At 41.0% G+C, this 144,179-nt stretch overlaps 1 protein-coding gene across 1 annotated transcript; it reads right to left on the minus strand.

Annotated features, from left to right (window-relative positions):
* Positions 1–11,010: 11,010 nt before the first annotated feature.
* NECTIN3 (nectin cell adhesion molecule 3) lies at positions 11,011–106,077 on the minus strand. The gene is made up of 10 exons (XM_030548564.1): positions 106,050–106,077; positions 104,904–105,242; positions 92,832–93,128; positions 88,784–88,901; positions 78,875–79,026; positions 60,166–60,304; positions 54,694–54,778; positions 19,370–19,432; positions 18,629–18,799; positions 11,011–11,595 (listed from the first exon to the last, which is right to left on the minus strand). The coding sequence occupies exons 1-10, from the start codon at positions 106,075–106,077 to the stop codon at positions 11,482–11,484; spliced, it is 1,506 nt and encodes a 501-aa protein (XP_030404424.1). The 3' UTR covers positions 11,011–11,481.
* Positions 106,078–144,179: the final 38,102 nt, after the last annotated feature.

Consider the following 144,179-nt stretch of genomic DNA (forward strand, 5'->3'; position numbering starts at 1 on the left):
CAATATATTGATATACACTAAGTGTGTACATATTTGGAAATCAATAATCCCCACTACCCTCCCAGGACACCCCTCAGGCACATCCCATAGTCTGCCACAAATCACAGGGAAAAATTAGCCTCCAGTGTAAAATATATCCAAGTGAAGCCAGCCTAAGGCATGTAAACTGCAGACACTGCTTTCAGAGACCTCTTCATACTATAAATTCACTATATGGACAGAATTTGGGTGAAACTCCTAATCAGTCTTCCATTTTCTCAGCACAACAGAATCATCTTAGTTCTTCACATATGCACCAGCAGCAACACCCTCATTCCTTCTCTGGAAGTCTGTTAGCATTGAGGATATCCAGAGTCGTTCAACGTCACAGGCAACTGCAAAGGAGCAAGACAGTATGGCACACCACCCTAGGTCCAGATCCCCTATTGTAAGACATCCAGAGAGCCTAGTGGAAACTGGGTACAGGGCTCTGATTGTTGTTCCTACTGCCTTGTGATCCACAGTTGCAAGCAATGCCCATTGGGACTGGTATACACTTGAACTATGCTCCAAATTCAACACATTGGATATCTGACGTCATGCAAGACATGTGAGGGTGTGGCAGGTACAAGTCTGCCTGATCATAGATTGATCTATGTAGTCAGACACTTCATTGCAGTAGTAGTAGTGGTTTGATTATATCCAGCTGTTAATGACGCCACTTTGGACTGCAGCAGGCTAACAACATGTTCAATTTTATTATTTCTCTCCATGCTCACCCACACCTTAAACAGAGGCACACAAATAGGATAGCATCAACAGCATTACCAACGATGGCAGGAACATCACACTACTCCACCACAGGAGGAAAAAGGGAGATTTGTTGGCTGAGGGCAAAGTTCAAATGAAAAACTAGACTTCCTTGTTAACCAAGCTACATGCTGATCTTGCTCTGCTTTTGAGGGGGGGAAAAGCGAAAGTAATGTCAACCCAATAGCAGCAATAACGTGAATTGGGGAAGGATGTTTCTCATGGAGGAGATATAGAAAAGTTTTCATTCCATCACTGGATCTCCCAGCAGAACACAGTATTTTACCATCTTCTGTTCTCTTTAGATTTTCACCTACATTGCCCTTGCACTATGGTCTTTGCACTTCCCTACACTGTTTTGAAATACAGCTCACTTCTACCCACAGCACCTACAGCATCTCCCTCACTTCTCTCTTTTGCAAATGTAATGGGGCAGAGGTGTGTGTCTAAGTTCGGTGCTCTGTATATTATATACAGTAATCCCCTCAGAAATTGCACTCCAGTCTTCTAGTTTCTTTCTGGCACATTGGTTTCCTGGGACTAATCTGAGGAACTAGAGGAATAGCCTCATGATCAGAGACAAGCATGTCCTGCTGTTCTTGAAGCTGCAGCCTCTGCTGAGTGGCACTATTATGCAGGATGAACTGAACTAGAACAACTACATGACACTTTTCTAATTGTCATGGTAATACACCTCCCAACATGTCCAGAAGGCTGCATTTCTCACTCAGCACTTCTTGTAAAAGAAGATCTGGAGGCCATGGGGTGGCAGAACTTGATTTACCTCTTGGTGATCTGAGGTACTCACCACAGGGGTCATGGACTTGATTTTAAAGCCAGAAGATTGTAGGTATTAGTCCTGACTAGGACATAACTCTCCACCTGGTTAAACCATTAACAGTTGCAAGGTGTAGAATGGGTGGTTTACTGTACTCTGAGAATCCCAACTTTCAGCTTCCATTAATTCCCCATTCTTTAAGCTGCATCCTGTCCAGAATTCTTAGTCAAGAAAGGCTCCTGGGTACCAGGCAACATCTGTCATGTTAGCACAAGCTATCTGCACGGAGAAGAAGCCCTTTCTAATGACCAGATAAGTGGTGGCACCCATGTCTTCAAACTTGAGCATGATTGTTGGATGACTTTCCCCAGGAATCTGACATCTAAAAGGTGGCAGGGGAAAAACATAATATGATACACTGGCTCATTTCTATGCTAGCCTCCTTTGCCCTTTGAAAAGATCCCATTACTAGGACACCCCACCCCAGTGATGACTTTGGTGAATACAAGTAGCACAAGATTTCTGTGTTAGACTCTCCAAATACTCTTAATGCTTCAGCAGACAGGACCTCTATCTGCACCACTGGACTGCCTCTCAGGTAACACCAGGAAACCCACCCATGGCTAGACCCTTGGCTATGGAGGAAAAGGAGACAGATAATGCCATCTTCCCTCTCCCCAGTGTCTCATAAAATAAGGAAAAATGATATGGGAATAAGAATCTCTCTCCTCCACTCAGTGCGGACACACAGCTACTCCAGGAGCTGGCTGTTGGCACATGAGTGCTTCACACTAAATGGGGTGATAGGGCAATGCTGTGCAGTGACAACTAGTGAGCTCCTCCACCAGAGTCTGCAACTGGCCACTGACTTCTACCCTAGTCAATGGCAGTGCAACCACTGAAGGGCATAATCCCCACTGCACAGCTCCCAGCCAGGGGCAGAACTGTGGACTAGCAGAGCAGACTTGCTCAGTGTTATGTTCTACTTGGAAAAGCTAATGAGACATGATTTTAATTTGTGCTCACTAGGATAGGTGCCAAAGCCCCCTCTGGAGGTAGAGTAGAGCTTAATATAAGTTTTGAGAACAGAATTATGAATTGAAGAGAACAGTGGTGAAACTGTAGAAAGCAAGAAGAAATGGTTCGTTTCATCAGTTTATCAGAATAGCTGGATGTGCATCTACGTTATAGAAACAAACAATCTCTTTTTCAAGCGTAGTTTGTATTTTTTAGCATACTACTGGAAACTCACCCTGAAACAAAAAAGAGAAATATAGCTCAACAGAACACACAAATTCCACAGTCAGGCTGTTACCTTAAGTAAATCATGCAGTCAGAGTATATGGCAACCTTTTGAGAAAAAACAAAGAAGCTGTGACCTATCGAAAAAATCTGTTGTCAGGGCTAAACACAAGTCATAGATACAGATATTACAGAGAAATATGATTAAGCTAGAACACAGAGAGCATACCAGTACCTGAGACAGTACAGAAATACAACAGTCAAACTCACTTATTCCCTTCTTGCACATAGCTGTTGTTCAGTTACAACAGGCAGGGAGTTGGGAAAAGCCAACATCCTGAAATGCAGCTGTATTTCACTTGGTGCAATATTGAAACTATACCTTCCCATTTTGATGCAAGAGCATAAGTGAGCCCAGGCTCACCCAAACATTTGTGAACTTTAGCCACAGATCAGAGGCTCCAAAGGGTCACTCGAGTTTCTAACTGAACACCACACCTGGTGAATTCTGAATAGGTTTGGGTTTTTTCTCTCAGCAATCATTTCACATTGTTTTGTAACTCAGACTGCAGCAGCACAATAATTCTCTTAAAAAGACAACATTCGCTGAGCGTGACAGGGGGGTCTGCTTCTCCCCAGTAATATTCCTAACATTAGCATTCATCTTCTTTTCCATCCTAGAAATAGATAAAAGTCTTCACCAGCACCAGATCTCAAAAGCTTCAATTTTCTTGTCGTCAGTAGCAATTTCCCACAATTCACATCCATAAGTCACTTTGGAGAAATAAAGCTTTTCACCAAACCTTTGTACATTTCCAAACTATTTTAAAAAGGCGGCCATGGTGGAACAAGTCATTCCCAGGCTTCTTCCTATTTCTTTGGAAAAGCCTCCTTGGTTGGATATGTATACTTAAGGATAACTGAATTCATTTATTACCTCTACAACTTGGCCACTAATCAATGTGCACAGGCACCAAATTATGGACTTTGATCACCTCAGACACAGAGATGAAAGTAACACTGAGAAAGTTATCATGGAAGCCATGATAATGGGACATTGTAGCAGGGCAGGACCTGTGAGGAGATGGATAGCTGGGGTGCAGCAGGTCAATAGGAAGTCAGCTACTGAGTGCTCAAAGTGAGGGATGGATTGAGAAGGCTGTTGAAAATTCTGCTATGATGCCACCAATATTCAGACATGAGTATCCAGATTTTTTTTACTTATTGCATAAGTCAACTATTATGTGAAAAAGCAGGCAAAAGCCATTGTCAAATCTGAGACTGTAAACATGCGTGTATACATGCATGATGGTGAAACAAAACTCAGCTGCCAAAACACCATAACAATTTTCCATTCATCTGTTCACAAGGACTACATATCCTTTTGTCAAATGGTCAATAGATAGGCCAGATAACTACTGGCTGAATGAGGACCCTTTAAATATTGACATTATGGCCTAGCTGACCATTCACCTTGAGCTAACTGTCCCCATTGCTTTGTACATTATCAGTGAGAAATACTTTTAGTAATTTTGTCCAGGTAATTTTTTATTTTGATTGTATTGCTCTGAAGTTACACCTTTTTCATGGCTGTTATTTATCAAATTTGGCCCCTTAATACGTATTTTGTAGGCAAAATCTCTTCCATTAACAGCAGTCAAGTTATGAAGCTTGTACAATGTATGCACTTGATATATTTTGTTTAAATGCCTCATTTTAAATAGCCACAAGGCAGAATTCTTTGTAGGAAACATCCAAACTATACTTAAAGATTAAGACTTTGAGTTTTGGACAACCTAACATCTACAGTCCATTATGGCTAATATTAGCAAGGAAAAAACAAACCAGTACCATTGTCTAGAGTTCAAATCAGTGATAGAGTTAGGGATAGAATTAATTTAGTGCACTGGCAATTTTGAGAAATTCTTTGATAAACTGTTCGCTAGAGGAGGAGTGGCATCTTGTACAAGACTACTGGTGAAAAGATTTTTCCTCGATGTATAGTGAAGAGCTAGCCCAGTTGTGAAACTTTGGGCAAATCACAGTTTCTCTGAGCCTCTCCCTATCTGTGAATTGGAAAAAAAATGACTTCTAACCTATCTTTATAGATTTCTTTGATACATACAAATAGAGAAATGTGCATAGTAATAATAAAATGAGATGTAGCCTACATCTACTTAAACATCTCTTATTTACTATACAAACAGCGTAATCATTTGCCAATAGGCAGAAAAGGTCATTCATAATATGATCCTTAATCTAAGAGCTGCTCAAACAATTTTACAGTAGTTTGTTCATTGAGGGAAATATGTATCACTTATTAATAGTCACCAACTCTGATATTTTCCTGCTGGAGACTGACACAATCCTCCCTACTGTGTTCTTTCAATTTCTTTTCATTATAAAAAAAGTTAGAGTAATTTACTCACATTGATAATCTCACAAATTAACTGTAATGTTATCGGCTGAACACTCCAATCAAGTCAGAGGACATTTCAGCAACCTTATCTTTAAACTGAGCTTTGCATCTTGTGTAGGTCTATGAATCAGCTTCTCACCTGAAGGAATTTTCTCCTTTGACCAACAACTATCTGGGTTAAACCAGACAATCGCTACGCTCTTGAATGAGCTCACCCAGAAAAATGATAAGACAAAATGCTATATCACCCCTGAGGGCAAAAATTTTTCACAAAATGATCACTCCATATATCTGACCTCTCAGCCCTAATCCTCAAAGGAAACCTACACGATGCCTTCAAAAGATGAGCCTACAAGCATAAATTTATAACTTTACTAGATACTTTAAAAAAAACAACAAAAAAACCATATGGTCTTGATAAAGACATTAGATTTTTGGCTTATTACAACCCCACTCCATTCCTTTTTTTGTCCTATTACTGCAAGGTTATTAACAAGACAGTTCACATTTAATAGGTCCTTAGAATATGTGCTAATTACTTATGCTAAAACTATCACTTCTACCTTGTATTTAGCTGTGACCCCCTCTCTTTTCCAGACCCAAAGAAAAAAGCTCTGCGTAGTTTGAAAGCTGGTCTCTTTCACCATCAGAATTTAGTCCAGTAAAATATATTACCTCACCCACCTTTCCCTCTCTAATATCCTGGGACCAACATGGCTACAACACTTGAAACTTGTAACAGTTGATGTCAATGACAAGAACATTTACATTTTGAAAGAAAACTTTTGGAGTAGAGAAAAAAATAGTTCCTCTTTCACTTACCTGCGAAAACCAGAGTTTGATTCTGTTTCAGCTACAAACACTTGATCTCACAAAAACCTTAAGGTCTGCATAAATAGTCTTGGTTTGTACAGCAAGCAACTCTATTGTAAGAACAGGAGAATATCCTGCCAGCAAAGGGCTAAAACCCAAAGTTTGGGAAGCCCTGAGCAACTACAGTATTTATTGACTACTATCAACACTGCTCCATACTTGCATCTCTCAGAATCTGGTATTCAGCTTCTGAGACCTTTCGACTTTCTTTGCAGTCATTATCAAGCATCTTCATAGGGTTTTCAGAATTTCTCCGACCATGATTCTGAGGTCATCTACTTTTGTGCGAAAATAATTTTTTTATCTTGAATATTCACATCAGATAAAAGTGGAGGAAGAACTCATTTTAAAAGCTAAGCCTTTGTATTGTTTACTCAATTTTGTTTTAAAAACCAAGCAATCTTTTTGTAATCTTAATCTGCTATTGTTTCCACTCTGGGTTCTTGCGACTATTTTATTCTTTTCTTTAACAAATTTAGTCAGTTGGCTTTATAAAGGAAATCTCATTAAATAATTTGAGACCCTCCCAATAAAGTATAGTTAGCTATCCTAGTGTATGAAGTGTAAAAAATATCAAATAAGCCTCTGACCTATGCTTGAATGGCCTTCCAGCAAGCCATTTTTTTGTTGTGCCAAAACTTTATTTTCATCTCATTGTGATTAGAGCTCCTTGACCAATGACACCAGAAACTGAATTAGTGTCTTTGGCTTTCCACATAAACCTCCCAGTATGCCAGAATGTAGCTAATTTATCTATTGGATTGGAGTACAGAAATCATCTTTCCAAACAAACAGATGGTCAAGCTTAGGTGCTATTTCATAGCAATATGTTTGTTTCAACAAACAAACAAACATCCTAAACATTTCCCATTTGGTCTCAAAATTGAGGCTTTTGAACTCTCTCTGCAATGGTAAATTGTGCAGGGTAACACTTAAAATGTGACATTTCTGAATTTATTTGGGTGTCTCAGTAACTATACAGTTTTTTTACATGGCATTGTGAAGCCAGGCTTCACACACATGAAGGCTGCGATGTTTTTTAAAAAAAGGTAATTACTTAGTTTTGCAACACAACCAACTAATTAATGAAAAGTTCAGTTGACTGGTTGAAAATTTTGTTATACCGAGTGGCTGTGACTTAACTTGACAATCATCCAAATAGGACAATTGCTGGAGAGAGCCAGAATTCCAAGATTCTTACTCAGAGGAGGCAAATAAACATTTGGTAAGCAATACTGCAGAGTGACGGTGGACAATAGGCCATACTACTTTTACATAAAGGCAGCTCAAAGGGCTGTCATGATAGTACTACCTATGATAATTGTAGCTGTGACGGTTAAGAAAATATTAAGTCTTATTTAGATTACACCCACATTTGTTTCCCCACTATCAAATGCTATAGAGGCACTAAGAGCAACTTTGTATAAAACGGAGTTCCATTTTGCATTTCAAGCAAGAATTTAATCTCTTAGGTAAGAAAAACAGTGTATCCTCATTACGCTTACCGAACTTAGAGTATAGAATAAGTTCTCTGGGAACTAGCCAATAAATACAAATAGTTAATGAGTTTAAGTTAGGAAATACTGGTGACAGAGCAGAGGTACTAACAACCTAAACTAGTAAGGCACAGCCAACACTGATGTGTTTAAGATACCCACCTTTTTTGCACCAGCCCAAGAGATACATTTAGATAGTTCAATTGACTACCGCAGGTACCAGAGTAATTTGGATGTAAAGTTCTGTACAGTATCCGTGCTTGTGGATCAACTGAATGTTTAAAGTGATATATTTGCTGTTATTAAAATAAAGATTCTGAATTTTCAATTGAGCAACAGCAAATTCTAATACAGCAAACTCTATATACATTTTCCTCTTGCAGACCAGGATCACAAGAAGCTTTGATTCTCTTTTCTGTATGGTAGACTGTAGTTCTTAAGTCATGCTGGTGGCACAGTTTTTCCAAGTAGTCAAGTTGAAGCTATATTCAAGCAAGTTAAGTTAAAGTTTTTATGTACTTATCACTCTTCAGCTGTTCCCCCCGTGTATCCCTGCACAGTCAATTCATCCAAGGATGAGGAGTTGGAGTCTGTTCTGCCCCAAAATCAGAACAGTGAACCGAGTTCCAATTGCACATTCTTTATTACCAGTTATACATTGGTGGCAGAAGAAAACAGTTTGTTTTCTAGGCTCCTAAGTGGAATTTGTTGGGCTGGCAATTAAAATGTCTTTTGACTTGGATACAGCACAAAAGTCATCTGGCATGAACAAGAGTAAAGATGAAACAGTAATTTGTGTTTTTCAGAGTATAACTATCAAATCACCATTTTAGAAGGCTCTCCGAATTCCTGACTCCACTGGGACAACGTCAGACATTACTCAGAGAAACTGTCCACTATGTGAAACTCATGGCTATAGGGTATGCCTACAAGAGCAGGAAACTGGACAGTGGCATTGTCATGTTAAGTAGATCTTAATATTTAAGACTGGCTGCTTGTTGTGGCAAGAGCAGAGGAACTCGCACCTTGGCTTTGCTAAGATTGACAGTTGTAATTTTCATTAAAGGTAAGCATTACAATGCAGGCTTTGTCCATACTGTATCTTGTAACCTGGCTTAACCCTGTATGATAAACAGCTTAGCTCTGTCCCCTAGCGGTATAGCCTATGTCCATTAAATACTTTGCCTTCCGCTAACCAGGGTATGTATTATGTAATCAAAATCACTCTTTTCTGTAAACCAAGATCAGAAGCTAAGAGTCTTAAGATCAACATATAGGCATCATACTGTCATGTCAATTTCGGTCACTGCTCAGTATTATTAATTGAGCCACTAACTAAAAATCCTTTTGGTAATTTGAACGAGTTTGCTTCAAAATTCAAATTTTAACAACGAACCAGGTTGTGCATTTTTAATTTCAAAATGGGGCTAGAAATTACCTGAAATTAAAATTACTGAAGGGTTCATATAAAATTTATGGGAAAGGATTCTCTACAACTGAGAGGATGCAATAAATCAAATCGCCAAGTATTTGTTCAATATTTACAACCATTTCCCTTTCATTGTACTGCATTTTGTTTACTTTTTAGAAATATTCTAACGTATGAAAAGCCAATGTTTATGTGCATAATCAAGCAACTTTAATTAAACTGCCAAGTTTACACTTGAGAATGCAATTTAAATCATTGGGCTACATAAGCCATTCAGAGAACACAAGACTCAATTATGCAATTGTGTGCTGTGACCCAGCCACCTTTCAATTTATGTCTCTTCACCGATCTTGTCACCATCTCCCTTAGCATATTACTTACATTAGTATTGGGGATAAAATGCTCCATTGAGTTGAGTGCAATTTTTCTTAATCTAAAACTTGTATCCCTAATGCCCATTGGTTATGAAGTACTAATTCATTGACAGTCTGTGGTCTGTGCAAAGTTCATTTTAAATGTTTGCAGTGAATAGATTTTTCACAATCTACAGCCCAAGAATTATTGCTGAAGCAAGTCAAATACTTAAGAAGCAGTACATTTAATACTTTGGCCATTCACCGCATAAGAAGCAGCATTCAAATGATAAATTACTTGAATTTCACACATTGGTAAACTGTCAGATGATCTTGGTTTTGTTCTGAGCTCTGCCACTGACCTGACCTTTTTTTGACCTTTACCGAATCACTTACGTCTGTCTTTCTCCATCTGTAAAATATGGATAATCACTAGCTACCTATTTCAAAGTGATGTAATGAAGTTCAGTTCATTGATGTCTGCTACATATTTAGTGTTCTTCAGCTAGAAGGCACTATCCAGGTTATACAATTTCAGTCATGCCATGCCATTACTGCATTTGTCTGACCTAATGATGATGCTGTGGTCCATTACAAGTCCAGGCAGTTTGCATCAAAAATGAATTCAAACGTATTGTATCCACTTAACATCATAGCTGAGCACAACTAAATGTGGTCAACTATCCCACCATCTCAAAATGAAAAAAAGAAAGAATCTGTTACCTATGAAAACAGGGTGTTTTAAAACCAAACCCATGGTGCTCAGAGAGCTGAATATCATTTTTCTTACATTAAGAGTGACAAGGCTGTCAGGCAGCTGTGTTGCTTCAGTTCCCCAGAGGTGAAAATGTGGCCCAACTGTCGCCTAGCAAAACTCTCCTGGATTCAGTGGGGCCCAGATTTTACCTAACATCAGATTCATTTTTATAGGCACCTTTCCTAGCATGCTTTCCTCAGGTAGCCAACCTGCTAAATATGGTTAATGCAGCCAGTTGCACTCCTTATATGACCATGTGTGACTGACTCCTGGAGGATGTTTCTCCCTTTACTTGAGCTCCTAATCCTCTCTCTCTGGCTTTCCTATTCACTATATCTAAAAGAGGTGGATCACTTTCATTTACTAAGCCTGGTTAGTCAGCTGTAGATGTTAAACTAAGGAATTTGTCATGAAGATGTTTGATTTAATTATATGAAAGTTAAACACATTTCTGCAAAATGTGCTTGTTATTTTGGGGGCCCAGTTTAAGAAGCCTTAAAGGGGCAGGATTTTCAATAAGTGCTGAGTGCCTGCTATCAGACTCAAGCCCCCTTGAAGACATCTCAGATTAGGCACCATGAAATCATGAATTACCTTTTTTGGAGGGGAGGGGGAATTTAAGCTAGCATAAGTATGTGAGTATAGGAAAGTGGGGTCATATCAATGAGCAACCATCCTTGATGAAATTATAGCAAACCTTTGTTTTCTCCTATTTGCACATGTTTAGGGATTGTTGAATTAAGGCACTACCTCCTTGTAAAATATAAAAACTCTGCCAATTATTAGATTTGCCATACAGTGAAGTATAAGATAAACCTTTGTTCTGTATATTTTTATTCAAAACAAGTCTATTACGTACACTTAAAAAAAAGCACTCTTACAGCTTAGGATTGTTTGAATTCTAGACTAAGTTGTTGTCCTTTTTATTTGTGATCTCAAAACAATACATACACACTTTTTTTCTGTTCTCTCCAGGTATTCTGAATTTCTCCTCCATGCCCTCCCACCACATTTGAGTTGTGTGCTAATACTCACATAATATAACATAGGCAACATTTCACAACTCACCATTCTAAGCCTCACTGCAGCATTACTGACAATCCTTTTTGCTTGGTACAGGTGAATCCTTAATAATGTACCTGCCTACTCATTATACTTGTAAACTCCACAGTAATACACAATTTGCATTACAAGTTATTTGCAATTGTATGTCCATGTACATTGAGCAACCTACTTTAACTCTAATATTTTTCAGAGACATATTTGCATTTCTATGAACCAGAGTAACAACGGAACATCATGCAATTTAATGGTAAAAGCTAACATAGAAATGCAGCCTTGTTGGTTAAAATCTCCCTGAAAGAACCCTCGATTTCTTACTTCCAAAACTGAAATCAAAGAACTTCAAAGATGAACCCACATCAGAAGACTCCAAGGGTAAAGGATTGTTTTCTGAATACTGTAAAGCAAAATGAAAAAGGTTTAGGGCAGAGATTGGCAACCTGTCAGAAGTGGTGTGCAGAAACTTCATTTATTCACTTTAATTTAAGGTTTTGCGTGCCGGTAATACATGTTAAAATTTTTAGAAGGTCTCTTTCTATAAGTCTATAATATATAACTAAACTACTGTTGTATGTAAAGTAAATAAGGCTTTTAAAATGTTTAAGAAGCTTCATTTAAAATTAAATTCAAATGCAGAGCCCCCCAGACCAGTGGCCAGGACCCTGGCAGTCTGAGTGCCACTGAAAATCAGCTCGTGTGCTGCCTTTGTTACGCGTGCCATAGGTTTCCTACCCCTGGTTTAGGGTAAAAAAATTACTACATGTATTCAGCTACACATTACTGTTTACTACTGAAGCGGTTTGGTTCAGTCAACATGGCAAATATAGCAACAGCTTTGAAACTTGCTATACTATACATTCAAACTTGTTTTTCTAACCAATAATGAAGTGGATAAAATGAATGCTTTAAAAAAATATTCATAGCCATTGTACTTCATCTGTTGCACGTGAAAATTCATTGTTCTTTTGGTGCTTTGTCATGTACTTAAAACAGAAAGGATCTTTAACATTTAGCACTTGAAAACTTCCAGCCATGGAGATTTTCCAGCCAAGATCTTTTTTTATTTTACATAAAAAGGAAATTTAGAATAAAAAAAGTTTGCTATTAGCATGAACCCACTGAATGCTTCACAGCAAAGGTTCCCAACTTGTGGCCTACGGAGTGTTGGTGGTCTGCTTACGGTTGCTGGACACATGGTTCTGGCTCCTCTGGGTTACATCCAGCTTTCAAGTTGATTAAGAAAATAGAACAAACAAGATTTTAGTATTACTTTTCCACATAAGCAATTGCTGCCCTGGTATGGTGATGTTATGCAATTATGAATTATATGGAAAGTTGCCACAGTCAAATGACATGACAGAACCACTAAACTCTCCCTGTATTACATGACCCACAGTATGAAAACAAAATTCAGTTTACAGATTGTGTTGTATTGAGATAGGCTGGTTCTTAAGTGCAGTGACAGGGGAAAAGCAAGAAGGACTTGATTGGAAACCACCATTCTCAGACCCACTACTTTCTGGGCCAGTAACAATCTCTGATTCAATCCTTGTATGTACACAACTCCTACCAAATATAGAGTTATCCCTTGTGTGATGCTACCCGATTGGCATTCAAGTGCATTGTAGAGATATGGTGGGGATTGGTGGGAAAGATGACTGATACTTGTCTCACAGGGAGTGATTGTTAGAGGACTGTTTAATAGACATCTCCGAGGTACCTACACATTAAATTGTTATATAGAATCCAGAACTATGATGGAAACATTTTACTGGAGAATAGGGTAGTTAGTAGAAAGATTAAAGTAAAGTGTCACCTCTCCCCAGAACAAAGCATGGACCAGTCTATGATTTGATGCTTAGTAGGGCACTGTGCTACAGCTGCCAACAAGAAGTTCAGTGTAACAATGCTGTTCAATGAACAGAATATATTTTGTTTAAACCAAAGGCAAATGTGTATCTGCATTTCCCCACCCTGCTTCCGTGGATTCATTAGTCAATGCCTCCACTCAAAACTTCAGACATCAATTAACACATTACTTGAATGTTTCTGGTGCCAAGCAGTTGGTAGCTTCCAAAATAGGATTATCAGGAACTAAAGCTGTCTGAGAAGGAGACTAGGGTAGTAAAATGAACTTTGAGATGAGATCAACTACACAGGTCCATGCACTCCTGCTTACTGGTTAATAACTTCTAAATTACGCAGATACAGGAGACTTCCTGGATGCCATCAAGTTGAGATGCAGAAACAAGTGAGCAGGTAGAGTTGGCTGTACTGTCCAGATGCAACGAGATTCATCAATGCTTATTTTAGGACATTCCCTACTCAAATACAGTCAAGTGAAAAATCCCTTATTAGAGGCAGCTCTGACAACTTTAGGAGGATTGTTGGGCTTGATCTGGGAGGATCACAGAGAATCAACTGACTCTTTACCAATTCATATAGTTCCCCATATAATGTTATTGCATATGAGCCGTACTACTGTTTAAGGTAGTTATCCCTCAGTATTCACCTGCACATCTACCAATGTGATATATGTCACCACGTGCAAGCAATGTCCCTCTGCCATGTACACTGGTCAACCAGACAGTCTCTACGCAAAAGAATAAAAACAGACACAAATCTGACTCAGGATTATAACATTCAAAAACCAGTAGGAGAGCACTTCTATCTGTCTGGTCACTCAACAACAGATTTAAAAGTGGCAGTTTAACAAAAAAAACTTCAAAACAGACTCCCAACAAGAAACTGCAGGACTGGAATTAATTTACAAACTGGACACCATAAATTAGGCCTGAAGAGAGACTGGGAGTCGATGGGTCACTACAGAAACTAAATCAATGTTGTCAGTCTCTAGGTATCACAAGTACTCCTCCTTTTACAAAAAACTAATTTTCCCTGCTAACCACTCACACCTTTTGTCAACTATTTGAAATGGGCCACCCTGTTTACACTGGCCTCCTTAACACTTCGAAAATTATTTCCACTCCTTGTCAACTGTTGAGAATTGCCTACTTCCAACTTAAATGAATTGGCTTGTTAGCATTGACCCCCACCTTGGTAAGGCAACTTCCATCATTTCATATGCTGTGTATTTTATACCTCCCTACTGTATTTGCCACTCCATGCATCTGATGAAGGGGTTTTAGCCCAAGAAAGCTTATGCACAAATAGATTTGTTAGTCGCTAAAGTGCTACAAGGCCTCCTTGTTGTTTTGCTGATACAGACTAACCACGGCTACCACTCAAACCTATTGCCCCCCTTGCCTCTCTATTGGGCAAGTGATGAGCTGTGACTTCTGCTTTTCTTCCAAACTATTTGTTCTATTGTTGCATTATCCTCTTATCTTCCCCACTCCCACACACACTAGTCAGTTTCATCCATCTGTTGTATTCTCCGACAAGTAGCACTGTGAGCAATCTGTGACAGGAACTGTTCTCTCTTCATTGTTAGTACAATGCCTGGCACACGGGTATCCTGATCCTTTACTTAAGTTCCTAAGTGCTACCCATAACCTAAGATCATCAAGAAGAGAATCAAGAAGTTCATCCACCATCAGTCAGATCGTTATGTCAAGATCAAGTGCAACTGGTGTAAACCAAGAGCTATTGATAACAGAGCTCACAGGAGGTTCAAGGACCAAATCTTGATGCCCAACATTGGTTATGGTAGCAATAGAAAGACGAAACATGCTGCCCACAGGATTAAAAAAGTTTCTGGTCCGCAACGTCGAAGAACTTGAGGTGCTAATGATGAGTAACAAGTCTTATTGTGCACAGATTGCTCACAATGTTTCCTCCAAGAACCACAAGGTAATTGTGGAACGAGCAGCTCAGCTTGCTATCAAGATCACCAATTCAAATGCCAGATTACACAGTGAGAAAAACGAATAAATGGGCTCCTCCTTTGTTGTGTAACTGTATTTAATACAATACAAAAAAGCCACAAAAAAACCCCATGCATTTCCTCTTGCATCAGGATGAAGTCATCAGTAAGTACCCAGCCACTTATTTTCCTCACTCACTAGCTTTGAGATCTATATCACAAGAGTGCTTAGTAAATGCAAATTATTTTTATTCTGACCTTTTAAAGATGGTTGAAGGGGAAACAGATACAAAGTCACAAACATCCTTTTATGTTCCTAGAACTAACAGTGGTTAAGACATTCTCTGCCGGTCAAGTTTATGCTTGCTCATTTCTTCCTTGTTCTACTATCTCCTGGGCCCTCGCGAACTGAGAAGTATTGATCAGTGAGAAATGAAGCAACAAGCCAAGCTGCTTCATCTGCCATCATGTAAGGCCGAGCAAAAGCACTGGGGTCATTGCAGAGAAACAAGCAAGAGTGGGTATTTTGTCAACTGACAGATGCTCTGTCTTCTCTCCACTTCTCTAACTGCCACATGTATTCCGCATCTATGCAATGGTAGCAGAACTGCTGCTTTCTCAGGTTTTCCCACTGTTCCTCTTCCCTATTTTTCCAATTGCCACAGTGCATCGCACATAGTATACATGGACATATTATAAACTGGTGTTCAAACACAAAATGCCTGTACTTCAGGCCCCTTACAACAATGCTGGAAGCCAGAGACAGTCTCCCTACTTCCATCTCTGACAGGCAATACACAAGAACTGCAAAATGAAAATCCCCCTTCAGTACTTGGAACCAATCTTGCCACCCTCTTCTGCCACCTTTGTATGAGATTGTGTCATGGAATCAAATTTTACTAGAACAAAAGATGAAAAGTTAACGGGTTATGGACAAACACACTGGAAATCTTTATTTTTTGGAGAGACTTTTCACTCTGATCACAGTGAAATGCAGCATGAAAAGTCTGATTAAATCTCAGCTTTCATTTTGCTGCATTGACAATGAAATTTCAGTCTACCAATTCCCAGTAGCTACATTCTCAAGGCTTAAATGCAGCCAGAGACCACCAGAGATGAGCCCTGGTGCCCCCATCTCTCCTCAGTGCTAAAGCCCCAAGACGCAGTGCCCTGCAGCTGAAGCCTTGAATGGATGGATGGATGTGTGCGCGCACACGCGCGCTGGGAAATCATCTCAGAATTTAAGCCCTGTATATTCAGCTGCATTGCTATGCAAGTTGTTTCAACGGTACCAATAGAAAAAACATTAAGGTGGTGGTAGCTGAGCTGGGAAAACTGACAAATTTATGTTTGGAGAATACTAGGAGTGATAAAGACAGCAACTCCTTTTTCAAACTGATGGATCAAAGCACGAAGAAACCCTTACAGTGGGAACCATGCTTTGACTACCACCCAATATGTAACTTTCACTATTTAAACATTCATGTTATGAAAGGCTGGAGATACTACAGTAAAATAAATTACCATGCCATTAATTTAAGCACTAATTAGTCCGTTACTTATAAAACTCATGTTGTAGATGATTCACTAGTCACAATTTTAGGGACAGACACAATACATGCCTACGATTCTGTGCCATACTTATGATTTGCTAATACAGCAGCTACAAAATACTTCAGTATCTTTGACTATCTACAAAAACAGCAATAAAGCCCTTGTCTGAGACGAGCACACACACGTCGAATGAAAATTAGCTTGAGTGAGTAAATGCTCAGTGGGATTTTCATTTACTCTTTTCAAATGTCCTAGTAAAGTCAGCTATAGAATAAACTGTCTAGTGTCTATTCAGACATTTCCTTTGTATTCTAGAATACTCACTCTCCTTTCTAGTGTAGTATCCAAGTTAAAGTCTTAAAATCATCTGTACTCAATGTCCCATTTTTTGGGCTGTTAAATTAGACTAATAAAAAAAATTCTCAAATTGACCACACAGGCCTGTCTGTGCAGGTTCTTTGACAGGAAAATTATTTATACTCATCAAGAACACTATGCCTTTTCAACACAAATTGTATTTGCATACAGTTTGCACTGGTGTTGGTAACAGTGGAAGTTTCACCTGTGTTATTACACCAGACCCTCGCTAGAACGTGGGATTTGGGATCCCTGCACAGTATTGCATTAATATGGGGACTGCGTTAAAATGAATCGCAATTAAAGTAATTAAATTTTGGATCCATGGCCGCAACCGTGTTATACATGAATTTGCACCATATAGATGCGTTCTAGCGAGGGTCCGGTGTACTAGCTTTGGCAAGCCATTCACATTCACTAGCTATTTCACAACACTATTGCTTCCACCTGCTCTGATCAGGGTTAGAAGACATCATTAAACTTGCTCGCAGCTAAGTGAAGCTCTTCCCTCCACCCTCATTGCTACCATTGGAAAAGCTCTATGTATTGTCACAAGAAGGAATTTATTGCGTCAGCCAACTATGGAGTAGACATTGCCCTAGCAAACAGGTAGATTGCTTTTCTTCTGTACCTAGCACCCACAGCTCCTGTTTACTTTATTGACAGACCACCAAGAATTATGTCTTGGTGGCTGGAAGTATCTGAGTGGGCAAGATGGGGGTGCACATGTGGAGCTTGTGGGAATGGCTTAAACCAGATAAGAAACAGGTATGATCTGATTCTAGCAGCTAGGTTCAGTAGAATGAGTCTGGGGAGGTGTGAACTGGCAGCTAAGTGAAGAAAAAACAAACAAACATGGGACCTGAGACTTGTGGCAGAAAATAATTGAACCAACAGTTATGATGTGGGTAGGCAGAGCAGTATTGGTCCAGAAAGCACAGTAACAGACCAGCACCTGACTGTTTATTGGAATGGGGAATAGAAGTAATGGGGAGGGAATTAGAAGCTGTGGTCAAGTACCGTCGGTATCTCAGTCAATTTATTTACCAGTGGAGATGCTTTTAAAGTGTCTTAAAGATTAAACAAAACCCCAGAGACACAAAATTTCTCACTTTACACAAAGGATGTACATTTTCCCTCCAGTTCATACCTCATTTTTTGTACATAAAATTGTAATTTATTAAGCATATCGACTTGGGGGGGTGGGCAGGAGGGAAGAGGGAGAGAGAAATCCTTAAGAAAGAATTAGGGAAGTAGATTCTAAATTCATTTTACGCACATTTGAATTACAGATGAATGGGCTGGCATTACTTAAATCTGGAGAGATAAAGACAAAGACAGACAGATGAGTGTCTTCTTCTGAAGGATCCTTTCAACTATCAACACACATTGGAATTTTAACAGTACGATACAGATAAGCACTATGCAGATTTACTTTTTCAGTAGCAATCAAAGCCACAAATGCAACAGTTGTTCTAGAAATGTGTATCTTTTCTGCCTACCTATTTCTCACCCCATACAAAAAAAAGAGTATTACTTGGCTCTGTACCTACTTTTTTAGACACTGTTAAAACACAAGAGGACACGTACTTGTCCTATAATCAACAAGCGTTAAGCTTGCAGACTTTTCAAAATTTTAAGTTAACACCAATTTATTCTGTATAAAAATTCACAGCGGGGAAAGAGATCATACATAGTGTTCTCTAGGATTAATATAGATTCTTCCAGTTCCTGGGTTTTGATGGTATTTGCTGCTCCAATCTTTGTAACTTATCTGCTTGTGAACTGGGTACATCTGCTGAAGATTTTCTTGGCCCAATGGATTTTCATCTTCGTAATTAAGTTGCCTGCCATTTACCGCTTTCTAAAAATACAAATAATTCCGCACATTAAAAGCATCAACAATTTCATACTTCAAATACTGCGTCCACAACACATCATGTGAAGACTAATTACTACCATCAGCACTCACCTTTTATTCTGCCATAAGCCCCTTATAATAGTTTAATGCATGTTCCTGAGTCATTAGTCATTCAATGAAATAACTTACATTACAAAAAGGAGACATGGAAAATATCTACTTCCAAGAACTTAGATATATTACAACTAAAATCAGTTTCCTATTAATGGAAAACTAACATAAGACGATGAAAAAGCACACATATTAAGCCAACTACAAAATAACATGAATATAAGTATTGGCTTTGGTCTTTTATTTCCCAGCCATTAAATCTCAGTTTGTACTGTCTGAAACTCAGATGCCACATGGACAGAAATTCTACTTGTCGAATTGTTACTGAATAGGATGGACAAGTAGTCTGGACCTCTGTGTGTCGAAAATTTAGCTAAAAACCTATGTAAGAACCAAGATCAGTCAACTGATTCTTTAATCAAGGTTCAGGGCTTCAGGCAACACTACAGTCGTATCACTTACTATGTTCTGCAAATTTCCAGCTTCTCTCTCCCTGTATTGGCTTTGCAAAGGGAAGCGTTCTCTCTGCAGCGAAAAAAAGTTAGTGAAAGTTTACATTGCAATATTGGAGAAAGGTTTGACACGTGCTTTGTTCAAGGCAATAAAATGAGAGGAAGCGTTCTGCCTTGACAAGTGTCTGAACTGAGCATCTTTCAGGAGGAAAAGGAGGTTGACAAGGCTTATTCAAATGGAGTAGTTCAACTGTACTATGACACTCCACCCATGTGCTTATTTTCTACACCAATACTGACTTGGATTCTTAATACATTCCATGGGTGGCGTACCTGAGCCCACTTCTCCACTGATGCTCTAAAAACTCCCGCATCTCAATCTGGTGCTTCTGAAATTTTTATTTAGTGTACACTACATAAACAATTTACTTTGTGACTGTGTTTACTAGCCTAACAAAGCAACATTGTTACGGTACTTAACAGTGATCTGTAAACTAAAACCCCAATATTGAACAGTTTTTCAATTACTCAAGATGCTTTTACGGCACTTAAAGTATTTTCCATGGTCAACATCTCCCAGAAGACTATTTTAGTTTTACATATTTTTTGCATGTGTGCTGGTTTTTATTCACAAGTTTGTCACAAGTAGGGCACATGCTCAGTTAGTGAATTCAGATTGCTGAATGCATTCCAATGACCAAACAGTCTTATTAATTAAATCAATTTGCACAACACTGCTAACAGAATAAAATTTCTTTTTTTTTTTTAAACAAGTAGCTAGCACAAAAGCGTCCGAGTTTTAAGAAAAGGACAACAGTAGACAGCAATGAAGACAAGCAGAGGAAGAAAGAGTAAAGAACAAACAATAGAAAGGTAAAACAGAAAGTCTCTACAGCAAGAATAGGAACTGAACATGCACAACGCATCTGAGGTTTACAAGAGTTTAGGCAGGTATTTATTATCTAGCATACTGTATTGAAGTTATTAAATCTTACTAACTATATTACAACTACTATTATACAATGAGGCTTAAATTAGAACTATACTAGTTCAAGTAAAGGCACACTGTGATGCTTTATCTTCCCATTTGTTTACTATTACATAAAGTTATATAGTCCAGCAGCAGATCGTAGCTGGTAAACCAGTATCCTGTACATGAAATCATTTATCCATGTGTAAGATCTGACATTTAAAACTTATTCATAGGAAGATAGCACTATTCCCACGCTATATACAATAGACTACTGGATTACTGCAACTGCTTCCATCTGACGAGCACCTTAGCTTGAGACAGACCCTATTTGAACAACTCAGATGATGTGTAAACTAATTCTTAAGAATTCTCTGTGCAATACAGCATCTAATCTTAATCACACTGATCTCTTTTCCAAGGAGACAGACTAGAACTGGTAAAAGCTCCTTTATTCACTATCAGCCTGATGCACCCAAGAGTGTTAAGATAAATGCATCTAACATCTCTGTACAGTACACCAATGGATTTCCAGGTGTTGCGAGGATTGTCTGGGATGGTGGGCAAGAAGTCGTCTTACTAGTATTCCATGGGTGTCCTCGCAGGTGGAAATGTCTGAGAAACACACAGGGGGGCTAACACAGGCCCTTTACTGGACCTCTTGTGTAGCCTCCCCCATCATATTAAGGTCTTCCATTTTAAGTTCCCTGTGCCTGGTTTTCTACCAGTTCCTGGGCTAAATACAATCCCTACAACTAATATTAGCAAAAACTAGCTCTTGAGCACTCTCTTCAGCTTGTTACTCAAATTTGCTAAGGTAGCCCCCGATCACTTGTTAGAGATCGTGATATTTTGGCTGGAAACCCAAAATGTTGAGAAGATATAGCCTGTAGGAAGAGTAGTTTTTCTCCTAGAAATGGGGGTAACTTACTTGGTCAACATACCACTGTTGGATGACGTTCTTGTGTTAATACACAGAAATCCAATTGATTGCTGCGTTAGACCATTAGTTGGGGAATCATTTTGTTCCCATTTCAGCCTGTGGCAAAATTCATACTGACTATAGTGCTAAGACTGGGCCCTCAGTTACTGAAGTTTCACCTTGTGTATTTAAAAATGCCTCCCTTCCAAACTCTATCTGGAATTCTCTTATCCAATTAACATCTGTCATTTAAGTTATGATAATCATTGCACTGTGGTAACTTGCATGAGGTCTCATTCCCTCTTTTTTCTGAATTCAAACTGAAATAGCCCTTTGCAGGTCACTTGCCAAGTAACTATTTTATGCTACATAACCTAAGATTAACATCACCCCTTATTTATACAGTAAAAATTCATATTGCTGTATAAAGGGACACCATCCTGTACTATATCTACTTTTGCCATTATAACAGCTTACCTCATTCCCATGCAATTAAAAAAATATTCAAGACAGCTTAGTCACATGAAATCCATCAAGTTAGGAAATAATGCATTAAACCCCAGCGCTTTCCTGTAATAAATCTGCCATGTGGTGCATTCTATGTCTCAATAACGTTGCCAAATGTGGACAGCAAGTTCTTTTAGGATGGGGATTACGTGTTCTAATTTGTTTTGTGCAACACCAAAGCACACTGCTGGCTCACTTTATTCCATTTCCTTTCACCTTCTATAGGTCCTGTGACTACAGTTCATCTGAGTCAGTCACTCTGCTTCACTTTGCATTCTTCTAGCCCAAAGAGACTTCATAGCACTAACAATGTTCATAGACTAATTCATCTATTCAGCTAACTCTTTGAAACATGAGTTTTGAGAAGTCAGGCATAGGCTTGTCTCATGCTACATCTACACTTTGAGCAGGAAGTGTGATGTTGAGTTTGAGGAGACATACTCAGAATAGCTCTGATCAACCTATCAAGTATCAGAGGGTAGCCGTGTTAGTCTGGATCTGTAAAAGCAGCAAAGAATCCTGTGGCACCTTATAGACTAACAGACGTTTTGGAGCATGAGCTTTCGTGGGTGAATACCCACTTCCTCAGATGCATGTAATGGAAATATCCAGGGGCAGGTATATATATGTGTGCTAGCAAGCAAGCTAGAGATAACGAGGTCAATTCAATCAGGGGAGATGAGGCCCTGTTCTAGCAGTTGAGGTGTGAAAACCAAGAGAGGAGAAACTGGTTCTGTAATTGGCAAGCCATTCACAGTCTTTGTTCAATCCTGAGCTGATGGTGTCAAATTTGCAGATGAACTGAAGCTCAGCAGTTTCTCTTTGAAGTCTGATCCTGAAGTTTTTTTGCTGCAGGATGGCCACCTTAAGGTCTGCTATAGTGTGGCCAGGGAGGTTGAAGTGCTCTCCTACAGGTTTTTGTATATTGCCATTCCTAATGTCTGATTTGTGTCCATTTATCCTTTTCCGTAGAGACTGTCCAGTTTGGCCAATGTACATAGCAGAGGGGCATTGCTGGCATATGATGGCGTATATTACATTGGTGGATGTGCAGGTGAATGAACCAGTGATGGTGTGGCTGATCTGGTTAGGTCCTGTGATGGTGTCGCTGGTGTAGATATGTGGGCAGAGTTGGCATCGAGGTTTGTTGCATGGATTGGTTCCTGAGCTAGAGTTATTATGGTGTGGTGTGCAGTTACTGGTGAGAATATGTTTCAGGTTGGCAGGTTGTCTGTGGGCAAGGATTGGCCTGCCACCCAAGGCCTGTGAAAGTGTGGGATCATTGTCCAGGATGGGTTGTAGATCCTTGATGATGCGTTGGAGGGGTTTTAGCTGGGGGCTGTATGTGATGGCCAGTGGAGTCCTGTTGGTTTCTCTCTTGGGTTTGTCTTGCAGTAGGAGGCTTCTGGGTACACGTCTGATCAACCTAGCACACTAAAATTAGAATGTAGACACAGTAGCCCTGGGGTCAAGCCTCTCAAGTACATGCCTAGTATCTTTGGTAAGCCTGTACTCAGGGAAGCTACCCCCCTCCCCACCACCACCGTGGCTACCCTTTACTTTTAGTGTGCTAGCTGAGCAAGTTAATGAGGGTACGTCTCTCAAGCTGGGACTCCCACCCCTCCCACAGCAAAAAGTACAGACATACCCTCCTTTTAGATAAAATCATTGATTGTGGAGAGATGCAACATATTGACACAGCCCCAGCTACTTTAGTATCTGAGTACTTCATCATCTTTAATTTATTTATACGCTCAGCACCTGTGAGGTTAGCCAGTAACTAAACCAAACCACAACTGAGCGAGGTGTGGCAAAGTCTGTAGCAGAGCAAGGAATTGAACCTGGGTTTCCCAGCATCCTAAACTAGTACATCTGACCACTGGGCCATCCCTCCTAATTGGTTTAAGAGCGAACCTGGACCCCATTTAGGGACAACTAAGTTCTATGTGACAGTCAGTCTACTCTCAATGTCCTCCCCATCTTTTCTTTTAAATCAATGCTGTAGAAGGGATAGTGGGCGGGGGATGGGAGAAGAGAGAATAATAGAGATCTCTGCACATTATATATATAATATTTTTGCCTCTGTGTAAACGTGTACTATGCATACAAACTGCACAGTTGGGTGGTATAAAATTGTCAGTGGAAAAACTTAATTGTGCCATTTCAGTAAGTACATTCTTTTCTCTTTAAAAACAAATCCATTTAGAAAATACAATTAATACAGGACCATGCCAGCACCTATGTACTAATGAGAACTCAATACATAAATTTTGACTACTTGTTCAAAGAAGTACAACTTGCTTATTTCACTAAATTAGAGGAGCTAATCATGGTACTTTTTGAAAAGCCCACAAGCAGCTGCTTCTGGGTGATGACCATTCTGACATTGTTGCTGACCTCCAAACAGAGTCAGGAAGCCTGTTATTAAGTAGTAAAATTAGACAGGCCACAGTTGAAGAATCCATGATTTGAGTTTTATCGAAATCCACATTCCAGTGCCAGATTATACATGGTGTGTTTGGGGAGGAGTAAGCTTAATTTCAAGCAGAACCATCCTTCCTAATTTATGAGAAATTTATCTTTGATGAGTTCATCTTTTTTGTTGTTTTATACATTTCTTCCTTCTCTCCCTCCATTAAGTGACTACAGCAAACAAGATGTTGTCTAGTAACCAGTGAACCTAAGCTTTTGCATTGCTGAAATCTGACTAAGGCAGAATGTCAGAAGAATAGTTTGTTAAATGAGCATTAGCAATAAAGCTCACAAAAACCCTTGAATTTTTTCCCTGTGCAATTTTAGGGTCAACAGGAGATAAAGTTGTTCACAAGAGAGCAACTCTTACCTCATGCTACTGTCCCTCCCTGGGAAGCCCTACTTTACACAATCAATTTGTTTTACACTTCTGACAGCAGTTCATGCGTTTGTAGCCAAACTCTCTCAGGTTTAGTGACTGCTGGCATTTAACTCACTGAGATGGAAAATAAAAATCAGTAAGGGTTTCTCTGTCGCAACTGTATCACCTCTTGGGGAAGATGCCAGAAATTGAGGAAAGGTTTGAGAATAAAGGAGTGTGTGTGACAAGAACAGGCATCAATATCTTTTTGACTTCCCCACTCAGAGTTACCTGGCATTAGTTTCTCTAGCTGTCTCTTCTTATTTATTACTAACATATATGGGTTTATTTCGATGGATATGAAAACACATTGTATTTTCTTTTTTGATGAGAACAATATACTAATCCAAGTGTGTTATGGGGGGAGGGATGTGTGTGTATGGGCAAATACACCAGACTTTGGTGGAACCGCTAGAGAATTTTTTCCATGATTCTCATTTATACTGTAGTTTTCCCTGGTGACGATTTTTTAAAGACCTGCAAAGCCATATTCACATAATGCAGCAAATCATATCAGATGACACTGGTCACTCCCTAAAGAGGGTCAGATTGGTTAGTGATAAAATGGAATATCTCCATGGAGGCAAACACCTGAAGTAGCTATACTGGATTCAGTAAGAGACACTGCTTTCCTCTTCATCACAGCTGAGTCACGCTCTAGTGTGATGTTATTGAGTACCATGCTGTTGGTGATACTGCTGGCTAAAAAAAAGTCAAAGACATAAACAAACCTCTTTATGAAAATGAAAATGTGCTTTTCACAAGTAGGCACTGAACCAACAAGAGCTGAAAGCCATTTTAGATGTGTTATTGGTGAGTCGTGAGGATCTCATAGAAGAACTGGTCATAGGGGACAACCTTAGTTCAGGTCATCATGAGTTAATTCAGTTTAAACTAAATGGAAGGATAAATGAAAAGATCTGGAACTAGGGTCCTTGATTTCAAAAAGGTTAACTGTAAAAAATTAAGGGAATTAGTTAGGGAAATGGACAGGACAGAAGAACTCAAGGATCTGAATGTGGAGGAGGCTTGGAATTACTTTAAATCAAAGTTGCAAAAACTATCCAAAGACTGCATCCCAAGCAAGGGGAAAAAATTCATAGGGAAAAGTGGCAGACCAAGCTGAATGAGCAAACAAGTTATCAAGAGAAAGCAGAAAGGCTGTGAGGAATGGAAGATGGGCTGGATCAGCAAGGAAAGCTATCATTTGGCGTTTAGAAAGTGTAGAGATAAAGTGAACTGCCAAAAGCCAAGCCGAGTTGAACCTTGCAAAGAACAGTAAAATCAATAGTAAAAGGTTCGATAGCCATATAAATTAAAAAAAAAAAAATCCAGGGAAGAAGTGGAACCACTAAACATTGAGGATGAGGTAGAGATTAAAGATAATCTAGCCATGGCCAAACACTTAAATACTTTGCCTCAGTTTTTTATAAGGCAAATGAAGAGTGCAGAGGTAGTGGCTGGGTGGCTAATGGGAACAAGGATATGGAAAAGACGGTTACTCACCTTTGTAACTGTTGTTCTTCGAGATGTGTTGCTCACATCCATTCCAGGTAGGTGTGCGCGCCGCGCGTGCACGTTCGTCGGAAACTTTTTTACCCTAGCAACTCCAGTGGGCCGGCAGGTCGCCCCCTAGAGTGGCGCCGCCATGGCGCTCTATATATACCCCTGCCGGCCCGCACGCTCCTCAGTTCCTTCTTGCCGGCTACTCCGACAGTGGGGAAGGAGGGCGGGTGTGGAATGGATGTGAGCAAACAATCTCGAAGAACAACAGTTACAAAGGTGAGTAACCGTCTTTTCTTCTTCGAGTGATTGCTCACATCCATTCCAGGTAGGTGACTCCCAAGCATACCTAGGCGGTGGGGTCGGAGTGAGAAGTCGCGGCACGGAGCACTGCAGTTCCGAAGGCCGCATCCTCTCTCGACTGCTGGACCAGGGCGTAGTGGGAAGCAAAGGTGTGGACCGATGACCAGGTCGCTGCCGACAGATTTCCTGGATGGGCACACGGGCGAGGAAAGCTAGCGACGACGCCTGCGCCCTGGTAGAATGCGCAGTCACACGGCCCGTAGGGACATGGGCCAAGTCATAACAGGTCCTGATACAGGACGTAACCCAAGAGGATACCCTCTGGGAGGATATAGGAAGCCCTTTCATACGATCTGCTACCGCCACGAAAGCTGGGGGGATTTTCGGAAGGGCTTAGTCCTCTCTATGCAGAACGCGAGAGCCCTACGGACATCCAGCGAGTGGAGCTGCTGCTCCCTGCCTGAGGAGTGAGGTTTTGGGAAAAAAAACCGGAAGGAAAAACTCTTGGTTGACGTGGAAGGCTGAGACCACCTTGGGCAGAAAAGCAGGGTGTGGTCTCAGCTGCACCTTGTCCTTGTGGAAGACCGTATATGGGGGGTCTACCACAAGAGCTCGGAGCTCCGACACCCGTCTAGCTGAGGTGATAGCCACTAGAAAGGCAGTTTTCCAAGAGAGGTAGAGAAGGGAGCAAGTAGCTAACGGCTCAAAGGGGGGCCCCATGAGCCGGGACAACACCAGGTTAAGATCCCAGGTTGGAGCAGGGGGACGGACGTTAGGGAATAAACGTTCCAGCCCTTAAGGAATCTCGACAACCGTCGGGTGAGAAAAACGGCGCGAACCGTCCGCCACCCGGGTGAAAGGTGGAGATAGCTGCTAGGTGGACTAGCAACCGACGATAAGGCCAGACCTTGCCTTTGAGGGACCAAACTTAGTAGTCTAAGATTTCGGTTACCGAAACTTCCATAGGGCGGAGATTTCTCTCTACGCACCAACAGGAGAAGCGCTTCCATTTCGCCAGAATATGTGGCTCTTGTGGACGGTTTCCTGCTGCTCAAGAGCACCTCTCTCACAGGCGTGGAGCAGCGCAGATCGGAACCAGTCAGCCCCGCAGGAGCCACGCCGCTAGGTTGCAGCGACTGCAGGGTCTGGGTTGACAGAGGGTCCCGTGGTCCTGGGTAATCAGGTCCGGAATGAAGGGGCAGGGGAACTGGGTCGGCTATGGCCAAGTCCAGCAGCATGGTGTACCAGTGCTGCCTGGGCCATGCCGGGGCCACCATGATCACGAGAGCCCTGTCCCTGCGCACCTTCAGGAGGACCTTGTGGACCAGATGGGAACGGGGGAAATGCATAGTACAGGTGGGTTGACCCACTGGATGAGGACGGCATCCGCTATCGGACCCCGGCTCCCTGCCCTGAAAGGAGCAGAACGCTTGGCACTTCCTGTTCCCTTTGGACGCGAAGAGGTCCACCCGGGGGATAACCCCACCTCCGGAAAATGGAGAGAGCGACGTCGGGCGAAGGGGACCCACTCGCTTGTGACAGGAAGGATCTGCTCAATCGATCTGCCAGAGTGTTCCGTACTCCAGGGAGGAAGGAAGCCCTGAGGCTGCATGGAGTGGGCTACGCAAAAGTCCCCAGAGGTCGTATCGCCTCGTGGCCACAGGGAGGAGGACCTGGTGCTCCCTGCTTGTTGATATAGTACATGGTCGTCGTGTTGTCCGTGAACACGGCGACACAACGAACCTGAAGCTGATGACAAAACGCTTGACAAGCAAGGCGGACCGCTCTCAACTACCCGCATGTTGATGTGGAGCCCCACCTCCTCCTGGGACCACAGGCCCTGTGTCCGCAGGGTCCCTAGGTGGGCCCCCCCAGCCTAGATATGAGGCCTCCGTTGTCAGGGATACCGAGGGCTGAGATGGGTGAAAGGGAAGACCCGCACATAATACGGACTGGTCTAACCACCAGCCGAGAGAATCTAAGACCTTCTGGGGATTGTGACTAACATGTCTAAGGTTGCCTTGCCGGCCTGTAATGACTGATAAGCCACAGCTGGAGAGGGCCTCATGTGGAGCCGAGCGTAGTCGGTCAACAAAGTGCACGCCGCCATGTGGCCTAACAGGGCTAGACATGTCCTCACTGACGTCAATGGGGCCTGACCGCAAACGTTGAACGATCGCCGCCATGGTCTGGAACCGTTGCAGAGGCAGTGAGGCCCTGCCCACAGTGGCATCCAGGACGGCCCCGATAAATTCCACCTTCTGCGTGGGCCTCAGAGTGGACTTGTCTGTGTTTATCAAGAGGCCCAGACTTGCAAATATGGCGGTGATCATGCGGACATGGCTGTTGACCTGCTGTTCCGACGTGCCCCGAATCAACCAGTCGTCCAGATAAGGGAACACGTGGACACGGTTGCGCCGAAGATGCGCCACGACAACTGCCATGCATTTTGTAAACACCCTCGGGGCCGTGGACAGGCCGAATGGGAGGACTGCAAACTGATAATGAAGAGCCCCCACAACGAAGCGGAGAAAGCGTCTGTGGCGCGGCCAAATGGCAACGTGGAAATACGCGTCCTGCATGTCGAGGGTGGCGTACCAGTCTCCCGGATCCAGGGATGGAATAATGGTCCCCAGGGATACCATGCGGAACTTCAACTTCACGAGGTATTTGTTGAGTTCTCGCAGGTCGAGGATAGGCCTGAGGCCCCCCTTGGCCTTGGGGATCAGAAAGTAGCGGGAATAAAACCCCTTGCCTTTCTCGTTTTCCGGAACCGCCTCTATAGCTCCTTTGCTGAGGAGCGTCTGCACCTCCTGCCGAAGGAATTGCTCGTGAGAGGGGTCCCTGAAGAGGGACGAGGAAGGAGGGCGGGAAGGAGGGAAACGAAACAAACTGCAGGCGGTATCCCGTCTGCACCATGCTTAAGACCCAGCGGTCCGATGTTATTTGGGACCACGCCGGGAGGAAAACGAAAGGCGGTTTGAAAACGGGGGGGGAAGGATCCATAGGGGAAACTGTTACCGCGCCCTCGGGCGCACCTTCAAAATGAAGGCTTAGGACCAGGCGGGGGTTTTGAGGAGCCTTGGTTCTGCCCCCCTTGGTTCCCAGACTGCCTGCGCCTGCCGTTCCTGCCGCGGCGCCTGTAAAGGTCCTGCCGCTGGCGGAACTGGGAAAACGGCCTACGTTGTTGCTGTTGTTGCGACCTAAAGGGTCTACGCTGCGTCACGGGGGTGTGCATCCCGAGGGACCGCATGATGACCCTGTTGTCTTTTAGACTCTTGAGTCTGGGGTCTGTCTTATCGGAAAACAGGCCCTGGCCTTCGAAAGGAAGGTCCTGTATAGTGTGCTGGAGCTCCGGCGGAAGGCCGGAAACCTGCAGCCAGGAGATGCGACGCATCGTAACTCCTGACGCGAGGGTACGGGCAGCCGAGACCGCAGCGTCCAAGGAGGCTTGTAAGGCCGTGCGTGCGACCTTCTTGCCTTCGTCCAAGATGGCCGTAAACTCTTGGCGAGCATCCTGTGGCAGCAGCTCCTTAAATTTGTCCACTGCCACCCAGGAGTTAAAGGCGTATCTGCTCAGCAGGGCCTGCTGGTTAGAGACCCTGAGCTGCAGCGCCCCAGCCGAATACACCTTACGGCCAAGGAGGTCCATCCGCCTGGCCTCTCTGGACTTGGGGGCCGGAGCCTCCTGGCCGTGACGCTCCCTATCGTTCACCAATTGCACCACCAGTGAACCGGGAGTCGGGTGAACATGTAGATATTCGTATCCCCTAGAAGGGGCCATGTACTTTCTCTCGACTCCTTTCGCTGTCGGAGGGATGGAGGCCGGGGACTGCCAGATAGTATTGGCGTTGGCCTGGATGGTCCGTATGAAAGGCAGGGCGACCCTGGTGGGAGCATCAGAAGAGAGGATGGTGACAATTGGATCCTCTATCTCCGAGACCTCCTCTGCCTGCAGACTCAGATTTTGAGCCAATCGCCTGAGGAGGTCCTGGTGCGCCCTGAGATCCAGCGGGGGGGGACTGTTGGAGGAGGTACCCGCCACCGCCTCATCCGGGGAGGAGGATGATGAGACCCCAGGCACGAGAGTGTCCAACTGAGGGTCTTCCTCAGCCCTCGTCTCTGCCTCCGGAGCCACAGCGGAGTCCCGCTGTTTGGACCCTTCCTCCCCTTCCTGGGAGGGAGGGGGGCGAGACAAGGAGGCTTCAGGGGCCCTACGGTCCGCAGTCGCCGGTCTAGCAGGGAGCTGCTGGGGGCCCTGGGCCTGATGGTATGCCCAAGGTGTCCAGAATCCCCACTGTTGTGGGCCTTGGTCTTGCAGCGGCGGATCCCCGAACAGCGCCGCCTGCCGGTCGGTGCCCAGCGCATACCCGCTGTCCGTCTGGGAGGATACGGACGGCTGTCTCGAGGGCCACGGTGGAGCCGACCCCGGATGGTAAGGGTCTGCGCGGGCCGGCACGGAGGATCGTCTCGGTGCCGGGGACCGGTGCCGGGAGTCATATCGGTGCCGGGACCGGGATCTGTCACGGTGCCGGGATCCTGATCGGTACCGGGTGCCGCTTCGGTACCGGGACCTGCCACCAGCTCGGTGCCGGGAGGTCGACCGGGACCTACCACCAGCTCGGCGCCGGGAGGTCGACCGAGACCGGGACCTGCCACCAGCTCGGTGCCGGGAGGTCGACCGGTGCGGCGAGTAGCGTCGGGACCTGCTCCTGGAGTCGCGGTGCCGGTGTCGCCGACTGGAGCCTGACCGCGACCGCCTCGATGCCGACCGTTGCCGCGAGTGCGACCGGTACCGCTGAGGGGAGCGGTGCCGGGACTGCGAGCGGCGTCGGGATCTGGAGCGCCCAAGACGTCGGGACCTGGATGGCGAACGACTGTCTCTGGGCGGCGCCGACATCATGGGCTTGCCTCTGGACACAACCCGCACCGGAGGTACCAGGGGTGGCAGCCGAGTGGGCTCAGTCAGGGCAATAAGGTCCCGAGCCGAGGCGAAGGTCTCCGGTGTGGATGGGACCACTACCTCAACCCCAGATCTCATGGGGGAGCTCGGCGGCACCGGACTCAACGGACCCGCCGGGCCCGGAGTCAACGGTGCTGACGGTGCCGGCGGCGCCGCGGCCGATGTCGAGGCCGGGCGCTCAAGCCGGGTCTGCCTGGCCGGAGTATCAGACTTCGACGGCCTTGACTCTGATTCCAGTGCCGGAGATGGTCGGTGCCGAGGAGTCTTCTCGGTGCCGGAGCGATCCGGTGCCGGTGCCGATACCATGGCCTGCGAAGCCGACGGGTCAAGTGCCGCCTCCATTAGGAGAGTTCGGAGCCTCTGATCCCTCTCCTTCTTTGTCCTCGGCTTAAAAGCCTTACAGATGCGGCACTTGTCGGATCTATGCGATTCCCCGAGGCACTTCAGGCACGCTTCGTGGGGATCGCTGGTAGGCATGGGCTTCTTGCAGGCCGCACACTGCTTGAAGCCCGGCGAAACAGGCATGAGCCTGGCGCCGGGTGCCGGGAAGGGCTAAGCCCCCGGCGAAGAACTACTTAACAACTATTTAACTAAACTATCTACTTAACAAACTAATTAACAACTATAATGTTGAACTAGAGATGAACGATAAACGATAGAGAACTAGGAGAGCTAGGGACGTGGAGGACAGCTAAGCCGCGCTCCACAGTTCCAACGACCGACACGGCGGTAAGAAGGAACTGAGGAGCGGGCGGGCCGGCAGGGGTATATATAGAGCGCCATGGCGGCGCCACTCTAGGGGGCAACCTGCCGGCCCTCTGGAGTTGCTAGGGTAAAAAAGTTTCCGACGAACGTGCACGCGCGGCGCGCACACCTACCTGGAATGGATGTGAGCAATCACTCGAAGAAGAAGTAGAAATTACCACGCCTGAGGAGGAACTCAAACTCATTTTAATGGGACTAAACCAGGGACCTGAATAATCTCCATCCAAGAATGTTCAAGGAACTGGCACATGAAATAGCTCAATAGCAAGGATTTTTAATAAATCTATAAACTCAGGGTCTCACCCTATGAATGGAGAATTGCTAATGCAGTTATTCTCTTTAAGAACGGGAAAAAGAAAGTAGAGGCCTGTAAATTTGACCTCAATTGTATGCAAGGGTCTTGGAACAAATTTTGAAAGAGAAAACAGTTAAGGACATAGAGGTGAACAGCAATTGGAATAAAATACATGTTTTACAAGAGAGATTGTTTCAAACCAACCCATTTCCCCTCTGAGAATATAGCTCATTTTTTTTAGACAAAGGAAATGCATTAGATCGACTCTACCTGGATTTCAGTAAGGCATTTGGAAATTTCCACATAGGAAATTAGTTAAATTGGAGAAAATGGGGATTGATATGAGAATTCAAAAGTGGATAAGGAAATGGTTAAAGGGGAGACTACCACGAGTCATACTGAAAGGTGACAGGTCAGGCTGGAGGGCATTGACACAAATAGTGGGAGTGTGCTAATAAAATTTGTGGATGACACAAAGTTGGCAGTATTACCAATATGAAGGAGGACCAGAATGCCATAAAAGATCTGGATGACCTTGAAAACTGGAATAGAAGAAATGGGATGACATTTAATAGTACGAAGTCCCACACTTAGGGACCAACAACAAGAATTATTGCTATAAAACTTCCTCCAGTGATAATTCTGCAGCCCCCAAAAAAGTCTGCATATTTTATTTAGCAAAATCACATAATATCACACTAGTTTCAATTATTTTGGTAATTTAATTCAAAATACCCATCAGCAAGTATGCCTGTAACAATATAGACAACAACAAAAATTCAAGAAACGTTTTTTGACAAATAGATTCCTTACTAGGCATATTAATACAGAACTGAGTAATAATTCAGTTAAACTACAATAATGAAACGTATTTCTTGAACCCCTTAGATGCAGTGCAAAGGCTTGGGGGAGTCTGGGGTAATGGAGGAGCTGAGGGAGAGGGAAGTAATTGCTGGGAAGGTTTTAACCTGGAGGGTTACTGGATATGGGTGGGACAAGTATGGAACAGGAGTTTTTTTGGAAGGGGAGAGGATTGTTAGGGACCCTCCCCCATGCAGACCTTGGCTGACCCCTAGCCTCTCTCATTCAGTCAAGAACATCTGTCCCTGTCCTCAGGTATCCCTGCACCCCAACCCAGCAACCCCTCTTTCCCTTTCTACAGTTCAATTTATTTGATCCCAAAAAAATGCCATCCTCCATTATCTACCATGATCTGAACATTTTACACATGCATCTGTGAACATCTCTGAATGAAAAGTACAATCTGAAACTGCAAATTCAAGTAGTTATTACTATATAAAGAAGTATATGGGTGGTTAATGGCATCTATTTACAGTGCATTGTGCTTCTATAGCATCTGTTATCGACCTTTACTGGTGCTATAGCAGGGGTCGGCAACCTTTCAGAAGTGGTGTGCCGAGTCTTCATTTATTCACTCTAATTTAAGGTTTCGCGTGCCGGTAATACATTTTAACGTTTGTTGGAAGGTCTCTTTCTGTAAGTCTATAATATATAACTAAACTATTGTTGTATGTAAAGTAAATAAGGCTTTTAAAATGTTTAAGAAGCTTCATTTAAAATTAAATTAAATTAAAATGCAGAGCTCCCTGGACTGGTGGCCAGGACCTGGGCAGTGTGAGTGCCACTGAAAATCAGCTGGCATGCTGACTTTGGTACCCGTGCCATAGGTTGCCTACCCCTCTGCTATAGTTTCTCGTTTTCAACACAAAAGGAAAAGTATGCAATCTGTACCATCGTAACTGAAGGATGGAAACTAACAGTTCTGTCCAACCAACTGCCCTGTGTAAAGATTACTGCCTACTTTTATCTCACAGTTTAGAGGACTACGTTCATGAATACAGAGTTCATGAAGAATAGCAGGCATTCAATAACTACACAGGACAATCTCTGATCTGGGGTAAGTCAGTGAAGCTTTGTTGACATGAATGCGGCTAAATCAATTTATGCCAGCTAGAAATCGGTCATACTGCATGTGCATGGAGAAGGATAAGTTGTCTGTAACAAAATGTAGGTCAAAAAAGCTGAAGTATGATGTGACAAGGAAGCAACACAGCAAACTCACAGTCACTGACAATGGAAAAGAGAAATGAACAAAACTTGCCGAGAATGAAGCAGCAAGGAAATCAGGGCCAGCAGAGAGCACAGGGGGAGACTGAGCTTGAAAAAAGAAAAGAGCATTAGAAAACGCCCAAGGCATGCAGAGGAAGAGTTAAAGAAAAAAAATGCTGTTTTGAGAGGAGAATCACAGCCTGCCAGGAAGTAGGCATTTGACCATTTGGTGGGGCAGCATACTATTTACAGGAGAAGAAACAGTAATTTAAATGGTTGTGACAGAAGGAATTCCTTTTGTGCTCCCGAACAGATCATAGTACTGCCACCGGGGAGTCAATAATGCTGCCAACTCTGGTTTTGGAGTGTTAAGAGTTGGGAGCACTGTAGAAGTGAGACATTCACCTCCTGTCATACCTTCTGAGCAAATGACTTGTTCACAGATTCCTGACTTGCCATTCCAGCTACAGTAAACAATACCTCAACCTAAGTCCATACAATGAGAAACATGCTTCATCTTTCCTCCAATGCACATCATGTCTTTTGTAAGTGACCAGTATGCAATGTCATGACCATTCTTCTATTATTGCCTTTGTCTTAGATTGTTTCCAACAGGCATTTCTGTAATTATGGCTGTACATATTGAGAGAAGCCACTGGGATTTGAAATCAAAAGCATTATGCTGGGAAGACCTTATGCTACAGTAGGAAATAGAAACATGTAAAAGGTTATCCAGAACATGAACAATTTTCTAGTTCACAGAAAGCAAATCCACCCATAATGATGTTCCCAAGTAGGGGCACCAAGTTCAGTGTTAACATCTGTAGTACATAGAAGAATTACATGAGAAATGTAGATCAGTTGTTACCACAGCAAAGGATGGCAAGAAACAGAAAAAGAAGCTATTTCCGAATCAAACATCATGGGCTACGTAAAGGGATGAGATCACATGAAATGTTTTTGAAGTGGCCAGTGCTGAAAAAGGAATGTAATTATGGCTCAGTGTGCAATCCCGCAGGTTAGTAAGGAAAAGGATTTTTCTGACCAAGGACATGGAAGTTTACTGTACATCCAGATGACCTAGCACAGGGGTGGCCAACCCGTGGCTCCACAGCCACATGTGGCTCTTCAGAGGTTAATATGGGGGTCCTTGCATAGGCACCAACTTTGAGAAAGGAGCTACAGGCGCCAACTTTCCAATGTGCTGGGGGGTGCTCACTGCTCAACCTCTGGCTCTGCCACAGGCCCTGCCCCCACTCCACCCCTTCCTGCCCCCTCCCCTCAGCCTGCAGTGCCCTCGCTCCTTCCCTCTCTCCCCTAGAACTTCCTGCATACCATGAAACAGCTGATCGGGAGGTGGGGGAGGGTGAGGGAGGTGTTGATTGGTGGGGCTGCTGGTGGGTAGGAGGTGATGGGAGAGGGAGGTGCTGAGGGGGAGAACTGATATGGGGGCTGCTGATGTATTACTGTGGCTCTTTGGCAAATTGGTAAAAATTTTGGTTCCCTCTCAGGCTCAGGTTGGCCACCCCGACCTAGCAGGTAACATTACTGAAAAATGGCAGAGTAATGCAAAGGCAGCTGGAAAATGAATAAGGCTATCACATATGGCCAGCTGGATCAACACCACATTTTGAGAAAGGAAAGGAAATTCATACAGTATCAGATTATGGAATGGAAAAATGGTAACATCATATGGATGAGGCTTTATTACAAGTTTAAGATCTCTAATATTAATGGAAGGAGGATTACATGACAAAGTGCAAAGACGACGACCATGTGTGGGGACACATATGGTGCCTGTATAAACACTGGGAAGATTAAGTGTCTGAAAGGAGAAGGGGAAGACTGCAAGGCATGAAGAAGAGCAGCTGCATGAACAGGAATAGAATTTCAAGGATGGCAGAGAAGGACTATATTGTGTTAAGGAGGGTTCACCACATTTGGAAGAGAATAAATGTAAATATACTCTGTATTACCATATTTTGTGCTATGTAAGGGTACAAAAACAAAGTAACCATGTAAGAGAATGCTGGGGAAGTGCTAACCTAAAAAGCAAGCAAGGATTCCAAGAGAGCTCTTACTGAAGTTAAATATCTGCTTACAAAGAACTGCCAAGGATTTAAAAATGATTGTAATCTTAACAGTAATAATCAGCTTCAGTGCCTGACTTCCACAAAAAGGTATGGATGAAATTAAGAGATACAAAGTCAGCCATCAGACCCCAGGCCTGGAATGGCACAGCATCACTCTGTTTATATAAGTCTGTCATGAACAAAAGCAGATTATTGTCTCTCTAGCAATAGAACAATAGGCACTATGAAGCAGTCTCACTTTTTTAGAGATGCAAGTACGTACATGAATCTTGAAGAAATATAGATTCGTTCAATATCTAGTCATTAAGTAAAATAGGATTAATGAAATTTACATTGTAGAACTGTTGCAGATTGTGTTCATATGAATTATAGCAGTTTGAAAAGAAAATTTTAAGTGGTGACGTCTTATTTTAGGACAACCTATATATATGCATACATAGGGAAATCCATGCAGTTGGAAGTCAGAAAGACCTGATACACTTAATCAACAACTTGTATTGGCATACTGGAACTAGATAATGAAGAGAACCATATATATATTACATGTTTTTAGATCCTCTAATAATTTCACACGTATGGGAGAAAATGCAGGCTTGATAATGATTTTAACCTCTTTGCCAAAAAGAAAAAAAGGGAAGGGGGGAGGGGAAAAACCATGACAGATTAGGAAAAATAATTTTTTGAACTAAACATTTTAATCCTAGGTGAAAAACTGATGACCAACAAAACCAGAATATCTTGTAGAAGGATTTCACGCAGAAGCTTTATATCCTTCAAAGTTTCTGGTCAATTACAAGGGACACAGACAACATACATTTCTAGGGACGTGGATATTCACAGACCATGTCTGCGGATTGGATGCGGATACAAATTTTGTATCTCCACAGGATTCTAGTTATGGCTCTACTTGTTGCACACTTTCACTAATGGGGAGTAATGGTCTTTCCCTATCTCTGCAAGTGGCTCTTCAAGGGGTAGTACTCAGGTCATGGCCAGATCCCGGCTCCTGCTTATGTACGTAATAGCATGCACCTGTGTCACATTACACCTTACCTACTTGCATCTGTGCTGCTTCCAAACCTGGTTCAGGTCAATCTCTATCCCCAGCAAGAACAATCTGAACAAGTTGCTCTCTGTACCTCAAAGTGTGTTAGTGGGGTTATCTGGACAAGATGTGCTCAGGGATTCTTTTCAATCATTCCCCTCCCACAATTACAGTAGTTTTGGATGCATCTCTCCTTAGACTGGCAGGTCAGCTACAGGATCATACTGTACAGGGCATGTGGACCACCCAGGAGTCCACCCTTCATATCAATGGTCTGGAAATCAGCGCTATAAGGTACCTTAGCCAGCACTTTCTTCCCATGATAGAAGATCAACACCTTCACATACCAGACAACAGGGCCAGTATGTATTACATAAATTGAAAGCAGGTGGTGGGGAGAGGTCAGTTTAAGGGAGTATGGGGACATGGTTAGAGATTTGTTTATGAGCCCCGAAAAATTTGAAGTTTGAGGCTAGGTACTACCTTAACTAGTCCAAATGGAAACCCTTCCCTCCCACCCCCCTCATCCCTTTTTATGCTTGCAAAATTAACAGCTGAGTAAGTTCAGTGATAATAAAAACCTTTTATTTTCCCCCAATTGACATTGTCTACTCAATATCCCATTCCTTATTCCAAAAATTCCCTCAAAATGTTCCTTATTCACTGTCCCCTTTACCAATCCATCTAACTCATTCACTTCCCCTCTCTCCTAGTTGTCTTATCTTTCCTTACGATCTCAAAATCCATTAATTCTGCTCTCTAGCCCTCTTTGTAGGGTCCTGATGATCTCCTGGGTACAAGAAGGTACTGCTGGGCCAGAGCTGCTCAAAGCAGTAGCAGCAAGCATTTGCCAGCATCAACTGTTCTTTGAAGTGTGGGCATCAAGCAAAATATCAGCAGGATAGAAAGATGGCATCATAGTGTCCCTATACCAGGGCAAAGGATCTCAAACTGAGTGTGGCAACAACAGATCAACCTCATTATCTGTCCCAGTAAAGGTCTTTGTTCTGGATGACTGTTAAGGAGCGGTTGCATCCTACCAAGCAGAACATGAGCAATCAGATTTCACTGCAAGGCAGTCAACAATGGATCTTGCCTTACTCTTCAGCTTCTGGCTGATCAGCACCTAGAATTTAACTGCCCACTTCATCTGGCATACGCAGACATCAAAGTGATTTTTGATCCAGTTGACAAGTCTGCACTTTGGCTGGCACAGAATATAGTGTGTTCTCCAAATGTTTCAGTAAAGCTGGTGTGTGACCTTCACACTGGTAGTGGTGCAAAAGGGCATATCTGTTCATGGTTTGTGTTACATTTCTGCACAACCTCAGGTGCGAGGCAGAGATTCAAATACTGCCCCAGCACAATTCTGTCAACCAGATATTGGACTTGCTGCGCCACACACCAAGGTTCGTCAAGAAGTGTTTATCAACAAAAACTACGCCAATGACACCACCTTGCTTGTGGAGAAGTCAGAAATACAGCCCTATCATCCATGGTTTCCAAGATGCTTCCCGCACTAAAGGGTTGACTATCATGGCAGAAGACAAAGGTCCAGAACCTGAACCCTCAGTGAGGTGGGACTGAGTACTGTGGAGAGTGTTGATGAATTCATCTACTTAGGCTGCAAGCTGAATTCAAAACAGTTGCAACAAGCCAGATATTCTCTGGTCTTGATTAACTTCTGAATGCAAAAAACACTTTCGTGCTGAGAGATAGTTCAGGATCTATCATTGCTCTACAGGTCAGGAACCTGTACCCTCACACAGGCAGACTCAATGTGGCTAGAGGTATTCCATATGTGCAGTCAATGCCTAATCCAGAATATAAAGTAGTTTGTCTCGGTGCAAAATGTCACAACCTCAAAGATCAGGCCCCCATTCAGTCAGTCAATCATTTCCAAAAGAGATGTTGCATGCTCTTTTGGCCATGTCATAGGTGGACAAAAATAGCTTAGCACTTCACATACACAAACCTTCCATCGACATATGAAGGGATGCATGCCTGACCCTGCCTAGTACTACCTCAGAGACTCATGGATTCGTAGGATTGAACCATATCTGGGAACTTCACTAAACAATGCTTGGTGCAATGCCGTCAGCTGTGGTCACTCTGGCTAGCACAATGGTCCTTAGTAGACTATGCATGTGTCTGTGCATGTACAAGGTTAGTCAATCTGGGGAGGATGCAATGGTACTATCCCCCTTCAAGTCAGAAGTATATACAATTGATTGCTTTATTCTTTGCTTCCCGACATCAGTGAGCTGAGTTGGTATCTAGGCTCTTCACTCCTTTGGCCAGAAGGATCAGTGGTATGAATGAGAAGAATGGAAGTCTATAGATTCTTCCACACACAGAAAGAAAATGCCTTCTGATGGAGCAGCTCCCAAAGCTGTTGGACACTGCTCAAATGGATATATACCACTTCAGACAAACATTACTGGGTACTCTGCAGCTTGGTGGCCATAAACTGACTCTATTGGCCCTTTCATTACATTATCTTATTTTTGCCAAGACTTGAGAGGAGCATAAGTTTTCTAGGTGATTACAAGGTACCTTACAAGGTACCCATATAGCAGGGAGCTACTTTCCTTTTATTGTCATAGAGTTAGTGACATCACTAACACTTAAAGAGAATGAAAACCTCCACTCAGGTATTGTCCGTTAGAAAAATGCCTATTTTTATTTGCAAGTATTAATATACACAGGCATTCTGTTAATTGATTTAGGGTCTTAAAGGTTTGCTTTGATTCAAATTTTATTTCCCCACGTTTAAAATTGTGTTTTCTAGGCTTCTGAAATCAGAGCTGCTGCAATACATTATTTCTTCAGTCAGTCACTTAATGTTAAAAATAAAAATAAATAAATAACCCACACACTTCAGAAGTCCATACCATGTTCTCCCCCATCCATGTTTTTTACACACATGTATACTCTCTCAAATATTAAAATCCTACAATAGCTGCAATTTCTTCCTCCTCCCACTAATGCCTATCATTTCATTTCCCAGAATCCATTCCAAATATTATTTTATCCTTATGTCCTTTATCTTTATGCAGAAGCACTTACATGTAGTCATTCTAAAGAACGTCATGGACATTTTAAGTATTCCATTATGAAGTCTTTTTGGGTTGTTAATATAGACAGGCCTTTATCTGCACATCTTTTGCAGATCTATACTGAGGTAACTCTTGTTTTTCTAAATAGCTCTTTAGACTGAAAAAAATATTGTGGTAGTGGCCAATAATTGCCTCTCATCTAATATGGAGTTAATTAGGATAGAAGGGAGTATGACCTATCCTTCATTTTCATTATAAACAGCACATTGTGACCCTAAACAGAATTGATGCCCCATTATGCTAGAGACTTTACCAACATATTGTAGGAGATGGTTCGTTGTACAAAACTGTCTACTGATGCTGCATGTTAACAATTCACTTTGACTTAGACAGATCTGATCCTATTCCTTTTAATTGGTATGATTATAATTTAGCTATTATATTGCTGTTCTGTATTAACAGCAATACAGTAACATTACACTTTACAGCAGTTACTGTTGAGGAATCTAAACTTAATTACCATAAATAATCAGCTTTTCTTTAGGCTGAAATCAGTATTAAGTGACCTAACTTTTTAATGGCAGACACTATATTTTTAAATTAGAAATTTTACAGTAACCTTTATTAAATAATTTGACAAGAATGTCCATTAGTCATGTCTCACCAACAACCATGTGTGCCTACTCATGTTCATTAGTATTAAGAATTTGTCCAAAATATTATTCCGTTATCTGGGCTGTTTACTCGCTATCGAAAAGAATTTGCTTCATTATTTGTATCTTCTCTCCTTTTGCTTGTAATCTCAGTCTTTTACAAGACTGAACATATTTGACAAGATAGTTGGTCTAACATCTGGAGAGAACACCCAACAGCTTTTAAGTAAGAGTTTTCATAAACCAACTTCAACTGATATTTCTGGGCTTCTTCTCGTCAGCTTAGTGCTTGTTGATGCAGAAAGTCTAATACATCCCATAGAGTGCTCTAAGAGCGCTTAGAATCAGACCACCTACACGTTGCTAGATTTCTGTGGTTAGTCTTGAAAGGGAGAATCACCTAGTTATACGGAATTAAAATGGTCTCCCCTTCCACAAAAAGTGAATCACCTATTTAACAGGCTAGCTCAAGTTAGCTATACGTTCCAGTTCCAGCAAGATTGGAATTTAACAGAAAATTTGTTTTAGTTGTGTTCCACTTCCTATAATTATCAATGTATTACTGTGATACAAGTTAAACCAGAACACAACCATTCACAAGGCTGCCTGAATTAAGTTTTATTCACCAATAATGCAACAATATACTTTTAAAACTTCCAGAGCCTACATAAAAAGTATTTCCAGCCACTAACCAGCTTGTTCCCCAAAAATAATTCTAAAAAAACCATACCTCTGGAAACAAGACCGTCATCTCAGTTAGACTTAAAGATTATAATGCTGTCTAGTACTGTATAAAAAAAGGCTAAATAGTTTATGAGCAAAGAGACTCAATTCAATGCTATTAAGATTTACGTGGCCACTAATAGCAAAGTTATTACTAACTCATATTGGAAAAATTACATGGACAAACATTAATTCAGACAGTTTTGGTTGTCTTGCTTTTATTTCCAACCTTGGTTAAGTGGTTAGGTGTCTCACTGTTCACATTATTCTTCTTCTCCCACCTCCCCTTCAAACCTGCATCCAGATATGCCAGGAAATCAGGATACAGTGGATGCAGTTTAATTAGGCTGCAACTTTATTCCTAAATGTCAGGGAGTATCCAGCAGATAAAAGTGTAGAGTGCAGGTAATTCCCTAATCATTTACTTACTCTTCCATTACCCATCCTGATCCCAGCCAACCAGCTGCTGAGACCTCACCACTTATGTGGTCCAGGTAAAAGAGGGCTTTTCCTGTGCCGGTGTGGACCTAAATAGTCCTCCATCTCTTCGTGTCATCAGGGTACAAGGGGAGGAATGGGTCAGCATCCCCAGTCTGAAGCTGCTGTAGCAAGTCACTCGCTGGCTATTTAGCCCTTAAAAGGGACATGCGCCTTTTTCTACGAGCCAGAAATGACCCCCACTGCTTAATGTGTGGTGAAGTAATTTCCTAGGTTTTTTTGTTTCTAACTATCCCAGTAACAATAAGTAGTCTGGTTTATTCTCACTTAAAAAATGATACCAACAAGTCAGCTGTGCAATATTACAATTAGTGCCAGTGTTGTTGCCATTCCCACACAATACACATAATTCTTAAAAATAGGTTGCCTTCATGGGATTTAATCATACTGGACATTATTTCGGCAGTCACAGCAAAACAGAACCTGACTATAGTATTTTGTGATTAACTTAAAGGTGAAAATTAAGGCAATACAACATTGACCATCACATTTTGTGCACACTTCTAGAAGGGAGAACACTCACTATATAGAAAGCTTAGTTATGCACAAACATACAGTACAGCCTTCCTTCCCTTCAAATCTTTGATAAGTTAAGCAACTGACTCTCCCGGCATACACAAGATACTATTTTCCAACCCTCCTAACTCTAGCAAATCAAAGACCAATGTCATCTGGGTATTCAAAGGCATCTCTCATTGAGGACTATTTCTTCCATTGACAGAGTTATTCACAAATAAGTTGTTCTTTTTTTAAAGAAAACGTATGTTATTTTTTGGACACAAACTAGACGTGGAAAATATTGGCTTAGCAAGTTGGCGTTTCAGTCATGAGTATTTCACAACTTCAGCCACAGTATAGGTATGCAGCAGATGTTTGACTACTACCCTCACTCCCAAGGGTAGCCGAATTTTAGTGTTCAACTGTTGATAAAAACAAACAGCAGTTGAATGAATAAAAAATATGAAGTCAGACTTCAGTTCATTTTTAACTTCCAATCAACATTTCAGACCAACTCTCTCATTAGTTACCCAGTTAAACTTTATAATTCATTGTTATTCTTTATGCACTGAAACGTTGCAATTTAGTGTTCTGTTTCTAATGAGAAATCGAAACATTTCAAGGTTTACAATGGGTGCTTTTCAGAAATAAATTTGTTATAACAGCAGAGGGGGCCATTATGCAGCTCAAGACATAAGAAACAATGCCTTCAAAATGTAGGGTACTTGCAGTCTGAGTTTCATCTTTGTGGCATTGACCCATCTTTAATTATAATCAAGGGGGACTTACTATTTTAAAATTCCAACCACTTAAAATCAGAATACAGTTACTTGAGACATTTGCTTTAGTTAGCAATATAACATTTATATGCTGAAGAACTGGTGCTGATCAAGCAAGCGAAAGATAACAGCTTTTTCAGACTGTCAATTCGTAATCCACATCTTTAAAAGTATTGCCATATAAAGCACACTTTGTGAAGTCTCATACCATTTTCTTTAATTTAGCCTACAAGTCCTGCTATTAACTTGCTGATTCTCAGCTAATAGATACTATGCTTTTTGCATTTGTAGCATCTTCATTTGATTCAAGTTCTACAATTAAAATACCCATAAAGTCAGTCAGTAAACTGTATGCAAGTGAATTAGTTATCTATATTAAGTTCAAAGGCCATGGACAGCATCTAAAACAGAAACCTATTTCTCATCACCCTTCTTAGCAGTCCATTTCTTTTTCAAACAATCCAGACTGAGGTTAATTTTTTCTCAAAATATCACCATTTTCAACATTTAATAGTAGTTAGTGTTAAGTAAAACTGTATAGAGCAAAATAGAGATATTCTTACACGTTCATTTCAGAAACAGAGGAAAGCACCTGAATACTATTTGATGCATCTGAAATGGTCCAAGTAAAAAACTACTGGCTAATGTCTGAAAAACATCAATTTCTTTGCATGCTTTAGCACAAAATTGTTTGGTATACTACCTTTGAAAAAGTAATATATTATGGGGTGGCGGGGGGAGAAAATATTATGATTAGGACATTTCTGGTAGCAATTTACCAAGCACTCACTCTTGGCTTAATTCTCTTCCCATGGAAGTCAAAATAATTCAAGATGACGAGCAAAGGAAAAAAGTTAAACAATGCCCAGTATTTTTATGTCCACTTTCAATCTGAAATATTTGTAAAAGCAAATGTCAAGTAAATATATTTAGGCTCATGTACATAGTTTTTCAATATTTTAAAGTAATGCCTAGTAACTATTAGGTTCTATGACATTTTTTCTGGTCAAAAAGCCTCTCCCTACTTCACTTTGGACACATTTGTTCATCAGATAGCACAGCATACCTCCAATTCAACTAAAATACTTACTCAGGGAAACAAGTATACAATATTTAAGAACACAGGACTGAACTAAGATGATTATTGTTCCCTTCATCAAGCTATTGCCTGATTAGTTCTAACATGTGCAATACAGCCAACCTGAAAAAAAATTAAGTATTTTGCATTTCTAAAGTACCTGTGAATGTTCTTTAAAAACATAGCTATTAGATTGTTTAACCTGTGAAGAGACTTCCACAGTCCTTAAGAAACCTTTTAAGTTTGAATAGAGCTTTATATTTCTAATCAGAGCAACCTCTACTTAAGATTTAAAACGCTTGATGTTTAAGTAAAACTACAACATGAGTATCAAAGAAGTTCCCAAATGACAGCTTTTCAAGGAAGTTCTGCAGCTTGAGGCTGGGTGTCATATCACTTGTTTAGAAATACAAGACAACCTCTTGAAAGGAAAGAATCAGGCTCTCTTTCTCCATCACTAAAGCCTGTTTCATTTTTCATTTCAGATCAAGTCAGCTCCTCTGTGAATTGCCGACATCACAACTCCAATATGCTTATAAAATGATCATTTTCCTTCACACAGTGACATACCCTCTCCAGTGAACCCAGAAATTTTGATTTCAACCATCGTCACCTGCAAGGCTCGGTTTAACTACACACAGTTGTTTGTTTTTGCATTTCCTCTTATTCCATATACTCCTGAAAAACCTCTTACTATTCCTCTTATCTCAGTCTCACTTTCTACTTTGCTCTTACATGCTCTCCTTTTTTGCAGTAGTTCCATTTCACGTATACCCAGCATCCTTATTTACTCTGCCCAATCCACTCTGGTTAAGATATCCAAACACACATTGCCTCCAGAGGCACTTGGGCTTTGGCTTAATCTATGTATCTCGTATAATAGAGTACTCTGTCAGACAACAACTCTTCTTTTTATGTATATGTACCAGATACAATTATAGCCATCTACAATAAGAAATGTTTCCCCAAACCCTTGAAAAGAACATTAGGTTCTTAATAAGTGGCAATATAGTACTCAACCCATCTTAGACTAGGCGGAGATGGAAAATCATAGCCTCTAAAAATATTCTTTATAAAGCCATGACTCTCTCTACTTAGCATCACATCAGTAAAGAAAAAGTGATGTAATAAACTTAATGACATGTACATTTACAGACACATTATTCTGCCTATCCTACATTATCCTTCATTTCAATTTCATCATGACTTTAGCCATCGATGTTCCCAATAATGCCAGGAATTTGAATTGTAAGGTGTTACTGTATGTGCGTCAGTCTCCATGTTTTTTGCTTACAGTAAATTGCATGTACAAAAGAAAAAATTCAAGAACTATCTGGAAGTCTGGCTCAAGCGCTATATTCCATTTGAAAATATCAGCATTACAATTTTTCAGATGGAGCAAGCCACGTTCTTATTTCAATACAGCAACTATTAAATAGGTTGGAATTGCAATGTGAGGAAATAAAGAGGCAAGAGTATAACCTGACTGACATTTTCAAATCTGAAATTTTCAGCATTCAACATCTGCAGAACACTGACTTGTATCCTTTTAAGACCTTGAAACAGCCCTTATCCTTCAGATTATGCAGTGACACATAGGTCATTGATTACTGACAGACTCTCTTAGCATTCCAAGTGATTTGGGCTAGTGTTTCCAAATACATAACACCATGATTAATCACATCTGATTGGACTGTCTACCACTGTACTACATATCTGCATAGTTTAGTTCAATGTTATTATTCATACTCAGACTTTAAGGCTGGAAGGGACCACTGTGACCTCCTGCACATAGCAGGCACAGAACCTCACCCACCCACTCACTTGTGTAATAGACCTCTAATCTCTGAGTAACTGAAGTTCTTGTGCCCTCTCTGTCCCTGGTATTTATCCCTCTCATGCATTTATAGAGAGCAATCATTTCTCCCATCAGCCTTCTTTTGGCTAGGTTCAACAAACCAAGCTTGAATCTGATCTCCTACAGTAGATTTTCCATTTCTTGGATCATCCTAGTAGCCCTTCTCAGCACCTGTTCCAGTTTGAACTGATCTTTATTAAACATGAGAGACCAAATTTGCACACCATACCCTACATGAGGTCTTACCAGTGCCTTCTATAATGGTACTAACACTTCCCTGTCTTAATTGAATACCTCACCTGATGCATCCAAGGACTTCATTAGCCTTTCGCATCGCCACCTCACATTGTTAATCACAGGATGACTATGAGCAGCCAAAATAGATGTACATCTTTCTCCTACTCTGCCACTTCCCACTAATAAATCCCCAGCTTATGGCAAAAATTGTTGTTGGTCTCTAAATGCATGACCTTGCACTTTTCACTATTAAATTTCATCCCATTTCCATTACTCCAGTTTAGAAGGTCATTCAGACCTGCTTATATGATATTCCAGTTATCCCCCATATGGGCAGTACTTCCCAACTTCGTCATCTGCAAATGTTATTAAATTCTATTATCTTGATGTAGGGCTTGTCTTCACCACTGGGGAGATCGATGCTGCTACAATTGATGCAACAGGCAATTGATGCAGATCTAGTGAAGAACCATTAAATTGATGGTAGCGCTCTCTTGTCGACCCCGGCACTCCATATTCACATAGCTGGAGTAACGTAACTTAGGTCGACTTACCCCGGTAGTGAAGACAAGCTCTGAAAGAAGTACAGGCTCAATAAATGCCAGTTATTCACCTGATTTATAGGCAAAATGATAATCCCATAATTACTCAAGCGCGGCATGACAATTCCTGAATATGGCATTTTAGGACCAACCAGACTATACATTTTATAGGCTTGTCAGCCTGACATTGATCCCACATAAAGACAATGGAAAGGCTGATATAGGACTCAAAGAACTAAAGGCAGAAAATGTAATTAATGCAAATCAATGTGGTTTATGGAAAACAGAACCTATCAAAACTGACTTGATTTTTTTTTTTATAAGATTACAAGTTTGGTTGATAAAGGTATAAGTATTGGTGTAATGACTTCTGTAAGGCATTTTACATGGTACCACACAACATTCTGATTTAAAAAAACTAGAATGATGGAAAATTAACATGGCACACACATTAAATCAGTGATACTTAATTAGATCTACCTGCAGGCCACTTTGAGAATTTTATGACAAGAGGTGGGCCATTTGCACAGAGGGCTGACAAAATAAAATTCAGCTGCCAATAAATAAAGACTGATTGCAACATAAGTGTTACTCTTTTAATAAAGTTTATAAATCAACATTACCATCTGTGTTTATGGCAATTTCTAACGGAAGAAGAGACATGGACGATCTCTGGCAAGCTTTATGAAGAGTGATTTGTAGGAGGCCAGGGCAAGGTGCACGCACTGGTGAAGATGCTCATCTGTCGGGCGATCACGTTTTTTTTTTAAATCATATTTATGGTAGAAAACCCAGATTTGTGGAGGTAAGTTGATCCAAATTTTGTTCAAAGATAGACGACTAGATCCTGGCTATTCTGAAACTGGCCAGCATATTGAATCCAGAAATCACAAAGTGCCACTACTCTGAATTTTGCCTTCAAAATAGGTGAGCTCTGGGGCCTTACAATTTCTAACTGAAAGGCACCTTCATCAGCTGAATCAAGAATGTTGTTTGCTTCAGAAGGGCAATGTCCATCAGCAGAGACAACAAAATGGATCACGAACAAATAAAAACAAATCCTTTGGAATTTTAAAATTCTGAAATCTCATTTTAAAATTTTTGCTCAGATGGTTTAGGAATTCTTGCATCGTTTTCATTAAAGTTTCATCTATGGCTACTGCACACAATGTGGGAAAGTGCAACATCTTTCCCGTTGTCTCTCTGAAAGATTCCTCTGAAAGGCACTTTTTCAAACAGATCCCTGACACTGCTTGCATGGCCTTGGAACAGTAAGTTGAGAAAATTAAAGTGACCAGCAATATGGCACAAAAAGGCTACTCGTGATAGAGGACATCCTGGAATTTACGAATTAACTTGAAGTCCTGTTCATCTTGTGGTTTGAAAGAAATTCTATTATTATATCTTTCTGAAGTACACAAACCTTTCTAAACACACTCCCCCTACTTAACCAGAGAACGTTGTCATACTGCAACAGGTCTCTGTATTTGGCCAAAATGTCTTGTAAAAAAGTTTTAAAAAGATGACGCAAGCTAGAATTAAGTGTATGTAGTTCACATATACTCAATCTAATCTAATCACAAAAACATTGTTTTTTTTCATGTCCCCAGACAATTTATCACACAGAACAGTTTGGTGAATGATGCAGAGAAATATATTTATTGAAGTGTGTATTGCTGCCAAAACGTGAAGCAAAGCCCTTCTCTTTCCCTGTCAAGGAAGGACCTTGGTCTGTAACAAGCAAGTTACTGTTCTGCAGGTCTAAACCATTTCCCCAACCCCTACAAAAAAACTTTTTACCTTTTCGCAAATGATCTCTCCTGTGGTGTAGGTTTCTAATGGTATTATGCACAAAGTTTTTTTTTGAAATCATAAAATCTAACAAATAGCACTGGCTGGGCAGAGTCACTTAAATCACTTGATTCATCCACTGCAAGAGACCTGTATTTGGCATGTCACTAATTTTTTACGACTGACATGGCTACGACTTAGCAAAACTAAATACCAACCCTTGAGGTGGAGCGGACATGGATCGGGGTGCCTGATCTTGCTGTTCTACTAGGTCAGAGGCTTGGGAATATTGGAAGGATGATTGGTCCTCAGGATGACATGTGTAGGAGTTTGGGAACCAGAATGGCTGGGGCTAGAAGAGGGAAATCGGGATGACTCATGCTCTTTCCTGCCAGATTTTGCATAGAATGCATGGCAAGAGCAGCAGTGGAGGAAAGGCAAAGGAAAGTTGAACTGGTCTGACCAAGGAAGAAGCAGAGTTTTGCCCTGGGAGTGGCAACCTATGGGTCCTCTGGAGCAACTTGTGGTGCCTTTCCTGTTTCCTTGAGGCAAGAACAGATCCCTTGTTGGGGTTCCCCAGAGAGCAAAAATAATGCACAGTACCAAACAGTGGAGCTCTCACTCGTGGTCGTCTGCAAAATGTCTGCTGTGACAATCCGCAAGCACATTTTGCTTCCCTGAAAGATTAGCTGTTGATAGAGTATTTTGACTGCTGATGCACCAGTTTCAAAGGTGGACTGCTTCTGCACACAAGGAGGCAGATCTTGCTCCTCTCTGCTTGTAGATGTCATAACATTGTCTGACATTATAAAGACATGGTGAGCCTGGATGAACTGAAGAAAGGATTCACATGCTTTCCAGACTGCTTGCAACTCCAAGACATTGATGTGCATTCTGGACTCTCAAGAGATCCAGGTACCTTGTGCTGTGTGGTTGTTAATGTGAGCTCTCCAACCTAACAGGGATGCATCTGTAATAATGCTCCTGTCCAGAGTGGAAGGGAGAAAAGAGGTTATGCACCTTGTGTAGTAACTGAGGTTCTTTAAGATGGCTGGTCCTGTGAGTGCTCCTCTTTAGGTGCCTGTGCGATTTCAGGCGCAGGAGCACCCACCTAAAGTGGAGCAACCACAGGAACACTCCTCGAAGGAGGGACTCCCATGCATATCTGATGAGGATTTGTCTATCACAGCAGAGAAAATACTCGTTGACTGGAAATGTCACCAGGAGGTTCATGGAATTGCAATTTTGAAAATATACTGACTGCAGCTGCATTTGAAAGCAACAAAGATGGAGTCTTCTGAATGTGATGACATAGATGCATGAGGCCATATGACCTAGGAAAGAGAGACATGACTTGACCGGTAGTTGACCATTATTTGTGACATGGGCGATGATAGCTTAAGGCCTGGAACCTGTCCTTGGGCAGATATGCTCTTGGAGTGATAGAATTTGAGGCTGTCCTGATCAAGGGCAGAAGGGGGAGGAGGGTCCCCATTTTGGATCCAATTGAGGACTTATGGTTTTTTCCATAAGGTATCTGTGGAGACAAAGTTCCCGCCCTTCTCAGGTGTGGCTGGAGAATGATTGGCAAAATACTGCACCTCGCCATGTGGACTTCCCCAAGGTAGTACAGGCAGCGCTGGTGCTCATCACTGACCAAGAAGAATCGCAGGCAGGAAGCAGAGTTTGACGTCTGAGCATAGTCTGGCACTAATCTAACACTAATAGAGCTATAAAACACTAACTCTTAAAAATGTTATAACTATTTACGAACTATGTTATTCCTATTTTGTAGAATGAAGCCAAAGCCATGAACACTGAAGGTTCTGACTCGGACTATGTGGTGGTGAGAAGGAACTGGAGAGGCAGACAGTGTGACCTGCCCTTTATTCCCTCAGAGCCATGAAGTGAGCCAGAGCACATACACAGACCAATGGATGCTACTTTCAAATTCTCTAGCTCTGAATGCATGGTGTGTATGCAATACAAGGAGGACCAGCATTTGAAGGAGAAAGCAGTGATTCTTCATTAGAACCTTTAAATTTAAGACAACGGTGTTTTTAGTTAAAGTTCTTCTTTACCTTCGGTCCAAATCTCCTCTGCTGCAAAGAAAATTTCCGCCTCAATATCTTAGAGATCTTTGAACATGTCAGTGAACTAATGGATAAAGGATAAATGATAGTTCATTTCAGTTTCCAAAAATTCTCTGACAAGATCCGTCATAAGTTACCACAGAAAGTCCACATGGTCATAGAGTGAGAAAGTAAATTTTGTCATGATTCAGTAACCGACTAGGAAACAAAGTCAAAAGTAGAATTAAATGGCTGATTTTTCTCATGGCAAAAGGTTAACAGTAGAGAGCACCAAGGTTATATACCAGGGATCAGCAACCTTTTAGATGTGGTGTGCCAAGTCTTCGTGTATTCAACTTAATGTAAGGTTTTGCGTGCTAATAATAAATGTTAATCTTTTTAGAAGGTCTCTTTCTATAAGTCTATAATATATAACTAAACTACTGTTGTATGTAAAGTAAATAAGGTTTCAGAATGTTTAAGAAGCTTCATTTAAAATTCAATTAAAATGCACAGCCCCCTGGACTGGTGGCCAGGACCCGGGCAGTGTGAGTGCCACTGAAAATCAGCTCGCATGCCGCTTTCAGCACCCGTGCCATAGGTTGCCTACCCCTGTTATATAACAAGGCCAAGAGTTTAAAATATTTGTTAATAGTCTGGAGTAGGGAGAGAGGTGAGTAACGAGGAAAAAATACAGTTCATACAGAGTTATATAGATTAGTGAGAACCACAGAGGACTGGGGAATTTCACATGGACCTAAACAAACTAGGTTATTTGGCAGCATTACGGCAGGTGAATGCAATATCAATAAATCAAAGAAAGGCAAACTGTAGAGAAAAAAATCAAGAATACTCTTACAACTCCCAAGGGTCTAAATAGACTTAACCTGCTCAAGAAAGGGGCAGGGATGTCCTTGTTGGCCACTCAGTGAAGACCTCTACTAAAGGCAGATATATGGTTAAAAAAAGGAAATGATATCAGGATGCCTAAGAAATAGGATAGTGACTAATAAGATTTTATATAAGAGCACTGTATACATCACTTGTGTAGCCTCACTGAAACAGTGGGCACAGTACTGGCCACCACATCTCAAAGAAAGGTCTATTACAGAATGCAAAGGGGTTCAGAGAACAGTGATGCGAACAGTCAGGAGCATGGAAAAATATTAGGATTGTTTACTATAGAAATAAAAGGAATAAGAGCAGATATGGTAAAATAAATTAAATAATGCATGGAATAGAGAAGGTAGATAGGGAGGACAGAAGTTCCCAGTCTTATTACACAAGAACAAGTAGACATTCAGTGACAGTATCTGACAGCAAATTCAAAATTGAATTAAGGAAATAACTTTTAACACAACCTGTGATTAGACTGTGAAACTGATTGCCTCAAGAAGTTGAGGTCAAGAATGTTCAATTTTAACAAGGGACTGGACAATTATATCAATAAGATTATCAGTTTTCATAATTAATACATTTTGCAAGACACTAAGCCTGGATGCTTAAAGCAATCTCAATGAGATATCAGGGTGAGACCGAAGGGGGGAGGGAGCAAGAGGAGAGGGAGAACAAAAAAGTTTTCATTAGGCTTACAATGTTATCGGTCTTACAACTAACAGCGGAGTCTATAACTCCATAATTAAGGACCTCATTATTTAGCTAAGGTGAAGGAAATGCGTTTTTTTTTTTTTTTGCAGAAATTTTCCTCAGGCAATTTTTGACCGAAGCTATAGAATGTGTGACCCAAGTGTCAAACTATTCAGTGTGACAATACAGTCTTCTCCTGGTGTCCTATCATTCCAGTTGTGCTCATATAAAGCCAAGATGAACAACATTTTGTCCTAAATCTCCATCACCCTTTTCTCCCCAATTCACTTTAATAAGTCTTGTTGCTTTTTAACCCAAATTTATCTCAGTGATTCTGTGTGAAAGAAAAAAAAAAAAAAGGTCTAACAGATCTCTCATCCCTTATTTAAGATACAAGACAGTCACGCTGAACTTTTTCTCCCCTTAACACAACTAGAGTTTTATTTCAGGCTGTCCCAACTGCATCTTCTCTGTCTCTCTAACCTCGTTGTAGTAAAATGAGCAGTTAATATTCGAACTGTAGCATCTTGTGTATCAGTTTTCTTGCTTTATATGGCTAGTAAGTTAAAAGGAAATTACAGAAAAATTTCAGCCAATAGACTGAATTTGTGAACTATTTTACAAGCCTGTATTACAATGAAGCTTGATATGGTAAACCTTTAACATGAACTTGATTAAATATTATGGGTACTGAACTCATGAACTGAAGCCCAGATCAGAGCAATCCTAAAATGAAACTCTAGGTACAGTGAAGTCAGTGGTTTTTCTGTCATTGACTTCAATGGGAACAGGATTTCACTCCTAGACTTTGACGTTCAAAATCCACATCCAGCCTTAATTTTGAGGCTCATAAAACCTTTACATTTTATGGGATGGTTGGGTATAGTGCATTACATGAAGTGAAACACTAATATTTCCCATTGAGGATGCTTTCAGTAATGAATGTTAAAATTAGTTGTATGTATGTTGCCTAATACAGAACAAAACTTTCTAGTAAGCGAAGTCATCCAAGTCTGACTAACAGCAGAGTTGACTAGTTCAATTATGACAAAGGTACTCAGTGGCCTATGCCTGCCGCCCCATCACAGAAGCCATCATTGTAAGGAACCTCCATTACTGAAGGCCATACACTAGGTTAACAGGATGGCAAGTCCTGTGGTTTTTCCTTGTCAGGGGGCATTATTAATTCATCTGCATAAGGAAGCTTACGCGGACAAACCATTAATACTTCTAACAATGCAGTTCTGTCCCCATCTTTTCAGGTGCACTAGAATGTTCTGGAGCACAAAATAACCAACTACCATTTATGACTTATTTTGCTTTAGAGCAGCTACAGCAGTTTTGTTTAATATTTGCCAATTTCAGCAAATTACAGCATTTCCATATTAAAAATATATTATACACTGAGAAAACAAATAGCTAATTAAAATTAAACCTTTTTAATACTTCAGTAAAATAGTCCTTTCACTTAAGTTTAAATCAACAACTTCATGTTGCAGAAATCCAACATTAGTCAATTCCCATTACAAGGAGCTGTACATCTAACAATGAAGTAATATTGTAAGCAACATAATATTAGTTAGCACATACTTATTCTGTTTTGAAATGTTAAAATTACTCATTCACCTACCTGAAGAATGACTTCTTTCTGAGATACAGTGAATGCCCTTTCCTCATATGAAGGTGGTGGTTTGTGTGTGGGTGGAAGATCAATCCTGCATAAAGAGATTATACAGATTAACTTGGCATATTTATGAAGACCAAATGAAAAGTAAAGTCAACCTTCTCCACAGTTAATACCTTCACAGAAACATTAACCAACTCAAAAATGCCCTGGATACATAGGAAACAAAGGCTGTAGACTCTCACCACTAACAGATCTACAATGAAACTGAGTTTTGTAAACAACCTATTGGCAACCACCAATTACATGCCCCTTCATAATCTTTAACTCTAGTTATTCTTTATATGGTATGCATTATTTGAAATCAGACTTGTATAAGAGATGTCTACTTTGGATAACTGTCTGCAGTACAGAAAAAAGTACAACTTATCAAAAACAATGGGAATTATTTTATTTCTCTCTGTTCAGTTTAAAATTATGGGAAAGACTTCAGTGTACTAAGAATCTTAACTATGAATACTCAAATGTTAGAGATATTATTTCTAGCTGAGGCCTGACCAGACAGGAGTAAACAAACACACACAGGGAGACCTCATTCTTTGGAAGACAGGATTAGGCAGGTAACAAATCATTGAACTAAAAACAGGACATATGCACTAAATAAGTATATAGGTCAGTAAACTTAAAAGAATGTCTTAATGAATTAACCTAACAGGGAGAACACAGGGAACTATTTGTTATGAGCTACATAAGGGACAAAAGCTAGGAATGTAGAGATGAGATAAAGAGGAAGTCGAACCATGGACAGACCATGGATAGTATGTGATGCATGGGCATTGGTTCCCGCAAAGTAACCAAGCCAATCCACAAATACGTGATGTAAAGTGTAGTAAATGCAAAGAGATGCGTAATACATAAAGTGAGGGGGTTTCTGTGCAACTTTGGAGCTGTGATGTACCCTGCATGCAGCCCCCTGTGTTTGAGTCTTAACAATTCAGCATAGCACTATTGTACACCAAATAAAAATACCTAAGTGATGAAGTGGAACTGAGTTCTTGGGACGCTGATGGAAAAACGTCTCAGAGGGAATCCCAACATTATCATCCTTCATGAATTTTGTTAGATTTGAGTAAATCTTAAGGTAATTGCTTACTTTGAAAGTTACCTCTTTCTTTCTGAGAATAATTACTGAAGGTTCACAAATAGGTAAGATAAAGTATTTCTAAACAGAGGAGAGAACCAAAAAAGTAAATGTGTTCTCTACTTATGTCTCCAGGTACCAGCATGGAAGGGGAAGTTGGAAGCTGGAGCTCAAAATATATACCAAGGAAGAAGTGAGTGTGTAAGTGCTAGGCAATTAGAGGGGCTGTTTACTTTGGCTGTTCTGGGACAGTAAAGATTTAACTAGAATGATTTTGTTTAATAATGCATTGCAGATCTGAAAAAATAAGACTGAACTGCATTTGTCTGTATTACTTTTCATTTAACATGTAGTTTAATGATTCTTTTAATATATGAAGTCCTCAGTTAAGTTCCATCTGACTAGTACCTCATGGATTCATTTTTGTTCACTTAATATTCATAATAATCCCACAAACTTCAACAGTTAAACATCTGAGCCTAGAGTTTTGTTTTCTATGTTACTGTAGTGTGTAGTTCAACTATGAACAAGTGCAGCAGCAACCACCTACGAATGAAGATATGATTTATTGCAAATTTTCTACTCTATCCAGATAAACCTTTGAAGGGACCTTGATTTTCACCAAATGAATCCTTGGCACGTCAAACTGAGCACCAAGTAACTGAGGCACTTTTGAACATTTTGTTCTTTGTGCCAGGATTGGTTAAATATTTCAGTTTTTGATTAAGTATTTCATATGTAAATGTTCCCGAAAAAACACAACCACCTATTTTTAGTTTGCGTATAATCAATTAATATCATTTGAGGTACCCAGATAATTCCTTTAATTCATTGGGATCCAACCTTATTACACAGGACCTTAGCACAACCTTGTGTTGGCCAAACAGATTATACATATTTTTATAAGATTTAAAGCCACCAGTATTGATTTATATTTTAAGTTCAGTTTGTTTCGTATCTACTTAGATAAAAACAACCTGTATACAGTATTGTCTACTTACACACTTATAAAATGAGGTAAACATGATGACAAAATGCTTAATGAATCGTCCATTAGTATATTGTGTTGAAGCAAGCCATGGGCTTTATGAAATGCTCTGGTGGTCTGTGTATGGCCTGCAAATTGGGCACCCTCATTTAATTGGCATCAATTTACATAATATAGCAGTTTAAGACTATGTAGATAGCTGATTTAAATGTTTAATCCAAATGAGTCAAAGAAATTTAAGCTACATATCATTTTAAGTGGTTAAATTTGAGTTGGAGAAGTATAAACTAAAGAATGAGGAAGATATGCATTGTTGTTTATTGTCACATAGTACCTAACCATTTAAGTCTAAGAGCAACTTCTGACTTCTTAGCATCCTGTTTATGTTAACTTAAATTCTATTGCTGCTTTTCCCCTTCAATGTGAAATATAGTTCCAACAGCAGAGTTGCAAGACATAAGGAATTCCCTTCATTTTTCAGTTCTCTACTTATTTAGCTACATTTATAAGTCAACTAAGTTGTTTTAAAGTCTTGTAACAGTGACAAAGCTTTAAATTAAATTTAGACTCTTTACATACATTTTAGTTGATATTCTTTTGTGTAACAAAGCCATAAATATCTGTACGTTTGTAAGAAGTCCTTAGTTTAAGTTTGCTTAAATTCTATTTTGTCTTTTAAAGCCTACCTTCTTTTTAAGAACTTCTCATATGGGCATACTTTTGTGAGATAGTCACATCAATTGTTGTGTGGGCCTAACTCATTTGGAGTTGACTTAACAGTCATCACCTCCTAAAATTTGCTTTCCTAAAAATCAAAAGTCATTAAAATACTATTTTGGAGAAAAGGGAAACAGAAAACAAGGGGAAAGAGTAAAGTGATATCGATCAACACGTAGCTTTTAAGTAATAAGAGCTGCTATTTTCAAATGAGACATTCAACCACATATTAAGTTAACTTCAATGGGAGATGGGTACTTAGTTTTCTTAAGCCCCATCCCCCCCTAAAAAAATCCAGCTAAAACCTGGCTCCAAAGGCTGGTCTACATGACCACAGTAAATCAATCTAATTTACGCAACTTCAGTTACATGAATAATGTAACTGAAATCAATGTAGCTGGATCCACTTTCTGCGGTGGCTACACTGCGCTGTGTTGACAGGAGACCAGCCCCAATAAATCAACACTAGCTGTATCGATTGCAACAGTGCCAATCTACCAATAAGTGTAGATATGCTCTAAATGTGCATCTTATAACCCAAAGGTCTTCCCTGACTATCAACTTACCTGTTATTAAACCCATAAATTTAGTCTCATTCGGAACAAATGGTAGAATTTCTTATATTTTCATTACAGTTTCAATCATTAGAATGTTTATCAGGTTGGTTATTTTTTATGTTGAAACTAGTTTACTGTTACCTCATGCTTTATACTTCAAGTACAACAACTTTTTTCCTTACTACCAGTTACCTCTAAGACAACCTTGTACCTTCCTTTAGGCTTTGTTAGACTTCTATCAACTCCTAAATGGAAACTGTCTTTGGGCTGGTCTACACTACGGGGGAAAATCGATCTTAGATACACAACTTCAGCTATGTGAATAACGTAGCTGAAGTCAAAGTATCTAAGACTGAATTACTCACCGTCCTCACAGCATGGGATCGATGTCCGTGGCTCCCCCTCTCGATTCCGCAACTCCGTTCTGGTTGGTGGAGTTATGGAATCGATATAAACGTGTTCGCGGATCGATATATCGCGTCTAGATGTGACGCGATATATCGATCCCCGAGCAATCAATTGCGGGTAGCGAAGACGTATTTGCGATACGGCGGGTAGTGAAGACGTACCCTTTATTATTTTTTCTGATATAACAATTGTTACAACATTAACTGGCAACAAGTGTTTTTAAAAACACTAACAGATTATAGGTTGAATATAGGTTTCTTTAAATACTAAGGTAGCATGATTATGCAATTTACTTCAACTTACTAAGCCACACTGTGTCCTGAAGCATTTTTTAATCCATTGTAGTTTTAAAGATAAAACTATATGTAAGAAAAGCATAGGCAACTAATTTATGGAGTAGGCATTTCCAACCTTTTTTAAAGTGAGTTTTTCCAGTACTTGTTTGCTGTAACACTATGACAAATAACTGATTTTTTTTTAAAAGGTATCTTCAGAGTACCTCAATAATTTAAAGGATGTGTCTGTTCAATTACTAGCTATATTTGTTGCATCTGAAGGGCACATAAACAAATCCTTGTAAGCATTTTTTCTCCAATTTAGGAATACTCCCAGGACAACGGTTTCACCACCTTATGAGCAAAGCTCCCACGTGTATAGGAGTAATTTTTACATGCTCTAATAACTGGTTTGGACCACATTTTCAACCATGTACTAAAGTTTCCTTTTAAGAACATGAAATTTTCAGCCTAAAAGGTGGTTTTTCCTCATTTTAAGTACATACTCTCAGGAGATGTAGTTTTAATCTTAACTATGACACTGCTCCTTCAGTGCTGTTATTTCAGAGAATATCTAACTGCCTCTTGGAGGTGGGGAGGTTTCTTAACTTCAAACTAGGTAACCTTAACTCCGCTCCTCCTAGGGAGGACAGTCTTATCACCCTCTAACTGCCATTCTTCACACAATTTTTGCACTTACCTATCCACTACAAGTTACTACACCAAACATCCATAATTTCTACTGTTGGAGAAAAAACCTGATAAATCAAAGTGCAGAAAGGTGACTCAAGGAGCCAACGTAAATTTGAGATGTGCTGTTTGCTATGTCGCTGTGGCAATAGTAAGTTGTATGTTTGTGGGTGGGGGATAAATGTTATTTACTGTTAGGTACATTAATTCTTTGATTTTTGTTTGTTTATTGTGTTTTGTGTACTAACTTTAACTGCTTCACCAGTCTTATATTTTAGTTGTAACAGATGTTACAAGGAGTATTAAAGCAGCAAAGAATCCTGTGGCACCTTATAGACTAACAGACGTTTTGGAGCATGAGCTTTCGTGGGGGAATACCCACTTCCTCAGATGCAAGGAGTATTGTATACTAGGGCACTTTAAAAAATAAACACAAACCTTTTTTTGCCTTGGAAACAGCCATGCTTCTCTAGGGAAAATATACTTAACATACTTAGTTTAACTATGCTGTTTTTTTCTTTTTATAAATCCTGGTGATTCTGCATTGTTCAATTTCTCAACACCACTTTTGGTTTCAGAGACTGACTGTAGCACATACTAAAGTTTTGTTTCTTACCAAGTAACTATAGCATTTAGGCAACTACAAATACAGCCAAATACTTCATGCTTACTGTTTCTAGTTTAAGAAATTAAGATACTTACACTTTGTCAAGGTAGGATGGCCTTTTTTTCCTTGGAGTCAATAGCACTGTCACAAAGATGGTAATAATAAACAGAGCAAGAACTGCTCCAATTACAGCCCCCGCTACAGCTACAGAAGATGTCTGTTTAAATGGCACATCTGTAATGTAATGCACCACAGATTATCCTTTCCAGGTATTATTTTGTGTTTTCCATCCTCAAAGCTAGTTATTTAAGCAACATTTTGGAAACTATCATACCTACTTGCATCATCATGCAAAAGCTGTTTTTATAGTCTAAGATGCTCTTTCAAAGTCTTCATAATCAATGCCATCTGCCCAGTTCTCATTAACTATTCTTAACAAGACAGTTTGTAGATATAAAGAAAAGGTAGTTTATGAACAAACAAGCTCTATTTTACACCTTTGAGATTTTATTAATCAGTGAAGAAAACAATACAGTAACAGCATGCTTTTATTACTATTTCAAACTTAAAGGGACAGTGCAATATACTCAGGTGGCAGCTTTTAAAAAAAAACATTGAGGGTTGCAAAAACTGGGACCAAGCAAATTAGTTTTCAAGAAAAAAAACGAAACAGACTGCTGGCAGCAGTTAACATGCAAAAATACTAATAAGTTAATACTTACCAAAACCACTCAATACCATGTCATCGCCAAGACTGAACGCTTTTAGGAAGCATTAAGAATTTTCAGTGCATGCCTTATTTTGACCAAGTTTTAATGAAATTGCTACTCTAAACAGACTTCTAGGAAATTTCCTTTGAGATTTCAAGTAACTCCCAACAACATTAAATATAAGTACTTTATGTGACAACTGACCACAGCTACGTCACTGCTGACTTTAATTTCAAATACATGTTTATATCAGACTTAATAGATTTTATCCATTTATTAATCGTTTCAAGTCCTAACTGCTACAGTTGTTCTCATCTTCCCCTCAAGTACTTTAGATGTGGTTGGAAGCTTCAAATGGAAGCTTTTCAATTGCAAACACCTTGCCATGTGCAAACTGGTGATTTTGCCCAAGTTGAATAATTGTTCTTCACAGTAAGCATATCAAAAGGTATCAGAGCTGGAAAAAAACTTCCATGAAGTTTAGAGGGAAAGGACAGGAATTCAAAATTTAACAGTAAAATATAGCTAAATGTGAGCTCTGAGATCTGGGATAGTTGGTACTAGTTTAGAAAAACCAGTCACTATTAGTGAGCTGAACAGTAAAGCATAGACATGCCCTAAATGTGCACCTTTTAACTGCAGGCTCTTCCCTGACCATCAGTTTACCTGTTATTAAACCCATACATTTAGTCTCATTTGGGACAAATTTAGCACTTCTTACATATTTCATTATAGTTTCAGGCACTAATGTTGAAACCATACTTTATTGTTACTTCATGCTTGTTTTTAAACATGAAAACACCCTTTTTCCATTCGCTTGAGTGGATTAAATTTTCAAATCAGCCAGACTACACTCCCCACAGGAACATTCTTTCAGTTTAATATTCCACACCACAGAATTTTACAGCACCATTTGGGCCACTACAGTGTAGTTAAAGCTATTAAAAAAAACCAAAAAACAAACTTCTGATGCAGCTGTATTATAGAGACCATCGTTTCAAGTTTGTCTCTTTCTCTCTCAAAGAGACTGTTAGTCATTTTTCTACAAATGATAGGTCACCTCTCTCAAGTCTCTCTCCATATGCATAAGCCTCATATTATTAAAACAAAAGCCTACCAAACTGAAAGTCACAATGGTACAATCTAGATAATCTCCCAAGGCATGTGGCTTCATTTTCTACTTCTAGCCTGAGGTTCACTCTGCTACTGTGCCCACAAGTGAACTGGGCACATTAACAATATACTAACAGCCAAGTTTAAATCGCAGTATGTCTAGAATGCAACAGAACAGTACTTCAGAAACAGAGCTTCTTAGTTTGATTTTGTTTTTATGCACAGAGCCCAACAGCCAACTCATGTGCAGGCACTAATCCATCTGAAGCTGTGGATACCATGCATACTTTTGAACTTCAACTGTCAAATACCTGAAACTGTGACAATCTGGCCTTTCAGCTTTTGACCATCCACTATCCGACTGGCTTTGTACAGCCCTGGGCAGACTATGATATGCAAGCTTTCATTCCAGTTTCCCATGCCTCCTGTTTAGCTTCAAGTTCTATTGCAACGTAAGACCTGGCTTCACATCTCGTATATTACCTGTGTACAACTTACCATGCTTGCTTGGGAGTGTACCATCTGCGTCTACTGCTTCTAGCCTGTAACTCATGAACCCCAAACTAAGACACCCTTTCTGTTAATCTTTTGCTTCATTCTCACTTTCCTCACCTCTTCGCTATTCAATCAATATCTACTTTTCATCTCAATTCTGTCCCCATCTCAGGTTCTCCACCTGTAAAGTCTACAGATAGCTCAATGACTGACAGGAATAAGTACTCTTCCATACCACAAAAGGGTCATTTTTACTTCAAGGTTTATCCTAATCTTCAAGACTCTAATTAGCTTTAACAGTTAGTCCCCAAACCTGAACGACCATGGTAAGGTACCGGTCTAATGGTTGAGTCCTCATTACTGAGACGAGTGGACTGTCTCTGCAAATTCCAAGGCAACATTCCAAGGCTAAGATTTTATTTTTAAATGTGCTGTAGAATCAGGCAATAGTGAAATGCAAATTCTAATGGGACTGACAAGCACTAGGAAGGAACCAAGGACTTCAACAAGAGAAAGTAAGATGCTACTGCTGAAGTGCTTATCAGACTTGATAGAATTCTTTGCATAGGAAACTGTAGAGCAATAGTCATCAAGACAAGCATTTTAGCCAGCCCCACATGAAGAGTACTCTCTCTGGAAAGCCTAAGGACCCAAGTTCTGCTACAATTCCACCTTCAGGCACTTCACTTTAAAAACTCCAGAGCTCTGATCAATAAGCTTCGTTACTTGAAATTCAAGGGTTGATATTTGACACCCACCCAGAACTGGCCAGAATAAGGTACTCTTGGTCAAGAAAGGGTAACAAAATAGCCATTAATGGTTTTTTAGTTTTGTCTCCTAGCTATTTTTGCTGTCAATGACCAGATTAAAAAAAAACAAACACACCTACTTATTGTAGATGAACCCTACCAAATTGACATGACTGAACCCATGTCAGAGGGTATCCAGGATATTAGTACTGTGCAATAGGTCAACTTCACAAGCAATAAGTTTTCAGTTATCTTTTTGGGAAGAAAGCTATTTGATGGAAAGATTTCCAAAGACACCTAACATACTAATACATTGTACTGTACATTCCTTGGACTGAGATTTGACCTTCTCCTGGAGTTGGCCTTTCACAGAGGAATTTGTTTTTTCCCCTCGCTGCTTTAAGTTGTCTAGTAAAGATCATAGCCACTGGGGCTGAAAGGCTGCAGGTGGAAGAAAAAAAATACAGGATGCTGCTTTTTAAGCCCTTGCAGTAAAAGTAATCATTTGAACGATGTGAATATGACTTCACTGAGGGAGTATTTTTCAGCCTTTGTATATTTGCAGGCTGTGTTTCATTTTACAGAGTGTGAGAGGATATTTTGGCACTATTGGTTCACTATCTGATCCTGCTTTTCTTAAGAGCATCCACAAGCATCTGTCAGATCTGTGGAGTGGACTGCCATGGAGTCATGTTGACCCAGGTGAAGAGATTAAGTGTTGCTTTAATTGCTATTATTACCACACTGAATTCCCTGGTGTTATTCCCAATCGCTCACACAACAAAGTGGGAAGCAACAGATCAGTGGATAGAGTGGCAGGCAAGGAGCCACTGAATACTTATTATTGGGAAGGTGATAATCACAGGATCATCTGTGGTGCTAAGCAAGTTTGTTCCTAGAGCTTCGCTCCATTCTAGACACAAAGTTCCTGGAAAAAAATAAAGTGATCTATTCTCCAGGGGATTCTTGGTAGTCAGTGGGCTGATGAGGAATGTCTATGGCAGGAGACCCCTCCTAGACCAAGGGTTCAGGACCCCTCAAAGGGTTGTGAGGTTATTACATGGGGGTTTGCAAGCTGTTAGGTTCCACCCCAAACCCCACTTTGCCTCCAGCATTTATAATGGTATTAGACATATAAAAACGTGTTTTTAATGTATAAGGCAGGGTCGCACTCAGAGGCTTGCTGTGTGAAAGGGATCACCAGTACAAAAGTCTGAGAACCCCTGTCCTAGACTGTCTGGTTAGTTAAGCAAAGAAGGCAGCAGGAAGAGTCTCAAAGGCAAATACAGAGTAACAAACTCCATCACACTGCACTGGTCAGAAATTTTGTTGAGTCATAACTTCTGTCAGAATGAATTAAGTCATCCAAGGAACCACTTTTGCTTTCAAGAAGGTAATGTGTCCAAATACTTAATAAACATTGTTAACTGTTCTCTTAACTGAAATGAAGTCATTAATTATTTTAAGTGACTAATTAACATACTGTTAATAATTAAGGTAGAACTGTCCTTAAGTATCAACCATGCTAATTACTTAAATTTCTCTATATACGCTATTTTGAAAGGCAGTTAAATATGTAGAACGGGGTAGGCAACCTCTGGCACAGGTGCTGAAGTCGGCACGCGAGCTGATTTTCAGAGATAATTTCAAAGTACTAGTGACACAAACAATTTTAGTCGAAGGCTGATTGTCATCAAAAACCTTTTTTAAAACTTAATGTACATATATTTGGGTAGGAGCTTTAGCTCACTATTTCATGTCTTTCAATCAGTTCTGCACACTACCTGTATTCAAGAACTCAATTTAACAGCAGAAGTTTATTTCAAACAACTATTCATACTTAAAATCAATTCTCTATTTACAGAAAACATACATCAAGTAGGAAACACTGCAACTTTTTTGGAGTCTTTACTACCATCCTCTTCAGTTTAAAAAATTTAACTCAAAGTGTAATAATTTAAGATGGTGAAGAACACTGAAGAGTATAGGGAATACCCATCTCTAAATCTCAACTTGTTACAAAAACCAAAACCTACCGAAGGCCCAAATTGTCTCACATGGACATCAAGTTTACAGTTAAAGGTTCTCTTAAGTTAAATTATCTCTCAGAGACAACAAGTTCTATATATAGAATCTGATCCACTTACTTCAGTGGGCTTTGGAGTAGACACTTGTGTGTTATAAGAATTCATTTGCATGAGTTTACACCTGAGCATGACCCCCTTGCTATTGTGCTAAGTTGAGACTTTGGTCCATTAATTTAATATACATCTCTCATAACTCTCAATTATGAACGCAACTAGCCTTAGGAAACCGTTGTAATCTTTATATGAATTTACTAGTCTACCCTTCATTTTTGAAGGCATGCAGTCATCTGGAATCACAGACTACTGTCAAAAGCCTAATATAGATACTGTATCTACTGTAAAGCTTTAAATACTCTGTCATTTTGCAGTGTTTTTACTACTAAAGGAAACATTCAAACAAGTGGCCATTAAGCATCCTTAAAATTCTGGCCCAAGCTTGTAAAATTGTTGTTATCTGTGTGGCAATTTCCTCTCTCCCCCCATCCGCACCCCACCAAGTTTTTTCATTTCTGGACTTCAACATTCAGGCAAGTTTTCCTGGATAAGAGTTTTTAAACTCATGCATGTCAAGTTGAAAGCTTAAAATATGAATTTCACCACAGAACTGTTTATCATCTCTAAATTCTTACAATTTAACTGCTGTCAGACAAGATTCTGAACTAACTTCATTCAGATTCCATTCTATTCACTTGCAAAGCTGAGGTAGTGAACCTACTACTGAAGAGGAGGCAAGGTTGTTCCAACTCTTGAAACCGACTTCCAAGCATGCAATTTCATTTCTAGTAACCATCTCCTTCTCCTAGCTACAAGACTGCTTACTGTTTTAGTCAACAGTTCCACTTGTTTATTTGCAACAAAGCAAACCAATGCAATACAAACAAACCCAACTGAGTAATACATACAACTGCTGTTCTGGGGATTCCACAGTGTGCTTGTACAAATTATTTTTTAACAGCATTAAATAGCAATATTTCCCTACTTGCTTTATTTTAAATAGCACTTTTTTTACATTAACCCTTTCCATACATGTTTTAAAAGAAAAAAAAGTATGCTGAACTCTTAAAAGCGGTGATGTAATCACAAAAGACTGTAAAAATTTGCCCTATACCTTTTAATGTTCTGCACACTATGTTATGCTGTATTCTGCTAGAATCTTAAACTTGTATATCTTAGCTATATTAACACCATTCGTTTCCTTCATATGCTTAGAATTTTTATCTAATTGAGACCTAAACTTATATTTCCCAATCCCCAGTGAAAACTTTCCAGGCATCATCTTATTTCTAGTTGAAAGTTCTCTCTCTCTTTAAGTTCGAGAATCAGTTTTTGATCTCATGTGAAATACAGGCCTATAACTGACAAATTCTGTACACAGACTAATAGTACTTTTTGGAAACTGTAGTGTAAAAAAAAGGTTCTCAAAAATCAACGACAAGACAAAACCTTCCATATATTCATTGTTATTCCTCAAACTCCTTCACTGAGAATTCTAACTTTTTCAATGCAACATGTTTTCTTTAAAAGTTACCACTAACTATGCACATCATATTACAAGAAGGCTCATTAAAACAAAGAGGTGTTCATTTTTGTGTAGAAAAGTAAAACATATCTTTGAAAAAACAGATTTAAGCAAATCCATCTTTTTGCATGGTAAAATTTACTTAAGAATTTAATTTACCTTAGATAAACTTCAGCTTTAAGACTAACTCACTTGTTTTTGTCTAAAATGTGTGTATATATGTGTGTAAAAAACCATATGTTTAACAAAGCTTATACTTGATCATAGTCTCAGGTAAACAGTTTTTAAATTACAAAGCCAAGACAGTTGCTTTTTAATTCTAACGTTGTATGGTAACTTTAATTTAGCACTTGGTTCTTACATGTGCTGTAGACGAATAAAGCATTATGCATCAAAATGCCAATATTTTCAAAGACAGTAGTACAGCATTGAAAAACCATAAAGCAGCTCAGATACATTTAACCCAGATTTTTACAATATCAAAAGCTTGAAAATCAACTTCAAAAAGCTTGTTTTTCCTCAAGTAAAAATATAAACAACCTGAAAATGATCAACTAATGAATGGAACTGTACGAATCAAGTTAAGGTATCAGTGGTTACTACACATACCACTCCTTCCGGGAGATTACTGAGCCATCTACATGTGACACAAAGTCTTCTTCGTTGTCATCATAACATTCGCCAACCATGTACTTCATTCCCAGTGTTCCTCCTTCATAATAATCCATTGGTCTTTCATACCGTTCTTGGTACCTGTTAATATTGTCTACATTGTTCCACTCTGGTTTGTCTGGGTCTTCTAAATAATCTTTTGATATTAGACTGTTCACTGGATGTTTTATTTCTTTTTTTATACTGTCAGGGTAAGAATCCACATCATCTGATTGGAGAACATCTATTTGAGACTCTTTTTGCATATCTGATGGTGGAATGTAGTTCTTAGCAAAGTAGTCACCACGGAACGTCCGTCTTCTCCTATAGCAGATAATTCCAACCAAAACACTTACAAGTATCAGAAAGAGAGCCCCACCCACTGCACTAGCGATGATGATACCCCAATTATCTTCCTGCATTGCTGGCAAGGTTGATGTTGGAAAATGTATTAGTTTTGGTTCTGTTGCTAAACCTGTGATGCCATCAGTTGAAGGATGCCATGGAACCGTAGGTGGTCGGGTAGTAGTAGTAGGAGGATCTAATGGAAAGAGGAATAGGGTAGACAAGACACAGAAAAGGCAAAGAATGTCAATGCAAACTAAATCAGTAGAGGGTTTTATAAGAAAGCCAAGTTGATGAATATGTAAATATTTTGTTTTCTACTAACAGACAATAGTTTTTCATTCTTAAATTTCTAAGACATTTGAGCAATTACAAAGTACTTTTGCAATACAGATTATAGTTTTTCAACTGATTCTGAATTGTCTTCTGTGTATTCATTTTGGACTATAGGATAAGCAGAGTGGGGAACTGCTTTTGTAGCACAAAAGCAATCATTGTCAAATTTTAAAATAACTTAATTCTCATGAAACAATGGAGAAGTTCCTTTTCATTTTATGTAGATTTTAGAGTTTACTATTTCCAACCAGTTTGATCTCATCTACCAGAAAAAACCAAAACAAAACCAACCACTAACCAATTCCTCAGCCAAAAGTAAGAAATATTGGTTGAAAAATTAATACTGGCGAAGGACAAATAGTGTCTTCGCTTTTAACAAACTTATTAAATTTTGAAATTGTTCAGTGCATTGAAACAAACTCTTAAAGAATGAAAAACTATACTTTGTGCGCTAAGTTAGCAGAAAGTAAGCTATTTATTTTAATTATTCTCCCCAAAACTTTCGCTGTGTTAATAGAACCTCAACAGCTTAAGTGGGGAATGGTGAAGGAACTCCAAGTTAAATTATGTTATGCAGTTCTCTACTTATGAATTTTCTTTTAAGAGAATGATGTCAGTGTAACAATGCAACTTTATATTTTAAACCACTGTTTTAGAAAAATATTCTACAGAAACCAGTTGAACAAAGTCACTAAAAATAGTTTTCTGTAGTATGTAATAAATAGTACATTTCCAGAACGTCAATTGGTTTAACTCTTGTTTTTAAGCAATTTTTTTTTTAATTTCTAAGTTCCCTGTCTCCTTCCTAATGGTATACATTCGAGTTTTATCTTGCTCTCTCAACGGTATGCACTGAAGCATCACTTGTGCAACCCCAAGAGCAGATTTTATGAGATCCTTTTTTCTTCTGATTTTCTAAGTCAACTGGTGATGTACATGCTTCTATATATAAGAACCATCGGGAGTCATACAAGACTGCCTAATATCTGCAAGTGGTTTAAAATGAAGTGACTTCATGATCTCTTAAATTTCAAAATCACAAACAATATATTAAGTATGATTTCTTAACTGTTGTATGAATTAGTAGCTTATCACCAGCTTCAAGCTTAACTTAATTTATCCAAGAGTTGTTAAAACTGAAAAATTTTGACTGATTGACTTCAGTTTACATTTTAGAGAGAAAATTAAAAAAAAACTGCTTACACAATAGATACCCAAGAATCAAGCTCTCTAACTCATTCTTAACAATGTTTGTTACTAATGAGGCAACTAAACATCAATAGTGAAACTAATAAGAATGGTTAAAGTAGTATTTAAGCTACTCAGCCTGAAATGGTAGTAAGTTAAACAAAACTAGAAGTAAGATCTAAAAAATTCAGAGCCTCTGACAAATGCAATGTTTACAGGCTCTTATTGAGCAATGTTTTTCCATTTAAAAAAATAGGTAATAGTAACAATTGTGTAAAACTGGTTATAAAATTCTTATGTTACTTTGAATAAATTTATCTTTTCAATGCACACAATACTTACTGCAATTGATTTTTTCCATCTGCATTTCATGTATTGTGTCATGTAACAATTTATGTGTGTTGCCAAGTTCTGTTCAATGTATTTACTGCTAGTTTTGTAAAAAATCTTTTGAAAGCAACAAAACTGAGGCCCACTCAGGTTCATGGTGATTTGTTAAACACGTCTATAAATAAAGTGAATTTAAGATAAGAAAGGAGAGAAGATGCACTAAAGTAATGAACAAAAGGAATTCAGATGATTTTAGTGATCCAGAAGTTCAAGTGAAAAAAAGTGAAAAAAGACTTTGTTTCATCCTATAAAGGAAAAAGGATAGAGGTTTTAACAACCCCAATTTACCAGGATCATCATCATCATCCTTAGATTTAAGGGAAGATATTGAAATCAAATCCCCTCCCCGGCCCCCCAGTCAAGGCTGACAACTGTTTGTTCTATTAAAGAAATAAAAGGTTAAACTCATAGCTACAACACTTCAGATGGCATCAGAACCACGTAATGGGGGCAAAGTCAAGTATTTAAGAAATAAATGATAGTGCTATAATCCTTTCTTAGTTCTCCTCACCAGAGAGAATTGTTTTTTGAAATGCCATCCCTTAAATTCTTCCATTTGTGTTCAGAAGTAAGCAATGCTTGCTTCCTGGAAAGCATTTTCCAATTGCCATGAAGTAAAACCAGTGTCAACTGCAGCTTTTTTGCTTTATTAATTTATATAGTGTTAAGGGTTCTATAAAATATTCTTAGTTGAAAACCTGAACATAATTTGAATATGTAATACTGTAGACAAGTTTCTTTGTTATAGTCCACAACCAGAATGTCTAAAAGGATTGCAAGAAGTAGCTCTCAAAGTGTCAATTAAAATAACATTATTGCCTCAATTTTCATTTATGTATGTTCAAGTCTCTAGAAATCCAGAACACTTGTACTTTGTACCTACTTTTATCTAGGAGCCACGTATTTTGGAGACCTGACAATTCACACGCTTAACAAAACAGCTATTAATGCTTCTCTAGTATTTTCTAAAACTGAACTCTAATGTCTTAAATTTCCTTTTAAATTTAACTTTTTCTGAAATAAAGATACAGCCTCCCCTTCCTCCCCCAACTACCAAATGTCGGGGCCAGAATTTCTCCACTGTTGTTGCTGTAACAGCTCAAAGGCAAAACTTCTAGAAGCAAGCCAGCAAGCACTGGGTTTTTGTTTTTTTGTTTTTTTTTTTTGAGACATTTCATTCACAGGAAATTATCTCATACTTAACCCAGTGAAATAGTATTTCATATTGGGTACCTGAATATTGAGGCACACAAAATAATAATTCCATTTTGACAAACTTGGCCTGAGACAGTGGCTCTCAACCTTTCCAGACTACTGTACTCCTTTCAAGGGTCTGATTTGTCTTGTGTACCCCAAGTTTCACCTAACTTCAAAACTAATTGCTTACAAACTCAGATATAACATTGCAAGTGCCACAGCACACTATTACTGATGAAAAAGCAAGCAATTATTTTTCACCATACATATCTATAAAATAAAAGTCAGTTAGAATAGAAATATTATACTTGCATTTCAATGTATAGTATACAGAGCAGCATAAACAAGTCACTGTATGAAATTTTAGTCTATACTGACTTTGCTAAGTTAGCTTTATGTAGTCTGTTGCAGAACTAGGCAAATATCTAGATGAGTTGATGTACCTCCGGAAAGACCCCTACGTATCCCCAGGAGTACACATACCCCTGGTTGACAACTACTGGCCTAAGAGCTTCTTTAAATTTTATTTTCACTTCAGCACATGCTAACCAATGAAGTGGACAGTTAATTTTATATAAAGCTAATTATCTGCCTCAACCCACTTACTTGTGCCTCCCCTAGTTTAGGTCTAAAACCCCAAATAAGCACCTTCAACTGAATACTTACAATGAAGTATTATTGTTTCTGTTCAATACATAATTTGTCTTTCAAGAATGAGACATTTCTGCCCTGATAATTTTCTGTTAGCAGCTTCACTCCTCCTTTAAAATAAATAGCTAATGCCTCTCACCTGTGGAATTCTGAAATGACCCAAAGCTGTTGCTTTAGACTCCAGGATTAAGCTGCACCCTTCAACTCAAGCCACTAGAAGATTTTGTCCAGAGCTGTAGGAACACTCCAGCAACCAATTAACAGCAATCAGATGGTAACTTTAAGGTAATTAAGGTTAAGTCTCTCAAGAAAAAATTTCATTTCCTACTAGACTATCAGGGTGGGCTAAACAAGGAGACAAGTTGCTAACAGAAGGAAAATCATAATGCTCATTTCTCATTCTGCTGCATAGCTTCTCCTCAGAACAAACAAAGCTGGTAAGCAGTGATTCAAAGAAATGAGGGTGGTGGGCAAGAAACAAAGCAAATTTTTAAATTATTACGATAGAATAGAAGAAAGCACAAGTCCCTCCTACCCATGATATAAAGCAAAAGCTTTATATAGTTTAAGGAATTATCTAGGAACTACCCCAATTGCATCTTCCTATCAAAGGATGCCTCCAATGTAATCAAAACCTACTTTGCAGATCTTCCCCAGCTGAAGCTCAGGTACTCACTTGTAACCTGATGAATCATTTCCAGACACCTGACGAATCAACTAATTCAAATTTTTATTGTTTTGCCTACAAGCACTCTGTACATCTCACTTCAATCAAAATGCCGAGGCCTTTACGCGTCACAGTACAACTAGCGTGTGTAAGCTTGAGATGCCTCTAGAGCTCTAGGAATGCCTATCTATGCCACTGCATCTTCAAATGTACTGCTAAAGACTGGAACAAAATGATGAGGCAGCCATTTCCCAGGATGTGTTAGAATTTCTGCTCTTAGTATGCACGCCCCACATGCGACAGTTTTTATTATTAACAGCATTGTTCTGTTGGGGCTGTAAGAGTCCTCAAAACCATCATTGCCAAGAAGACTTCTACTGCTCACAGTTCCTCTGCTAATAAGAATTGGAAGTGTTTGGACTCCTTAACTGCAATAGACATGTCATCACCAACTTGGAGTCTAACGCAGCTTCCTAGGAGTCTAATGCTTTATATCAGTCACTGTGGATTTGTCTTGATAGACCTCTTAGCCTCCCTCGGCCTCAAGGTCAAAGGTCTTTTAAGTTGAGTGTCTGACCCACTGTGGAAAAGCACCTGTCAGCCAGCTTAAAAGGTACAGACTCCCTAGGTATGCTACCACTAAGCACAGGCTCATGGTAAAATACCTGAGGGGCCAAAGATAGAGTGAAGGGTAGAACACTGTACAGATAGTAAACTTCTCTACTATGAACCACAGAAACTGTGCTGGGAGGATTAAGATGTGGATATCCTGCAGGTACAGCACCTCAAACCAATCCTTAGGATCTAGTGAGGGGATAGAAGAATCAAGGGTGACCATCCAGAACGAGCCTTGACAAATGAAGGCATTTAAATATCAGTGGTCTAGGATAGGTGTCCACCCACCTTTTTACTTTGGAATCTATTACTAATTGGAGTAGATGCCCTTCCTTCTGAGTTATCTCCTCTACCACTCCCAATTTTGACAAGAAGTCTACTTCCTATTCTAGAAGCACCTCATGAAGAAGGATTCTTGAAGAGAGACGGGGATAAGAGATGGGGTCTGAGTATCATTCAACTAGCTGTTAACACTCCTTATTTATTATCTTGAGGTCCCACTAGTCCGAGGTAATCCCAGTCTAAATTTCTTTAAATTAACAGGGGCAATTGCCAAATAGAAAAGAGGAAGGATGCACAGATAATCCAGCCAGGATCTTAACGATGCCATCAAAACTATTTCCTGAACACTTGTCCCTGCTGCAGGTCTGTTAAGAAGATGCTCAATGAGCATCATGGATTAAGTCACTGATGTTTCTTAGATGGCTCTGGAGGGATACAGGCCACAGTCAGGGGACTATTATCTGAAAGAGGACTGAGGTATTTGAGGCTTATATGCAGAAGCTGGGATATACATAAAGCCCTAGAGAAAGGGCTGTTGCTCATTTGTGATCATGCTGAGGATGAAATAGCAGTTTCTTCTATGGTCACTTGGACCCCAGAAGGGATATCTACCATCTGAAGCCAGGACCACCACCATCTCATGTCACTGCAGTTACCATGGCCCTAGCTGCCAAGTCCACTGCAACAAATGGTGCACTGAGCACCATTGCAGTGGTGAGCTGCCTTTCAGTCATGGAGGATCTTAGCTGCTCCTGATATTAACAGACAATGAATAAGAGTTAATTCCATAACAGACTTGTAGTTTTCCAGGAGTACATGGTAGTTAGCAACTTCGCATTAGACACTCTGAGGAATATACTTTCTCTGACAAAGTCTAGTTTCTTTGGATCCTATTCTCTGATCATCGGCCAAGTTTGTGCTGAATTTTCCTGTGCAGCTTGGACTATGACTCAAGACACTGGAAAAGTTACTCAAATCCCTTTGCTGGCACCTGATATCTCCTACCTGCATATTCAAAGGTTTACAGTTGCTGCCTTGTGAAGGGGAGGCTTACTTCTGTATTTTTGCAACCCATAGTCTCTCAAATTTGCATGACTTACCACCATGAGCAGGCTGAGAGGAGTTCCGTGCTCCTGAGAAAGCCTGTCTGTGGCTTCAGACAGGAGTCAAGACTCCTACCCAGCTTGTCCAACTCAAAGCACCACGCCCTGCCATTAAGACCCTGCCCTCTGATGTTCCAGAAAAGCTGCACTTCTTAGACTTAGTTCCAGGCTTGCTGAGCTATTCCCAGAAAACTACACCCTTAGTGCTCTGATCATCTCTAATCTGAGGAGAGACCAGTGCTAGAAGTTGACAAACTCAGAAATACGAGTAAAAATGTAAAACCTGGTTGATGGGACAAAATGAGTTCCAGCAAAGAGTAGCATAATTTCTGGTGGCCTGAGTTTAAAGGCAGGCTTCAGTTCTGGAGCCTCCAGCACTGCCTCTGAATTCCAGCTAAAAGGTATTACTCATTTGTGTGAAGGAGAAGTTGTGCAGCACTAGACATTGTTTCTGCTATGATCTCGTTACCTGTATCTAACCACAAAAAACAAAAAAACACAACTCCACACACCACACATTATGGCATTTAGTGCTGTATATGTGATTAGGTAAAAAACCTCAAACTTTAAGCTCAGTTCCAAACCCTTTTTATCTTCCTACTTTAGGAAACTGTACAAAAACAGATGAACTTTATGTTTAATCTGGTTTTTACTTTTCTTGTTTATTAAGTTTAAGAATTTCATTCAAAAAATAGTCCACAGAAGTTGACAAATAGGACTTAATACTTCTATTGACAATTGTATCTCTCTCAATTTATCTTAGAATGTATATTTACAATCATATACATTAGCACTCAAGCAATTTCTTTTGTACTCGCTGTATAGCTCACCAACCTTGCCAATTTCACTTTAAGATATCTTTTTTTTTTTTTGGGACAAGCAAATAAGGCGTGCTTTTCCTTAGATCACCATCATTATGACTGTTTACCTACAGATTAATGACTGGCTAGCAAGTTTTTCTGACTATTCTTCCAGACTGGTATGTACTGTTGAGATTTTTTTTTTTTTAAATAAAAAGTTTTTAAAATCAGTTGGAAGCTTTGGACAAGCATGTTAAGATCACTGAAATAGTTCAAGATATAAATAGTTAATTCTGATTTTTAGTGGAAAAATCCATTTTTGAAAATCTAAGAACCTTTGTTACCTTTGGAATAGAAAAACGAGAGCAAAGTAACTTTATACATTTTGTGGTTATTTCACTTGACAAAGATTGCAGCCACATTATGCTCAATGTGTCTAAACAATAGATGCAATCCATTCATTAAAAACCACAGTAACTAGTTTTTCAAGATCAACTATATTTAAACTTTCAGGTTCTATGTATTATAATTTGTAACAGCAAATAAAATCTCTTTAAAATTTACAAAAAAAATTATGAAACCGTAGGTATCAATATGTTTACCCCTCTTTACAACAGCCCAATTTAAATGGATACTTTTAGTGGTTTCATGCTCTCATTTGAAATCATCAGAAAACCTATTGTAAGATTTGCTCTTGAGCCTGCTGTGGTATGTTTACTAACGCCACTAAGTGGAAAGACAGAAAGGAAAACCTGTGTCTTATTTTAAGAATGGGACATCAAGCTATGCTTTCACGTTGGAATTAGTTTTCGTGTTGCACTTCTGAATACATTTGTTCCTTCTGGATTTAGCTACTCCTCCCATATGTAGACCAAGATACTGTCAGTACATCCCTCAGCCCGCGCCGCTTCCTGCGTCTCCCATTGCCCTGGAGCAGCGAACTGTGGCCAGTGGGAGCCATAACTGGCCGAACCTGCAAACAAGGTAGGTAAACAAACCAGCCCAGCCCACCAGGGGCTTTCCCTACACAAGCGGCATCCCAAGTTTGGGAAACACTGGTCTATTATAGAGATTTATTTATTTATTTATTTAAAACTTTTACTATACAACTGAAGTAACTAACTTCCTAGACTAAGAGTGTCTCACATGTCACTTCTCCCCCACCCCCATGATATTCAGTGTTAACTGGTGACATGTGAGCTCAAAAGGCAACAGTGGACTTACATTTAGGACAGCTTAACTGTCCAAGAGGTACTGCTGAACTGCTTTTATTTCAAATATCATTGCACATATCTTGTCATAGTTGAGTTTTGTGAAATTCACTGCTGTAATCAGACTGATTCACACTTAATGGGGATCATCAAACAGTTGAAGATTTTGCACCAACTTTGTTTTAGTGTACTGTTTAAAAAAGTTCAAGTTTCATCTTTCCTGCAATGCTGCTAACAGGACAAAAAATTGTATTCGTGCCTGAGAGATGTGTAGTATAAAAGTGAGCTGTTAGTTTTATTGATAAAATGCAAAGATTCACCTGGGTAAAAAACCATTTCAATTTTTCAAAAGTTTTCATTTTCAGTAACTTAAAGTGCTACAGGTAAAGCAATTTTTTAAAAACGTTTTTATGCCACTAAGGTAGGCTAACAGAAAAGCTTAAAATAAAAAGTTACTGCAAAAATCATGATCAGAAAGCATCAGTAACTCTAAAACAGCAATGCTTTTAATTAAGTTAAAATATTTTCCTTTATATACCTTGTATGTCTAGTTCCCGCTGATTTCTTCTGCGACAGTTAACAAGCAAATGAACAGATTTAAAGATTATAGTTCCCTTTCATATATGTTAGGTATTCTTGTCATCAATTCTGCAAGGACTAAAATAGCTTTGAACTACTATTTTAACAAAATAACCACCTCTGTTTAAATGGTTTATTTTATTTTAAATACACAGAAAGGTTTAAAAACCTTAATAGGTTTTGTACAGTTGTTCCAAAGCTTTTTAGTCAACCGTTCCAATTAAGCATTAGCAGTCTGCAAGTAATGTAACAGTTCAACCAAGACAAAAAAAGCACAGTATAACAGAACAATTTACAGGTGATTTATTCTCATGAAGGTAACTGATACTTAAGACAAATTTATTTTTATATCACAGAATCGTACATGCATACTTATGAGCTTCTTCAGATGTTATTTTCATAGGGTTTTTTCTTTTTAAACACTGCAATATTTTGCATAATGTTTATACAAATTTAGTTAAAAATATTGAAATTCCGTCTTTGACAGTATTGTTTGAATTCTCCCCAGGCCAGATTAAGGTATACTGAGTTCAGTATTGCTCACCTTTTCCTCCCATTCCCACTGGATTATAGTGAACCTGCTCTGAGATATAGCAGCATGTGCCATGCTGCTATGAAGTAGTGAAGAATGCTTAAGTATGTAATTGGTATACAGAGGGTGTGATCTCAAATGTTTTACATGTACATTGTTTGGTGCCATCTTGCTCAATTTCATTCACCATTCACAGCCTCCAAGATAGATATTTTTTCTGCTCCAAAAGCCAAAGCAGCACTTACTTTACTACTCACTCTCAGTGGTCTACAGGCTGAATCTGTAGTTTTCACTAGCCACCAGCATAGGAGCTACTGAAATAAGAATGGATTGAGACCTTATCATGAAGATTGGCCCTCAAGAACGTAGAAAGAATATAATGAATTTATTGTTAATGTTCTGAATACTGCCACCACATTTGTACCTATTGATAACATTAAGTAATTCCATCATCATGGTAATATAACAACGTTAGGTCTCAGCTCTACTTCTGATGCTACCACATATGATTTTCATTAAGCCATGGTAGCCTTTCAATATGCTGCTATACTCAAGTAAACATATACTATGATAACATGGCACTTGTCTGCTACTGAGGTTCTTTACCATAACCAGCATTGTGATAAGTGCTTTCCTAATTTAAATACTAACAAAGTCCACCAACAGCTGTGGCAATACCCTACCCAAAAGAGACCACCACACAGACGGGAAGCGTGAGGTGGAGCAATGTGCTCTAACTATTTCTGCCCCCCTGTACAGGTCGGTCACATCTTGCGCACATTTAACATATGCGATTTCAGCTTTACGCGGTCGGCAAAAAACAAAACACAAAAAAAGAGAAAAACAACAATTTTAATACTGTACCTGTAGTGCAGGCGATTTCGCCCGCCATTCAACTCAATGTAATTTTGACTATACGTGGTTTTCGCTTTACCCGCTAACTGCGGAACGGAACCCCCGCGTAAGATGAAACTCGCCTGTAATTAGATTTATGTTTGCTCTGTATGAGCAGTAAGAGGCATTCTGACCAGCTCAGCTGAGGATAAAGGAATAAAACCAGACTCCCTCTCTCTCAGAAAAGTGTTTTAAGTTTGGGTTTTATAACATCTCTTCTCCTCCAACTCAACAATTTTATTTAATTCCTTCCAAGCTAAAATCTCTTCCATTTGTCAACTCATCTCAAATTAGGTAGCATGGATGTTGTCAACAACGCAGTCTTCACCAAAGAGAGAGGGAAACACTTGCTCTTAGGAGGTGCTAGGTTTTACTTCATTATCATCACTTAGGGCTGGTATAGAGTCTCAGATACTACTGTGGTCCTTTTAAGTACTACGATTTACAGACAGCATGCATGACAGAACAATGATATTAGCCCCTTGAAATAGTATCAGTACTAGTAGAGTAAAGTTTATTTCCATTTGTCCTTCCCAGTTTTATATCACCTTTAATTAAAGACTGAGTTTTAGGTAACCTGTTATATAACATGGCTAAAAAACCCACATTCAACTAGACACCTAGTCCAATTTCTGACACAGTATTTTAACAAAGCATCCTTAGGAAGGGAAGGGAGAAACAACAACTCACCTAATATGTAGATCGACTTTTGATCACTTCTTTGTCCAAGGGAATTGGTCACCTTACAGACATAAGTTCCAGTATAATTGTAAGTCAATGGACTGTTGAAATGCAGAGTATTATTTGAAGACATTAAACCTTCGGGCCATTGCCCATCCAACCTGAATTAGACAATATTTGGAGGCAGTTTAAGCACTCTCAGAATTTACGCAAAGAATTTAAATGTAAAAATGTTTTACCTGAAAAAGTTCAATTATAATTATTTTAAGTTTACAAATAGCTTGCTCTGTGGAATGCAATTATTTTGTTATATTAGTAAAGCCCTTCAGTTAAAGAAACAATAATGTCAAGTCAATTTGTTTGTTTCTATTACAAGTCTGTTGGAATTTTGAATCTTTTACTCCTGGGAGAATTCTACATCACTGTGCATGCGAGAATTTATGTCCCTCGCAGATTTGTTTCCCCTGCAGATAAATTCTTCCCGTCAGAAATGCAAAGGGAAGCCATAAAGAGCGATCATGCGACCCTCTTCAGCAGTATGTTTCGGGTACCCAGGGCAGCCAACAGAGGTAAATCACTGTGGGGCAGAGGGCAGAACTGGGAAAGACCCAGTTGGTGGCTCCTACCCCGCGCCAGGCTCACTTGCTAGTCCCAGCTAGCCTAGGGAGGACAGGACTTCCTCTTCCCCTGCATGGTATCTGGGGTCATGTCAGACCCACCCCCCCGATTTCTCTCCCAGTTGTAGGAAGCTCTGCAAACTCCCTCCTCTCCTCCTACTGCCCCCTGTACTTCCTGTACCCATCATGCCTCAGCTGCAGAGAGAGGAATCCCTATACAGGGAGCTGCTGCCTTATCCACCCAACCCCCGTGCATCCAGACCCCCTTATACCCAGAACCCTCCCGACTAGCCCCATACCCCCTGTACCACCCCAACAACCCACCTGCACCTGGATCCCCACCCTAACAAGCCCCAACTAGCTGCACCTGGATCCCCACCCACTGAACCTAACACCTCCAGCATCTGGATCATCCACTAAGCCCCCCCATTAAGTCCCCTCCCCCCCAAGTTCTATCCCTCCACACAGAGCCCCAACCACCTTCACCTGGACCCTTCTGCAGAATTCCATTAACATTTTACCCAGAACCCACCAAAAAGCCCCTGGGCATCCAGATCCTCCCCGCACGCAGATTTCCCACTAAGCTTCCCACACTCAGATTGCCCCACACAGAACCCTCTCAACCTACATTTGGATCCTCCCACACCAAGCCCGTCCACACTTGGATCCTGCCTGCCCACACCTGGCACTGCCTGCCCACACTTGGCACACAGAGGCAGGGCCCTGGGGTGTTTCAAGGGAACACCTTGTCCTTGCACTATGTCACAGTTGGGTAAAGCCTCACCGCTTAGTTAGCATCCCGGGGGGGGTAGGTGGAGCTGCACAGTGATCTTCTACCTCTGTGCAGTCAGTGACCTGTGCTCCCCATGCCATGCTGGAGCCTCCACATTTATTTGACAAATAAAAATTTGCAGAAGTTTTAATTATTGTGTGCAGAATTTTTTGGCACAGAATTCCCTCAGCAGTAGTCTTTTGTGCTGTTCTGCACAAATAAATACATCGTCTCCCCTCTTTTCAAGTATGGTTTGACGGACACATTTTCAAAAACTATACAAAGAATGAGCAATCTTAAAACAGACCAACTTAATCACTGGTTTAGCTCCAAATCATGTCAGTGGAATTAACTTAAGGATTAACGTGGCCTGAAACTAAAGCAAAGTTCTGTCAAATTTTTAATAAAAAAAGACTTGTTACAAGTAACAATATGGTTTTACTGCCATTAACACAATTTAACTAATTCAGTCCTTCAAACCACCATTCCTAGAAGTCTGAGACTCAGTCAGGATAATACATTTGGGCTTAATAAGACCTGAATTTATGTCTCATGATTTATCTGAAGGTTTAGACTAGGGAGCAATATTTTAAGAAAAACAGATGACTGTAAAAACAAAGTTACAAAGCCCAAAGGACCACCTATAGCTCCTTATCTTGTTAGTACAGGCAAGGTTTATGCAAATGGAAATGCCTGTCTTCCGTACTGCTGTCTATAGAGGAAGAGAGACTAATATCAAGGGCCTACAACTCAAATGCGTGGAGGAGGAAGAGCTTTGAGTACATTTGCAGCATTCAATGTAGTGCTTAACACTAACTCATTTGTATTTTGAGCAGCTTGTATGATTTCATACATGTATTGGCTCTGCTAGCTGTTTTTTGTTAATTTGCTGAGAGACTTTCATTTAGGGGCACCTTTAAATGATCCTTCACTGCTAATTAAGAAATCACATGGTTTCAGGGCATAGAGGGATTACAACCAAAAAGGAGAGGAGAGGTTACTTATCTTGTACAGTAACTGGAGTTCTTTGAAAAGTGTCCCCACCCCTCCATGGGTGCTCCACATCAGCATATGCGCATACTCTTGCTCTAGATAGGAGTTTTCAGTCAGCAGTGTCTCTGAATCCACATCTGAACCCTAAACACTCTTGTGCCTTGATTCAAGAATATATAGGGAGGGGCACACCCAATGGCAGTGCAGTTTCTTCTCAACCACTAATTTTTCAAGAAAGACTCAGAGACAGAGGGGAAGGACAGTGGGTAGCGGCATACCCTTACGGACATACATCTGGAAAAACTCCAGTTACTATACAAGGTAAAGAAAGAGGAGAGATTACCTGAGTAGTGTCCCTATGGGTGCTCCATGTCAGCAGACTCCCATCATGGAACGGGTGCCGAGGAAGTGGATTCAGTATGGATCACAGGACAACATCAAAGGCCATGTCAGTCCTGGAGGCAGGCATGAAAGAGGGTAATGCTGGTAAAACATGGGTGACAAAGACCAGGTGGCTGCACTGCAAATGTCTGAAGTGGGTATATATTTGCAACGGGCTAGCTTGAGACCTAGTGGAATGAGCAATAACTCAGGGTAGGAGGGTGGATTAACAAAGAAACTTCGTAGCATGAGAGGATGCAACCTGCAACCCATTTGGACAGACTCTGGGTGAAGATCAGATGTCCCCTTTTATTCCTTCTGCAACAGAGATGAAAAGTCAAGGGGAAACCCAAAAAGGGCCTACTTCTGTCAAGTTAAAAGCCAAGAGCTCTTTTAACACCAAGTGTATGGTGGCTCACTACTTCTCTCAGAGTGAGGCTTGGGGTAAATACTGGTAGGTTAATCTCCTACTTAACACGCAATTCAGAAGAGACTTAAGAAGTAAGTCACTTCATCTTGGTAGAGCACTGTATTTGGTGAGTCCACCATCAAGGTTCCAAGCTCTTATCCTCCTGGTCCAAGTAATGGTTACGAGGAATAAGGTCTTAAGGGCCAAATGAATGAAGGCACAACTGTCCATAGACTTGAATGGAGGTTTCTTAAAAGCATTGAGAGCTGAAGTGATTGTGTTAGTTCCTGGATAGGAGAGAAGAGGTTGAATAGATTCCTGATAAATTTTGCAGTGCAGAACCTTTGTATGGGAAGGTAGTCCTTGCCTACCACAAAGCATAGGAATTGCTTGTGTGAGGGATGAATGGTGACATGGGAAACAAGAACCCTGAAGGTTGAAGGAGTAAAGCCTTCCAGACAGAATTATTGTTCCTAGGGTTATATTCTGAACTATCAGGAGCGGATGGAGGTCCAGAATTGGTCTCATCTCCTAATACCTCATTTTTCTTCTGGACAAGAAAATACCAAGAACAGTATTCTATCCTGATGAAAGAATCCTCTCTCAATGAAGTCTGATGGGAAAGGTTCAATTTCCCTCAGAGCCCGGAGGAATTTTACCTCTTGCCTTAAGAGGTCTTTGTGAGAAGAGTCCCTAAAGAGGAATAGGGTGGTAAGGAGCTGGACTGGATGGAGAAGCCTGTGAAAATTGCTTCTAGGATCCATCAGTCCAAAGTGATGAGCTCCTAGAAAGATAGGTAATAGGAGAGAGAATCCCCATAAGGGTGGCAGGGGAATAAGTGCAATATAAGTTCCACAGCAAGTACACCACTACCCCGATATAATGCTGTCCTTGGAAGTCAAAAAAAAACAAAAAAACCGTACCGCGTTATAGGTGAAACTGCATTATATCAAACTTGCTTTGATCCACCAGAGTGCGGAGCCCCGTCACAAGCACTGCTTTACCACATTATATCCAAATTCGTGTTATATCGGGGTAGAGATGTAGTAGTTTACCACCTTCAACCAATGGGTCAAAACAGACATTTTGAATATGTCACTGGCTGGGAGGTTGCGGAAGGAGAAACCCCTTCCCTTGGGGTTTCTGGAGGGGGGGGGAGGGGACTAGAGAGAGAGAGAATGGTCAGCTATTCTCATGGGCTGGTAGTGGACTGGCAAAATCGTTGAGCTGTCTGTGACCCGCTGTGTTTTCTTTATTCGCAAGTATATAGATGCCTAGAGAACTTAGTTCTTCAGAGAATGGAGGGACTCATCTAGGTTGTCATTCAACAACTTGGGGACCCTCAAAATGAAGGTCCTCTATAGTATTTTGTACCTCCCGGAGAGGCCGAAGACCACAGCCAGGAAGCTTGGCACTTGACTACTGCCATAACTATAGAACATTAGATGCAACTGACAATTGCACAAAGCAGAGAGATGCCTTGGCAACTGTTTGACCCTCTGTAACGAGGACCTGAAATTGTTCTCTCTGCTCCTGAGGCACATATTCAATAAGATGAAAAATTTTAATAAAGTGAAATCACATTAAGCCATCAGGGCTTCATAACAGGCCACTCTGAACTACCAGGAGGCCAAGTAGTAGCTCTTACAACCCAGCAGATCCAATCATTTCAGCTCCTTGTCCAATGGTGTTGAACAGGACTAATGCAGTCTGTTCCATTTATTAGCAGCCTTGACCACCAGAGAGAATACATACTGAGCCTCTGGGAGGGATGTAACACTTTTTGTAGACTCATCTATACAGAAGTGCAGCAGCGGCTGCAGTTCACTGCACTCCATTTACTATAGAATAGAATAAGCAAAGCTTCACAGCTGGGGAGGTCAATCTTGCCCTGAGGTGAATGAAAGTTATTGAACAAGGAATATCAGGAAATCCTATTCTCCTTTACCAGGACTTGTAAGGTACCTGCTACTCTTTACAGGAATCTTGAAAGGCCTTAAAGTCACTAGGACAGGATGCCAAGCTACGCATGACCCTCACCTGATGAGCAGGATTTGCAGGAACGTGAGGTTTCTTCCTCTTCCACTGGTTCCTGCTGTAGAGGATGTGTCTATGGGGAACAACCTAGATGCACTGGTTGAAGTTCCTGAAGCAAATTCTTGAGATAGCACTCTGCATAACAAGGGTTGCCATAAGAAGCCCATGGGTTCCAGCAAGCGCACTGTAATGGGGCATAAAGGAATAATGCAAGATCCCACAGTTATCCTTGCTATGGTAACCGGTGTATTTCTTGCTATGAGCTCCTTCTTCAATGTCAGTTTCTAGGGAGAAGAGTTGGAAGGTGGAGGAATCTCATATAGACACCTCTGAGTCAGAGGATGTTATCCAAATGGGGGAGGGGGGGTAATGGTGTAGGTACTAATAGACTGGTATGGGGCCCCAGAAGGAGACCTGCACATGCATAAATACTGGGTTAGAAAGAGGCCGGTGAGGCAGTTCCAGAGAATCTTGTAACAGTGCCAACTTGAAGTATCTCTCAAAGAGCCTGCGTGGGGACAGTGTCAGTACCAGAGGGTGAGTCACCATGAAAGAAAAGGATGGAGGGTAAACAAACTCAGGAAAATGAGTTGGTACCAATGGGGAATACCTCTCAGTACCTTTCAATAATGGTGGTTTGGGCTCTTTGAGGATTCAGAAGTCATTGTGAAATAGGATTCTGGACAATACCAGGACGTCTGGATGTGTTTTCTCAGGAGTAAGCATATGGGGTGGTGCTGGACGCAGCACCAGAATAGGTACGGTACACTTTTCATTTCTGGCTATGGAAGACTGAACCACTAAGAACTTAGCCTTCACTTTGACATTCGGAGGCAGAAGTAGATGCCAGTGTTGGAAGCTCTCTAGATGACCTCCAGATATGCTACTGTGCTCACAGCACTGCAGGAAAGGGAGCCTCAGCAATATCTGTGTTTGGACATGAGGTCTCTTGGGACCCAGATCAAGGAGGTGACTTTCCCTTTTTCGTCCGATTCGGAAGAATAGGATCTTTTCTTGGAGAGAGTCTGGGGGTCTTTGGTTACTGCCGAAGCAGAGCTGGTCCATGTATTGGGGGTGATTCATCGCATGGATTTCAGAGAGCACTGCATAAATAGGAATATACGTTTTTCCTACCTCAAGTTTTTAGATCTGTTTTTAAATCTTAAGTAGACTTCACATTTAGAGGGAATGGGGATTTCTCCCAAGCAGCAGAGAGGCAGGTTGAATCTCCATCACTGCAAGGGAAGGACTTGTAGCCCATATGGAAAGGCTTGAAGTCCAGGGTCTTGGGCATAACCCACACGTGGGGCTGTTGATGAGGGATGGGAAGGCCAGTGGGGAAGGAGGGATGAACCCAGAGACGAGAAGGGGTGAACCTTCTCAAAGCCTGAACTTGTGCTAACAAGAAAAAAACAAAAGTGAAAAAGGCCTAAGAAAGCAAAGCGTAGCCAGTTGCATATTTCAGCTACTGGACACTGACACAGTGTTGCAAGCCACAGGGAGTTTATTGGGGTCTGAGTGTGTCTAGGGGCTTGGCTACACTGGCGCTTTACAGTGCTACAACTTTCTCACTCAGGGGTGTGAAAAAAAAAAACACTCCCCTGAGCGCAGCAAGTTACAATGCTGCAAAGTGCCAATGTAAACACTGCCCCAGCGCTGGGAGCGTGGCTCCCAGCACTGCAAGCTAATCCCCACGGGGAGGCGAAGTACATGCAGCACTAGGAGAGCTCTCTCCCAGCACTGGTGCCGCGACCACACTCACACTTCAAAGTGCTGCTGCGGGAGCGCTCCCATGGCAGTGCTGGGTAGCTCTACGTGTAGCCATACCCTAGGGCATAGGTGCAGACCTGCAGACACCACTGACAAAAATCTCTGATCAAGAGTGCATGGGCAGGCAGCGTACACTGACGTAGAGCACCCACAGGGACACTACTCAAAGAAGAATGTGTGTGTGTTATTCCTACGAGTGAAGTGTCAGTCTGCCATGCAACGCCACATGCTGCAACTACTTTTCATGAATACCATAAAAATTCAATATGTACAGTGAATGAACATCCTCAGACATTCCTCCGCTTGAGATCTTGTTGACTATAGGCCAGTCACTGCTAGACAACTGTAGAAATGTTTTATTTCTGCAGCTTAATAGCTATTCTGCTTGCCAATCTCACAAAATCTTCCCACCATAGGAGTAAAATGGCTAAACAGTCACAAATCTGTACTTGTTCATTTTAAGTTACTTTTCATTGTACATGGACTTTTACTGTCATTTCATTGAACACAACACACTGCTGCAATACACACCCATTTGTCTTCATCTCCCCAGCCCAACAAGGATTCATTAACCTCGCTGTGTACAGATTTGTACATCTACTTCCAGCACGTGTTATTACTATTACTATTACTAAGAATATAACATACTCCCTTCACGTTAAAATTCAGTGGACAAAATACAGAACTGATAGCTGTATTTTTGCATTTCTTCAAAAGCATTATTTAGAATTTAAACTAGATTTCAAATCAACTTTAACTGATTTTTTTTCTGGGAAAACATGGTACAAACAATATTCTGCCTTCGCCTTCCCCAAATGCCACTACTTAGCTCATTTTTCAGAAGTAAGTACAAGTAAATACCCTTCATGACCCAGCTCTCCATCCTTGCGTTAACAGTGGTCTGACCCTTTGCATTGTAGCCCAATAAATTGCTACCTCAACTTCTTTAAAGTTGGAATTCTTATAACGATTAAGTTCCTGCCAAAGAGTTTGACAAGAAATTTTTACACAACTTCATCTACAATTTCTTGAAATTAAACTTTCTGCTTTTACAGACCATATCGGACTTGTCTGTACCACATGAGGAACGAAATTAAACCTGGGAATTGATTTAAGTGTTATGAAAGCCCCTATTACTGAGAAGGTTAAGTATCTTTTAAAACTAGATTAATTATTTGTCCTTATTGCTTTTAACATGAACCATAACATGTTTGAGAAGAGAGACAATGAGCCACTTTGCATGTATCATCTTGAAAAGCAGTTTGCATTGTCTTTATGGTTTGATCACTGATTCAAATTTATATTTTATCAATGCTGAGCAGTTTAGCCAGGCTAAAACTGAATGTACCTGATTTAAATGAAATTTAATTGGGGATTAACTGACAGCCACTCTGTTAGATTTTACAATTTGTATTAGGAGGTGATTTTTTTTTTAATTCAACCTGGTTTAAATGTGATCTAATTGAGACTACTTCATTTGATTTGTTTCTTAATTTTTTAATGTAATAGTTGGATAGCATATTTTGTTTTGTGTTTAGGAGGTTTCATTCAATAAACTTTGGTTATATGTTTATTATTAATCACGTTTCAAATACAATTTTAAAGGCTATGTCCACACCACGCAGCTTTTAGCAACGTGCCTGTGCTGCTACAGCCGTGCCGCTAAAAGTCGTGCAATGAGCGACTCCTGCCGACAAAGCACTGTTCACACCAGCGCTTTTCGTTGGTAAAACTTCTGCTGTTCGGGTGTGTGTGTGTGTGCACGCATTTTCTTAACGCTCCTGAATGACAGAAGTTTTGCCAACTAAGTTCCAGCACAGACAAAGCCTACGCTAAAACTATTTGTCTTTTTTCTTCTAACTGATCCAGAAAGCAACCTGAGGATACGAAGTGGCACCATAACTGATCTTTAATGATCATATATCAGTGATTCTCACAGCACTATTACTGTGTACTACATATGCTTAAATACTCTCACACAAGTTATTTTCTTTGTTTCAGACAGATAGACCGACCAAGTGAAGTTACTTCAAGTTTTTCTTTAAGAGGGAAAAAAGGGAAGCTACCATTTTGGGCCATCTATTTGCTTCAGGTGGCTCCCTCTAGGGGAATGTACTTAACATGCAAGACTACAGATGGACTCTCAGTAAAGCCATTCAGTTCATACGACATTCATGAAATACAACTTTTATCACACAACAGAAAGCCATACAAAGATACCAGACACCACAGATTGACTTCAACTTCGAGTCATGAGGCAAGCCATCTCCTGCATCTTATTTGGAAGTAGATACAGTGCCTTATTCTTTATCAGGGCATGGTAAATTTGATGACTGAAATGATATTTCAAGCATTTTCCACCCAATTTTGAACATATCAGTTTTATATTTTTTTTTTCAAACAAATATCCAGTCATCTTACATCTTTGCTTTAAAACACGTCCAACTCACAGGGAGGAGGAAGTATAGACAACAGGTGCTTGCAATATCTTATACTAAGTTTCTTGGGCTTAGTGTCACAATCACCTGTCAAATAATTTATTCCATTTATAAAAATTAATGGATTGATCCTAAAAAGTATTGGTAACTGGTCAAACTTCAGAATAACAAAAATTTATTTATACTTTCTGACCCCAGTTGCTACTGATCCCCTTTCCTTATACAGTTGATGGCTCCTAAGGCCAATATTTTCCTTTAAAAATGTCCACATGTAGGAATCCACGTCTGATCCATCAATGTGGGACATATTTCAATAGCAGTCATTTCTAACCACATATAACGTGTATGAGTCATGCACGGGAACCAGACAAGCGAGAAGCAGTGAAAGGGCTTGTTTTCACTAGGTCATAAGCCAGTAACACCTTTAAAATGCTCTACTATTAGAATATTAATTGTGTACTTAAATGGAAAAATTCATCTTTGGTTTTCATGAACACTTACCTGGTCCACGTAAATTCCATGGGCAGTGGATTTGCATCAGCATTACATCGGAGCTGAACATGCTCTCTTCCAATGAACCAGTTTCCATCATACCCAGTTACTGAAACTTCAGGGGCATCTATAAAATATGTACAATTTCACATGCCAATACTCAAAGTACGTTCTTTAAAAGGAGACATGCATTGTTTAGAATGGTATGTCTACATGTTACATTTAACAAACAGTATGGTAGTGCTTAATCTTCAATGACCAGTGGTAGTCCTACCTGGAAATGACATGTATACATGGGTGGTTGGTATCAGAGGCTTAACAAAGCGTATCAGTAGGCCCCATAAGTTTTCAGTTTGTCAACTGAAACAAGCTAAGAATGATATATAGTCTTTACATCAACAATGCCAATTTTTAGCATAATGCAGTGTTAATGTCATTAGTTCAAATATACCAAATTCTGTGAACTCAAAAAATTCATATTACACAGTGGTAAATGATTTATTGCGCATACAACATGAGTAACTTTTGGCTAATTATTTATACTGTAGTAGGCACCTGCACTGTGCCTATGTTAATACTACTAGTCAAACCAACAAAGATCTTTAGTGTAGTCTGCGTTTAATTTTATTTCTTTTCAAAGGACTCAAAAGACAATTAATAGCGATAATGACTCCAATCTGAATCCCATCTTCCCAACCAATGTCAACCCCTCATTATTAGCAGTCTTGACCCCAGAATCTCACCTAACCCAGCTGTAGAAAATGTCTGACAGTTTTAAATACACGCTTATTGTAAGCCTTCCACTGGTATGCTTAGGGAAAATGCATGGTACACTGCAGCATAATGTAAACATTCAAAAGTAATTGACACATCAATTGAAAGTCTGCTACAGTAAAAAGTAAGGTATATCACACTTAAGTAATACGAGATCAGATTTCAGAGTAGGATAGTTGTTCTGAGTCCAGGACAGCAGGCTCAACTACTTCCTCCAAATGCAGGTGGCAAGGAGAGCAAAACTTGAAATCTCTCTCTCTTCTCACTGAAGCCACACCTTTCCAACTTTTATATAGTTTAGTGTTATTAATTTATGTTTGAGGCATATTATGGATATTGGTTATTGCTACTGGGCTAGGGCAGAAAGGTTACGTTATAGAGACTGGCAATTTTCTTGTTATGCTTGTCTCTTCAGCTACTGTCATTAATGGTGTTAGGATGCAGCTTTGTTCTCTACAAACTACACACTAGTGCAAATGACATGTAGAGAGTAGCAGTTTAAAAACTGGTGGCCTCTCTCAACAGGACTGCTTTAGTATTCAGTTAATATTCATTTTATAAATGTACACTTTTTAAAAAAAATGGTAATTTCCTTCCTTATTTGTGTATCAGGGCACAGGGCCTGGAGTATTTACCAGTTCTCACAACTTGCTTTTTATATTTATTTATGACTAACCCAGTAAAATACTCTACTCAGATTCAAGTGCAGAGATCCAGAACTCAGTTGAAGACTGTTATTATATGTTGAAACAAAGCACTAAGCAGAACTGTTTATCTATGCTCACCACAATTTTGTAACAACACTAGGCAAGTTGTATGGGGCTTCATAGTCATGACCTTATTTATAATTTGTTTTGGAAGGTGTTAAAGTTTATTCACTTCTAACTAATATTGGGGAAAAAATGCATAACTTAGTCAAAGTTCTTTCCAAATTCAATTACAGACATTAAAACCAGCCACTCCAATACAGACTGTTCTAAAATTGCTAGAAGTTCATTGATTCAATGGAACATATTTGTAAAGAATATTTTTGAAAAACAAGTACAATTTACAAGTTTTTAATAGTGGGTTTACTTGATAGGATACCATAAAGTTATGTTAGAAGAGGCTGGGTATGACTTAGTATTAAAAGACTAAAATTATGACCTATTCCATTTCAAATGTTTCCTGATTCCATGTTAATAATTTTACTATTGATAGCATTCTCAGACCGTAAGTTTATTTATTATGGTATTTCCCAAGATGGCTGAAGGCAACAATCAGTAATCATACTTAAGTCTCAAGGTCATTCCCACCCCCAATACACCAAATCGATTACAAGTGGTAAGCATAAGAAGAAATAGTTTAAATTCACTGAAAACTCTTTTGGTCATGTGTTTATGTCACCAGCTAGTAACTGATGGTAAGTATTTTTTTTTTTTTTTTAAATCAAACAGGTCACAGCAAGGGACCTGATATTAGAAAGAAAGAGAAAAAGAATCAATCTTTTTAAAATCCTTTTCACCACTCAGGTGCTTTTCTGAAGTAGTAATTAAGTTACTCTAACCCATCAACAGATGTAAACTACAATCTTTTTCTAGTCTGAGATCTACTTCCTTTCCCCCCTCTCCTGTGCACCCATTAGTGTGTTATAGTTTGCATTTGAAAATGGATGCCTAAAGCTAAAATTTTGCATCCTTAGGAACCCAAATTTTTCTGGACTTTCGAAAAATCATCATATATTTGATAACCCTAAATGGATGCCTAAAGTTGGGCTATGTGGCCTAAAGTTTGTAACAGCACATCAGAATGCCAAACATAGCATATAATGTCAAGTTTTAAGAAATTCAACTTATTTATGGTAAGTTAGAAGTTACTCTTCATTGGGGAGAAACTGACTGGAATTTATATTGGGGGCAACTCTTGTCAAAATCAGCAATCCACCAGAGCACAGAATTATTACTGGTCAATCTAGGGAGACACGCTAAGGCTGTATCTTACACTGCAGTGAGACTATGGGAGAGTGAAAAGGACTGCACATCAACTGCTGCACTTCAACTCCCCTGCATGGATACTGTGGGTGTGAACTAAGAGGTTCCTAAATTCACATTAATGTAGTCCAGTTTCAAGAACCTCTCAGTTCACACTCACAGCAACCACATGGGGGAGTTGCAGCTCAGCGCTTGGTGTGCAATGCTATTCACATTCCCATAATCCAAACTGCAGGGCACTGTAAACAAACCCTAAATTTGTTACGGTTTAATCTGCGACCATCAAGACAAAAGTTTTTCAGGTAGCCAGGAGCTCAACAGCAAAGGATAAGAAAGGTCTTATTTTATTTGTTACTGAATTGAAATTAAAATAGTACATATGCCATACTTTTTGCTTGTGATATGCTAACAATAGTAAATATGCAGAATCCAAAACTATCTGGTCATATACAGAAACTTATCTACTGCAATAAAGACAAAAACAGATGAAATCTCTGCATATTTCTACAGCTGAGATAGAAGGTTATGAAAGTATAAAGAATATTCTGACAAGGTAGGCCTTAGGATCAAATAATGAGAGGGGCTTGGCAATTTATCATCTTCTGTCACTTGTTTCTTTTGGGGATTTCAAGTTTAACAAGCCAAAAGATCTATCTTAAGAAAGAAAATAGACTTCAAAGTGGAGGGATTCTCAACTTATCCACTCTACCTCTAATACTATCAGCAGTGTAGTGAGTGATCTGGTTAAGCATAGTGACCCCATAATATTTTTTCATCACTGAAGTTCTTTGGGAATAACATGCTTTGTATTATTCCAAGTGTGAAATGATAACTACCGTTTCAACTATTTTTAAATACTTAAAATTCTTGCTGAATGGGAAAACAGATTTTGCTTATAACAAGAAGTCCCTGTAAAGCTGAAGAGGAATTGAATTTTCAGCTTCAACTTCTGAGTATGAGTCACATTTGTTAAAAAAATAAGTCCATGAAGAAAAATATAAGGAATATAAATGGGTAATTAAATCAAGTTAAATAAAAGTTAAGAGGTAACGTGTCTCAGCAAGTAAGGCAACTGACTCTGTTTCAGGGGACCTGGGTTCTACTCCTGGCTCAGCCAGTGGCCTGCTGCAAGTCCCTGATCAAATCACTTCACCTCTCCGTGGTTTTGTTTCCACATCTGTGTGATGAAGCAATGATACTGACCTTCTTTGTACACTGCTTGCAGGTCTACTGATGGAATGTACTATAAGACCTAGTTATAACATGACAGAATAACAGCTATAAAAGCAATAGTTAACTTGCTGTATACTTACATAGTATGTCCAATGTGTAAGGATATCTCATCTCCTTCTCCAAAGCTGGATGCCTCACAACACAAGTTATGCGTCTTCCTCTGGCAAATTTGGTGGGTATGAGTTTGTACTGACTGACAACTGTCACAGTTTCATTTGGAAATGAAGTAGAACTGGATTCCATTTCTCCAAGACCTCCTTCCCAATCAACATCTGCAGCAGGTTTTCCAGCGGCTGCTGTACAAATAGCTGCTACTGTCTGATTTTTACCATCTATTAAAGAGTTTGGTCCCTTTGTTAGGGTCACAATGGGTTCAACTATTGAAATAAAAAGTTTAAGTATGTTTTCAGTCAAGACAGAAAAGTTTAATTAACTTCACTTCATTTCCTGTACATACATTTTATCCCAATAGTTTACAGCTGCTAACTCACTTTCAAGTCCGATTTGTTAACCAGAAGGTAAAGCCAATGACACAATGGATACTTTAGAGTAATCTGAACAATTGACAGCTCCAACACCCCTGTGCTGCACATTGCCAGGGTGGACTGATTTAAAATCTAAGTGATGTAAGTCAAATTTTAATCAGCAAGCAGGAATCCTTGTTTTAAATCATTTTAATCTAGTTTTGCATCTGTACTTGATTTTCCCTCTCTAAGGTAAGGTTGATGCTCATTGGTTGATAATCATTAAAATATATGAACTGCAACTAAACATAGCCTTTAGGCTACATTTGATGAGACTGGTTTTACTAACCAGGAAGACACTATATTTTACACATTTACTTAAGCAATTCTGTAGCTTAAAAAAAAAAAAAGGGTAATTTTTTTACACAGACACACACACACACCCCCCCATAGAAATGTATGATGCAATTATCTACAACTACACATCTCCTGCACCAGTGTCGTCTTAGAACCCAAATCATCTTTGTTGTGTACCTGAAGTGCTATTACCTAGATAGTTTCATAGATATCAGGGTGGGGATTTTTTTTGTTTGTTTTTAGTTAAAGAGCAAGTAGTACTAAAGATTCTTGCTCCACAAGCTATTAAACAAATCAGACCATGTTATGTCCTTTAGCTTACTTTCTTTCGTACACCTCTACCTTGATAGAACGCTATCCTTGGGAGCCAAAAAAAAAAAATCTTACCACGTTATATGTGAAACCGCATTATATTGAACTTGCTTTGATCCACTGGAGTGCGTAGCCACCCCCCCCGAGTGCTGCTTTACCACATTATATCTGAATTTGTGTTATATTGGGTTGCATAATATCAGGGTAGGGGTATAGTTAACAGCGTGGCTTGCAGCATTATGCTCTGGCCATAAAACATTTTTACTATTCAGAAATAAGCTCTTTTTTCAGGTTTTATTTATTTATTTAAATAAATACAACTATCAAGACAATCAACACGCAAAAACCCAACATCAGGAAAGACCTGAGAGATGCCCAAGAATCAGTGCTGTCCAGGAAGGCTGAACTCATATACATTAAGGGAAGCTTCTGAAGAAATCAAACTTAAGTGTAAGGAAAGTTAGTCTACTTATGAATGTTATGCCAGCTACAAATAAGAGATTGATTTCACTCTCACGCTACAAGGTACCAACGGGGAATATCCAACTGCCCAACATTTTGTGAACTGTGAAGCATCTCTACTGCAGTTTATATTTTAAAAAGAAAATAATTCTTACAGTAGTCAGTATTAACTTAAGTCAAGCTATCACCTAATTTGTATATTTTATTTATAAATAAGGCTCAATTATGCATCTGCCTAGTGAATACAGTAAGTTATCCACCAATTCTTAACCTAACGTAGAATTCTTACTTAATCCAAATATAGTCTATTGTTTAAATAATGCCACTTGCAGACTGAGAGGTTAGTAACCTTGTACAGTAACTCGAGTTCTTCAAGGTGCATCCCCCTACGCGTACTCCACTTCAAGTACATATCTGACATTTTCAGTAGCAGTGCCTGTTCAGAACACGCATGTGGCTCCAGACCTCATGTCCCATATCAAGGATGCACAAAGCAACACAGCCAAATGGCCCTCAGTTCCTTCTCTATCATTAGGTCCCAAAAGACAAGACTGCAAAACGGGGGGTAGGGGGGAGAGCAAACAGTGGAGCACCTATCTAGACATCTAAGAACTTTAGTTCCCATAAAATTAAACAACCTCTCCTTTCTCAAGTAGTGTCCTGATGGGTGCTCACTTCAAGCAACTGCCAACCAGTATCTATAGGAGAGAACAGCTTCAGAGAGTCAGATTTAAGACGGTTGACAAAACAGAACCGTCAACAGCAGCATTTGATCTGGAAGCGTGTACCAAGACTCATTGTTTGGAAAAACTGAACTGACGGTCAAATTGCGACTTTGAAAATTTCAGTGACTGGTACACTTTTCACAGTGCCATAGAAGTGGATTGAGATCTAGTTGAGTGGGCAATTATTCTAGAAAGGGACAGAAAATTAGTGATCTCTTAACAAGTCAGAATATACCCAGAAACGCATTTTGAAGTCTTTTGGGTGGAAAGTGTAGATCCTGATCTGCCCATAAAAGAAACAGTCAGCCAGAGTTTCTAAATGGTCTTGCTCTTTCCAGCTACAAAGCTAACACCGTTCCAACATTCAGCATATGGAATGCAGATTCTTCCCTGGACTGTGTGGCTGGAAAATGGGGGGAAATCACACCTACAAAGGAAGGTATATTTGCCTGGTTAGTGTGGAAATCAAAGAATGTTTTAGGTAGAAGTTTGAGATGAGGCTGTAATGAATTTTTTTCCTTAAACTGTGAAGGGAGTCCAATATTAATGCCCTTATCTTGCCCATAGGCAGAAGTGATGCCATTTTAATAGGTAAGTGGAACAGAAAACAACTAGCTAGAGGCACAAACGGAGGTTTCATGAGGCAGTTAAGGACCAAGTTCAAGTCTCATACCACAGTAGGTTAGCTTAGACTCATAGACTCTAGGACTGGAAGGGACCTCGAGAGGTCATCGAGTCCAGTCCCCTGCCCTCATGGCAGGACCAAATACTGTCTAGACCATCCCTGATAGACATTTATCTAACCTACTCTTAAATATCTCCAGCGATGGAGATTCCACAACTTCCCTAGGCAATCTATTCCAGTGTTTAACTACCCTGACAGTTAGGAACTTTTTCCTAATGTCCAACCTAAATCTCCCTTGCTGCAGTTTAAGCCCATTGCTTCTTGTTCTATCATTGGAGGCTTATTTGGGGGAATAAATTTCATCAGTGTTTTAATGAACTCTGTCACTGTGGAGTAGGCAAATACTGAAGCCCCTTCCACTGAAATGGAAAGTTGTGATTACCACCAGATCTTTGATAGAACTCAAACTAAGGTCTGACCACCTTAATTTCAAAAGATTATCAAGAACAGCAAAGAAGGAAACGAGAAGGAAAAACTGCCAGTGAAAAACACCAGTGATGAATTCTCTGCTTTTCAAAGTAGCTAGCTCTGCTATAGATCTTTCTGTTGTTTAATAGGATCTGGTGTACCTCTATCAAATAAGAAACCTCTATTCCCCAAGAGCCATCGAGAAGTCAAGATCTGAGAGGACGAGTGCCCAGAACTGTGAGATAACAAATGGGGAGTGACTGGAAGGAGCAAGGACAGACACGAAGTGAGACAAATCAGTTAAGGAACGTCTCTCACCCAAATTGGTGCAATTAGGACAACTTTGGCTTTGTCCTGTTTGACCTTGTTCAGCACCTTCAGGGGCAACAGGATTATAATATTATATATATGGGTATACTTATCTCATAGAACTGGAAGGGACCCTGAAAGGTCATCGAGTCCAGCCCCCTGCCTTCACTAGCAGGACCAAGTACCGATTTGATAAATATGCAGAGAGAAGACCCTTTGTCCAATATGTGAGAATTGCAGCCCCTATGACCTCCTCCTCTCCCCACAGAGAGCAGAATTTCACACTTTATTTTTCCAGTGGTTGCAAAGAGGACCACTTCCAAGAATCACGAGATTAGGAAAATATGCTCGAGTCAGAGAGTCGCACTCACACCTGCAAACCTGGGAGAAGTGCCTGCTCAGGTTGACGACTCTGGTGTTTTATACGCCTGGAAGGTAAAAGTGTGAGATGACCATAAGCTTCATTGTACACCAGTTCCTTAACTTCGCCAATTCTGCACAGAGGGATGCTCAGCCCAGCATATCGCCTCTCATTTCATGATGTACATAAAAACACCAATGCTACGTTGTCTATCATGACCATGGCAGACTGGTTCCTGAGGAAGGGAATAAGATGTATACAGGCATTCCTGACAGCTCTTAATTCCAGGAAGCTGATGTGGAGACAAGTGCTGGGCAAACTACTGGCGCTAAGTTGCGTCTCCCCCTATATGTGCTCTCCACCCCATGAGGAATAATTTGAAGTTAGTGATGGCAGGAGAATGGGTGAAGGGAACACCTGTACATACTTTGGACAGGTCCTGCCACCAAAGGAGTCAACCCAATACTCAATGAGGGACAGATGCAGTCTAGACATGATAGTACTTGTTCTGAGCCATCCCTGGAAGCAACAAAGATGTAATTTGGCACGCTGCGTCACAAAAGCTACAAGCTATCATGTGACTTAGCAATACTAGACAATTTCTTGACATAGTCTATGGACTTATTTGAATTGTTAAGTGTGGTTTGTATCAAATCTGTCCATGGCATGGTAAGCTTTGGCTACTATGGCACCAAGAGAAGATCCTATGAATCCAGCTGCAGTGGGGTCAAAGTGGATTTTTGTTTGTTTAGCTCAACTCCTAATGTGTGGAAAAGGGACACAGCCATCTTTACTACAGAGACAGCTTTGCTGTAAGAGTGGCCTTGAACAGACAATTATGACAGAATGGAAAGACAACCATCCCAGCTCAGTGAAGGCAGACTACTGCCAGGGCCTTCAAGAATACCCTCAGAGCAGAAGAAACTGATGGGAAGCACAAAATACTGCAAGTGAGCCTGGTTGACTATAAAATGAAGAAAACATCTCATGGGAGGGGTGAATCACAATACGAAAATACACATCCTCAAGATCAAAAACCAATCCCTAGAATATAACATCGGAAAAATACCTGCGAATGTCACCATCCTGAATTTCTGCATCCAGAGGGCTTTTTGGGACCAGAATCCCTTCCCTCTGCTAGACTCAAACAGCTTCTATAACCCCTATACATGACAGAAATGACTTCTAGTCTCAGCAAATGCTCATGAGCTGGGCCCCTGAAAAGGAACAAGGAAGGAGGGTGAACTGGGGAGACGGGAGGTGAAATGTATGGAATAACCTGACATTATAAACACCAAAACCCATTTGTCTACAACCAAGGCATTAGGGGGAGGGTATGTAAACAGAAATTGAGTTAATGGCTGGAATGTAATAATTTTAATCTGCACATTTATATATGTAGGTGATATCGTCACTGGGGTCTGCTAGATGGTCTTGGAAGATTCCAAGAAAGTCTCATTTATTCACAATGCCATTTGATAGAAGGCTGTTACATGTAGAATATCTAAGAGCTTATGATGGGACTCTTCAACCTACTCCAAGTAGATCTTGACTTAGGCAATTTGTTTAAAATTAACTCTTCAAACCATTTGGCACAGTCAAATGAGAAGTTGGGGGAGGCATCACAGCCTCATCTGGTGAAGATAAGGAGATATTAGTTAGCAGGGTGTCGTTCCTGTATGTTTTTGCTCTCAAAGAGAGACTTCCTGTGCTTGAGGCAGAAAGAACAGAAAAACATCTCCCCTGGTGATCCTCATGAGAAAGGCAAGGAGCTCTTGAAAACTGTTGATGTGGGTCCCACAGAATGCACTTTTTGTTTTATTACTGAAAAGGTCTGCTTCTTCAAAAAGGGAGATCCTTAAATGGTGTTCTGGACCTCCCTCAGGAAACCACAAGACTGAAGCCATGAGTCCCTGTGCATCATGAGTCCGGTGGCCAAGGAATGGGTACTCCTGAGGGCATTCTGTGCCAAAAAAAATAAAAATTCTGCACACAGTACTTTAAAATTCTGCAAGTTTTATTTGTCAAATAAATGCAGAGGCTCCAGCATGGCAGCAGGGAGCACAGGCCACTGGCTGCATGAAGGTGGGAGATCACTCCACAAATCTCCCACCACCCCAGACACAGACTCAGTGGTGAGGCTGCACCTGACAAAGCACAAGGCCTGGGCCTGCCCAAGAAACACCCTGGGGCCCTGCCCCTCTTCCCCAGGTGTGGAGCAGGCAAGTTCAACCAGGCAAGACCCAAGTGTGGAAGGGCTCAGTTTCGGGGGGATACAGGTATGGGTTGAGAGGATTCTGTGTGAGAATGTGCACAGGCAGCTCAGTGGGGAGGAGTTGTCTAGATTAACAGAGGCTTGTTAGGAGAGTTCCAGATGCAATAGGACTCTGAAGGGGTTTTCATGTGAAGATGGTTGAGGCTCAGCAGAAAGGTGTGGGTACTGGGGGGGTTGGGTACAGCTACTTTGGGGGGGAGGGTCAGTGGCCTGGGGTCTGGATATGGGGGCTTAGGGTGGTGCAGGGGGTGGGGCTCATCAGGGTAGGGGTCTGAGTTCAGGGAAGCTCAGTGGGGGATGGGCTAGATGCAGCAGTAAAGGTCCAGAGGCAGGGAGTCTGGGTGCAGGGGTCTCCAGATGCAGGGGGCTGAGGAAGTCTGGTGCGGTGGGGTTCAGATACCGAGAGCTAGTGGGGTTTTGAGTGTATAGGTGAGGCTCGGAAGGGAAGTCTGGGTATTAGAGGTCCGGATGCACATGGGTTGGGCGGATGGGGAAGCAGCTCCCTGCAGTGACCTCTCCCCTCAAGGCTGAGGAGCAATGGGGGCAGGAAGCAGGGGCAGATGCTGAGCTTCCTGCATCTGGGCGAGGTTTCTGGGGGTGGGTCTGAGACAGCTCCAGCCACTCCTTGCAGGGGAAAAGGAGGTCCTGTCCTCTCCTGTCTCCAGCCCAGCCAGGACTAGCAGATGATACCAGCTCAGGGTTGGAGCCACTGGCTAGGATGTCCCCAGCCCTGTGGTGATTTGCCTCTCCACCGGCTGCTCAAAATGATGTACCTGTGCAGCTAGGGAGTGGTGTGACATTGCTCTTGCAGCTTTTCTTTGCTTCCCTGTCAGAAAGGCATTTTTCTGCTGGAAAGCAAAGAAATATGCAGAGGACATGAATTCTGTACACTCACACAGAATGGGCTGCAGTGTCATCTGGAGGGCCAACTTTGCCACTAATTTTCCTTCATTCATTAAGGCCTAGAGCTGGCCCTGGTCATCTGCAGGGCACTTGTACTTAAACTCTGCCAGCCTACTGTACGTGGTAAAGTTGTACTTAGCCAGTAGAGCCTTGTCTGGTGGGGTACACATCTGCAGGTGCTGACATGCCCACTCCAAAGCCACTTGAATGACCAATAAATTAGAAGCCAGGTGAGTGAATAGGAAATCAGTCTCCCTATCCAGAACAAAGTACTGTTTCTTGGCTCTTTTCAGGATGGGGGCATACAATGCTGGTATACGCCTAACGATCTGGGCTGGTTCCAGAATGGCCTTGTTTATAGGAAGGGCCACATGCTCTCTCCCTGTGGCTGAAAGATGTCCAGAAGACTATGTTGGGGGTTCTGGAATTCCTCCAGTGGAATTTTTAAGTTGGTAGCCAATCTCTGCAGAAGTTCTTAGTACCACCAGTGGTCATCTGGTGGACAGAGCAGCAAAAGGATGACCACCTCATCTGGTGATGAGGCAGCATCATCTGGAACTGGCGGTACTGATTCCACGTCTTCCTCCCCTCATATACCAAAAGAGCTGGTTGGCATGCTGAGGAGTGATAGGATCCTTGCAATGGCGCTGGTTTGTCTTTGGTACACGCCCCATGGGCTCCAATAGGGTCAGAAGGGTCCATCAATCTGGGAGGGCCGACAGGGAAGCGGTACCAGGCTTCTCGGGAGATGGTGGGGGGAGGGGGGGGCGGGAAGAGAATGTCAGCCAGGCAGGTAAGAGTGCTTTGGCTGCGTGTCCAGGCTCCTACACAGTAGTGGAGATGTCAATGGGGCTATGTCCCGAGACTCCTGAGCTAGATAATGGTTCTGTCAGAAATGGCAGGACTATCAGTACCAGAAGGCTCGGTCCGATGGATGGGAAAAGGGCCTCTCCTGTGGTAGGAGCAGCAGTTCATCCTCAGGTGTGGGGACATCGCAAAGAATAGATGAGCCAATGAGGAGTAGACACTGCAGGTACAGCAGCAATAACTCCTCTGGTATTAGGAAAGTCTCTACATCCTGAGCCCACGGGGTGCCTGTTGAGACTCCAAAGGGACCTGCGTCAGCATGCTGGTGAGGCAGCACTGACAGAGCGTCCAGAGATATGCTTATAGACTGACTCTTTAAGTTTCCCAGTACCGAGGTCACCAATGGTACCAACATATCCTGCTTCTTTCCTTCACCCTCCAGCTGGCGGGCCTTCAGAATTGGTTCTGCTGGATCCAAGTGCTGCATCTTACCTGACCTAGTTCAGGTAGGGGAAGGAACTAATCTCTTATAAGCAGTCCACTGTGTGGATCTGCTGTTACGCCCATAAGAGTGTTGCTTAATCTTGCGGTGAGGACTGTCCTTAGGCTTCAGTGTCAGCAGCTCCACACAATGGCTCGTGCTCAGAGGGGCACTACATATCAGCAGATGCCACTGTACAGGGCAGTCTCCTTGGCCAAGATCCAAGTGCACCGGGGCGTCATTACCTCTTCTATAAGGAACCTGCAGAGATGGGGCTCACAGGCTACTCTAGTTCTGGGTTGGAAGGCCTTACAGATGCCACACTTCACCAAAATATGTGCCTCACCCAGACAGTAGAGGCACCATTAATACTCGTGGCTAATGGAAAATGAATGAACATGAAAGAGAACATTCTTGAAGCCGGGATCCTTGGCATCGTCCCCAGGTGACAAAGGATTGTGTCCCTTGACCAGGGAGATATTTACTATACTAAACTACACTATAAAAATGACAAAGTTATTTACGCATGTGCACCCACATGTGGAATACACATAGGGATCATCACTTGAAGAACTGTTGCTCTCTGGGTCTGAAACAGCACATTGCCAGAAAAAGTGAGCACCTTTGATAATACATCTTCCTCATGCTTGCATCTTAACAGCAATACGTTCCATCGCAGAAATTTAAGAGGTGAAAGCTACCAGACAACACAACCATGAACAGAATTGCTCAAAGCAGTAAATATATACAAAATGTATATGGAATTTATTGTTCATTGAGATCAAACAGAGGCCATATATATATCTTTTTTTACAGGAGAAAACCATTCCTTCTATATTTATCACTTATTTTGTAAAATTCCTTACAGTTTTAACAGCTTTTAAGCTTTCTGATCCATTGAATACTACTAGATTTGTGACATTTTTTTTTTTTTTTTTTTTTAACAGGATGAAAACGCTCAAGTCAAAACTCTACGATTTGGTAAAATCTAGTTCAAGTGCGGCAACTAACATTTCAAGTAGGCAAAACACACTTCCTCAAGAAAAGTATCAAGACTGAAGGTAGGAACCATCCTGCTCAAGATGAAGCCTACAGGAAACCTGAGGAAGAAAAGGAAGCATGGGAGAGACTTAAATGCTAAATTCTTGAGAGAAGGGCTGAGGGGCTTACAGTGCAATGTAACTAACTCACCTAACAAATAGCAGCAACAAGGCACTATAAATTTAAGCTTAGACAGTAATAGACTATTCTGCAGTCCACACAGACATGGGGAGAAAGGAACAGATCTCAGTAATACATCAAGACTTGATCAGACACTGCATTCCTGATGAATGGATGGCACCTATTGATAACTCATTTTAACACTTTCTCAAGTTAAGAGCAGCAGCTAAAAAATTAGCACTTGAGAGACTCAAGTGCTGATCACAGCCTATCTGGAAACTGAAGTAGGATTCCTGATTTAAGACAGGACTTTGGAGAAGAGCTTTTTGTCTCACAACACATGGTCATACTTGAACTCCACCAATATTTAAGGGCATCTCACTTTACTGGTTAAGTCAAAGGTTCCCAAGTACCTGCCCATCAGTTACAGGTTAAAGTCAAAATATAGCATGACTTGTATCAGGTCTAAACTCAAAACGTGTATTGTTCTCATGTTACTATAGTCCTGGACATTTTCTACCCACAACAACAACAACAACAACAACAACAACAACAACAACAACATCTGTCTCAATGCACCACCCCTAAGTCACAATCACAGTCTTGTCTGTCCTTACAATGACAGTCTGAAGGGCAGAGGCCTTTCTGATTGACCTTACAACAAACTGCTTCATATCCAACTATTTTCAAGGTGCCTCATTCCTCCCCTCCCCAACAGAGGTCTGCAGTTGACAAGCAATTCTTTTGTGCCTTACTTAACATGGAACACTTTACTCATTCAGCCTTTTAAATTAATTCTTTACTGAAGAAAAAAACCTGAGAAACTAGAAACAGGTTGTTTCAAATGCAAGCTGTAGAAAATAGCATCACACAAAGAAAACAATAGTCTATATTTCACAGAACCAGTTCTATGACTTACTGTGCTAGTAGAGTAACTGGGAGACAAATACTAACTTAAAAAATTAATTCTAGAGCTACGTTACAGTCATTGCCACACCAAACATGTCCCTGTGTATTAAAACTAACATTATTGCTTAAAATGTTTAAGATATATTATTCAGCTATTTTCAGTAATTTCTCAATCATACTAATAGAGGTTTCATCAAATATTTTTATTTTGCTTAAGTACAGCTGGCCTTTTTTACAGAACAGTTGTTATAGGCAAGAGCAAAGTTACTCACAGAATGGAAACAATGCATAGTTTTACCTCACATTGGTGAGGGTTTGTCTACACCTTTTCTTCCATGTATGAATCTCCAATCGGAAATTTAGTTAAAATTACTAATTTAAAAGTAAACTAAACTCATTTTAACCATTGTTCATGGCATTAAAATCAAACAAAGAAGAAAACAATGTGGATTAGTAAGACAAGGCCCCAGTTAAGTTTTTACTTCAAGCATTTTAAATACTCAATTTTGGGGGGGGGAAAAATTACTACTTCATATTTGCTGGAGTGCCCTCCCTAATCCTTTAATGAGCCATTACATTTCTTTTTAAAACAGTACACAGCAATTTACTTATTTCACCATCAAAAGCCTTCCTATAGTCATTTAGCATATCAGATCAATACACCTGAGAAATCCTTAACAGAGCTCCTTTAAATTACATATTGATTTTTCCACTCAAGTCAACAGCTATATTATCTATTCAAAATTTCAGGACAAAAACTTTGTTAAGTTGTTTTTTGCCTTTAGTTGAATTGTTTCTAAAATTTGAGAAGAAAGCTTATAAATAAAAATGCTTGAAATTTCTCCCATTCATGTGCAGTTTATTTTAAGTATGCTAGAACGTTAAAATTTGCTTTTAATTAACTGCACTATTTTAGCACATATTTGTCAAACATTTGGAGTAGCCGCAATTTCATCTCAGCCTATTGTAACCCACCAGAGAATCTCTTCACTCAGCAAGCACTGACCAGTATATTAATTCCGTCACTCAATGTTTATTTTCTCCTTCTTGCACCTAAGGCCCAACTGTATTACCTACCTTTTCTTTTTTAATGCACACATTATTCTCATCTTTTGGATTATTTGACAGAGTGCTTTGCTTTTGTGATTTCAAATATACAAGTTCTCCCCAAATCACTAAGAATGACTCGTGGATGTGACTAAGTCAGCCAAGAGGATTGTTGAAGTAAACTTGAGTTGGAAGAATAAGTTTATATTTTGTAAGTCACAGCATTAAGAAATTTGATCACTTCCTTACAAAGCTGGAGCCCACTAACAAATGGATTTGACAAATGTTTCAAATCCCACTACTGAACTTTCAGTGCACAGTAGGAAGGTAAACATAGTCAGTATGTGGCAAGACAGTGTGCTGTAGATTCAGACCCCAGCTTGCCACACATGAAGTCTCCACGTAGCCAAGTCCTATGAAGTTTATTTTGCTTTTTGTGGGGGGGGTTTGGGGTAAAAAAAATCAAATATTAAGAAGCTAACATACCCAATACAGTTACAGTTGTTGATGACTGAGCATTTCCTAGTGGGAATGTAACTGCTTTGCATACATATTCTCCTGAATCAGAGAAGCTTATATTGTTTAGGATGATAGTTGCATCAGTAAGTGAGTAGTTCTTAAATGACACTCTTCCTTGGTATTCTCCTTGAACAGAAAACCCATATTCAGGATGATGAACAGCAATGGTCTGTGTACTTTTACCATGTACCTTCTCCCATGAGATTTGTGTTATTGTTTCATTTATTTCAATTATGCATTTCAGTGTGACATTCTTCCCCCAAACTGCTGTTACATGTGGATCAACAACTGGTCCAGCAAAGGCACCTAAAAACAAAGAAACGTTATGTTAGTTGAGTTTCATCAAACTTTAGTATCAAATCCAAAGGCACGTAATTACCTTTAGCTGTAATTTTTCCATTTCATTTAAAACCCTATTTTATTACTCTATTGCATTATACTTCCCTGGAGGCAGGTTTTAGGGACTGATGCACAGAAGAGAAAAACCAGCTCCTGGGTTCCCATGCTAGAGCAGTGTACTTCATTACCAAAACACTAATAATTAGATTTGGCAGAAATTGATTTTTGTTATTGTAACTGAAGAATGATGTTTATTTTTAAAAAAGTTGAAAGATCAATTTTAATGTCCATATTTGCATGAAATTATGGCCGCGTCACGACAATTATATAACGAGTAAAATGTTGAAATTCAAATAGTTGAAGCTTTGTAACCATTAAAAATACATTATTTTAACATGTGACTTTAACAAAGTAAATATCCTTAGATCAAACTCTAATAAAAGTTCTTAAGCAGCATTTTTATTACTTTACCTATCTATAAATCGTGATAATCAACAGGGATATTTGTCAGTCTCTGTTTCCATGGTGAAACCGACATTTAATGATTAAAAGAGTGCAAGTGAAACGTGCAATGACATATGATAAGTCTGTGGCCAAGTCAGACACTGAATTTTTGTCATCCACCACTAGACTCTTTTCTCCAAATTCTATCTTGTCTTAGTGTTCAGGGAAGCTCCTAACAGGCAATAGGCAGTCAGAACTGTTAATATCTTATCTCAGCTACCGTCTGTCCTGCTTTCACTCCCCATCCGTTTTCTTCTGCTTAATACTCACCTACACTAACTTTCACTCCACCATCCATCAGCACTTAGTCCCATTCCACTGTTTTACAAATTAGCTTCTTTGAGTGGGCCAGACACCACACTGCTTTGTATTAAAAGTTCTACAATACTTACAACTTGATAAAGTGTTCAAGACCAAGATAAATAGTTTTAGAAATTAACAGAGCTCATCCTCAAGGGCCGTAGCTAATTTGTGTGTCACTGTACATAGAACAGCGTTTCTCAAATGTGACCACCAGTGGATTTTTTTTTGCAGCCACAACAGCTTACATAGCACAGGCAGAGAATTGGGGGAGGCAAAGCAATGGCCCCTCCCTGCAGCACCCAGCTGTTTCTCCTGAATAGCTGTTACCAAGCACAGTGCAATGTGCCACCATGGTATTCACGCTGGTGCTGCCAGAAGGGATCAGTGCCCTTCACCATGAAGCCCCCTCTCCAGGCAGCTCTTCTGGAGACACGTGGAGCCACTGTGCATGGGTACATCTACACTACAGGATTATTCTGATTTTACATAAACCGGTTTTATAAAACAGATTGTATGAAGTCGAGCGCACGTGGCCACACTAAGCACATTAATTCAGCGGTGTGCGTCCATGGTCCGAGGCTAGCGTCGATTCCCGGAGCGTTGCACTGTGGGTTGCTATTCCGTAGCTATCCCATAGTTCCCGCAGTCTCCCCCGCCCCTTAGAATTCTGGGTTGAGAGCCCAGTGGCTGATGGGGCAAAAATCATTGTCGTGGGTGGTTCTGGGTAAATGTCGTCAGTCATTCCTTCCTCTGGGAAAGCAATGGCAGACAATCATTTCGCGCCCTTTTTCCCTGGATTGCCTTGGCAGATGCCATAGCACAGCAACCATGGAGCCCATTCAGTGTGGGTTTTGTTGTTTTTTTTTTGTTTGTTTTGTTTTGTTTTTGTTTTTTGTTTTTTTTACAGTCACCGTATGTGTACTGGATGCTGCGGACAGAGGTGATACTCCAGCGCTACACAGCAGCATTCATTTGCTTTTGCATGACAGAGACGGTTATCAGTCGTTCTGTACCTTCTGCTGCCGGTGTAAATTGGCAATGAGATGACGGTTATCTGTCCTTCTGTACTGTCTGTTGCTATCATGGGTGCCCCGGCTGAGATCGGCCAGGGGCGCAAAGGCAATACTGGGAATGACTCCCCGAGTCAATCCCTCCTTTACGGTTTCTAAAAATAGAGTCAGTCGTGCCTAGAATATGGAGTAAGTGTTCTAGGGAACCAGTGTATCAGAGATCACAGCTGCTCTGTGTCAGATCCCACTGAAATGATGAGCTACATGCCATTCACGGGGGGCGCCCCTGCAACAACCCCACCCGTTGCTTCCCTCCTACCCCAACCTTCCTGGGCTACCGTGGCAGTGTCTCCCCCCATTTGTGTCATGAAGTTATAAAGAATGCAGGAAGAAGAAACAGTGACTTGTTAGTGAGACAAAATGGGGGGGGGGCAGCCTCCCGGTGCTATGATAGTCCAGGCAAGACATAATCTTTTCCTTATACAGGAAAGGGAGGGGGCTGATGGAGCTCAGCCCCCAGTTGCTATGAGGAGGACAGTTACCAGCATTCTGTACCATCTACTGGGAATGACCGAGAATCATTCCTATTTTCACCCAGGCGCCCCCGGCCAGCCGCACCTGAAGCCAGCCAGGAGCACTCATGGGTTGATAACAAGGACGGCTACCAGTCCTACTGCACCGGCTGCCACCGGGCAGGGGAGAGGAGTGGATACTGCTCTTCACTGCTGCAGCATCGCGTCTACCAGCAGCATTCAGTAGACATAGGGTGACATTGAAAGAAGTCAAGAAACAATTTCTTTCCCTTTTCTTTCACGTTGGGGGGGGGGAGTAAATTGACGATCTATTCCCTGAACCACTCCAGACAATGTGTTTGAACCTACAGGCATTGGGAGCTCAGCCAAGAATGCAAATACTTTTCGGAGACTGCTGGGGACTGTGGGATAGCTGGAGTCCTCAGTACCCCCTCCCTCCATGAGCGTCCATTTGAGTCTCTGGATTCCCGTTACGCTTGTCACGCAGCACTGTGTAGTCTGTAGATTTTTTTTTCCAAACACTTTGGCATTTCGTCTTCTGTAACGGAGCTTTGATAGAACAGATTTGTTTCCCCATACAGCGATCAGATCCAGGATCTCCTGTACGGTCCATGCTGGAGCTCTTTTTGGATTTGGGACTGCATTGCCACCTGTGCAGATCAGAGCTCCACGCTAGGCAAACAGGAAATGAAAATCAAAATTTCGCGGCGCTTTTCCTGTTTACCTGGCCACTGCATCAGAGTTCAGATTGCTGTCCAGAGTGGTCACAGTGGTGCACTGTGGGATACCGCCCGGAGGCCAATACCGTCGATTTGCGGCCACACTAACCCTAATCCGATATGGTAATACTGATTTTAGCACTACTCCTCTCGTCGGGGAGGAGTACAGAAACCGATTTAAAGAGCCCTTTATATCGATATAAGGGCCTCGTAGTGTGGACGGGTACAGCGTTAAATCGGTTTAAACGTGTAATGTAGATCAGGCTTATGACCCTGGAAGCGGGTCTCGTCAGTGGAAGCGACTGCAGTGATCAGTCACTGGGACTCTCTCCCGGGCAGCTCCCTGGCTTCCGCCTACTCAGCCACAGATAGCCTTGGATTCTGCCAGTAGCCAGTGAGATCCCAGCCCCACTTCCCCAGGGTAGGCTCTCACTGAAGGGCAGTGGGAAGCAGGGACAGAGATGCATGTGTCAGAGTGACTCCCAGCAAGAGTTGGCATTTTGAAGCCATCAAAGAAAGACCTAGAACATTAAAACTAATTTAAAGTGCATTGGAAGTATCAGGAGTTTAATTTTTTCCCCGTTTTCAGGTGCTTATACACACTCTGCAGTGGATTCTCAATATCTGAGCTTCAACTATTTAAAGCAATCAGTTACTATAAGTCACCGCAGAGCACAGATGTATTAAAGTTATCAATTCAAACCAAGGACAAAAATTGAAGTCTTCAAGTCAGATTTCAGATCCAGTGCACAAGCAGCATCAACTTTCAATTTCTGTATCTGCTGCAGTGACCAAGTTTCAAAATAAGCAAGCACTCTAAATAAATCTAGGCTCTTAAGAGTACTGCTAGGTGTTAAAAATATGCTAATCTACTTTATTCAGAAAAGATACAGGAGATTGCATAAAGACGTACTCTTATTTTTTCCTGGGTTACCAGGATCTATTTCACAAGGGAGTACGTAAAATTATCAATATGTTAATTTCATGTTAACAAGTCAATCTCACGGTGTAGTCCAAATACTTTATTTCCAACAGAAAGCTACAGTGATGCCTATTCAATTAGAGAATTATCATGCCTGCATACACCTGTACAATCTCCTAGTCAAGTGTTTTGTTTCAGTATGCGTTCTCGTTTATGTGTAACGGTGCAGTTAAATACAGTACTACATCTGTACTAAGAACTGTTTTTTTCTGCCTTGTTGTTTTTCTACAAGCAAACCCAGCATTTGATATTTTTGTGCACAGACCTTTCACTGTAGCTTTAACACGATAGTTTGAGTTTCATCCATTATGCATTCACTAGAGTGAGACACCGAACTCTAAGCTATGATTGCCTGGCTAGTTTCACAAGCCCTACAGAAGCTAGGGTTGCGGGGGGGGGGGGGGGAGGGCGCGGGAAGAGGGTTGTTGTTTTTTTTCTTTTTTTTTAAAAAGCATCTGGCTTGACTGAGGATCATGGCCAACTATACACAGTTTGAGAGCTTGGCTGCTTCCCATGTTGGTGATAAATTGCTAGCTTTTCCTGTACTGAAGATAGACATCACATTTGGAAGGCTATTAGCACAGATGCAGTGGTGTCTTAAGAAATCTGTAGATGGCACTGTCATAAACAGATAGTTAAGGGTTAATGTCTTTTACCTGTAAAGGATTAACAAACAGGGAACCAAACAAACACCTGAAGATACTTTCAAATCTCGGTGGAGGGAAGCCTTTGTTTGTGTTTTTTGGGTTTGGCTTTGTTCTCTCTGGGATCTGAGAGTGACTGGACGTGCTACAGGCTCTAAATTTCTATTCAAGTAGTAAGTGCAAGTAGAAAGGCGGTTTAGTCTTTTTAATTGGTTTACTTTATTTGCAAATGTATATCTGGCTGGTAGAGGTCTAATGTGTATTTGGCTGGAAGTATTTTAAATTGTATTTCTGCTGGAGGAGGCTTTTTCTCTAGTTTCTAAGAGCAGACAGACCCTGTAATATTCCATCTTGAAGTTAGTGATTTTCTTTATTCTTTTTTTCTTTTATTAAAAAAGTTTTGCTTTTAAAACCTGTCTGATTTTTTCCCCTTGTTGAGGCTCAAGGGAATTGAGTCTGTACTTAACAGGGAGGGAGATGGGTGGAATCCCTTTGTTTTAGATTCACGGAGCTTGAATCTGTATCTCTCTCCAGGATCCCAGGGAGGGAACACCTGGAGGGGAGGAGAAGGGAGCGAGAGCAGTGGGAGAAGGGAAAGGTGAATTTCCTCTTTGTTTTAGATTCACGGAGTTTGAATCTGTACTCCCTCTGGGTGAGGGGAAAAGAGGAGTGGGGGAGGTAACATTCCTCTCTGTGTGGTGATTCAAGGAGTTTGAATCAGGGTGATCTCCTAGTGTACCCAGGGCGGGAAAGAGCTGGGAGGAGGAAGGGGGGGGAAGGGAAATGGTTTATTCCCCTTTGTTGTGAGACTCAAGGAATTTGGGTCTTGGGGTCCTCAGGGAAGGTTTTTGGGGGGACCAGAGTGCCCCAAAACACTATATATTTTTGGGTGGTGGCAGCTTAACAGATCTAAGCTGGTAATTAAGCTTAGAGAAATTCATGCTGGTACCCATCTTTTTGGACTCTAAGGTTCACATTTGGGAATTATACCATGACAGGCACAAAACTTAGACTCAGAGCAATAAACTATTGTTGCTCTTATTCATCTTACCGAGTTTGAGTGGCAACTCTTATGACCAAACACTAGATTTGTGTCCAAATTGTTTAATGGCTCATTTTTGCCAACAGAATGGATAAAAAAGGGTAAGAACTGAGAGTTGTTGCAAGACAAAACACAAATAATGGGGAAACAGCCAAGAAAAAATACCAGTTGTCCTGAATAGTAGTATATTTTCCCCAGCAAGTTTTGCTGAATGCCAAAGATAGGTAATGAGAGTTTAAGACTTACTATACATCAAGGCACTGTTTTCTACCAGAAACAGAAATGTGAAAGCCTCCCACTGACATCAAGACAACTTTCACTGGGAACTGAGGGGACTGTAGCTATATATTTGTACTCTGTGTCCATTACGGGAAGATTATTTTTATCCTTTATACAAGATGTTTGACAGTCGTGCTGTGCAGGATTTCAAAATGTGAGCCTCTCAACTTTGGTAAAAGCAGTGCTTAAAACCTCTAAAGTCAGGCTACTTTTACATCTCCAGACAACAAGCTACACTGAAGTTGAGTTAGGATTGTGAACACCCCATCAGTAACTCTACAGATAAAGTAATGTTCTAATTAGATCAAAACCAGTTTACACAAACTCAGGAAATACACAGTTATGGTTTAGCTTCCATAGGTTGAATATAAAAAGAAGCAGATAAGGCATTTTTAACTGACTCTTTTCTTCCCTGTAGTGATAGCAAGTACCTTTATTTTTCATTAACTTACTTTTAATGTTTTATGACAGTGCTCCAATTCCTCTATCAGTGTTGGGGCCACTGTGTGGAAAGTGCACTGAAGTGGGTCAGACAATCCCTGCCCTGAAGGGCATCCTGTATTTAAGAATATGATGGCAGCCATTTTGACAGTGCTCATTGCAGAGTATTATTTGTCAGTCCACACTGCAGGATAAAAACTTTCAGCCATGAAGAACAAGACTACTAATCCTTAAAAATCTTCAAGTGAAGCCAATATGACACTTTGAGCTGTAATTTCATCCTAAGTATGCTATGTCTGTAATGCCCTTAGGAGAATTATTTAGGATTTACAGCATGCTGTATAGGATCCACTTTAAAAGTGAAACTTTGCTATTTGTAAAGCCTCAGAAAATTCTATACTTATCTATACAGATAGACATAATTTTGGGGTATGAAATGTTGTACTCAGTACCTAGAGCTGTTACTTCCAGCTTCAGTACTGAAGTCAACTCAACTTTAACTTTTGAATTGCAACAGATGCCTCCATAATGCAATATTTTGTCTTAACGTTAGCTTTTAAGCACCTAAGTAAATTAAGGTTTTCTTTCTTTATTAAAGAAAGGGTAGCTTTGAAAGGTTCAAGTGTCAAGCTCAAATTTTGGTTTGGGAATATTGCATTTACAGTATGCTTGAGACAGTAACAATTATTACCTACAAGGAACAAAGCAGCTCTTTCCAGGTGACTAAAAAGCCCAGCAATTTCCCAAGTGTTTTTTTTTTCTTCCAATACCCAAGCTGCATTGCAATGCTTCAATATAAATTCTTTTCAAGCAGACAGAAACAAAAATACTCCAGTAGAGACAACAGAGCAGAAGTTTTAAAGTTACTTCACCCTCATTTGCGTTGAAAGACAATGGAGGTTTTTTTCCCTATCCGTTAAGTGTAATGTTCACTTCTCAGATTTTATAGTGGCTCTTTCAACCTTATACTGCACCGTCTAGAACAGTGCTATTAACGTTAAATAGCCACTTTCAACAGATTTTCCTGCAGAGATTAAGGTATTTGAAAATATTGACATTCTGTTACAGAAAAAAAAAAACCTAGGTGGTATAACAAACCAACCAAGCTAGGATACAACAATCTAGAACATCAATATCCTTTTATATACATGACACTTCTGAATCACTAACTTTTAGTGTTTCAAAAAAGGTCAGATAATCCTGCAGGAGGAATAAGAAATTAATATTGGGCTTCAAAAAGCGCTCACCTATTAACATTAAAAGTTTATTACTGTTCAGCCATACTCCCTCAAACTGAAACAGATACCAAGGGACTTGTCTACATGGTGCCTGTGTGGACTCCAGTAACACACACTAAAAGTTCCCTAGCGTGCATTAATGTAGTATGTTTCAGTCCTAGTTAACGCACTGAGGAGCTCTCAGCGTGCACGAGCAGGGTCCACATGGATCAGTTAGCGTGCAATACGTTGGTGCACATTCATAGTCACATCCCTCATCAGGTGCCCATTGCCACACTACGTAGACAAGCCCTCAGGTGTGCTGTGTTAAATTGTTTTGGTAGTATTGATGCTTCCATTCAAAGTGGTTACGACTCATGTCAAAAGTAAAGTATCAGCTATATGAAGCACTGGTTTCTGAACTGTTTCAATGGGAGTTCAAGAGACAGGCAATTTAGCCCAAGCCCTGATTAAGCAGTATTTCTATAGCATGTAACCTTCTCACCATTGAAGATACTTCACTGTATGCAGTTAGCAGGTTTGTCCAAGTTCTTTATGCTGCATCATTTGACTGGAAATATAATCAAGCCTTTTATTAGGTACTGGTGTCTAAGATAATTTATCATGTGTAGTGGCAGTACAATATTTGATATCTGTTAGTTTTTCTGTGTCTATCTCCAGTACACATCGAGGCTCCTTTAGAGATGGATCTAGGGAATACATGCTTCTGTAGAAGCACTTGGTTTTGTCTGTCATACAAATGAATGTCTTATCTACTGAGAGAAACCATCTAGATACTTGGAGTTAAGGTCACATTAGCTATTGTAGTAAAGCAGCTAAATTTTAAGAAACATTAAATAGAAAGAATTCAAGATTTTTTGGGTAAGTGTTGCATCATACTTTCTCGAACTACAAGTTCAAGGTGCTGTTAAGTGTTTTGAGTTCTAGGCCACGTCCAGACTACCCGCCGTATCGGCGGGTTAAAATCGATTGCTCAGGGATCGATATATCGCGTCTAATCTAGATGCGATATATCGATCCCCGAGCGCGCTTATATCGATTCCGGAACTCCATCAACCCCAACGGAGTTCCGGAATAGACATGGAGAGCCGCGAACATTGATCCCGCGCGGTGTGGACAGGTGAGTAATCCGATCTTAGATATTCAACTTCAGCTACATTATTCATGTAGCTGAAGTTGCATATCTAAGATCGATTCCCACCCCTCCCCCAGTGTGGACCAGCCCCTAGACTGACATCCGAGTAATTCCCAGCATAACCTTTGTCCTTTGAGGCACTGTAGCAGGGTGACCACCCGCTCCAGTCTGGAAGGGGTTGGAAAAGCCCTGCAGAGGGCAAGGTAAAACCCTAGCTGATTGGGGGAAGTGGCTGCAGCTGGAGCCATGCCTCAAACTGAGCAACAGGGACTTATAAAAAGGCCAGGGAAGCCAGGAGCAAACGAACAGTCTTTCTCTAGCTCTAGAGGGAGATGGGCCTGGCTGCAGGGAGCTGGACACAGGTACCTGAGTGAAGCAGGGCTGGGGAAAGGTTGAGGAGCTGGGGAGCTCCAGCCTGTGGCCTAGCATTGGGCTAACAGGTACTGGGGGTTGCAGAGGGTGGCCCAGGGGTAGGCCAAGGCAGCAGGTCCAAACCCAACCTTGCCAGTGATGAGTAGGCTGATACTGCAGTCTGCCTCTGGGTGTGGGACCTAGATGATGACTGGCAGTAGCCGTACACTGAGGCAAGGTGGGAATCGTGGGTGTGGGTTCCTTGTGAAGGGGAGACCTTAAGACTGAGGGTTTACTGCCAGAGGCAGCACCCCAGGTAAAAGGGCACCGGGTCCAGAGGACAGGTGGATCACCAGCCTGCAGAGGGCACTCTGGAGCTGGAATTGAGCTAATTCCCAGACGTCACCAGCAGGAGGTGCCACAGGGATGAGTCCGCTCGTCTACAGGCACACTGCAAGAGCGTTGCCTTTGCAAGATCGTCATGCTTCAAATGCATTAGACGTTTCCTCACAAATGAGCCAGCAGTTTTGAACATCTAGTAATTTAAGTACACCAAAGGCTGAAGTCGGCACTTAAAGATACAGGCAATTATCATGACTGGTATCTTCAGTTTTAGCATAACAGAGACATTCCAGTTAAGCTATGAGCAACAGGATGGTGGAAGCTTCAGGAGTTTCCTCATCCTGACAAAATAAGGAAGAGATGACAACTTCCAAGTGGATCAAAGCTTTGGGGACCCTGACTTATTACAAGTACACTGAATGAAGCACACTCCAGGCAAGTGCCACAAATTAGATTACTGATATTAAAATATGAAGAAAACACTTTTGACAGTAGCAGCCTCTAGGAAGTAAAGGACAAAAGTGCTCTACCGTAGACAATGAAGCACTTGCTTGCACATAATTAAAACTGAATAAAAAAGTCAGCATGTCTTCATAATCAACTGTTTAAGTGTTAATATGACTTGATATCAAACTGAAATTTAGTTTCTCTTTCGTTGTTTAGCTAAGGCAGAACAAAATTTTTCAAATCTCAAGAATAGCTATTCTTAAAAATCTAGTCAAAGTGAATAAAGACTATAGTGATAAGTAGTGTCCAGCTAGTAATTTAGTGTAACTTGCAGATCACATTGTACATGCAGCTTTTTGATGCCAACAAAAAAAAAAGGGATATGAAAAGTTAAATTCCCCGTTAAAAGCTCTCACTTGCAATTTATTACCAATTTTACATGTTCATATAGGTTATTTCTAAGTTATTGGATTCTTGGTCCTTTATTATACAATTCATATTGGAAGAGAGGATTAAAACAACGTTTTTGTCTCCAATGAACAAAACATCATGAATAATGACCTCATTCAAAGTTTGCTAGATAATATAATCATTAATTTAGAAGCTGAGTGTCTGCTACACATTAAAAGCACTGATAAAAAAGAAACACTGGCTTTATGGCTCATTACAACCATTTGTAATGCACCCTACTACCTGGTAATCCTTAATTGCCCACCTCATTGCAAGTGGTCTCTTATAACAAGTGAACTCCTTATGCTTAATCTGTCCCAATTTGTATTTAGCTCAGACACTCTGGTTACCTTTCCCAGACCCGAAGAGTCGCTCTGACTCCCAAAAGCTTGCCCCTTCCACCAACAGAACTTAGTCCAATTAAAAAAAAAAAAAAAAAGTTACCTCACCTATCTTGATCCTAAGATCTAAGAGACATCGTGAAAAACACTAAAAACAATATGTTTAAACTGGGATAATTCAACTGATGTGCCACTAATAGGCTACATATTATTTTATGAAACTAACAGATACAATTGCTGCGAAATCCCTAGTCTTCACTTACGTTTTATTGAAAAACATCAGACATGATTATATTAGCAATTCAATATACTAGTGTTTATACAGTCTAATAGCAAACCACCTTTGTAAGATTCAAAGAATCTAAGGCCAGAAGGGACCACTGATCTAGTCAGTCATTATGCAAAAAACAGTCTTGGTGAACATTTTAGAAAAAAAAATCCAGTTTTGATTTAACAGTTGCCAGTGATAAGGAATCCACCACAACCTTCAATACTGTGGTCCAATGACTAATTACCCCCACTATTAAAAATTTACACTATTTCTAGACTGATTTTAATCGAGCTGCAACTTCCAGTCACTGGATCTTGCTGTAAGAAATAATGCAACTATCCACAAAAACGGTAAGAGACAAGATCCTCCAAAATTGGCTGGCAGCTCTCAACCTACACATCAAAATGACTTCGAGCCAGCCTTAGCAGCATTCAAAGTTGAAAAAGGTCTTTTTATTTTATATATATGTTTCCACTTACAAAAATCTAATATTCCGTTATAAGGATGATAGAAAGGAGTAGTGAAATGCTGTCTTGGTTAAGTATAATATTAAACTGCTTTTTGTACTGGGAAAGGTAGATGTCTAATGACAGTAATGTGGCACCAGAGTCCTAACATATCTAATGAGTCATTAAGTTTTAGATCTAAGCAGAAGAGGTCTTTCAAAGGAGAGGTCTTTCAACACAGTTTGAACATTCTTTAAGAATACAGAGGATGGGAGCCATGACAAACACCACAAAGTAACTGTTGGTGCCCTCAATGCCTTATCAGAAGCATCAACTGAGACTTGTAGGGAGGTTTTAGCTATTATCTGATCCTCCATAAACAAGTATTTATATTGCTCTCCAAGGTGTGATCAAAGTTTATCAACATATTCAGAGCTTGTCTCCACTTACTGGGGGATTGATGCATGGCGATCAATCCATGAGGGGTCGATTTAACAGCTCTTCACTCTAAAAACCCACTAAAATCGACTGCTGATCCCTTTCCCGTTGACAACAGTACTCCACTAGAACGAGAAGCTTTAAGGTAACTCCCAGCGCACTGTAGATACAGCAAAAGGTTGACCTAAGCTACACTGACTCCAGCCACGTTATTCACATACCTCGAGTTGAGTAATTTAGGTTTGACTGAGCCCTGTAGTGTAGGCCTGTCCTCAGTAACTCTGCTCCACATAAGGTAATCATAAACGTGACAGAGGGTCTGATAATTCACTATGGTATTTGTTGACTAGCCTTCAATCTGGCATTCTCTTAAAAAGTCCAATCTCAACTCCTTTTTTGCAGTAGTCCTAAAGAACTTACATTTTGACTTCTCTTGTGCAGTGGTCACCTCCAAAGACCCTGGATCAGGATGCATATAGAAATATTCTAAGCTTGTGGAAGGGTCTCAATATCTTTTTTTCAATTTTCTCATAAATGGGTGATACAGATGCTGTAGTCTGTCATAATAGTTAGGTTGGTTTTAATAAGCCTTCACTTAAAAGAAACAAAAGCCTCTCACACAGATGTATGCCAAAGGTTAAGTATTTTATGTCCTTTCCCTTGAACGGTCTGAGGCATGGTCTCCAAAGCATCCACCATTCTGCCAACTAATCCTTGAAATAACCCATAATTATCTGATGAAGAGCCAGAGCCTTATCCTGAGAAGAGAATGGAATATGCTCTGGAACGGTTTCAGAAACTTGTTGCTGATTTATATATTCATACAGAGACTGACATGAAGAAGAGTGTCTCAGTAATATGTACAGATTGCTGTGAATGCTTTTGTATAATAGGTAGATCCTACCGTGAAGGAGGAGATCTAACCCTAGAAACTGAAGCTTAAGGAGGTTTTGATTTAGGATATGGCCATGGGGACCAGTGAGGCCAAGCAGTTTTATCCATATGAACAAACAAGTATGGACTGAAGGGGGGGCAGATTTTAAACTAACATGTTTTTACCTTTATCTGACCAGACACTAATATGTATGGATCATAAAGACACTGAAGGGAAGGAGGGTAAAATATTCCAACTATCAAGAGAGGTTTAAAGAGGAATATCAATGCTCTTTATTTTAAGGGGGCAAGGGACTGTTTGTGTGAGGATCTGAGAATTACCCACTGAATAAGGCCTACCACAACACCACCCAGAGGACCTTGAAAACACTTCCTGATTAACAAACTCCTAACAGAGTCAGGTCAGGTTGCATGGAAACTGCCAAATGACTCTGTGCTGTACACACTGGCATCAAGGGATGCTGCTCCATAAGCTGACCTGGCGATATTAATACCTGGCATTAGTAGCTCTACAGCTAGAGGAGCCAGAGCTGATATGTTAAAAGCAGCAGCAGCCTGCAGATACGGGCACACGCATCAGCTTCTCTGAGGATGCCTGTACTGAGCAAGTTAGCCCTGTAGGGGTTTGTTACTGACCTGGCGCAGAACAAGCTGATGCCACAGGCAGCTGAGAAAACTGACCCAGTGCCAAGAGCATAGGTGCAAGCAGCAGACTGACACTGCAGCAGTGCTCTGTTTTGGTGCAGATAACTTGGAAAACTTGTTGACTTATCTCCTGCCAAAATGAAGAGCAAGAGGCTGCTTTCAGAACACCATTTCTTTCTGGAGATAGAAAGAAGTGAACCAAATGTCTTCTTTTCTGAGAAAGTCTTTTGAGGGAATTTTCCTTTCTACTTCAGAGAGGAGAAATAACAGTCACTGTTTGCTGTTCAGAGGATGGAACAGGCGGAGCTCTGGACATAATGCAGTTGCCAGGACCCTTTTTACTGATGACTGTCCTGGACTAGAGGATTGTGTCTTCCATTTAGTTCAGAGACTGGCTTCACAGTTTTCTCTAACATGAACAAATTCATCCCATTGTCCCTACATTTAGCTGCCCTCTTAGTGGCTATTTTATAGTCACTACTCTTTATACTTCAGAGACATCTTTAAATAAAACAGTAATAATACCTAGGAATGTGATCACTTATGGGCTTAAGAGCCCCTCAGAACTCCCAAAATTTCAAGTCCCCTGGGTTTTGTCCCCACATCACACTAGCCCCTGCCCAGGTATAGGGCAAACAATAAAACCTAGAGAAAGCTAAAGCCCACTTCACATACTACGCTGAATACCTACCCTAATGTAACCGTTTACAAAAATAATAAAATATTCAACTGGAAAAGTCATAATAAAATGTTTGAATCGAAAAACGTAGACACTGCTAACTGGGTCTGTCTTCCTTTCAACTGCTAATTGCTGTAACTGAGGATCAATTGGTCACTCCACCCTCTTTCTACCCTTGAAGGGGAGGATCTTGAGGTCAGAGGAAGAGACGTGACCAATGGACACTGCTAGCAAAGAATTCTGATCTTCAGCATATGGAGTGCATGCACATCAGAAGTTGAGTACATGTCTGCCAGTAGTCAAAACACCTTTTTTTCACAGAAGCTACACTAACTTAGTTCACTGTAAAGGCATATTTTCTAATTCTTCATTCCACTCTTCTCTGAACCCTCTCCAATTAAACAACATCCTCCGTGATGTGGACGCCTCTGTACTGGACATGGTATTGAACTAGTGGTCACAACACTGCCAATTACAGAGATAACAGAACATTCCTACTCCTACTCAAAACACTCCCTTATTATGGTATCCAAGTATTAGCCCTTTTGGACACTGGGAGCTCAAATTCACCTGATAATTCACCATGATCCCCATCTTTCAGACTCACTGTTTTTCCAAGAATGGAGGACTCCATCCTTGAAATATGGCCTACATTTCCCCCCTCACACACACACGTAGGTCTTTACATTTGGTAAACTGAAACACTGTTTGCTTGTACCACACAAATTCTGATGACGTCCTCTTCATTATTCACCACTCCCACCAGATACAATATTCAACAGGTTTGTGTTAGTAATTCAGAGAGTTCACTTAGTAGTCCATTTTACTTTCCAGTACAACACAAGCATAACGCCACAGAACTGTGTTTGATGACACTGCAGGAGAGTATTTAAGCTTTTTAAATTCATTATCTCTGAAAGGAAATATCTACTTCTGTATTTTTTTTCCAAAAACACAAGTCCAAGTTTTAGTTAAGTAAGTTACTTTCAAGAAATAAATTCAGTTGCACACTGAATAGTCAGGGTTAAAAAAAATTACACACACAAAGTTATAGCCAATTAGTAAGACACTTTTGTAGTCTTCACACTAGGCCCACTGCCTAACCTTTCAATATCTAAATCAAGAACTGTATCTCAAATCTCAAATTCAAGCAAGCACTCATCGCTCTTTATGGAGATTAAGAAACAGCACAATGATTGGTTAAGACTCTTGTATCCTCTGTTTAACAGGTCTGTTTTGATTCTCTGTAACTGGAAATATAAAGCACAATGGAATAAGTTCTGACATTTCTAAATAATGTTTATTCCCTTCCCTGTCCCAGTGAATGGAATGAAATACTGCTACCTCTAGCAAGTTTCTATGTTAGAGATACTATCATGCCCAAGGGAGTTGGTACATCTCTATTACTGGTGATGAAGAAGCTGAAAGCCAAATTTCCTTGGATAGATTAAGGAGACCTGAACTAATAAGAAAGATAAGATATATTAGCCTACCACCATAAAATATCAAAATGAGGGGTTAGATAATTCTACTGCAGAGATACCTGTCTGAAGTCAAGGTTGCTTGTCATTCTCCCTAAAATTTCCTCTAGCTTTCTTTATTCAGTGGGACAGAAATGGATTTCGACAATTTGAGGACTATGCACAACTTTGAATTGTGACACATTTAATAATAAACAATTTAATAATGCCATGTCAGCTGACTCTGCCATTTGTTTTCAGGACTATGTCATGCATTTCCCAGATCCAGAACAATGGAGGTTCATTATAATCTTGATGATTCCAATTCAAATGGAAACACATTGGGAGTGCAGGATAGCTAAAGCCTCAAGGAATCAATCTGACCAAGTCTGTCTGAAAGACCTAGAATCTGGAGAACAAAGTCTAAAAGCAGGAAAACAAAGTCAAGCACTGATGGTAAGTTTTAAAAAGCACAGAGCTTAAGAGGCTCAAAAAAAGACTCAAGTCAGATGCAGGAAACTTGGCCAGATGAGAACAGAGGAACATGTCTTTGTAGCATAAGATCATTGAGTGCAGAACTAGCTGAGGAAGAAGCAAACTGGCTGCACAGAAGAGAAAAGTCACTTATCAAAATTGGTTTCTCTGGCTAAGAAGTCATCTAATGTGGTCTCCCCTGATGGAACAACTGCTGAGCAGAACACACTTCTTAAAGGGAACCTGCACCCATGAGCCTCCCAGCCCAGGTCAGCAGACCCAGGCTTGTGAGGCTCACACTACCAGGCTAACAATAGCTGTGTAGACAGCACTTTGAAGTTGCATCTCAGGCTGGAGGCTCAGGCTCTGAAGCCCACTCCTACTCCATAGGCTCTGGAGTCTAAGCTCCAGACCAGGCTGCACCGTCTGCACAGCTATTTTTTGTCAAGAAAATGTGAGATTAAAAACTGAAGGTGGTATAGTTTTAAAGTTTTGTGCCTGAAAAGAATATTTCACAGTGATATGAAATAGGAAGTCAGTCATGACTATTTAAAAGCTGTATTTGATAAAACAGTACTCCTATTTGTAGCAGGGTCATACCTGTGGGTGGGTAAAGGAGAAGGTCTTTTATATCAAGCGTTAAATTAAAATTTCAAATTAGTTACCTGCTGTTAAACTTAGCATCACTAAGACTGAACCGTAGAGCAAACCAAACCAACAATTAAATTAGATAAATTACTGTTTATATTCACATTTTACCATCTGCAAGGAATTCTAAAGAATAATTACAAAAACTTAGCTCTGGGTAACATTTACACTGTTTGAAAGCTACCATACTACCTTGTAACTTATTTCTTTCCTTATAATACTGCGTTACTTTATAATTTTAGACATCTTTAGGTGGACTACGCATGAAAAGTACGAATCCTGTTGATTACACCAGCTAACAATGGAAGCAACACCTTGTACAGCCTTTTAACTTTCTACATCCCTGTAAAGGTAGGATTCACACAGTCAGTAACTTTCTTTCATGGATTCTTAATTTTCCATGATGGTCTTTATTTTGGGTTGGCTGTGTGCGTGCATGCTAAATATTAAAAAAACAAAACAATGTTCTAAGCATAAGTAGGGAAAGATTAGAATATTCAGATCCCATGGTTAATAGGATTTCACCATGACACTTCAAACTCCACAAGTCTACTTGAACTTCAATGGTTTATCTACTTCTCAAACAAATTAAGCATAAGATCTAAAAGCACACTGATCGCCTAAGGACTCATGTGCAACAAGCAGTGTTTTCTGCACATCCCTCAGTGCCCGAATTTTAATAAATAACTTTGCAACCTGAAAGGGGGAGAGATGGTCAAGTTTCTGCTGTAGACTGTGAGTAAATATTTTAAATTAAGTCAACTTTGATCAAAATAAGTTATTTTTGGATGCCTCAATTTCCTAAAGGTGGATATTTGGTGTTTGCTATTAATAAGGCCCATAGACTGGGCACCCAATTATCGCTGCACGCTCTTCAAAAACTTGGGTTCTGGTCACATCTGTGGCAATTGTTACCAGGTTCTTTTTATCTTCATAAAAATCATGATATTCCATCCCATAAACAAAAATACTGGAGTGCATCCATGTGTTCTGTGATGTAAACAAGACAAACCAAGGACTCTTAGCAGCATACAGCCCTCTGGATGGAAACTATCCGCTTAGGGACACACATCTCAAAGAACCATCGTTACTGTACGAGGTGAGTAGCTTCTACAGTGGAGAACCCACAGGGACACTACTCCAAGAAGACTCCTGAACAGTGCCTATGACTGGAGGCTAGGACTTTGGAGTAGAGTCAGACAGGTGGCACCAAAAATTGCCATCCTGGGGGATTCAGCTGCAGATGCCTACTGTTCTGCAAAGGTGCTTGCAGATGCCCAAACTAGCAATTCTGCAGATTTCTGATACAGGGATACCCTTGGAGAAAGCAACAGAAGCAGAGACTGACCTTGTAGAATGCAGGCATATTGTGTTACATTACACAATTTGTAACCATTTAATACAGACTGGCACCCACTTAGAGTCTGAGATGAAATTGCTGTACCTTTTGACCTGTCTGCAACAGAGAGGAAGAGTCTAAGGGTACATCCAGACTACCCGCAGGATTGGTGGGTAGCAATCAATCTATCGAGAATCGATTATCAAAACTTGAAAGCACTCCCGTCGACTCTGGAACTCCACCAGAGCAAGCGGCGGAAGCAGAGTTGACAGAGGAGCTGCGGCCATCGATCCCACGCTGTGAGGACAGGAGGTAAGTCAAAATAAGATACACAACTTCAGCTACAGGAATAGCGTAGCTGAAGTCGATGAATCTTACGTCGACCCCCTACCCAGTGCAGACCAGGCCTGAGATTTTCTGAAGGCTCTTATCTTGTCCAAATAAAAGGCCAAGGCTCTCCTCGTGCCGAGTGTATTGAGGATAGCTTCCCATTATCTTGATGAGGTCTGGGATAAAAGGTTGGAAGCTGAACAAACTGATTTATGTGAAATGCGGAAGCCACCTTGGAGTCAACTTCAGATGTGGTCTAAGCACAGCGCCCACACAAGGGGGAAATTTACATTTCCCACAGCCGAGGGAGAGGAATGAGCTGCTGATCCAGCTTCTCCAGAACAGCCTTATCAGCCAAAGAAACTTCTTGCTCACTCACAGCTAAGGGCTTCGGGTTCCTCAGATGACAGCGGGGAGCAGCAGGGGAAGTGATAGCTCAGTGGCTTGAGCATTGGCCTACTAAACCCAGGGTTGAGAGTTCAATCCTTGAGAGGGCCACTTAGGGATCTGGGGCAAAAATCAGTACTTGGTCCTGCTAGTGAAGGCAAGGGGCTGGACTTGATTACCTTTCAAGGTTCCTTCCAGTTCTAGGAGATAGAAAAATGAACTATAATAATAATAGGAGATATACCTATTTGCACTCCACTGTAGTAGGAAACTCAGGCAGCAGGAGAAGCCCCCTCTGCCCTCCCTAAATGGCACCCTGCTCCCTCTGCCCTGGAAAGGGACCACTTTTACCTGTAGTGGGAGCCAGGCAAGGAATTACAGCCACATGCAGCAGAAGAGCTCATCTACTGGCTCCCTGATAGACAGCTGCATGCTACAGCTGATTGGCTGGAAACAGCTAATCCTGCCACCTGCCGAAGACTGAGGGGGACCCCGCATGCATAAGAGTTGATTTGCTCAGGGAGCACCCACTATTTGTTTCCCTGTGAGTGGTCCAGGGCTGGAGCACCCACAGAGTTGGCACCTATGCTCAGGCCATATGGTGGTAAGGAAGAATTGGAGCTGCATCAACCTACACTGCCTCTTAAATCCTTAGTCTGGAGCATAAGAAGAGTTACATGTGTACAGGCCAATGGATGCTGCTTTGAAGAATTTCCTGACTCAGGCACATGGCGAGCATGAATACCTAGATATAGAATATGCATAAGGATAATCACTCGAAGAGGAAAACAGAGTTGTGTACTGAGAGTATTGTCTGAAGGAACCTTGCCTTTTTTTTTAAACTAAAGTTGGAAGTGTTGTGATTAAGGTAGGGAACTGTAGGAACATAATGGTCAGTCTCATAGTTAGGGCAGTTTTACACAGCCTTGGAGAATTCTCTTCCTGTGCCAGAGTTCCTAAGTGATGCTAAACATGTCACTTATACTGACTTTTCACATGTATTCACAAGTAGTGAACACCTCATTTCTAGGTGCCTGACTTGAGACCCTACATACTGATTTGCAGAAGGGCTCAGCAACCACAACAACTTAAGTCAATGGAAGCTTTTATCTGAACACACAATGTGCTATAAAATTTAATCTAAAAAACAAAAACAGGCCTTACACATCACAAATTGGGCACTCATAGCAAGTGGAAACCTGTGACAATTTTTGCTTTGATCTGTGCCTCAGTTCTGCAACAAGCAGTAATATCACCTCACCTTATAAGCACATTGTAAAGACAGTTTAATGGATGCTTGTCAAGCACTCAGATTCAATGATGAGCCCACAGAAGAGCTCATGAGAAGATATTCTATACAAAGCAGGGTTTGAATGATATGCAGTAAAGAAGGTTGGGGTCACACACTAAAAATGAATATTCAACAGTTACTCATTCTGCAAGTGAAGGCAGGGATCCTGTGGAAAAATGTGATCATATAATTGAACATTATCATAATTCATGTACTCAAGTGGTCCAAGTTATGTTCAAAAGGCAGCCTTAATTCATGTTATTGAACTTGTAAGCCCTTCACTTTGCAACAACCTTAACATTTTTAATGTTTTGTATACCACCATTTCATATAAGAAATGTCTGACATACCAAGGCAACTAGTTTTCTGACAAAAGGTAAATGAAGGGCCCTAGCAAACTAAACAAGAGGCTACTTCGTAATAGTTATGTCAAGAAGAGGTTACTCAGTACAGACTAAGGTTTTGTTTTTTCCCCCCACCTTAACCTATAAATACCAAAAAAGACAAAAATACCTAGATCTTGCATAGCACATATCAGTAAGTCTCAAAACATTTATAAGAGCGGTCGGCATTATCCCCATTTCAGAGATAAGGAAATGGAGGCAGGGAGATGAAGTGACTTTCCCATGGTCACTCAGCATGCTAGTGGCAGAACCGCTGAACGAGAACCCTTTGTTTTTTTTTAAAAAGTCAAATAGTTACATAAAGCATTAAGCTACAGATTCTTAACTTAAGTGTGCAAATACCTGTACTCTTTGTACATATGTGATTTATTACACAGAAAAACAAGTCCATTACCACACTGGATCAAACCTGAGATTCATCTTTCTTAATATCTCCATTTCTGACAGTGGCCAGCGCTAAGTATTTTAGACACAAATTTAGCAGCCGCACAGAAGTCAGATACATAATAATCCATCCCCACATATTACATCTTATCCCAATCATTAGTACTTACAGACTGGCTGAAACAGTGAGGCATGACAACGTAGGATAGTCTTGTTATCCAAGTAACTATTTTACCCACTTTTCCATCTTGCTAAACTCCTCTGAATAGGAACTAGACTAGAGCACCTCCCAGGCCTCTCTTCCTGCTCAATACATACATAATTCTGTCTGCATTTGTTTTTAGTCCAAAGGCATATACCTTGAGACATTCCTTAGAAGTGACTTGTGTTGTGTGGGGGAAAAGGGAGTGATTGTCATTAGGCTTCCTTGTTGCAGGGGGGAAATGGGACAAATGAGCTCCACTTTTCTCTACACTCATCCCACAAAAAAGGTGTTTTTTTTTAAATGAAACACATATTTAATACCACGTCTCCGGTTAACAAAATGTAATTATGACATCACAGGACATAACTCAGTGACCAACTGATTTGTTATTTTGTCAGGCTGTAAGGAAGTCTTTTAGTTAACATCTACCTTAAATACCCAACTCATTGTTGGGTTCCCAATGGAAGTACCTCTTTATGAGAGGACTTAGCCTCCAAACACTTTAAGAACATAAGAATGGCCATACTGGGTCAGCCCAAAGGTCCATTCTAGCCCAATATCTTGTCTTCCGACAGTGGCTAATGCCAAGTACCCCAGAGGGAATAAACAGGTAATCATCAAGTGATCCATTCTCTTCTGCTCATTCCCAGCTTCTGGCAAACAGAGGCTAGGGATACCATCCCTTCCCATCCTGGCTAATAGTTCTTTTAACCCTGTTATAGTCTTAGCCTTCACAACACTTCATCTAGCTGTCCAGACAAATCAAGTCAGATAAGACTTTAGTTCGTTCATGTTTTTGGCATTTAAAAAACCAAAGACTGTCATTCTGACCTGTTGAAGTGATGGATTTTATTTGTTTTTTTAATATGAAGATCCATTCTCTCTTCTCTCATTCTTGACTCCCACCCTCTCACCACACCTAGGGTATTCATTTTTCTTGTCACTACATTTTATTTCTTAAACAGTTTTTTTTTTAAGAGGGCTCTGCCAGCTTCCATTGACAAAGATGCATGTATTTGTGATCTTACTTTTGCTAAATGTTTTCTAAACATGTGTTCAAATATAAAAAGCATTGTCTGAGCGTATATTTTCCTTGGTTTTCCTCCTGTGTGCTCTGCCTCTGCATCAACATTTTACCTACAGTGAATTAGTGATAAACACTACATAAATTGAGTTTTATTACTACCTCATTCTTTTTATTCATTCCCACTTTAATCTTTACTTTCCTTCTTTTAGTCCTAACTTTTACCATCTCAAGTAGCAGATAAAAAAAAAGAGAGAGACCAAATTATGACTCAAGCATCTGAAAAAGCCCCTCGAAAGATGGTCAAAGTACAGTACTTATGGGGGGACAAATTACTGTCAATGATCAGAAATCAGTCAATTTTTGTTATAGCAAAAAGCTATTAGGATGACATTGCAAGGTTCTTAATCAGAGAGTCAGTGTTTGATATATTAACGGTCTGCAAGAAGCAGCTGATACTGAGGTGACCAAAGAATGAAATCATAGAGTGACCTAACTAAAATAAATGAACTTCTTTGCTGACAAATGAAAAAGCACATTCTAGCCTTACCCTGCTTCTATACCAAAAAGTTCAATTTATTTCAGTCAAGAGCCATTGTCATAAGCTCAATCAAGACCTGTTAATGTGCAGCCTCAGTCTAAAAAGCTCAAGGGTTAGGACGCAAAAGAATATCAAACATATGCACATAACTAATTCCTGGTTATCTTCCAAGGCAGGGTAACAGAAATCAAGTGATTCAGAAATTGTTATGAAGATTAAAGGCATGAAAATGCTTTCATATTAACTGGGTTTGTTAATATAGGAACATTTTATCTTTGAGGTGGTAGGGGGATGATAAACATATGAAAAATTTAACAGTGTACATGGTATGCCAGGCACACAATTCTATTACACTTGTATTTTGAGGGTAGACTTTCACTGTGTTTATTGGCAGTACATTTAAATCTGGTACAAAAACTTTCACAGAGTCACTTGTGCAACTCATTGCCCCAAGGCACTAAAGCAAGTGGTTTCAGAGCAAAAAAGCCATTATTATTTATATGCTAACTAGAACGACTGGAGTTTCAATAGCAAGATTAACCTCAAATCAACTGAGATTTAATAAATGCTGTAACTGAGCATACTTTCGTTCCTCTGTGCATGTGCTGGCCTCTAATGGAAGTTACAAAGCAGCTTACCCTTCACGGTCAATTTATTCCATGACTGGCTACTTCAGGCTCTTATCTTTCTGAAAGACGTTTGTACAGAGCCAGACTCTAGACTAGCAGCTACAATACTATAGATGGGACACAGTCTTAAATTCACTGTCATTTTTTAAGTGGCCATAAGGCTGACACTTGAAGGAACACATCTATGTTGAAACACTGTACCCAGTGGACATACTTACCTCTTCTTATTCCAGCACGTCAGAACTCAACAACTTCCTGTGATTTTCCATGAAACGGTATCAGATTTTGTTTCTCTTAGATCTCATTTTTGTTTCACGTTCTCACTTATTTTCCCTTTCTATAGGCTTTGTTTGTTTTTCTGAAGGCCAAATTTTTTCACTCCTGCAGTTGATCAAATACCACTCGAGGTCTGGCTCTGCATTTTTATTCACTGTTACAGAACCCAGCCCCACGTCTTATGTACTCATATCTTATTTACTCTGGTGTTTTGCTCATTTGGATTTGTTCAGCTAAATTCTAGGGTAATTCTGTAAAGCTACTACCAGAGCCATATTTTATCTCCCAGAACTTATTCAGCTGTCATCAGAAAGGAAATATTAGGGCTTTACATCTCTTTGAAGTAGCCATGTATCAGAGGGTTAAGCACCATATTCCCTTGATTGGGGAAGAACACAGCCTGCTGATCTAAAGGGAAACACTGCTTAACTAGACATTATAAACCATTATTTCTTCTATCCCCTCAATAAAGCAACATCAGCTGAGAACCACCAGAAAAGGAATCCTGGACCTAAAACATTTTTATGCTTCAAAGCATGCGAGAGCTCACTTAGGCCATGTCTACATCTACAATTTTGCAGCGCTGGTTGTTACAGCTGTATTAGTACAGCTGTAGAGGGCCAGCACTGCAGAGTGGCCACACTTACAGCAACCAGCGCAAGTGGTGTTAGATGTGGCCACACTGCAGCGCTGTTGGGCGGCTTCAAGGGGGGTTCAGGGAACGCGAGAGCAAACCGGGAAAGGAGACCAGCTTCGCCGCGGTTTGCTCTCGCGTTCTCCGAACCACCCTGCAAACCGCAGGGAAGGAGACCTGCTTGTTCGGGGAACGCGAGAGCAAACCGCGGCGAAGCTGGTCTCCTTTCCCGGTTTGCTCTCGCGTTCCCCGAACCACCCTGCAAACCGCAGGGAAGGAGACCTGCTTGCTCGGGGGTTCGGGGAACGAGAGAGCAAACCGGGAAAGGAGATCAGCTTCGCCGCGGTTTGCTCTCGCGTTCCCCGAACCACCCTGCAAACCGCAGGGAAGGAGACCTGCTTGCTCGGAGGTTCGGGGAACGAGAGAGCAAGCTGGGGAAGGAGACCAGCTTCGCCGCGGTTTGCTCTCGCGTTCCCCGAACCACCCTGCAAACCGTAGGGAAGGAGACCTGCTTGTTCGGGGAACGCGATAGCAAACCGGGGAAGGAGACCAGCTTCGCCGCGGTTTGCTCTCGCGTTCCCGGAACCACCCAGCAAACCTCAGGGAAGGAGACCTGCTTGCTCGGGGTTCGGGGAACGCGAGAGCAAGCTGGGTAAGGAGACCAGTTTGATTACCAGAGGCTTCCTCAGGAATGCTGGGATACCTGCTTATTCCACGGAGGTCAAGAAAAGCGCTGGTAAGTGTCTATACTTGATTACCAGCGCTGGATCACCAGCGCTGGATCCTCTACACCCGAGACAAAACGGGAGTACGGCCAGCGCTGCAAACAGGGAGTTGCAGCGCTGGTGGTGCCCTGCAGATGTGTACACCTCTTAAGTTGCAGCGCTGTAACTCCCTCACCAGCGCTGCAACTTTCTGATGTAGACAAGCCCTCTGACTGAGAGTTCTGCTTACTGCCACCTAGTGAGCCCCCAGGACAATTTCATTTGACACATTGCTAACCCCTCCAATATCATCCTCAGATGGGAGGGGTGCAAATGCCAAAGTGTGCATTCCCACTTCCCTAAGACTATCCATCTTAGGAGGTGAACATGGCTACTACTATAGCTTAAGTACTTTCTACTACCCTCCTACTAACACATCTTGCACTTGCCAGCTGGGATGTGACTACTGTCAGAGTGAGGGAGAAAAGAAGGCTCTTTGGGAAAGCATCTCAGAGGCAGCTGAACTCAGTTATCCCCCAACCTGCAAAGCTCAAGACTCAAATACTAGAATTTCTATAGAGCCTCCAGAATTAACCTACAAAGAGTCCCTTCTCTCCCTAGTAACAGCTACTGCAAAACCGCTCACCTAAAGCATATCCTTTTTTCAAATTCAGTTTATGTTTTAAGCAGAACTGCAACTGAAGAAGGGAACGAACTCTGATTTTCACAGAATTCTTTGCAAGGTTCCAGAACTAGAGAGAGTAAAGAACAAGCATTGTATACTTGGTGTCCACTACCAGATTTTCTCCTTGTTTCTAGTATCATGACTTATTTGGAGCCACAGGAAGTAACATTAACAAGCATCTTTGAGTAATGCCACCATATAATCCCTGACGCCATTCTATCACATTCAGTGTAGAGTTAGTGCCTGGAAGATTAAACTTCTGCTGCACTTTCTGCTATTGATTTAGGACAACTCACCTTCTTCCACACCAAGCTAAAAAGTCTTTCAGCAATGCTATAGTTCTAGGAAAATCACTGGCTTCACACTTTGGTTTTAAGATTAGTTATCTTCTGGCATTGAAGATAATCACCCAAATGAAGAAACTGGGGCTAACTCCTGTAACTGATGATGACCGTTAACCCATTTGAGGAATTCTAAGTTTGTTGGCTCCCTTTGCTCAGGATGTGGAAATCCAGTTTTTTAAACCAGCTGAAGACAGCTGTTTCTGCAGCAGCAAGCACCACAGCCCAAACTATGTATTTTTTGTTGCAGACACATCCCTTATTACATCCATCTGTTATCCAGAATCAACTCTCAGCTTTTCAGGACCAGGGGTCACAGTTTCAACTCTAGTGAGTTTTAGATTAGACTTCAATAGTTAAAAAAAAAAACCCCGAGTCCTATTTGAGAACTCTCAGTCACATATCGTTTAAACAAGATCACTAAAAACATCACCTTACGTCTAAATCTGACTGAAGTCTTACCTCTTGCAGAGCTGCCAACCTTGTGCTGAGACTTTTAGGGATGTTGATTAAACCAATCAGGGAGGCTGTTTGGATTCACAGCAAGTTCCAAAATGTCATGTCCCCATCTTGCCCTCCTTCCAAAGAAGCTGGAACGCCTCTCTCCCCCTACCAAGAAAACACAACCTCCCTTTCTTGCCTACAACTGATGAGCCTGGGCCAACTCGGACCCCCCTCGTTGTAACCCTCAACCCCACCCCAAAAGAGGAAGGCAGAGGACTAGCCCTAGGAAAGCTGCCCACATATGCTGCATTAGGCCCTTAATTATGTTGGCCTTTCCCAGAATATCCTCCTCCCTCCCCTCCAACTACTTCTTCTCTCCTGACTGCAGTGAGGATTTCATGCTAGGAGACAAGCACTGCTGAAGCCACAGGCCACATTTTGCACTCTAACTGCCCCTTGCAGACCCCGCAGGAGCACTCCAAGAACCTAGGGCACATAAACATAGTCCAGCAGGGCCCACGTGGGACAGTTAGAGCACAACATGCAGCCTGTGGTTTTGGATGGTGACTCCAACAGTGCTCTCAATCTATTCAAAATCATTGTGGCTTGCCTCCTATCAGGCCCTCACAGCATATTCTGCATGTGACACAGGAGATAGAGAAGAGCGCTCTCCATGGCCAAAGCATTAACCACTGTGTTCATCCAACCCATATAGCAATGAGTGACAACAAATGTGCGCACTTGCAAAATTCATAGATTTAATCCTGAATTAATAATTCTGTAATTATGTGTAAAATTTGGAAGGATTATAGAAAATTTGAGAGGATTGGCATCTATGCCGCTGACCCACAATCAGACGAACTGGCTCATTTGTGACCAATTAAGGGTTGCCCTGTGCTTCTCTGATAAGTTTTGAACAACTCGTTATTGCAAAAAAGCCACAGTTCAATTTTCAAAACAATCTCCCCAACCATGGCTTAAAAATTGGTTACAGGTGGTCCTTTATCATCAACTGCAGTAGGTATTTTTACTCAGTATTGTCATGTGGTGTAGCCAGATAACTCAGTTCTTCCATATCATGTGAAACCCTGATTATCTAAAGGCTTGAGTGTCTCTATATAATATCTGCCATCAAGGCATTTCCTTTGTGTGCCACAATAGATTTATGTCTCAAAACACAAGAGCTATTTTATTTTTTTAAACAGAACATAGCTTTGTTCATTATTTCATTAAGCAAATGGCTTGCATCATCTCACAACTAAGATACTGCAAATATGCTGTCACCTTGTAGGTCTGTCTTCTCCATACTTGGGTATGCGTGGTTCTGGTGTTTTTGGGGCTTCCAATCAACTCTGTGGAAATACATTAACTTTTCACTGAGTACAGATGCTGTCAACATGTGATCATCATAAAGATGTTTGCTGTGTAATCAGTAGATACTTTAAAATTCTCAAAAATGTGTGCTAGAAAAGTATCCCATTTCCTTAGTCCATTTAAAGTACTTTGCAGAGTTTCAAAATAGATTATAACTTTAATCTAATTTCTATTATATTTAGCAGCTGTATATGTTTTAATACACTACCTGGAAGTGTATTTTGTTTTTTAAACCATCCATTGTAAATTTCAATTGCCAGAGTTTTCATTCTGGCATACTTTTTCCTCCATTTTTACTCCAGCAGTCTCAGCTGCCTTCTTAATTTGTTTTAATTTTAATTTCTGATGTTTATCCCGGAGAAGCTTCCACTCCCTCCAAGACTAGTAGGGTACTTTTTCTCTCTCGTGTAGTATTTGTAGAGTTGTTCTCATGCCATATCTAAGAAAGCTAGAGGAATAGCTACCCAGTGGCATGACTTTTTTCAGCTTGACACCATCACATTAAATTGAAGTGTGCCAGATTGTGCTAATTACATTTAGTGTAGTCATCTAGTTGCATCATTTAATTTTTTGGAGTTATCTTCAAATGGCAAAAGTATACTTTCCCACCTTACTGCTTCAGCCTCTTTTAGTCTACAAGGTAGATCACCTTCCCCCCAGCCTACCTTCACAGTCACCATGGGACATACTACTGTCAGCAAAAATCAAGTGCTCTGCTATATGGTTCTTCATTTCTTCACTTTGGTAAGCAGCAGAAATTGGCCTTAACTCTGTGCTGAGGGCCGCAGTACAGCTCCTTCTTGCAAGAGGGTCTGTGAACATTCTCCTATTACCATCAAATGCCAATCCAGTTTTTACTGAGGCTCATCAGGTTAGCCACACTGAGCCCATGAATGAACAGGATCTAACACATATCTGGCCATGCAATTGTCCCAGCCCTTTCACTGCAACTCTAGACTACTCCAATTTAGGGCTAGGGCTCATCTCTTTCAGTTCCTCTTCAGCAATCAGTCACTTCTGAAGCTTAACCTATTATTAATTTAACACTATATTTAATTAACATAGATTTAATACCTAACACTATATATAACAACGTCAGTATGAGACTGACTCTGGGACTGAAGATCCACCTACTATTGAAAAGGGGTTGAGAAATCAACACCCTACCATAAAATCCATCTGACTAGGAAGGAACACGGAGACCCCAAGCAAAGTAAATCATACCCATCTCCCGGAATTCCTTTGTTTCCAAAGAGAGTCCCCCACCACACACACATTTTGAACATTTTTTGCACGAACTTCCACTGGCTGTGTAGACCTCATCTGTTTTGTATTCTTTACCATACCTGCCATGTATCAAGGGAAGAAGTGTTTCATTGTTTGTTTTTCCACCTAAGTTCTTTCACAACTAATTGCACTATGGCTCCACTACTTTCTTGAAGATGACTTACACTTTCACAAGCTCAGTTTGCTACACCAGCTGCATCACTATTGCAACATCAAGTATTTTCCTCTTATTCTTTTTTTATTTTAAAGACTGCCTATTGAACTCACTTGTTCACCAATTCTTTGACAATGGTGTTTTATTCATATGTTTAATAACTTCCATGCTTTCTCTAGGCTGTTCACTTGAGTAAAAGAACACCCATGCAGGTATTGCATTCTTCTGTGTAATAAATTTCATTTTCAATTTCTAGTCAATAATGCAATGGTTCTTATCAACCTCCAAGACACTTATCAATATTTTTACTTAACTCACCACCGTCTGAGTTAGTGAGATGACCTGTAATTTCTTCTGTTCCATTTGCTTATCTGGTGAAGCCATTAAGGCCTCTCAGGCCATTAGGGAAGAGTCAATGCAACTTTTCAAAAGGGAAAGACCTCACCAGTCTATTAGATTTCTTTGAGGGGGTCAATAAGGACGTGGAGAAGAGTGATCCAGTTGATATAGCATTCTTGGAATTTCAGAAAGACTGACAAGGTCCCTCACCAAAGGCTCTTAACTAAGTAGTCATGTGACAACAGGGAAGGTCTTCTCACGGATCAGTAACTGGTTAAAAGACAAAACAAATGGTAGGAATAAATGGTCAGTTTTCACAACAGAAGAGGTAAATACTGAAATCTGTGCTAGCCAACATTAATTATCTGAAAAATGGAGTGAACAGGGAGGTGGCAAAGTTTGCAGATGATACAGAATTACTCAAGACAGCGAAGTCTAAAGCTGACTGCAAAGAGTTACCGGGGACCTAACTAAACTGTGATGGAACAAAATGGCAGATGAAATTCAACACTGGTAAGTACACTGTAACGCACAGTGGAAAAAATAGTGACGGGTTCTGAATTATCTCTGAAAGATCTTGGAGTCATCACAGATAGTCCTCTGAAAACTTCAGCTCAGTGAGCAGCAGCAATCAAAAAGGCTAAAAGAATAAGAAAGGGACAGAAAATATCCTGCCACAATACCAAATCCTGGTACACCAATACCTTGAATACTGTGTCCAGTTCTGGTTGTCCATGTCAAAAAGGATATAGTGGAATTGGAAAAAGGTTCAGAGAAGGGCAACAATGATTTTCCAGATGATGGAACAGCTTCCAGACAAGGAAAGTCTAAAAAGATTAGGGCTCTTCATCTAGAAGAAAGGCCACCAAGAAGGAGGAGGGATATGATAAAGTTCTGTAAAATCATCAATGGTGTGGAAAAAGTGAATAGAAAAGAGTCATTTACCCTTTCCCAAAATACAAAACCAGGGGTTATTTGATGACATTAATGGGCCGCAGATTTAATACAACATACAACTTACCTGTGGAACTCAATGCCACAGAATGTTGGAGGTGAGAAGTATAACTGGGTTCAAGAGAGAAGTAGAGAAATTCAGTGAGGATAGATTCATCAACGGCTATAAACCAAGATGGTCAGAGATGCAATTCCACGCTCAGAGTGACCCTGAACTTCTATCAAAAGCCAGAAGGCAAAATCAGATGATCACCCCAACTACCTGGATCCTTGCACTCCCCTGGCCTCTGGTACTCAGACACTGTTGGAGACAAGACACTGGGCTAGGTGGACCATTGGTCTGACCCAGTGTGGCAGTACTTATGTTCTGAATGTAGTTTTTTGTGGAGGATTCAACTTGGGCATTTTCTTTTCTTTGGATTTCTGCCAGTTCACAGTGAGTCACGTTTCTGACACCATCTTATTTATTTCTTATTTAGGGCACCTTAACTCACATCTGCACACAGCAGCATTTTTACCTCATGTTCTAACTTACCTGGTGGCAACTGGACAGACTGACAATATCCTGAACAAATTTTATTAAGCCTCTCAATTCCATTCAATAATGTTTTATTGAATTAGGATTAATACTTTTGGGGTACATTATATCAAAAATGCAATTCTATATGCGTTGATGTTGCGTACATACCTTCTTTAGTAGGGAGGGGGGATACTAATGTTCTTCCTCCGTTATCAACACTTTGAAGCCACTGTTCTGGAAAAACATGCATATACTAGTTCAAGCTGGATTCTCTAGGGACCAGCATGACCCTTGGTACATGAAGGCCTCAATCCTTAGGACAGGGTTGGAAGGACTGGGTGCTTGTTCTGAGCTCAAGCAGAATCCTCGTTGGGTTCTGTGGAATCCTCCTTGGGTTGGTATTTGAAAGTCTTGTCTTGCCAAATGCATGTTAGGGTTGTGTTTAAATCTGGTAAGCTTATTAGCATGCACATAGGCTAATTTTTTTAATATGTTTTCTCTTACGTTTTTTATTTTAAGACTAAAGTAGGCTTGCATAGAGCTAAGATCAAGCGTAGTATCTGTTCTTATAAACCTGTCTAATCTCTTTGTGCTGAGGAAAGCATGAACTAAGGTGTCCTGCTTTCTCTGAGTCAGCAAACCCGCATATCAGCAGCACATACTAAAAGCAAAGGAGTGGGCACTCAAGTGTACCAAATTGAGGGGTGTAAATTGCTAATCTGCATTGGGAAAAAGCGAGGGTCATAGAGCCTAAAAAGAACAGGAGTACTTGTGGCACCAAGCTAGCTAGTAACAGGGAAAGGTTTCTGTTATGTCCAGGAAGTGTCCATACTGGTACCCAGCAGCATTTAAGCATCATGATGGTAGCAGCGGAGGAAGAGATAAGAAGTCACGCAAGTGAGAAATTTTAGCCCAAGATTTAGTACAGACAGTTTAAGGACTGTTTGTTGAGAGAAAGCAAAATGCTGTTGAAGAATCATTAAAATGTTGTGTGCTTCAGGTTTCTACGTACATCTATACAAGACACTTACCCAATTCAAGTTTTTAATCAGGCTGAAAACATCGCACTACATAAAGCAGGCATTCCAACTTTTTGACAAGCCTTGTGTTGTTTAAGTGTAATGAAATAAATAATGGAATTCAATGTAGTTTATACAGATCAAAAATCATCCAGAACCAATAAGAGATTTTAGCCATCCAGTTTGGCAAGACTAGGAAAGCATGCCTTTTACCACTTGCAATATGAATATTAGGTAACTATAATGAAAGAAATGCATTACTAGGCTTGATAATTAAAAGTTTGACCATCAGTTTACCACTGATTCAGTCTGCTACTGTCTACTTTGCACTGGTCATTTACCAATATTCCCACATCTTACACAAGTGCAATTAGTTTCCTCTTTAGAAGCCACAGAACCTTTTGACATGCAGCAATGGAGATATTAGTTCTTGAACTGTGTCCCCAAAAGTTAACTTATTTTGTATTCATGAGACACCCAGGAAAACAAACGAGCTCCAAAGGTCTTGTATTCCTTTTATTCTAACATACATTATAGATTTGCAATATTAAGAGCTGCCCCTCAGAGCTCTAAATAGAGCTGATTAATGCCAAAGCCAGTTTGATTCAACTCATCAGTTTCAGGGAAACACTTCTGCAAGATTTACAGTAGAGACACGACCTGGCTGAAATAGCATCTTTTATTGGACCAACTTTTGTGACATTTTCTGTGGTGAGCGAGACTTTCCAACTGCCTGCTATTGGCAGCATAAGCACTCCACTCTGGGCTCCCCAGAGATACTGCCACACCAACCTTTTCTCTTACATCCTGGGACGAACACTGTTATAAATACAGGTTACACACTAGTCATTTTTTATTTAAACACAAATTTGAAAGAAACTTACACGCCTCCCTACTGTGTTTGCAACCCCTCCCCATTACAGTACAGGGCTAGTGCATGAGAACCCAACTGATTTTTATTCTTTTGTCTCAATTTGGAGAAAAACAAAATTGTCAGCATATAGCTCAGCATGAAGTTTTATATTTTAATAACTAATAATTAAAATATGGTTGTCTTGAGAGTCCCTTCAGCCAAGTATAAAACATGGTAACTGTGTGTCTAACTACTGATTATCTGGCAATTTTCTACTTAAGAAAAAAATGTCTGTAAACTTACAGAAAAATTGTAACTGTAGTTTTGACATCTAGTTTTCAAAACTATTTATTCAGTGTAATAATTACAGTAGATCAGCTAAATTTTAGTTGTCTAACAACTTCCAACCCAAGGGTCAGAAAAAGAAAAACAGTCCACAAAGATTTGATACTGGAAGCAATTTCTGCACACTTCTAGATCATACAGTATTTCATATCTATGCCAACAAGACCATCTCTCACCGGGACTTCAGTTACCTAAAACTGCACAACCCAAGCTGTTAAATCAAATGTTGCACATTTAACTTTTGCACTAAACTAAAAAAATAACCATCTCCTGGACAGGTAAATTAAGCCTGTTAGCCAATCACACAAAACTGTTTACACTATCATCTCTCAATTCAAAGCAAAACAAAGCTGTGTTCACAATAAGCGTGACCGAGCCCAGGAAAACCTCATCTTGCAAAAAACAGAAAGCAGTAAACTAAAGTACGGTGGACGATTAGCCAGAGCTCTCTTGAGCCTGAGCGCGTCTGCGATTCCAATTGTTATTACCCCACCCTTGCGAAGCACACTTTGTGATAGTCTGCCCCCTCAGGCAATGATGCAGCAGTTCGCTCTTCCAGCAGCCGCGCTCTCCTTCCCTCCCTGCAAGGGCATCTCGCTGAATACAGAAACGCTGCCGCAAAGCACTCTCGCGGCACACTGCTCCCAGTCTCTGTATGAAGCCCACCGCCAGGAGGGTGCACAACAAGCGACAAGCAGCAGCAGAGGCCTCGTTAGGTACTTGGTAATGCGCTGAAAAGTGACATAATTACTGCTGCGTTAATTTCTTACAACCGACCAATATCAAGTCCACTTTCCTCCTGTATTCCCCCATAACTGGTAATGCGAACAGGCCGTACCTCCTCTCTTTTCCAAGAAGACATTGAGTAATTTCAACCATGCTGCCGACCCAGCTACTCTCCGCAAGAACAGAGTTGGGGGGAGTGTAAATCTCCCACACGTGGGCATATCAAACCACAGGTTGGTCCCCGTGCTTTAAGCCCTCGCTCTCAGTAACAGCAGCAGAAGATTCAAGGCAAAGGCATGAAGGGGGCGTATGACTGCTTCGGAGGGGGCAAAAGGAGCTTTCCCCGGCAGGGAGGGAGTCTGAACAAGTACACCCCCAAAGCAGCAACCCCTGCTAGCAAACATGGAGGGGAGCGTTCAAGCGACAGCATCAGAAACAAGGACCATTTCTACACCTCTATGAGGCACCGTCGCATACGTGCAGAAAACCCACCCCCTCAACTCCCCCAACACACCCGGCTGTGTGCGCTGTACCGCTAGCTCCTCTTTCTCCGGCCAAGGGGCGAGAGGATCATAAACAGTCCCCCGGGCAGACCCCGGCTCCGACTCCACAAGCTGGTCGGTATCAACTCGCACTGCCATGGGGGAGAGAAAGGACCCTAGACCGCAAATAGCGCCCAGCCCCCGGGCTGTAATTTACAGACCCACGTGCTGAGCCGGGCAGCTGCAGTTACCCCGCGCCCCGCTTTATGCGGAGTCAACTCGGCTCCGGCCACCAGCTGTTCCGGGCCGGAGTCTCTGTTTTGGGAAGGGGGGGCGGGTGGCTGGAGCCTCACTCGGCAGCTGGCGCCGCGCCAGGCTCCGGCCCCACGGAGACACCCCGGCTGCGCCCCGCCCGCAGTAACGGTCCTGCCGCCACCGCGACAAGTGGAATCTAAACACAACCCGCGCCCAGCAACAGCGCCGGCCGCAGCACCCGCCCCCCGCGCCTCGGGAAATGCCCCGCCGGGAGTGGGAACAGCGGGCCGGGCGCCCCCCGCCGCCCCACAGACCCAGTGTCCCCCCAGCGCCCACGGGGGCTCTCGCCAGCCGGGATCTTCCCGTCCCGCACACCCCCGCCGGGAGCCAGCCCCACCCCGCAGCTGTTCCGCTCCCCCGGCCGCCCCGCTGCAAAAACTTTCGCCGAACTCCGGCAACTGCCCCTGCTCCGGCCCCGCCCGAGGAAAAGTTTCACTCACCGCAGCAGAGCAGCAGCCCCAGCCCCAGCAGCCCCGGGCCGGGCAGCGCCGGGGTCCGCCGCGGAGGGGAGGAGGCAGCATCCGCGGCGGCAGCGGAAAGTTCCCCGCGGGTGGGAGGAGCGGCTGCCGCGGTCCCCGCCATGCTCCGGACTCTGCTCCCAGCCGCCGCTACGATCCCAGCCCGCCCCGCTCCCCCGACCAACCACCGCCTCCCCGCGCCGGGTCTGTGTGTCACTGAGCGGGGAGGCGCAGCGCCCTCCTCGGAACGGGCCGCACCACCCCGCCGGGGGGGGAGCCGCTTGCTCCACCGCCTCCTTCTCCCCGGGGCAAACCGTCTCGCCCCCCCACACCTCACCTTCCAATGCGCCCGCCCACACTGGGCGTGGCGCAGCCCCCGCCGGCCAAAGGACTAGCCCCGGGAGCTGAGGGGTATCATGGTGTCCTCCCCCGGGGGCTTATTGGTACGTCCCGCCCCTCCCCTCTCCTCCCCCTCCCCACTTGCAGCCGCTGGAGGAGGGCTGGGGGAAATCAGTGCTGCTCGCTCGCCCGCTGGCTGGAGCTGTCCCTCCCTGTGCTTCCTACCCTGCCGCCATCCTTCCCCGCTGCCCCGCTTCCTCCCCTCCCGGCTCTGTGTCCTTCTCCTCCTCTTCTGCCTTCTCGCTCCTCAGGGCACCTTCCTCCGTCCCCTCTTCCATCCTCTAACCGGTCGCCCCCGCCTTCTCCGACCTTTCACCCGCACTTCCCCCAAAGTTATTCTGCGGCTTGGAGAGCCGCTCATTTTAGGGGGTGGGAGGGCGGCTTTAGCCCCACATTGTAAAAGCCCCCAGTCTGCACTCAGGAGGACTTTGGAGCAGGCTGGCAGCCGTGTTTCCCCTGTGAGGGGATTCCCTAGGTGAGGAGCTGAAAGGCACAGCCAGAAACACAGCAAGAGAGAAAAAAGTGTGCTGTACAGAGCTTCTTCCACGGATCAGCTGTGTGACCACAGGGCTTCCTCATGACCAAGTCGTGACATGGCTCCAGGTAATCCACCTGAGCTCAGCAGTGCAGCAAGTGACCACAACTGCTAAGAAATGTGTTTTCTCTTTGGAAATACTTCTAGAAGCTGGCATAAAAATGCTGTGGAATTACAGTGTTTTCAGTTATTTCTGAAAAGAGAGAGAGGAAAAAAGGATGCAGTCAGTATGACAAAGTTAGGTGATAGCTGCTTACAGGATCAACAAATACTTATTTTTGTGGGACATTACAGTCTTTCAATTATGCCAGTCTGGTTTTGACAGCTTTTAAATTCTGTATTTACACAAAAGATACACAATGGGCAGCAGCAGTGCAAGCTTCCATACACTTCTCCATCAATGTGTCTAAACTTTTATTGGGGGCAACACTTCTAGAGGTGAGAGGATAATTTATTTTCCTTCTCCATTCTTTACTTCGCATCTCTGCTGAGAATACCAACCAGGGTACAAATCTGTGCCAGCTCTAAGGGTTGCTTTGTGATGCACCTGTCTTCCACAAAGTGGTCTGAGACTAAACTCATTTCACACAGTCCATCAAAGACATCATATGATAACAAGTTTCATTCATTGCTGCTCTAGGGAAACAGATTAGAACTGGCATCAGTGAAAGGCATTGTATCATGTTTCCAATCCCCTTAGCCATCCAGATCTCTTAACAAATACTGTCTTTGAGCAGAGGCCTGTGGCTTAAAGATGAAGTAATGATATTTATAAACTATGAAATATGAACAACTCTTATGTTCCTCACATGGATGCTATGGCTACTTTAAATTTTTGGTGCTATTATTTGCTTTCTTGGGTCTGATCCTGCAAGATTGTGAGTAATTCCTTCTGGGTGCTAGTAGTAACCTTTAGTCTTGCTGACTTCAGTGGAAATGAAGGGCTCATCACCTTTTATATTTGGACCCTTTGGGAAAAAGTACTGACGACAGAGAATTACTTTGTAGTCTTTACATATGAGGTACAGAAAAGTTAAGGATGAGCCTAATGACTGATGATTTAAGCATTAGAGAAACACCATATGTTTTTATTATGTCTTATAATAAATACAAGTTCACAAAGCTAAATAAAGTTTATAATGTAGAAACATTCAGATCATTAGGGTTCCTTCTTCAGGAATCTGTATTTTTGGTGTCAAATAATATGCATTATTAAATATTAGTCCAATGAAAGTATCATATTACATATCCTGTCAATTTTTCACAACTTCTTATTCGGTTAGTTATTTTTACTAACTATAAGCTAATCACAATTTCCCCTTTAGTCTTAAGCCATATAACTTTTCCAACCATTGCTGAATTTTCTATATTACGTATTATTTGAGTATCAGATATACATTTCACTATATCTACTATTAACACATTTGTAGTGCTTCTATTCCGTATATGTATGCACCAAAAAAAACCCTAGGAGCAGGCACATATAGAGAAAAACCACGGTCTTATTCTTAAGCCTGAAAACAATATACACACAACTCCTGGAGGCTGATTCTGGCAGTGCGTAGGAGTCATAAAGGGAGCACAACCCCTGGGGCAGAACTCCTGCTGCAGAGAAGTCGGTTAAGACCACCTAACATTTTCCTATGCAACCTCCTCAACCCCTTATAGCCCCAAAGCAGAATACATGTTGGGGCATGGGGCAAGGAGGGTGTCACTAAGAGCTGTTGAGATACTTGGCTGTGGCACAGCTCATTGGTTATCTAAGGCTGCCATAAATTAGAGCAGACACCACTCAACCTAGAACCCAGGCAGTACAAAGGTGGCAGTGCAAAGGCTGTACCTTCTGTGTCTTGGTACAGAATTTCTGCCATTGATTTGAATGTAATTTCTGTATACAGGGTAATAGGTGTGTTGCCTGATTCAGATAAAAATACAGACATTTATGACATACAGGTTGAGAGTCCAGTGTCGATGAGGTCTGCATTTGTTTTCTTCATCTGTTTCTGGTGGATTGCCATTGGAAGTCTTCATGGAAAATACAGAAAGGCTTTCATAAACGTATAAGCACCTATGCTGTTGAGAATTCTAGTGGAAACGTTTCGATCATTTGATTTTCTAGTTTAGGTTAGATACATCATGTACAAGACTGAGTAATTCTCTAAAATTTACTCATGGGTTAAGTTTATCACACACTCAGAAAACTGTGTTCATTCAGTCTTCAGCTACATTGAATGTTCAGTAATTAACAGGCCTCACTAATTTGTAAATGAAAAACAAAACAAAGATCAGGCAAAGAGTCACTAGAGGCAAATTATTAGCAGCAATGGACATTCTACATTCAATAACTATTTTGTGTGTAAATTAGCATAACTGATGGGGGTCATTGTTAATCTTTAAAAGTTTTGCTACATCATTTTACTTCTATAGGACATATCCTCAGGGGATGTAAAGCTGTGCCCATGCTGTTTTGATTTACACCAGAGTTGAGTGGATGATAATCAGGAGAGCTCAGGAACAGTGGAGAATCTAGCCCAAACATGTGCAAACAAGATTGCAGCCTATTTCATTAAAAATAAAATGTTTTTTTAAAAAAATGTCACTGTTGGCCTAGCTCTATTCTAAATTTTAGGGCCTGATTCTTCACTGTATTACTCCAGTTTTATGTCACTGTAATTTCACTGAAATCAGTGTAATCCATTACTGCAGTAAAATTGGAGCAATGCCAGTTGTGAATTAGGCACACATGGTCTGATTCTTATTTACACTAAGGGTTCTTCTACACAAGGAAATTGACTGGAATAGCTATAGCA

The sequence above is a fragment of the Gopherus evgoodei genome, chromosome 1 (genome assembly GCF_007399415.2).
Source record: "Gopherus evgoodei ecotype Sinaloan lineage chromosome 1, rGopEvg1_v1.p, whole genome shotgun sequence".
In the NCBI taxonomy this organism is placed as follows: Eukaryota; Metazoa; Chordata; order Testudines; family Testudinidae; genus Gopherus; species Gopherus evgoodei.

Coding starts and splice junctions, on each gene's coding strand:
- NECTIN3 (XM_030548564.1), bottom strand. CDS start 106,077: ATGGATGGTGGAGTGAAAGTTAGTGTAG. Junction 93,129..104,903: donor AACAACTGTAACTGTATTGG/GTATGTTAGCTT, acceptor TTATTTCAATAG/TTGAACCCATTGTGACCCTA. Junction 88,902..92,831: donor TTACACATTGGACATACTAT/GTAAGTATACAG, acceptor CATATTTTATAG/ATGCCCCTGAAGTTTCAGTA.